At 44.1% G+C, this 109,344-nt stretch overlaps 1 protein-coding gene across 7 annotated transcripts; it reads right to left on the bottom strand.

Annotated features, from left to right (window-relative positions):
- Positions 1-8,328: 8,328 nt before the first annotated feature.
- Positions 8,329-108,963, bottom strand: MGA (MAX dimerization protein MGA). 7 transcript variants are annotated; one of them, XM_030559542.1, is made up of 27 exons: positions 107,712-108,963; positions 95,077-95,164; positions 89,897-91,046; positions 80,676-81,603; positions 80,218-80,305; positions 79,926-80,021; positions 68,108-68,239; positions 67,353-67,451; positions 65,741-66,390; positions 63,356-63,716; positions 62,012-62,235; positions 60,898-61,044; positions 60,384-60,456; positions 58,384-58,904; positions 56,064-56,361; positions 47,449-48,084; positions 46,484-46,783; positions 43,751-45,471; positions 27,575-27,652; positions 23,877-24,001; positions 22,507-22,558; positions 21,042-21,224; positions 19,038-19,149; positions 16,750-16,983; positions 16,078-16,257; positions 14,435-14,587; positions 8,329-13,012 (listed from the first exon to the last, which is right to left on the bottom strand). In XM_030559542.1, exons 3-27 carry the CDS (start codon positions 90,958-90,960, stop codon positions 11,703-11,705), a joined length of 9,765 nt encoding a protein of 3,254 aa, XP_030415402.1. In that variant the 5' UTR covers positions 90,961-91,046; positions 95,077-95,164; positions 107,712-108,963; the 3' UTR covers positions 8,329-11,702. The 7 variants fall into 7 exon arrangements, with proteins under 7 accessions (XP_030415402.1, XP_030415401.1, XP_030415398.1 ...); XM_030559541.1 differs by lacking the exon at positions 107,712-108,963 and adding an exon at positions 96,867-97,105; XM_030559538.1 differs by lacking the exon at positions 95,077-95,164.
- Between the last annotated feature and the right edge of the window lie 381 nt (positions 108,964-109,344).

The following is a 109,344-nucleotide window of genomic DNA, read 5'->3' as shown; positions in this document are numbered from 1 at the left end:
AGGAGCAAGCTTCGCTTCTTGGTCAGGATAGACACTGCATTGCTTACATCAACTGTTACTGGCCTTCAGGAGCTGTCCCACAATGCCCCACACTCACAATACAATCAATCCAAGAGTTCCTGGGTCAGGACGCATACGGTCGACACAAGAAGCTAAGTGTGCACACACCCAAGCGATGTAATAACCACAGTGGCTATATGCCAGGGTAAATTAGGTTGAAAGTTTTGTAGTGTAGACATGGCCTAATACTGACCTAGCTTTTTACAGTGATAGTTAATACAGAACCCCCCTATTAAGGTTGTCAGTTTTGTGTAGTTATTTTAAAACAAATTATGGTTTTACTTTCTTAAAATAAATATTGAAGAGGTTGTTTAAAATAGTTTGCCATCAAATCCATAGCTGACCTTCTCTGCAGCTCTGCACTCCCAGAGTGTGTGTGGCAATATGAAGGATCAGGAGGATGCCACATATTATCCATTAATGATGTTTAATATTGATATTACAGCAATGCCCAGAGGTCTCTGTCAGGACTAAGGCCCCTTTGTTTCAGGCACCGGACAAACATATACAAGGGCATGTTCCTTGTCCAAGAAAGCTTATGCTCTAGAGACAAGCGATGCGCTATGGACTGGAGAGGGGTGTGATCATTAGGTATGTTATAGACACGTGCACTTCTGTTATTTGTTCTACTAGCCCCATCTTCCCCTCAAGCCATCACTGACCCCTAATAGGGATCCCCGGAGAGCATGGGCGGCAAGTTATATACCCATGTGGTGCTCGGGCACCAGCAATATTCAGAGCCCAGGGGCCCAGCTCCACCAATGTTTGGGGCTGGGTCTCCCCACCCTGGCCCCACCTGCCCCCAACGCACCTCCCCCGAGTGTCCCCCTGTCATAACTCTAGTCCCAGATTTGGACCTTAGCGTCCAAAATATGGGGGTTAGCATGAAAACCTCCAAGCTTAGCTACCAGCTTGGACCTGGTACTTGCTGCCACCACCCAAAAAATTAGAGTGTTTTGGGGCACTCTGGTCCCCCTGAAAAGCCTTCCCTGGGGACCCCAAGACCCAAATCCCTTGAGTCTCACAACAAAGGGAAATAATCCTTTTTCCCTTCCCCCCTCCAGGTGCTCCTGGAGAGATACACAGACACAAGCTCTGTGAATCCAGACAGAGTGACTCCCCCTCTCCGTTCCCAGTCCTGGAAACAAAAGCACTTTCCTCTTCACCCAGAGGGAATGCAAAATCAGGCTAGCAAATCCAACACACACAGATCTCCCCCTGATTTCTTCCTCCCACCAATTCCCTGGTGAATACAGACTCAATTTCCCTGAAATTTCCCAGAAAAGAAAACTCCAACAGGTCTTAAAAGAAAGCTTTATATAAAAAGGAAGAAAAAATACATACAAATGGTCTCTCTGTATTAAGGTGACAAAATACAGGGTCGATTGCTTAAAAGAAATATGAATAAACAGCCTTATTCAAAAAGAATACAAATCAAAGCACTCCAGCACTTATATTCATGCAAATACCAAAGAAAAGAAACCATATAACTTACTATCTGATCTCTTTGTCCTTACACTTAGAAACAGAAGATTAGTAAGCAGAAACTACTTCTCCAAAGCTCAGAGAAAGCAGGCAGACAGAAAACAAAGACCTCAGACACAAAATTCCCTCCACCCAAAGTTGAAAAAATCTGGTTTCCTGATTGGTCCTCTGGTCAGGTGCTTCAGGTGAAAGAGACATTAACCCTTAGCTATCTGTTTATGACACCCCTGGCTCCCCCTTGCTGGCCCTGTGCACATCCCCGGCCCTGGTAGGGAGCAGAGCATCCCTGCCTCTTCTATGCAGCTCCATGCTGCCTCCCTGCAGAACTGCTGCCACATGGTCCTAGTGCCCCCCTCCATCCCAGGGCAGACTGACTCTGAGCCTGCCCTTCCACCTCAGACCAGACCCTTCCCTTTTCCGGCAGGACCCTCCAGCAGCACAGCCCCACCCACCCCCCGTCACCGGTCCTGCCCCATGCTGGGCAAGGAGGTAGCCCCATCCCTCACCCCCAGTGAGGCTACACTCACGAGCAACAGCAGGGGAGGAGGCGCATGCAGCACCCCCTGGCACCCACCATGGGGGAGGCGAGGGAGATTCCTGGATCTGAGAGGGGCTCTAGAAGCACACGCAGTGACAGTGGGGGGGGTGTGAGTGTGCTGCTGGGGGGGGGCAGGAAAGGGGGACTGCTCCCCCAGAGCTCGCTGCTGCCGGCAGGGAAAGGGCTGGGGGGAGTCCTCCTCTCTGTCCCCTGTTCCGGAGCAGCCTGCCTACACCCGAAACTCATCCCCAGCCCTGCCTTACCCCAGAACCCACACCCCCAGTCAGAGCTTTCACCCTCCCCACGACACCTTCAATCCTCTACCCTAGCCCTGAGCCCCTCCAACACCCCAAACATCTTATCCCCGCCCCCAGCCAGAGCCCTCATCCTCCTGCACCCTAATCCTCTGCCCCAGCCCTTAGCCCCCTCCTGCATCATGAACCTCTCATCCCCAGCCCACCCCACAGCCCTCACCCCACACCCCAACCCTCTGCCATAGCCCTGAGCCCCCTCCCACACCCCAAACCTCTCATCCCCAGCCCCACCACTGCACCCCCTCCCTCCCCCAAACTCCCTCCCAGAGCCTGCATCCCCTCCCTCCACACCCCCTCCCATCCCCAAACTCCATCCCAGCGCCTGCACCTCTCCTGCACCCCAGACCTCCTCTCCCACCCAAACTCCCTTCCAGAGCCTTGGGCAGGTGGGGCGTGGAGTTTTGGGGGCCAAGTTGGGGCAGGGGAAGGTTCTGGGCACCACCAAAATTTCTACAAACCTGCCCCCCGTGCCGGAGAGGGGTTGAAGGAGTCAAGGGTAGGGGCCCCACAGGAATTCATGGTGGCCGCTCCATACATGAATGGGGTAGGAAAAGGAGCCATTGGAGTGAGGCTTTAACAAAGTCTGATAGCCACAAAAAATGGTACAATTCTTGTGTCCCTTAAACAAACCCATACAGCCATATAGTTAATTGACTGGGTTCCAACCCAAAATCAGGAACTTGAACTTCAGTTTGCTAAGGGTGCCCCCTTATGATAGACGTTGAGAACTACATGACCTTTTAATGCTTTAAATCCCCTCCACAAAGCCTTGTCTTGTGAAATGTCAGCCAGTGAACGTAATAAACTGCGCCAAACATACGTGTTTGGTTGCAGTTGTTGCTCCAGGCTCAATTTGCCCTGGTCAGTACAAAACTTAAACAAATTTTAAAACATTTTCCCTACTGTTCAGCTATGGTTATTTCCCATAACCTGCAGCACCACAAAAATATGTTCAGCTTTCTTCCTGAGCCCACTTATAGTTCATCTGCTAGCTGGCCACCTGCAGTGGTGCTCATGCAACCCAGAAAGATTTGCTTTCCTCAGTCCCACTGAGAGCAGCACTCAGGCTTCTGGGATATACTGGGTAAGGTTAAAAACTCCTCCTGTGTGGAATCATCTCCCTGATCTTTGTTCCCCAAGAGATTTCACACCCTATGAACTCCCACCCTTCCCTTTTCCCAGCCCTGATTTAATCCTACCCATTTTCCCATCCTCCCTAAATCCTGCTGCAATTCCTTTCCCCTCCCTTTTCTAGCTAGCTAGGTTGTCATGTCACACTCATCACCATGGCGCAGCCTTTGCTAGTCTGGGTGTTAGGCCATAGAGCACTGCTAAGGTACCAGGGCTCTGTTGCTCCCCCAGAATGCCCAGAGACCCTGTAGGCACCTATCTGAAGTGACCCAATTTCCAAAGGTGCACAGCACTCAGCTACTGGGTGCTGAGCTCCTTAGAAATTCTGGTGACTCCATTTTTTATGTGCCCAAATGGGAGCGGAGTGCTTTTGATTAAATCACAGTGTAGCAAGTCTCTCAATGACTCCAGAGATTAAACTGACCCTGCTCCTAGCCCCCTGAAACGTCAGGAGAGTTTGGATCAGACTGAGGTTCTGAATCTTTGTTCCTGACCCGTCATTTGTAATGGGCCAAAGCAAAACCCAGGATTCAAACCCCCTGGGCTGTCAGGAACACGGACCTTGGACTCTGCTGCTCCGCCTCAGCAGGAATTTAAATGGGAGAATGTAACAAAGACTGCAGCCCAGACTCTAGTTAAACTGGGTCTTTCGGTGGTTCACAGAGATTCCCGCTCACCCCGCTGGGTGGTGACTGGCCATCAACCTGTCTGTGGGAGCAGGTGAAGTGGAACCCAGTGTGTCAGCCAAGCCCCAGAGCAGGACTCAGGGACAACTGTGTTAAACAGGGAGCACAAGGGGTGGAGGGTGGAGGAACTACACTGACTCGTTGGAAGCCAGTAGCTTGATGCCACTATTCCGATACAAAAATACTTAAAAAATGTTGCCATGTCCCCTCCTCCTTCCCTTTACAGACATAGTAACATCTGGCTATTATAGTTTTTTTTCTCCATACGTAGTATAGATACTGCAAGCAGTATCCTAAAGTCCAGTTGTCAAAGTGCCGACCATGGAGTTTACTAGACAGTTCACAGCCACCCTCAACTTCCATAGAGATTTCTCCTGCAGACACTAAACTTCCAGCATGTGACGATGCATCATCTCAAATCAGGGGCATCCTTCTGCTCCCATGAAGGAAGATGGATGCATATTGGAACCAGTAATCTCTTTGGACTGCATCTCTGGATTGAAGACAAGAGCAGCAGCTTTCTGCTCCACTTTATGCAGAACACATACATCCCAGATGGAAAGCTAGCTGCTAATATAGGATTTAATTAGGCAAAGTTTAATAATATAGTAGTATCTATCTTTTATATAGTGTTTTTCATTCACAGAACTCAAGAGTATCAATAGCTCCATTTTACAGATGTGGTAACTGAGGCACAGGGATGTAAAATTGCTCACCCAAGGTCTCCCAGCAGGCCAGTGGCAGAGCTGGGAATACAACCCAGGCTTCCTGCTTCCTAAAGGATTAGGCGCCTTTCCCCTAAGCTAAGCTTCTTTTCATTGTGAATGTTACCGTGTTTTTGTTTTGAGTGAAAATTCATGCCACTTGCTGGGTTGACCTAGCAGTCACAAACTAAAGTTCATGATATGATGGTTGCTTGTCAGCCTAATGTGGGGAAAAATGGACAGTGGCATTGCTGAAGGAAAGTGGCAGGGGGAGCAGACTGATTAGACAGGAGAAAGCTGAACCAGCTGAATGCAGAACTAGCTAGGCATCAGCAATGCTAAGCAACGGAAATAAAGAAATGCTACAACAGGCAGTGGGAATTTGAGTTAGATCATTAGCTGTGAGTGCTATAGGCTCTCGAAGAGTTCTTGTAGTTTTTAATTGACCGAATGCCTTGGTGGTAATGGCATCTACTCTTTGGATTAAGGAGCATGAGTTCCAGTCAGATGTAGCCAGTAAGTGTAGAAGGGGTGCTGACATTCTTCTCACCCCACATTCCTGAGCAAGCAAAAACTCTGTGCACGAAGCCCTTGACTGGACTCCATATGATCTTGGGAGATGGAACGGAGGAGCAGGCACTCTAGGATAAGTCTTGAAAAAGAACAAAAAATGCTACAGAGGTGTTAAGTGTTATTAGACACTATCCGCCACCAAGCTGGCAGCTTTGTCATGGAAATTCACCAGAAATTAATGCTGCTTAGCGCATTCTGCTACATGGGGATACAGAGAAGGTTGGGCCACTAATGGTAGCACAGCTCATGAGCAAGCCATGCTGTCAACCAGTCTAGATCGGAGCTGTCGGCATTCCATGCAAACATGCCAGGATCCACAGCGCTGAGTTTGCCATTCCCAGCAGTTCCTTGGGATCAGCAATGGGCACTGAGCCCTGCTCCTCCCAGGGAAAACGTTAAACCTCACTTCAGTTAGCCCTGGGGAGTTTTCTGACTGGTATCTCCTCTTCTATCCAGAACTGGATTCTTTTGAAAAAGGATTCTAAGTGTGTCACAGGACAGATGCCCAAAGTCCTAATGGGGAACTGCTCTTGGTCCATGGGAGATGTGTGTCAGTCAGTGTGCTGGGGAGAGGGATGATTAGTTTCACAGCACTATAACTTTGCTTTAACTAAAGCAAAGACTGCAGAAGGAAGTGCTAGAGGTAGGATCCTGAGTAGAACAGCTCATTGCAGGACTGCTGCCTACTGCCAATCCAGCAATTGAAAGGTCAAGCCCTGAGCATTGGCATAGAAGTGAACAGGATGGGAAGTTTGCCATGACAATGCTTTTTGACAGAAAAGAGCTTTGTCAACACAGCAGAAAGTTTTGCAAGGGGAAAAAAAAGTGCGTCCATTTAAAAAAAATTCTTTTCCCTAAGAAAACCCAAACAATGCAAACAATTTTTCTCTGCAAGGAAAAACATGTTCTGCAACCAGTTCTAGTAAATAATAATATAGGGCATGAAGACTGATCTCCCCATGGTTTGGGACAGTAGCTCCATGGGACTTTTTAGGCCTAGAAACTTATTTCCTCCAATTAAGTGAAAATTGTGAAGCTAACTTCTGAGTAACAAATAATGAATTCTAGTGGATTGCTGAATAATTTATATTCATCCTACTCCACGGTCAAACAGGTTGTTTTTTTCTTTTCATTCAGAACTACTCCATAGTTTTTACATTTACATGGTCACAGCCTTATTAAAATGACTGGGGACATTCAAATCCCTTCCAGTGTCAACCTTTGGCAAAGATGTGAACTGTCATACCTAATATTAAATTAGTATTTCTTGCTGGAGTCTGTGATGGGGTTTTATGGGCTCTTCGGGTCTCAAGGAAAAACCCTTCTGGGCTAAGAGCACACATCATAAATTGACCCTGAAGAAGAAACACCCGTTTCCCTGCTTCCATGAGACTAGCCAGGGATAAAAACATGAAGTTTGTTAGATAGGGCTTGGAAGCTGCTCTCTGGACTTCTTCACTCCAATTCAAAAAGATGGCAGCAGGATATATAGCCTTAGTTTAACAAGGGCCACCTGCCACGGATCCCTTAAATACCATCTTCAATCTATGCTGGTCCTGGATGAACCTGAAAGCAAGAATCTAGAGTTTTCTCTACGCTGCTGGTGCTCCAAAAGGGTTCCTCTCTGAGCCCTAAAGACACCGCAGTACAGCCCATTAGAATGGCAGAGTTAGCACAGCCAAATGTAGCCTCAATTAGACATGATGGTTCTGCAGTCTGTACAAGCGTGGTACAAAGTGACTTAAAATGCCCTCATCTGCAGGATGCTCAGGCCTGGAAGTAAATATGGAAAGCTACAGGCCTACGAACAGACAAAATGAACAAGCAGACAGACTCCAGCGCACTGCAACAGTGCAAGTAAATTGCAAGGAAAAGAAGTTTGAACTTGAGGCTGAGGTGAGAAAGGAGCATAAGAACGAGAAAGGAGAGAAAACGAAAGCAAGAAAACAACAGATGAGACAGAAAAGAGCACTGAGATAAAATGCAGTAAGTAATAGTAAAAATTGATAGGACAGAAAAAGAGAAAAATAAGATACTGTACATCTTTCCAGTTTATTCATTTTCTCGTGTTTGATAAGTAGTGTGTTTTTAACTTGCATATATAAATGTAGTAGTATTTGGGCTTCTGAAAAACTGCTTTTGCTGCACTTAAATGCCATAAAAAGTAGGCACTCCTTGCGGAGGACAGACTATTATTGCCAAAAGTTTGCTGCTGCAATGGAGAAGCCGGCCATTAATGCATCTGTCCATGACAGCAAGACAAAACAATCCAAACAACTGAAAATGGACCCTAAAAAAGAGCATTACCGTCCCACCTGCTTATATTCTTGCTTTAGTCTCACAGTCTCTCACCCCAAACCATTTGTTTTTAAATTGTTTTTGATGCTGTTGGAAAAAAATGCTCAAATGTGTACGTCAGTAACTGTGTCACTGCAGTAAAACACAACAGTAGAGAAGCAAAGCCTCCTTGGAAACTGTCTGATCAAATCTTTAAGACTCCCTACTAACAAAAAAAACCTCCCCTCTTTTATATGAGAAGCTGATATTTGTTTTTGATTTATTGGAGAAGCAGAGAGATTAAAATTAAGCTCTTTGGGAGAGGGACTATCTTTTTGTTCTGTGTTTGTACAGCCCGATCCATGACTGGCGCTCTCAGGCGTTAGCGCAATACATACAAAATAAATACAGAGTGCAGACTATATTTAGAAAGACTAAATATTTCTAGTTCTGCTTGATTGTGCAATTCCACCTGCCACCACCAAGACAATTAACACTTTATTATTCATCCCATTCTCCTTCCCTCCCTCCCTCCCAATAATAAAAGCTTCCAAAGCCAGTTCCTGGTTGAACTTGATTGGTTTATTTTAGTTTTACACTTTCTCTTTCTCACATACAGTCACTGAACAGTCAGTCCTGTACTGTTAAAGATTTCTACAAAAATATCAATTTTTCAAAAGCTGAAAAGAGGGAAAGATATATTTTTAATATATAAAAGGAAAAAAGCTAAATCTGACATTGCATTATATTCTTAAAAACTTTTTGTCTATTTACAGACCTGTCTAAAAAAACAAACAAAATTTCCAGGACTCTTGGTCTAGTGAGAACGTGCTTCTTGCAGGGGTTTCTATTGTTCTCCTGATTCCAAAACCCACTCGCTACAAAAGTAACACATTCTTGCATTACCGCCTCTTACAAATAGTGGGCATAATTTCCAAAAGGTTTTTTCCAAACCAATTGATTTTGGGGCTATTGGTGAGAGGGGATTTGACATTTAAAAGGATAGTGAAATGCAAAGATGACATGTGCGGGTTAGGAAAAGCAAAGGCTAATGAGCTTTTCAAAGGGGCTTTGTTGCTAGGCAGAACCTGCCAAACACCTTTCTTGGCTGTGCCCCTATTGGTTCTTTTGACTTTGGGGGCTGTTCTTGGCTGACTTACTGATAGTTTTCTGGCATCAGGCAGGTCAGCTTTTATCTCAACAATATGCTTTTGTTACAGCAGGAATTCCTGACTGCCCACTGCCAAATAGTAAGTATATAGCTAGGCATTCTCCATCACCTTGTCCCTCAAGGCAGGAAGGGTTATTTTAAAAGAGTGTTTGAGTGACTTTAATGCTATCTGTGCCCTATGAAATGTGAAAGGCATATTTTTCTTAATGCACAGACATGGATTAATGCACACTTAATTTTAACACTTAAGTGAACAGCAGCCATTTTGGATCAAGAAGCGATAGGGGACAGAGAGGAAATTTAGTAGGTTTTTTGTGTGTGGCAGCATCAGTGCAAAGATGATGGCTGTTTCACACAGCAAGGAGTTGAATTTAATGGCAAATCAAATTGTCTTGGGCAGAATGATAAACAACTTCAGCCAATTTAAAATACCCAAGGCCAAATTCTCAGGTACATCAGTGTAAATCTGGTGTAACTCAACTGAGATCAATATAGTTACTCCAGATTAATACTGATGTAAATGAGGTTCGGATCTAGCCTCTAATGTCTAAGGAGTAGGTGTAAACATGTATCTATAGGCTAGTTCCCTTTTCTAAGGCATTGAATGATATCTACAAGGCTTTGCATGACTCCCATACTAACCCATACCCTCTTCTTCAACCCTTTAGTGCAGGAAGGAGATTAGCATTTATGACATAAACTGAGGTTAAACTGTAAAATATGCAAAGGCAGTAAAAATGATACACACCTGTCCAACTGTTTTCAAATATGCCTTGTAGAATCCCAAAGTGAACACACTTCTATTACACAGAGTCTGGAGCAACCTTATGCATACCCAGCTTAAGACCACTCTCTTTGCTGTGTAGCCCAATAGAAAATTGTAACAAAGAAAAGGAAACAACACAAGATATACATACCCAGTGATGCAGCCATTCTAGACACAGGTCCAGAAGCTGCAGCTTACTTTATAGGACATACTTCTGCACTAAATGTAGAGTTTGCCACTTCTACTGCAGAGTGGAAGAACATCACTTACAGCACATGCATGTGAATGTGAGACACACCGGCACAACCCTGGCGCTGGAAGAAATGAAAGCTCTTGCAACAGTGTGTCATGGGGGGGAAGAGGGGGTGGCGCGGGGGCGCGAGCACTGGGGGTATGTGGAATCCCAATTGCTGCTGCTGAGGCATTAAGAGCAGGGATTACATTCCTAAATACAATTATGCAGGAAAGGCAAAATACGCTGTTCCCAGATTCTACACAATTTTCACAGCAGTGATTTTCACTTTTGAGGAGCACCTAAGAAGCCCCTGAAGTCCACCAAAATTCCTATTATTTACAAACTAGATAGGAAAAAAAATCATTTATACACTCATTAACAAATAGTCTCTTCTAGGCTGAAAATTTCATTCTTCAAGGAAACTAAGAAAACAAAAATTGTGTACAAAAATATAAATATCTTTACAGTCTGCAGGCCCTTCACTTCCAACAGTTTAACAGTGAAGAGTAACTACAGTTTATTGAATAAGTGGTGGCAGAAGAGAATAAAAAATACATCTTGTGATTCAAATACTGCCCTATTTCTCTGGTAATGAGCATTTTTTGTTTTTTTTTGCTATACACATCTTGCATAAATGCAATGAGAACCTCTGAGTACCTTTCCTGAATTCATTAAGAAATGGATGGTTTGGAAGGACCCGCGCGGGCACACACACACTTTTATTTCCCAATAATCCTGAAAGGGTCACTTCCTGTAAATGTATTCGAGATGTATATGTCTTCAAGAACCATGAGGAAGGGAGGAAACAGGGAAGGAAAGAGAGGAGAATGGAGACAAATGACACTCAAACTACCTCAGCGATGCTTTTAAAGAGTTAGCAATTTGGTACCCAGATGGATTACTCCTGTCTGAATCTGTTCGTTCTGGATGCTGTCTCATTCCTAGGATGCTCAAGGAAGAACATTGCAGGGTTTTATCTTTTTTAAATTAGCTAACTAAAATAACAACACTGGGGTGTTGCAATTATCACTATGAACATTTCCTTCTTCACCTTAAAATGGGTGTTTAAGATTTCATATGGAAATGATGTAGGTCGAAACTAACTAGAGAGAGTTGGAGCAGGAAGATAATTCTCACTCACTGAAGAATGGAAATTTCTGACATTAGCATTCTGGGAAATCTATCTTCAATCTCCTTTTCCTCCACCCAGGGCACCTAGTTTGAACAAGCTTGCTCCAATCTCATTTACACAAGCGCATTACATTTTGTGGGCTGTGCACAAACTGCAGATGTGAACACCCCTGCTTCTGCATAGATAGTTAATTTGGCTGGTAAAATGCTAGTACTCCTGATTTCTCCTCATCCAGAAATAACTACATCTCTGTTAGGGTATGAATCTCTCAGTGGCTTGGGTCCATCAGACCTCTAGTTTCATAAACAATTTGTGAAGGACCCACTGTTGGAAGGATACCATATGCCCAGCAATGGTAATATATCATCATCTTTCTTTCTGGGGGATAAACATCCAGAACACAGTAGTGAGGTAAAATTTATGTTAGCACAATTAAAGTTTCATAGCATTGATTTCTCAGCTTGGGCCCTGCCCTCAGTCAGAGGAGTGCACTGATACCTTATTTTCTTTACAGAGATACAGGAACAAATGTCTGGAGACAAGGGAAGATGTTAAAACTCAAGATGCCAACTCCTTTCATAGTCCAAATTGCTCCAGATCTTCCTTTCAGTCTCTGAAATATCCAAGCATTTATTTGCCTGCAGAATTTGAAGGCAAGGTCCCAATACTGTTCAATTTTGCAACCACAGATGCTAATGTGGGCATTATTTTGCTGTCCTGTCCTTCCAGCTCAGTTGAAGGTAATTTAGTTTTTAAATCCATGGGTGGCAGTTTTGCAACTACAGGTGCCAATACTGGCATCACCTTGGTACTCTGCCCTTCTGAGTCTAACGGAAGATTTGCAATTTTTAACCCAAGTGGTGCCAGTTTGGGCATAGGCCTCCACAGTGCGTCAGTATTACCAGCTTCCAGATTAGTTTTCATCTGCAGGATTGGAGGAGACACACTGGTCTCTGCCAGGGGATCTAAGGTTTTACCACTTACACCACCAGTTACTGAGAGGTTGGCAAGTGAGTCCTTCATTTCAGAGCCTATCACTATCTTCAAAATATCTGCTTGAGATGAAGGCTCTGCAGAGTTCCTCTCACCATCAGTAAGGTCATCATCTTCCAGGTGAAGCAGGAGGGGGCTTATGGAGCCACTACTCTCTCGAACTTCAGAAAGGCCCTTGAAACTGCTACCCAAGTGACCAAACTGGAAGGAGGCTCCATCTGCAGTGGTCAGGTCACTGGCAGTTCCCCTCCGTGTTTCAGAGTCTTCTGGAGAAAACTCTGAGCTCAGAGTACCAGGCAGCTCTGACATGCCAGAAGTGTCATCATTCAGCTGCTGATTGAGAAAGGCAATTTCATTGAGAAGCGAAGTGAGGGTTTCATCAGTGTCATCACTCTCCTCAATGCTGCCTAGTAACTCACTTGGGTCTAGTTCTGCTTCCTCTATTGCAGAGGCTACCTTCCTCAGTTCTATTTCTATCCTGGAGTCTTTGAGATCTTTAACCTGCAGCTTGCGGAATGGAGAATCCTTTGGCTTCAACCTTTCCCCTCCCTGATCAGTCTCTTTCCTCCTCCCCTGGCTTCCAAGAAACTCTCCAATGCAAGACTGTTTAGCAAAGGACTCTGAGGAGTCCTTCACACTGGGTACATTCCGAATCTGTGGAAAGCCGTTGTCTTTATTTTCAAGGAAAATTTGTGTGGGCCCTGTGGCACTTCTCCCATCTCCACAGCTGTCTCCAGGAGATGCCTTGTTTTTTTCTTCTGAAAGGATGTCCTCATTCTGCCTACTTTCATGAGGTCCTGCTTTCAGGGACGGCTCAGATGTCTGGGAACCAGCACCTGGGGTTACATGAGAATTCTTGTTTCTATTCAGGTTTAAATTCACACCCCCTTCAGCAGCCAGTGATGTCACATTAACAATCTTTGGCATCATGAATGAATCTTCACTCTCTGCAAAACCAAACAAAGCAAAACCCATCAGTATCACTGGTGACTGAAGCTGGAGACAATCTGCCCCCTCCCACATCATCTTTCCCCCCAACAAATCACCCCTACAAAGAGTGTACAGCATCTGCCCAAATACACAGTCTTGAGCTGTTTGTACCTTCTTTTTTTCCCCTACAAACTGAACAGTCAATCCACTCTGAAGAGTGAGTCATATAAATAACAAGAAATCCCATGATGTCTATTGTCTGCAGAATTTTTGTTTTTGTTTTTCAGTTGAGCATGTTTGATAGAGATTTTCCCCCCTATGGCCAGCCCTTGCAAACTCATCTTAGGATCTTCTCCCATCTGTCAGTTGACTACCAGTAGTAAGAGTTCTGTAGACAAAATTCAGCCTTCAGGTACACCTGTGTAACCCTGTATCTTCAAGCTATGTCCCTCAATGCCATGTGTGCAATTCCTCCTTTCAGTTGATCGACACAAGCGAAACTGATTGGAATTTAGCAAACAATTCTTCTAGTGATATACAAGACAGAAAATTCTCACACACTGTCCCTTAGCTGTGCTTGCTCTCCAGAAGTAAAAGCAATATGTTTATTTATTTGCCCTGAAGTCAGTAGATATAACTACTACAGAGCAGGCCTGTGCAGAAGTGCCACTTCCACATTACTTTTCAGAATAATTATTAGTTCATTCTAATTATTAGTGGAATTACTGCCATCATTCACTAAGCTAAATTTATCAGCCTCTCCTTTTCCAGAGCTTCTTCAGAGAAGAGGAATTTTCTAAAGTGGATTGGTGAAAGCCATGTAATGGTCACTGCCATCAAGAAATACCACTGTATTTGCACAATAATTTATTGTACACTTGAAAATTACGTTTCCTGCATGTTTTGTCTCTCAGCAAGATCCTGCATATTTCAGGGACCCTATATACTCCCTTACTGGTAGCAATGTGCTTTGGATTCCAAAACGTTCCCAAACACGGTAGTCAGATTTTCCCCAGCCCTACATCTGAAACTAACCTCTTCCTTTCCTCCTTAGCTCCATATGCCCTATTATACAGGTATTTCCAATAAGATGGTGAGTGGCCTCCTCTTGGAGTTCTATGCACTGGATCAGGAAGCTCTACTAATATAAACATCCACTATCTTCTGCCTAAACCCCATGCACAATACTTCTGTCAAATGTGTCAGCTTTAATAGCATCAGACATGAGAGTTCCAAGATGGCTCAAACCTTAAGTGCTGCTGAACAGGAGGTTAAATAAATGCCCCCTCCATCCCTGCACATCATTTTACTGACAGCTACAAAACTGTGAAGGTGAGATGCAATGTTATTTCCTATCCTGAGGAAAAGCTGAACCTAAATATTTGCAAAGAGAGCTTTTCATACTCCCAAACATAAGGATTTGTAAATGAAGAACTTACCTGAAGCAGCTTCTGAAGCTGTTCCTACAGCGGGGGGCACTGGGTTACTGGCAATGGTTGACAACGTAATGGGAATGGCTGAGTTAGTGAGGATGCCTTTCACTTGGACAGGAACTGTTGAGCCTGGTAGCTGAATCATCACGGATGCAATACCTTATTTGGGAAGAAAAGCAATTCTTTTTTAGATACTGGCTCAAAAACAGAAAATACAGCACTTAGCTCCATGCTGTATCTGATACTATACTACCATCTGAAAGCAGTCTAAGGCCATGTCTACATCTAAAATTTTGCAGCGCTGGTTGTTACAGCTGTATTAGTACAGCTGTATAGGGCCAGCGCTGCAGAGTGGCCACACTTACAGCAACCAGCGCTGCAAGTGGTGTTAGATGTGGCCACACTGCAGCGCTGTTGGGCGGCTTCAAGGGGGGTTCCGGGACGAGAGAGCAAACCGGGAAAGGAAACCAGCTTCCCCGCGGTTTGCTCTCTCGGTCCCGGAGCCAGCCAGCAAACCGCAGGGAAGGAGACCTGCTTGCTCGGGGTTCCGGGACCGAGAGAGCAAACCGGGAACGCCGCGGTTTGCTCTCTCGGTCCCGGAGCCAGCCAGCAAACCGCAGGGAAGGAGACCTGCTTGCTCGGGGTTCCTGGACCGAGAGAGCAAACCGGGAACGCCGCGGTTTGCTCTCTCGGTCCCGGAGCCAGCCAGCAAACCGCAGGGAAGGAGACCTGCTTGCTCGGGGTTCCGGGACCGAGAGAGCAAACCGCGGCGAAGCTGGTTTCCTTTCCCGGTTTGCTCTCTCGGTCCCGGAACCCCGAGCAAGCAGGTCTCCTTCCCTGCGGTTTGCTGGGTGGCTCCGGGACCGAGAGAGCAAACCGCGGCGTTCCCGGTTTGCTCTCTCGGTCCCGGAACCCCGAGCAAGCAGGTCTCCTTCCCTGCGGTTTGCTGGGTGGCTCCGGGACCGAGAGAGCAAACCGGGAAAGGAAACCAGCTTGATTACCAGAGGCTTCCTCCTTCCACGGAGGTCAAGAAAAGCGCTGGTAACTGTCTACATTGGATTACCAGCGCTGGATCACCAGCGCTGGATCCTCTACACCCGAGACAAAACGGGAGTACGGCCAGCGCTGCAAACAGGGAGTTGCAGCGCTGGTGGTGCCCTGCAGATGTGTACACCTTCAAAGTTGCAGCGCTGTAACTCCCTCACCAGCGCTGCAACTTTCTGATGTAGACAAGCCCTAAGAAATGGTTATCTGATTGTTCTATTTCTAATACAGATCAGCCGATACTCTCCCTTCTACATATTTCAGATATTTTTCCTCTCTCTTTCCTTTGGAAATACTAACATTCAACAACAGATTCTATTTACCTGATGATAAAACCATAAATAGCTCAATTGACTTGATTAACATTTTGATTGCATAATCAAGTATCTCTGTGTTATATAACAGGTACATTTCAGTAAGAATCCACCACACTCAGTGAAGTTGTGAGAATACAGAAAGAATTATATAAAGGACACTACTGGTGAGGCACACACCTTCTTACAGGAAAAATTATTATTTTATAAACAGAAGTGCATAAATGAACAGAGATACAGATTCAATATCAATTCTTACCTCCCAATAAACCTGCTATCACGTGACTTTACCTGGCTGTGTTGTCACTGTGTTACTGGCAACTTGAGGCTTTAGCTCAGCTTGCAGGAGTGTGGAAGGAACAGCGGCTACCTGTCCTGGCATCAGGGGGCTCTTCAGTGTAAGCACCTGCCCTTGTGGAGTCATTACTAGGCTGGCAGTAGTTAATGTAATAGGAGAGGATGTAGTCTCGACTGTATAAAAACACAAATATAAATCATAAACTGTAAGTGATATTGGCACGCAGTGTCAGAAAAAGGCCTTTAACCAATACAAACTTACTAGCTGACAGCAGTTCTCTTTTGAGTGAATATCAATGTTGGTGTCCTCAGCCCACTTTGTTCAATTTGGACAATTTTCTTGGCTACAGTTGACTAGTAATGGGCAAACTCAGATTACCTTAATTTCCACATGTGCAGACCTCAGACCACACATAGCCAATCACAGAAGAAGTTAATGTGTTTTTTGTAAACCGCCAGACCTTCTTAGACTGTACCATAAAACATACAATATACATAACATCCACAAACATTCTTGTTTTAATACTTCACCTTTACTTTGTACTAAATTAATAAATTTATAGCAAGATGGCTACACAAAGCAGGCTGCTATTTCCCCCCTAAGATGTCCAATTATACATTTTTTTCCTTTGCAACTAGATCAAACAGATATCTTTCCTAACCTACCAGTGGCCTGGCCTCCTTTCCTGGCGAGTATTAATGGCTTCCCTCGCCTATTAGTCACAATCATTTGTCCCAGCTCTTTGGAGGAAGTGGAGGATTCTTCTTGCTGTCTACTGGGCTTGGGGGACACAACAAGCTCCTCCGGCTCAACTTGTTTCTTCTTCTTTTGTGCTTCTACTGCTTTCTGTTTGGCATAAATGTATTCTAGCTTCTTCAGGACCACCTCTTCCGTCTTACCTACAGAAAGATTAGCAGAGACAGAGTCTCAACATGTCCTCAGATTCTATCTGCTTCCAGGACTAAGAGTTGGAATGGAACCATGCTGATCTAGCAGGTTAGTCCCAATGCAAATTTTTTTTTGGCGGAGAGGGGCAGTAAACCCCCTTCAATCTCCAAAGAACAGTCTAGAGCACACCATAGAAACAAGAAAACGTATCAATATTTACCCAAAATTTCCTTTCTTCAAGGAGAAACATTAGATCTTAAAATAGGTCTGCAGCCAGTCTGCACCTTTGATAGACAGAACTCAGACCTAACAACCAATGGCTCAGGGATATATGTCCCTCCCTGACGGACAGGTTGCCAGTTGAGAACTTTCATAGCTACAATGAAAACTGTGTTGTCCTTAACTATGAATATACAGACAGCTGGGCATGAAAACATTATTTACTTAGCTATGAATGGGGATCTCTCATCTTACCCAAAATTGTTCAGATCTGTAGATCTTACTATTCAAAGAAAGGAAATTTTAGAGTAAGCTCATATAAATTTTAATATTACTCATAACAGTAAGATCAACAGACTGTACAAAGAGATTTTATCAACAGTGTGTAGGTACGGCGAGAATTTACCTTAATATATGATCAAAACTGACATAACTCTACACAGAAAGACAAAGTGGTGAGGTAATATCTTTTATTGGACAACTTCTGTTAGTGAGAAACACATGCTTTTGAGCAACACAGAGCAGATCGACACAGCTACAATTACACTACATGTAACTGTACACAGGCTGTTTCCCAAATGACAGAGGTACTATATAATCAATACCATTCTTCCAACTACAGCAGCAGGGGAGGCTTACCTCCCAGCTCTGAAGCATATTATAAAGGACCAGAAGGCTGTCTTGCAGATTTCTTCTTAAGAACAGTATGTCTCCATTTAGAGGCATGGATTGCATTTACGGAATGTGACCAGAGTTCACTAAAAGACAAATTCTTTGCCTCATGTGGCTCAAGTATATGCCACCTGACCCACCTAGACATGTAAGATTCTGAAAAACAATCACTCACTCCTCCCTGCTTACACTCAACAGATAAACTGCAAATACTGAGCTTGACTGCTTTAATGTTTTAGATTTGTCTAGATACTTTTTTTGTGCTAGGTGGGCATCCTATGTGCCACAGCTTTTCCATGAGGCACAATGGTTTGGGACAGAAGGACTTTAGTCCTATCACTCATAACTTATGAAATATGAAGTTGACTTTACATGCCTAGATGAAAATCAGGATCATCCTGAGAATCAATCTGACAGCATGGAATATGCAATACTTGTATTCTCAGGATAGTGCCAATTCCATATCCCATCTGGCTGATGCAGCTGTTACCATAAAAGCCAGCAGACAGAGTGACAGTATAGAGACAGATCCTTTGGAAGGTTGAAAGGATGTCATGAAAGGAATTAGCACCAGACTGATGTCCAAAGTTGAAGCCCTGTGTTGCTGTTGAGGATATAGGAGAAAGGCTCTTTGGACAAAACTCTATTTCTGGAGAAAGTGAAATATTCTTCTCTCTGGATATCCCCGGTGCACTGGATACTAAGATCCTAAAGCTCTGCAGCACGAAGGTATGTCCACACTTCCTTTACCTGTGGAGGTGAAACAAAAGTAGCGGGTCTCTTCAGCAGGAGGGTTGTTTCCCTGAGCCAGTGATTGACAGGTTTGAATTCTGTCCTCAAAGCTGCATATGAGCTGAAGATCCACTTTAGAATCTTTGGCCCTTACTGCTTGAAGAAATAAATATTTCCTTTTCTATGTTTATGACACTGTACCTTTTATTATCACAAATACACCCCAGTCCCCAAATCAGCCTTCTTCTTTCTTAGAATCTATGGGCCAGATTCTCAAAGGTATTTAATGGGAGTTAGGCACCTATGTACCTTTGAGGAGCTGACCCTAAATCTCATATCCGCACATTCTACCACCTCTGTATATATCCACTAATGGCCACCCCACTCCCTCAAGTACTTTCTTTCACTATTCCAACCACTATGTCCCCATAAACTACCTCACCTGAAAGTGTGGATACTTTACGGATCAGAATGTCTTGTTTGCGAGTCAGTAAGTTCTTCTGCCCAATCAGTTTATCTGCCTGATCAGTCAACCCCTGGATCTCTTCGTAGGCCTAAAGCATGTCAGAATATCAGTTTAGAGACCAAGCTAATGCATACAAGGCAGAAATAAGTAGTTCTCCTTTCCCAGTCAAAAAGGCATTTTGAAAGTCTTCCTACAGACATTTTCCATCATTATTTTAAGAAATCAGGAGACAGAAGAAGAAAGTTCAGTCACCACGTTGTAATGTTTCTCTGAATGCAACTGAAATAGGATGAATCTTGGTTTCTTCCACTTCATGTTTATGCACATCTAGTGTCATATCTAGTCTAACCTGTATAACAAAAGCTACTGAACTGCCCCAAAATAATTCCTAGATCATGTATTTCAGAAAACACCCACTCTTGATGTAAAAATTGTCAATGATGGAGAATCCATCAAGTTTCTTGGTAAATTGTTCCAGTGTTTAATTACTCTCGCTGTTAAAATTTATACTGTATTTCCAGTCTGAATTTGTTTTACTCCACCTTCCAGTGATTGGATCATGATATACATTTCTCTGCTAGACTGAAGAACCCAATATTAAATATTTGTACCGTGCAGGTACTTTACACTCATCAAGTCACTCCTTAACCTTTCCTTTGTTAAATTAAATGGACTGAGCTTTCTTCAGTCTATCATTATAAAGCACATTTACTAACCCTTTAATCATTTTCCTGGCTCCTCTCTGAACCCTGTCCAATTTATCACCATCCTTCTTGAACTGTGGACACCAGAACTGGACATACTATTCCAGCAGCACTTTTGCTGGTGCCAAATACAGAGGTAAAATAACCTCGCTACCCTATTTCAGACTTCCCATTTATGCATCCAAAGAGTACATTAGCTTTTTGGGCCACAGTATCACGCTGGGAGCTAATGTTCAGCAGATTATCTATCATGACTTCCAAATCTTTTCCAGTCACTGCTTCCCAGGACAGAGTTCCCCATCCTGTAAGTATGGCTTACATTCTTTGTTACTAGATGTAAACACTTACATAATAGCACTATCATACTGCATATTGTTTGCTTGCGCCCAGTTTGCCAAGTGATCCAGATCACTCTGTAGCAGTGACATGTCCTTTTCATTATTTGCCACTCCCCAATTTTTGTCTTACCTGCAATCCTCATCAGTGATGATTTTGTGTTTTCTTCCAGATCATTAATAAAAATGTTAAACAACACAGGGCTAAGAACCCATCCCCGCAGGACCCCCCTAGAAACACTGCCATTTGATGATGAGTCCCTACTTACAATTACATTTTGATTCCTATCAGTTAGCCAGCTTTTAATTCATTTAATGTATGCCATGTTCATTTTACATCTCTCTCATTTTTTTAATCAAAATGTCATGTAGTACCAAATCAAATGCCTTCACAGAAGCGTACATATATTACAACAACACTCTATCAACCAAAACATCAAAAAAAATATCAAGTGAGTTTGACAGGATCTATTTTCCATAAATCTATGTCTAGCAGGTAATTGACAAAGCCCAAGGAATGCAATGTACAGATGAGCATAATTATTTATGACTCTTCATTATGCGCGGTTTGTTTCCTTTCTTTTACAGTTTTGTATCTAATTGCTATGCTGAAATAAAATATTTCACCAAGGGCTCTCTCTTCTCACATTAGGGAGATTTATCTTCATTACAGATCAAAACTGTCTGGCTGTACAATTTAAAATTGCCAAGGCACACCGGCAGTTACTTTCCAGAGTTAAATTCACAACCCTAAAATTTTGGTCTTGAATTAACCCATTTCTCCCCATTGTGAAATAATTGCACTCAGGAGAACAGAATTTCTACTCTCACCACTAAAATATTTTTCATATCACTATACCGTTTTTCAAAGACCTGATGTCAGTTTTGCCCCACAATAAAGGAATTTTTCTCCAGATGACCTTGGGCTGTAAAATGCCTACCTGTTTGAGGATGTAGCACTTGGAGACCTTCGGAAGGCTATGCAGTCCTAGAGCTCTTTTCAGCTTTTCAAAAAGATCTCTCATTTCATTGCGACGTCGGCGTTCATTTGCTGTGTGTGTTTGGCGGTAATGAGCAAAGGCCTCTGCCTCATTCTTCTGTTTTCTGTTCCAGAATTGGGGTTTCTGTTGGAAAAGAAACCATGTGACTATTTCAAATAAAAAACTAACTCAAGAGGAAAAAAAATGCAAGCCTGATTTACAGAGTCATTAAGACACATTTCTATGTAAGTCACATCACTACTGAATAAAACTCTGATGTTTAGCTACAAGATCTTAATGAAATCTGGATTCTTGAAAGCATAAAACACTACAGGATATGTGGAATATAATGAAAGGGGGCCAGAATATCAGAGTCACCAGTGAAGGTGAAGGTCCAGCAACCTTTCCATTCAAAGGCATTCAGAAGATAACAGCTTTTCATGTATGGATACATTATATAACTTCACATAAGACAGACTGCAATACAAGGCTTGACTTTAATATTATAAAACACACTTGTAACCTCCTCTCCCCAAAACCTAACCTTTGTCTAACCTCTCAAAAAAACAGTAAACCTTGAAAACTGTCAAACAAAACACATTAATTTTCCTTACAGTTAAGCCAATTTCATTCATATTTAGGTGAGTGAATATGGAGGGAAGGGGACAAGAAGGCACTTTAGATAAGATTGTGGTGGGAAGTTAATAAACAAATTAAATTTAAGATACTAATCACTTCATTCTATGATTACAACTACATTAAAAATGTATCACAAAGCAGTCTCTGATTAAATCAGCTGCCACAAAGGCAGATATCCATCATGCTCAGGCATGAATTACTCCTCTCCCCACTTTAGGCTGGTAGGTCTGTTATTTTGTTACTCTGACAGGTGCAGTATGTATTCTATTATTTTAACCTGTGAAGCAGTACTGTACTCCTTACAGGCCTCTTCAAGCAATAGGAAGTTAGTCTAAATTTTTGAGGTGATTTTGAGTCTATGAAAAGACTCTTTTTGAGTTCGATGGTCTTTGGATCAAAAGATCTTTGTGAGATCACAATTTTGCCCAAGGGTAGGCCATTTAAACTAAGCTATCATTTCTAGCAATCCAGTTTCCTTTTGACAAGCAGCAGTTGTGTTTATAAGCCCTATACTCCATTCCCAGACACAAAAACCATAATTTTCCATTTGATACATGTATGCATTTTCACTGCAAATTACAATGTGCCACAAACAGGAAATCTAAGACATCTTAAGAGTTAATAAGATGCAATGGCAGTGAAGGCAGTTATTTCTTACTGTTCAAATTTAAGCCCTGACCCAAAGGTCATTGAAGTCAATGGCAGGCTCTCTTTTAAATGAATGGGCTTTGAAATTAGGCTCCTACCCAGTCTGACACTAAGAGGAAAAAGAAGAATAAATATATACCTTAGCAGACTTGTCTGTCACCTTCTCATCCGAAGGTTTATGAATACGGTGCCTGGAAGAGATGCATGAAGTTTTTCCCAATGTTGCTCATTTCATGTACTCTATTCTCATTAACTACATTCTCAACAGCCTAAGAATTATCCATGCTTATCCCCTGAAATGAATTTTCCTTGCAACTAGATGGAGGTGGTATACTGCTGCCAGTACTGCTCCAAGAGTGGGCTCCATTCTGGACACTACAGACTTTAGACAAATCTGTTTCAAAACTGTAAAATTATCTTGTAGGGCAAAATGGCAAGCTTATACTTCTCCATGTGTCAACAAAGATAATAAAATCTGCCAATAGCAATCTCAGTAATGCATAGGCTACAGGTGGCCTATAGAGCAAAAAACAGTATTTCTGGCTTATTACTACTATCTTATGACATAAAAATATAGATCCCAAATATCTACTCTTAAGATTTTTTTAAACATTAGAAATATTCACATTTAGTAAAATCATATCTTCACTTCCCTGTTTTTACTGAAAGATTTTGGCAATGTTTAGGAGAATGGTCACATCACTGTCTGAGGCTGAAACATAAGCCGTACCTCTCAAAGGAGGAAAGGAAATGTTTTGAGATGAGTGATACCACCATCCAGGTTCTTCAAAGATCTTGCCAAAATCTTTCAGCAAACAGAGGGAATTCAGGGTCTGATATTTCTAATCTAGCAAACCAGAAGAAATAAAGGAAAACATCTGAGGCCACCTTTATACACCATAAATGAGCTTTTTTTGGTCTGTGCCCTGCATTTAAAAGTAACAGCAGCAACAAAGAAAGAACAAACCAAGGTGGATTTTAAAAGTAGATAAAACAGTTTGTTCACTAAGGTGCTGGTCTGTCAACGAAGTCAACAATGCCCTGCTCTGTTCTTTCTGTAGGAATGGAGCCTAAGACAACAAAATGCCACAGCCTAAAACTAATGGGCAATCCCTCAGCTACAGCAGTATATCTGTTAGTGAGGGCAGAGGATCAGCAGAAAGGGGGACTGCAAAAAAACAAACTAACAATCTCAGACATTTCTGCTTATTTTCAGTAACTAATTAGACAGACCATTGGCCCTGTTAAGATAAAGTGCTCATAAGACAGATATCCTAATGGCCATATTGATTAAAATGAAAAACAAACAGAGAAGCCACAATTCTTCAATAAGATCTGACAGAATGGACCCGAGTCAGTCAATGCGGAGTCCCACTGCGCTGAGAGATCTGACTATAGAATTGGGGTCTTACAATTTCTTAAAACCTCTTGTTTAACCAGTTCATTTTCATGCCAATTCACTGGTAAAACAGAACTTTAGTTCTCTTGGTTGGTACAAAAGATGCTTACTTCTGTTTGGAAGATCCGATAGTGGAAGCTGTGGCCTTCAGACGAGCAATGTTAATCTTCTCTGAAAGCTCCTCCACGGTCTCAATGTCCACAGGCTCATCATTCTCACTGTACTCACAGTCATTCTGAAATAGTTAATTTTTTAAAAAGCGAGCATGAAGTCTGCACCTTAGCTCACGCCAAACATTTTGTTTCACTCCAAACTCAAGATAGATTGCAATATAACATTAGGAAACAAAGTTTTGAAGATTGTTGCAAATACCAAAGATTATTGTAACTGGCAGAGATTAGAGAGACACTGTAGTAAAAAGTCTGTTTACTTTGTGAATTTAACAGCACTTAATGCATACTCAGTTTTACTAATCGATGATCCACTGCTCTCTCTCATGCCACTAGCATATTATCACCAATCTCGTACACTGCTGCAGAAGCAGCTTGTGCCCATGGTCTTCTCCATGCCAGGGAAGAGGATGTTTAACCAGTGACAGAGGCAGTAAAAATGAAACCAAATAGTTAGCAAGCAGGCACATTAAGAAAATAAGGAGGGTGGGAATATGGGTGAGCTCCAACTATGTCTGGTACATACTAGAAGACCCTCCAAAATAAATATCAAACACTGAGAAGAAAAAGACATAATAATGTTTTTAAACAACATACTATTTAAAAGGTGCTTTGTCAGAAAACTTGAATTTTTTGAAATTTGTCTATTTAAAAAATTCAAATTGCCAGTGTCCCTTTAAAATGTGCTAGGATGAAAATTAAAAGACATGGAAGTCTGATGGGTGCTGTCAGGCACAGAGAAGCTCACTACTGAAGGACTGTGGAAGTAAATGCATAGCAAGATCACCCTTCATCTGCCAAGAATGTTGTAGATAAAAGTTCCCAAAGCATCTAAGTGTCTAAGGTGCTTAAGACCCACTGAAAAATCAATTAGGTTCACTTTAAAATGTTTTCCTACAGCTGTTTTTAATAATGACAATCCCCATGGACGATGTGATTTTAAAAAATACTCTCAATAATATGGTCATCTCCAAATTTCCTCAGTGATCATAAAAAAAAAACCTGAGAACACCAGCTGCAGAGATGAAAATCTTTGGCCCAATGATTAAAGGGCTGGAATAGTGAAGTTTGATGCGGCAGCCACGTAATTAGTGACATATAAAAACAAACAATTTGCAAAATACAAAAAAAAAGTGTTTATTTTTTGTTTTTATGATCAATAGTCTACTTATACACTATAACACTCTTTCTCTTAATGAGATAAACTATAATCATGCCTCCAGTCTAAATTTTATTTCACTCAAATGCACTGAACCACCCCTAGCTCACTCTCTCTTCCTGCTCTTCTCTTCTGTCTCTTTCCTTCTGTCTGCCCTTTCCTTCTTTATGCTGAGCTGCTTCCTCTCTTCTGTGAACTGTATACTTACCTGAAACCAAGGCAGACATTCAATCACAAAAAATAGCAGTCCACAGATGGAATAAAAGAGGGAACGAGCACTTATTACAATAGAAAAGCGAGGCCTGTAATAATTAGTTCTCACTTTTTACGTCACCATCTTGCTACTTATTATTCACTTCTTATTACTCAGAATATGCAGAGCTATACATCTGCTTTAAGAAATTCTTGCTACTAATAGGTAGGAAAGAACATTAAAATGTTGTACTAAATCTCAAGATATTGGCAATTGGCCATGGATGAAGCTAAACTGTGCATTTAATCAGCAAACTTGAGATGCAGCAGCAGAAAGCAACCACATCATCATTTATTAATAACCCTTGATGCTTGCAGTGTAATACTTCCAATTGTCAATTACAGAATTTTTGTCAGTGAAACCTCTGATTATGTGGATTTAAAAAGTGATTCAATTTATACAAGGAAAAATAAAGATTTCTTAGCTGATAATTTCCCTTCTACTAGCAGCATCTCCCACAGTTCTGTGATGCATGGGCTTTGCCTCCTTTCTGCAGACACCAGAGGCTGTTCAGCACTATTTCTAGGCTATGGTACTTGGACACGCCCTCTTATGCAGTCTCATCACAAGAGTTGTCCCAAAGTTGAATAAAAAACTCTCAATGGGTCATTATTGTACCAAGGAGGATCGAACTGTAGGAGACATTGAGGGTAGAAAGGAAGTTATTAACAATTTTTTCCCCCTTCTGCAGCCCAGCTTCTCCCACATGGAAAGCACCAAGTAGTCAAAGTTTGGAGTAGGGAGGAAAGAAGGGGGAGGGGGAAAACAACCAGAAGAAACCGAATCCCCGTATCTCCCCTCCAGTACAAAATGTGTCTGAACAGAAGATCACAATATGCAACACCCTCCGACCAATGGATGCCCTCCACAGAAGACCGAAAACCTACTTTATAGAGTTTGATAAATATATTCTATGAAGACTAAGATGGTGCTCTGCATATTTTCTCAGTTGCTTTCTACTCACAATGCCATTAGGAACCTTGTAGACGGAGCCTGGATTCCCTCTGGGATTATGTTCTCAATGCCTAGTATACCAACCAGCACACTATTTTACTGTCTTACCTGCAGCAATTTTGGGGTCCTAAACATGTAATGAATGTAACAAGATTGTGACGGGATGTCCACCTCATAACAGTACATAACTTAGTACCAGGAAGCAGAGAGCAACAAGGGCTGCAGGAAGGAACTCTGCAGTCACTCCCTAGAGAGGAGGGGAGTTGGCAAGAGACCAGGAGGAGTTCTAGGGCACAGTAAACCCTGGGATCCTGCCTGGGAATACAGACTCTGGCAAGAACCAGGGTGAGGGTGAAGGAGCTGAAGGGAGCAGAGGAAGTTTCAATGGTAACCCAGAGGGAGGCCAGAAAATAGAGAAGAAAGTAGGAAGGAGCCCAGGGAAACAGCAACATGATCTGACATTGGGTAGACTATGGATGCTAGAGATAGGGTCCCCCTGGGCTGCAATCCAGAGTAGAGGATAGGCCCGGGGTCCCCATCAACCTCTGGGGAAGTGACACAGTTTGGGCAGTGGCTCAGAAGACTGCCTGAGACAATTCATCCAGTGGGACTTTGATATCCTGGAGGGAGAAAACTATAGTGACCCTGCCAGAGGGCCATGCTGTGAAGAAGGAGCACCTCAAGCCATGCAGAGGGAATAACCTGACTCCACAGAGACAGAGTGCGAGACAGTGGGGCAAGAAACCGAAGGAGGAGACACCCGACTGGTCAAAAGCTAATCTCCAGATGAGCCACAGTATCAAAACCCTGTGCCCGACAGAACAAGGGTTGGCTGGTAGCAGCCTCTGACGCTTTTGAAAAGCTGTAGTCACCCCTTAAACTTGGCTCAATACCTGCAGGGTTTCTCTGATGCTCTGGTGGAGCCCACAAAGTGACCTTTATAGAAGTACTCAACTGGGAGGACCCACAGAGTTAGAGCCTCAATACTCCAGTGATTCCTCAGCTAGGGAGAGGAGATTTAAATTGAAATGAACTCACTACTGCGTGAAAAATGAATAAACATTACAGTTAAAAAAATGGGGTTAGGAGACACTGAACCACCAACTTTGTCCACTTGCCAGATAAAAGCAGCAAAGAATCCTGTGGCACCTTATAGACTAACAGACGTTTTGGAGCATGAGCTTTCGTGGGTGAATACCCACTTCCTCAGATGCCAGATAAAGAATTTCTGATGGGCTTCTCAAGAAGATATTGTTAAGTGCCATAGCTTACCAACAGTGCTGAACCACCTATGGTATCTTCAGAGAGGAGGCACAGCCCATCCGGAACAGAACTGTGGGAGACTCTGGGCTGCAGAAAAGAAAAGAGAAAACTAACCCTGTTTAACATATACAGTTATTAAAAGATACACTGGTAGTGAACTGATATTTTTTGCACATGCAACAAAGATCTAAAATAATTTAGGTATAAACAAGTCAGGAGGGAGGGGGGACTTTTTTCCTATAATGGAACTGCAATTAATGCTATAGATGGCACTCTACTCCCGCATCCCTTCTCCTGACATGTATGGTGAATCCAAACTGACCACCCTCCTGGCTACTAAAATATTTTCTACAGCTTTCCCAATTTCTACATAAAGAACATCATTGTGATTCTAGATGGCAAGGAGACAGATGGATTCTCCAAAGGAAGCAGCAAGGATGCATTTAGGCACAACTGTTATGCTGTAGGGAAATGTCTTCAAAAAGGGATGCGAGGATCAAGAAAACCAGAACAGGAAACTTAACCTTTGTAGCGGGGATACATCTTACAGAATGTGGCGCAAGAAAATCTCAATTTGCAGTTTGATTAAGGATAGCCAGAATGGTTCAATGACAGTCTTAACAGATATTAATGAGGTGACATATAATGAAAGTTCAGCTCATGTACTGTTTTTCAACAATCATCTGATTAATGTACATTGGCAGATTAATGGTTAAGTAAAGAATCATGAAATTAGAGGGGAAATTAATACAAAACAGGTTTAACAGGCAAAGCACTGGCCAGTTCTAATGTGTTTTAAACATCCAGGACTGACCAGTTTCCCCAAAGAGAGAGAGAGAGAGAGAAAAAAAAAAAAGAGGAGTGTCTGGGGTACTGCATCAGAGAAGAACAAGTCTCTGTGGCTACTAGGAAGTACAATCAGATAGGAATTCTTAGGTATACTTAGTTACAGCATACAAATAGCACCATCACCATGGGAACCTTCATCCCTCATCCCTTCTGCCCTCCTTACTTTGCTGCTACATCCTCCTACCTGACTCACATGGAGAAGAAGCTGAACAGAGATTCCCTGGCATGAAGCCTAAAAGCTGCTCCACACTAAAAGCAACAGAACAGGAGCACCCTGAGAGCCACTGACTGTTGAGGGTTCTGATGGTGGAGATAGGGAAGGACTACACGACAGCTCTCTCATTTGAGAGGGAGACAATAAAAAGAAGAGTAGAGAGAGGGGTTAGATTGTTGAGGGAGAACACCTGAGAGAGTATGGAAGAGAGAGAGGGAAACAGCCCAGTTTTACCTGCTTTTGCCTCTCACTTTAGAATTTTAAGAGACAAGTACACTCAGTCTAAGAACAAAAAGAAAGTGTAGTCATAGACTGAAGTTTTTCAAGTTGGAACAGAGTAAAATAAACAGAATACCCTGATTATGTTTTGCATTTTTCCCCCACAGACACAGTGAAAGTTATAGCAAGGATCCAAAACAGTAGCGCCTCCTATCCCACAGAAAACCTACAACCAATAAAACATGAAAGTGAGTGAGGAGTGTAGACACATACTAGTGGGCTGACTGCATGCTACTTTTCAAGAAAGTTAAAAAGAATTCAACTACTTTAATTCTACCCTTCCTTATCATCTTAGCACTATTTGTCTCTGCAAAAACATGCACTATGTAACACAATGGTTCCATACACTGATTCTCCCCTACCATGTGTGATTATCTATCAATAACTTTTGCTCTTTTCATGTACGTGTTCTGACAGCTTGATCTGAGCATATGAAGTTTATATATGGAAACACACTGTGTTGATGACACTTAGATAACTGGATGCTACATGAAATAATATGCCCATATTCTATGAAGTCCTAAGTATCTTTCCATGAGGAGCGGGGTACTCAGCATCTGGCAGGACTGGGCTTTTACTGAATAGTGGAAAATGAATGCTTTCAGTATGCTATTTGTAACGTGTGTGTGCATGGCCATAAATGGGGCGCTACCAAATTCATGGCCATGAAAAACTTGCCACAGGCCGTGAAATCTGGTCTCCCCCTATGAAATCTGTTTTTTTTGTGTGCTTTTATCCTATACTATACAGATTTCATGGGGGAGACCAGCATTTCTCAAATTAGGGGTCCTGACCCAAATGGGAGTTGCAGGGAGGTCACATGGTTATTTGGCGGGGGAGGGGGGGGTCATGGTATTGCCATCCTTACTTCTGCACTGCCTTCAGAGCTGGGCAGGCAGAGAACAGTAGTTGTTGGCCGGGTGCCCAGCTCTGAAGGCAGTGCCCTGCCAGCAGCAGCACAGAAGTAAGGGTGGCAATGCCATACCATGCCACCTTTACTTCTCCACTGCTGCCTTCAACGCTGGGTAGCTAAAGAGTGGCAGCTGCTGATTGATTCAACCTGATTGGCTCTGGGGATATGGGGAAAGAGATGGATGTGATATATCTTGACTTTAGCAAAGCTTTTGATATGGTCTCTCACAGTATTCTTGCCAGCAAGTAAAAAAAGCATGGATTGGCTAAACGGACTATACAGTGGATAAAAAGCTAGCTAGATTGTTGGGCTCAATGGGTAGTGATCAGCGGCTTGATGTCTAGTTGACAGCCAGCATCAAGCGGAGAGCCCCAGGAGTCAGTTCTGTGGCTGGCTGATTTTGTTCAACATCTTTATCAATGATCTGGATGATGGGATTAATTGCACCCTCAGCAAGTTTGCAGATGACACTAAGCTGGGGAGAGAGGTAGATATGCTGGAGGGTAGAGATAGAGTCCAGAGTGACCTAGACAAATTGGAGGACTGGGCCAAAAGAAATCCGATGAGGTTCAACAGGGATAAGTGAAGAGGCCTGCATTTAGGATGGAAGAATCCCATGCACGGCTATAAGCTGGGATCCGATCGGCTAAGCAGCAGTTCTGTAGAAAAGGACCTGGGGATTACAGTGGATGAGAAGATGGATATAAATCAGCAGTTGCCAAGAAGGTCAACGGCCTATTGGGCTGTATTAGTAGGAGCACTGCCAGTAGCTCGAGAGAAGTGATTATTCCCCTCTATTTGGCACTGGTGGGGCCACTGGAGTATTGCTGGTGAGGCCATACCTGGAGTCCAGTTTTGGTCCCCCCACTACAAATTGGAGAGAGTACAGCAGAGGGCAACAAAAATTATTAGGGGGCTGGGGCACATGACTACTGAGGAGAGGCTGAGGGAACTGGGGTGATTTACTCTGCAGAAGAGAAGAATGAGGGGGGATTTGACAGCAGCCTTCAACTACCTGAAGGGGGTTCCAAAGAGGATGGAGCTAGGCTGTTTTCAGTGATGGCCCAGCTCTGCAGGCAGCAGCGCAGAAGTAAGGGTAGCAATACCATACCATGCCATCCTCACTTCTGTGCTGCTGCTAGTGGTGGTTCTGCCTTCAAAGCTGGGCTCCTAGCCAGCAGCTGCCACTCTCCAGCGGCCCAGCTCTGAAGGCAGTGCCGCTGCCAGCGGTAGCACAAAAGTAGGGGTAGCAGTACAACAACCCCCCTACAATAACCTTGCAAACCTGCCCCTCCCCCAACTCATTTTTGGTCAGGACCCCTACAATTACAACACCACAAAATTCCAGATTTAAATAGATGAAATCATAAAATTTACGATTTTTAAAATCCTATGACCGTGAAATTGACCAAAATGAGCCATGAATTTGGACAAATGAATGAGCTTATCTAGAGATTATCCTCCACAGCTATCCCATCCAGTTCCACTCTTTACTCCAGTGGTTCTCAAACTTTTGTACTGGTGACCCCTTTCGCACAGAATATATAGAGGTGAACAATAACAGACCTCAACCCTATTGTCCCGCTGCAAATTTGTGAACACAGAGTCAACTCCTTACCTCTAAAAGTGCAAAGTTTCAAAAAGTTCAATGAATAGAAGATTGTTGGGGGTGGAATAGATCTGGACAAGGAGAAGAAGACTGGAGGTAAATGTGAGAAGGGAGGGACAGGCAGTAGAAACAAAACAGAAACTGTTTTAGCAGCATATTCCAGAAGCTTTGAGGTCTTTTTTCTCATTGATTTGAGATCTACCAAACCATTCTCTCACTAGAAGGGAAAACCTAGAATGTCAGCAGGCTGTAAAAGAGACCCAGCCTGGGAATATTTTAATGAAGTTCCTCTACCTGTGGGTAAGACAAGCATGCATGCAAAATGCAAATAGTGCAACGAACAAATGCAAGGCCTGGTTGCCCAAATGAAACATCATCATGAGAAGTGTTCCTTCTCAGGAGGAAGCTGCGTTGAAGATGATGAAAGGAACATGTCTGAACATGCAGGATCTTCAGGTTGGTAAACTTTTTTTATTTCATACTTCTTTCTTAAGGACTGCCTGTCTTCCTTCTGGATTAGTCTTGAATTCTCATGTTTGAGCAAAAAATATAGTTGTTACTCTATGGTACTATGATTTTGGATGCAGTTGTTATAAAAAATAAATAGCTGAAATAGGCAAATCTTCCTTTTACAATTTCACCTTTGAAGTCGCACTGAGTGTCCGTGAATGCAATGAGTTATGCTAAATCAGCAGTATGGTAATAATTATTAAATAACTGCATTGACTTATTTTGTTTAGGAGAATCCATCCTCAACATACAGGATTCTGAAGACTATCCACCTTCAAGATCACCATAATTTTCTATGGTTTCAGAGTTATCTGCCATTGATAGTGTTTCAGTCACAACATGTATGTCACATAGCCACAGTAATATCACCTGTAGCAAAAAGAAAAATATATCTCCATCATCCAGAAACAACCACAGATACGTTTGTGATAAGAACCAGCAAATTACAAAAAGAGATAATTGACAAAAAAATTGCCTGGTTTGTTTATGCAACAAACTCTCCATTCCACGCGACTGAGAACCCACACTTCATTAACATGGTTCAGTCATTGAGACCAGGATACAGTCCACCCAACAGAGCAGATGTCGCTGCAAATTGCTGGATAAAGTGTATGAAATAGACATTGAGCAGTGTGCAAAAGGTCTAGAAGGTAAAATTGTTAACCTGAGTCTTGATGGGTGGAGCGATATCCACAATGATCCTATTGTATGTGCTTGTGTGACAACAGAAGAAGGAAATGTCTTCCTTACAGAAACAACTGATACATCAGGAAATGCTCACACAGCAGAATACATACAAGAACTAGCAGTAAACGCTATAACAAACTGTGGAAAAAATTCAGATGTCTAGTACGCAGCTTGGACACAGACAATGCTGCAAATGTATCCTAGATGAGATGAAATTATTTAGAAGAGAGAGTCCCAAGCTAATAACATAGGGTTGCAGTGCTCATTTGATGCACCTCCTAGCCAAAGACTTCAGTGTTCCAGAAATAAAGGCTAATGCTGCTGAAATTGCAAAATACTTCCATAACAACCACTTTGCAGCAGCTGCTCTGAAAAAAGTGGGAGGAACCAAGCTAACTCTCCCACAAGATGTGCGATGGAACTCAGTAGTGGACTGTTTTGAGCACTATATCAAGAACTGGCCTAATCTGATGACAGTTTGTGAACAAAATTGTGAAAAAATAGATGGCACTGTCACAGCCAAAGTTCTCAACATTGGACTTAAAAGAAATGTTGAACACATGCTGAGTACCCTGAAGCCTGTTTCTGTAGCCTTGAACAAAATGCAGATAAACAGCTGTTTTATTGCTGATGCTGCAGAAATTTGGGAGAACTGAGTGAGATCTTAAAAAGAGAAATATGCAATGACAGAGTTAAATTACAAGCATTAAAAAAACAAATAGGACAAGCACTATCTCCAACTCATTTTCTTGCAAATATTCTCAATACTCGGTACCAGGGTCAAATCTTAACTGTTGAAGAAGAGGAGTTGGCTGTGACATGAACATCCAGCAATCATCCTTCCATAATGTTAGCTATAATAAACTTCAGAGCTAAGGGTGAACCATTCAAGAAATATATGTTTGCTGATGCTGTTTTAAAGAAAGTCACACCAGTGAACTGGTGGAAGTCACTTAAGCACTTGGATTTAGAAACTGTTGAAATGATAATCTCACTTTTAACATCTGCCGGGGTAGAAAGAATATTTTCTTTCTTTGGACTAATTCATTCCAAATTGAGAAATCATTTGGGACCTGAAAAGGCAGGAAAGCTTGTTTCTCTTTTCCAGATTATGAACAAACAGGGAAATGAAGGTGAAGACGACTGAGTTAGCTGCAGAAGCCAATATTTTAAGTTTCTCATGTTGATCTGGCTGACGTAGTTGATTTAATTTTTTTTAAATATTTAATTTATTTTAGTTAAAAACAATTTTAACAAAAACAAACCTGATTTAAAAAAAACTTGACTGTTTAACTAAACTCAAAAATTCACATGCTTGTTTTGTTAAAATATTATATATTTGCTGTTGAAGAAAAATCCAGAATACGTAACGTTGTTTTAGTTAAATAAAACAATTTAAATGACTGTCTGGTGACGTTCTCCTCCTAATACAGCATGGCAAGAAAATCCTCCAAATATTAATGATTAACCTGTTGAATTGGAGATATTTATGAAGTCTTTGGGAGGTGAACTATCTGCTTCAATTACCTTTGGTAAATGAAATAACCAAAACAATCATTCATTTTCTGATACAGTTGTAAAACTAATCTGAAAAGTTTTCAAAATAACTCACTTAAAAATGTATAGTGTGTACTTTCTAAAAATGAAACCTACATCTCTAAGTTGCGAAGAATACGTACTGAGGTTACAACAACCAACAAGAATGCACTTTTATGTAGAAATCCATGATTAAATCGAGTCTTCCTTTAAATCATAATTTAAAACAATTTGATTTAAATCAAATCCACCCTGATCCAACAACTATGCAACTAAACTGGGATTCTAGTTTTTGTGGCCTCTGATAAAAGTGAAAGGTCTTCATTATGCACACATAAACTAGTAAATTTATATGATTTTTTTTCCAAGATGTTGCTATAGGAGTACAGTTAAGGTAGTTTGGGTACCTTGTTCATGAAGTGCAACTTTAACTCTGCATTTCATAGATATCCAGTATTTGAGGTTTATTAACATTCTTGAAAGGTAATATTCCTGCAAACCACTCATGTGAATGTGCCTGCAACCTCAACTTCCCTTCAATACATTGTGTACGAAACTTTCCTTAAAGAAAAATAATAGTCATTCCAGAGAACTAGTCAGCAAAGGAAGCTTGGGGATGGGAGGGCTTCCTTCCCCTTTTCCTGACATCTGCAGAAAGGAGGCCTCACTAATGCACACCTTCTAAGGACTTCAGGAGGGTAGTTTATTACCTGTGAGCATTAGGAGTTGCACAAGAGAAGGGTTCCATCTGGATAAGCATATCAATCCTTTAGTGAGGCTTGTTAAGGGCTCAAAAGAGCTTGTTGAAGATACTTCTAACGCCATCCGCCCCAGTGGACACCCCCACACACACACAAAAAAGAGAGGCCTCAGAGCTTGAAAGACAGGATATGTGGGGGAAGGAGGGAGTGCAAGGACCAGAAGAGAAGCTCAGAACTGCAAGGGAAGGTGGTGAGGAAGTGAGGGAAGCATTAGTACTCCCTCTGCCCCTCTAAACACTTCAAACCTTTTACTAAGCACACTCTAATTACATGGATCCTCCTGCTCCTGGCAGCCCATCCATGCCCCCAGCAAGAGAACAGTTACATACCCTATTGTAACTGTGGTTCTCTGAGATGCTGTAATTAATCTGGATCCCACTGACACTAGTACTTCATACGCACAAGAGTGGAGTATTTTGTATAGTAGTGTCTGCTGGGACTGTGCATGTACCTTGTGCCTCATTGTCCTCCCATGCAAAGGCACAAAGCACAGGGCGTCTGACCCTCCTTCAGTTCCTTCACAATTTAAGATGCATGTTAGCAGAGGACTCAAAAAAGCAGGGATGATGGGCAGATTGTGGAATCCGCATTGATGACATCGTCTCAAATAACTCATTATTGTACTAGGAACTGTTCTCTCTTTCTCCAATAAGTTTGGATGGGTGCCCTCTGTAAATGACTAGCAGGCAGTGTCCACTCTGGATAGCGGGAAGGAGGTGCATCAGCTCCTATTTTATCATTCAAACAATAACAGAGCAAGGCTCTGGAAATGTCCACACTAGGTAGTTTCTTCTCTCTCAGCACTGAGTGTTGTTTCAAGAACGCCATTGGTGGGTTTGATTGATTGGATTTAGGCATAACTGTGAGATCACCTTAAAGTCAAACACAAGGTGTGATCTCAGGACTACCTTATTCCTATGAAAAGATGCATGAGGAGGTCTGGCCATAAGGGCTTGGAGCTCACTGATATTCTGTGCTGAGGAGACAGCTACCAGGAAAACCATCGTAACCATCTAAAGTGACGTTATCAAACAATCAGAGGCTCCATGAATTTAAAGAGAATGATGCTGATCCCAAGTAGGAGCCAGAGCTCTAAGAGGTAGGTAAGTATACAGGAAAACTCTGAGTAATCTGGATACTGTGGGATGTGAAAAGATAGAGCCATTGGTGAAATCTAGCAAGCAGCATCAAGTGTGTGCATACCAACATATGGCTTAGTAGTCCCAGATGTGCGCACAATTGTTGCATTTGAGTTTAGGTCCTTTACTTTCAACTGAAGGTACCAGAACCTGTTCTCTGGCAGGTAAGCTCTCACTGACCAGGAGTCCTAGGAACTCTATCTTCTGCAATGATGTTAGACGATTTCTTGTAATTCACTAGAAATCTTTGTTGGGAGAACAGGGAGAGGATGTACTCTGCTGCTGGGACCTGAATCTCATTAGTCATCCATGTACAGATAGATGCGGATTCCTTTTCTCCTTAAATGTGCTGCCACTAGTGTCAAGCATTTTGTAAACAGCTTTAGTACTAGGGAGAGACTGAAGCATAGAACCCTGTACTGGTAATGAGGGGGCCCCACCATGAATCTTAGGTACCTCCTGAGGCCTGGATGAATAGCTATACGAAAACATGCATCCTTTAAGTAAGAGCCACAAACTTAGAGAAATTGAATGATGGAGGCAAAATGTTAGTAATCTGAAACTGAGATGGAGTGTGTATTTGTTGAAACTTCTTAGGATAGGATGAAGACCCTTTTGTTTCTTCGGGATGTGGAAATACTGGGAATAGAAGCACCTTCCCCTGACGTCTGATGGCAACTCCTCTATGCTTACTAGATGAAGCAATAAAGTCAGTCTTGCAAGATGGTCTTGTCAGAAGAGTCCCTGAAGGGGATGAAGAAGGGAGCTGGGTAGGGGGTAAAGCAGAGGTTCTCAAACTGAAAGTTGGGACCCCTCAGCAGGTCACAAGGTTCTTACATGGGGGGGGGTTGCAGGTTGCCAGCCTCCATCCCAAACCTTGCTTTGCCTCCAGCATTTATAATGATGTTAAATATATATAAAAAAACTGTTTTTAATTTATAAGGAGGGGTCACACTCAGAGGCTTTCTATGCAGAAGGGGTCACCAGTACAAAACTTTGAGAACTACTGAGGTAAAGAGTGGAACCGGATGGAGCAGCCCTGGTTGATGATCTCTAAATAATCTCATTCATCTGTCCAATGTTATGGCAGACCAAGCTCAGTGTAACAGGGTGAAGCAGCTTTCAAAGGTCATACTCTCTGGACTGGATTTTACGTGACAGTCCTGTCAAATTTGTTGACTTGTTAGAAGAGTGGTTTGTATGTGTCACTGCTCAAAAGGAAAGCAGGTAGGATGATGTCTCTTGTCTTGACTGGGATTAAGGATGGTACAGTTTGTGGCACAAGCCTGGCTTGTAAAACTTTAGGGACCATGGGGTGGCTTCAGATTCTTTTAAGGAGCACAGTGCTATCAGTTTGCTTGCTCAATTAACTCCATGCCTTCAAATCTAGGTCCTTGATCAACTCCCTATGTATGCCCAATACTTGAAGATAATACTCTGTACATGTTTACTGCTGTGGGTCATGGATCTGGTTGCAGTGTGAAAGGCAACCACTGCCGCCTGTAAGATCCTGGCCACGAACGTACAATCCTTAATTATTTCTCTAAAACAATGAGAAGTCCTTGTGGCACTTTAAAGACTAACACATTTATTTGGGCATAAGCTTTCATGAGCTAAAACCCACTTCATCAGATGCATGGAGTGGAACATACAGTAGGGAGGTATAACTACACAACATATGAAAAGATGGGAGTTGCCTTACCAAGTGTGTGTGTGTGGCGGGGGGGGGGGGGGTCAGTGCTAACAAGCCAATTCTATTTAAGTTGGAAGTAAGCAATTCTCAACAGCTGACAAGAAGGAGTTGAAATCACTTTTGTAATGTTAATGAGGCCAATGTAAACAAGGTGGCCCATTTCAAACAGTTGACAAGAAGGTATGAGTATTTGAACTCCTCCCTGTTGTCATGTGTGAACTTCAATTAAAAAGATGTCACCCTTTCCCAAGTTAAAGAGTCATACTTGGCCAGTAGGACCTGGCAATTTGCCTCTTAAAGTTATAGGGAGACAGAGGAATAAGATTTCTTTCCAAATAGGTTGAGTCTTTTGAGTTCCCTGTCCTTAGAGGTACTCTTGTTCAATTTAGATTTTTCCTGTACTACCAACACAACCAAGGAGCCCAGACTCGGGCTGAGCATAGAAGAACTCAAAGCTAGTTCAAGGGTACCATTTTTCTACTCATTTTACCATAGGTGGTATAGCGGTTGATGTCTGCCAGGAGGCTTTAACAGAGTCCAAACAGTCTCTGATTTACGGGACAAGTGATTCTAAACAGACTAGCAATTGTCAAAATATTGATCAACTCATGACATTTCTCAGATATGACAGAGTTTCTGTTGTTCTCATAAGGAGCTCCTGGAATGACTTGTAGTCATCCAGTGCCAGTATTGGTGCCAAGTACATAGCTTCATCAGCCAACAATGATGAGAATTCCTTTGGTGGTGAAGCAGAATGTTGGTGTGGCTCACCTCCATGTCTGGTTCTTCCTGGTGGTCCTCCCTGTCCAGCATAGGTGATCTGACCAGAGAAGCTGATGGGGAAAGTGACATTTCTTAAATGGGAGACCTGCTCCTAGCAGTTTGAGATTACAGACCCAGTAAGCCCAACATGTGGCCAAAGTGACATGCCTTAGCAAGACAGCTGGCTAGCATGGTATTGACTAGTCCAATGCTGTTGCTGTAAGGATGGTGATCAAATCGTGTAGGGAGGGCTGGCAGGCCTCTCCACGACATTGATCACAGATCATAGAGGAGAGTATTTCTGCTAAGATGGTGAGAACATATGCCGTGGTGATGAAGAAGAGGAGTAAGACCTCCCCTAGAGACACCACTGAAGTCTGTATCGGTGCTGGTAGGTGCCTCAGTGTTGAAGATAGTCCTGGCTCTTCTTCTAGAAGCAATGATACAGAGGGATGCCATGCCAGATCTGGGGTCAGTGCTAGAGGAGTCTTCCTCTGCACCACAGGCTGCTCCATATCACCAGCTTTCTATGCAGGTCTTGGTGGATTTGTCTTCAGAGGCTTTACATGGTCTGTCACTGTGTGAAGGGCCAGAGTTCCGCCTGGACTCATTACCCGTGTTTGGCACAGTCTAACTTCAGTATTAGCTTTAGCACCATGTTTGCAATGCCAGTGGAGTGTCAGTGTTAATGCCATATCTTTTCTCAGTGCCATCTTCTGTGTTGGTCTTTGGGGTAGCCTGCCCATTAGACAGGGTACAGCATGAAGTTAGTTTGTCCTGCTGGGACTCTGCAGCCTACGTTCATAGGATCTGAAGAGACCTTCATAGATCATTCCAAGAGATGAAGCTTCAACCATGAGTTACATTACTTATGTGTTCTTGCAGAGAAAGATAGGCATACTTAACATCTACTTGGTATAATGGCCTCTTCTAAACAGAAGAGATACTTGCTTTGTCCATCTTTCAAAGGAATTTGTCCATCACAGGACAGACAGGACTTGAAGCACGCAAGTTTCAATCAGCCATGTTGAGGAGCTCTTTTGAAGGGGTGTATGGGGATGGGGGCGATATCTGACCATCAGTAATCAATCCAGATAAGTTGAGGAGGTTCAAGGTGGTTGTATATCAGTAGATCAGAAGAGTTCTGAAGATGCTGAAAAAAGCATTAAGAGTTTTAGCCAGAGTAAAGAAACTAGGGAGCCAGGTTCCACTTTGCTGCCATAGATAGCACGAAAGAACTGAGGCAGGGTCACAGCCACTCCATGCTTTATGCACTTGTATGGGCACAGGAAGCAGAGCGCACATGCATGGCCCTGACAGACACTGCTATTCAAAAGACACTGATTTCGCACATGAGGTACATGTGCTCCCATGTTGGGATCCACATTAACACATGCTCAAAGAACTTTCGTTTCCTCTATATCCATATGGCCTCCCTCCCATGAATTCTAGCCAGAAAACTGTTTCCTCCTTGATCCTCACCTGCGATTCAGACCTGGAGGGGCGATTATTAGCAAAGAGATGTAGGGTGGTAAGGGGAACACACAGGATCACCTCACTGGTGCAAGAAAAGGCAGCAAAAAAAACACTCTCTCCTCCCTGTCTCATTCACCAAACCTACGGTTGTCAGAGGGGAATCACGCTGCTGGGATCTACAGGGTCTTCCTAGGATGGTGAAGGGAAGAAAGTTCTAGCAAATCCCCTATTAATTACTCCGGAGCACTCCCACAACTACAAACCACTAGGTGCCTGGTGTGGGGCTCATAGGAGAAGAATGGATCTCTGGAAGGCAAGGGTGTACGAAGATATGGCGGAGCAAGTGACTTTACTGAAGAGCATGGGGAGCTGTCAGTTGCAGTGGTCCAGATATAGAGTGGGCACTCCAGTGCAAGTTTAGATATATAAGATGAGAAAGCAGAGGGGAAGCACTAACACTTCCCTTCCTTCTCCACCCGGCATACCTCTTGTGGCTTGCAGCAGCAAGGTTCCCCATTGATGAACTATAGGTGGACTTAACCAGAGGTCCTCAAGAGTTCTGCAGGGAGGGGAGGACCGGATATGGGCTTTGCACACAGGCATTTTCCTGATCACCTCCTTAGTTCAATAGTAAGGAGGAAACCTCAAAAGACCCCTATGAGGTTTTTTGGACTCCTTCTGAGAGGGCAGGTCTACACTAATAGTTAAATTGATCTAACTTATGTTGCTCGGGTGTGAAAAAGCCCCCTAAGCGATGCAAGTCTCATGCTATCCGGACTGGAGCAATGCTGGCGGGAGAGCATCTCCTGCTGACATATCTTATGTTTCTCGCTGAAGTGGAGTAATTATACTGACAGGAGAGCGCTCTCCCATTGGCATCGCTCTTCTTCACCAGATGCGCTACAGTGACACAGCTGCACCGGTGTAGCTCTGTAGCGCAGACTTGCTCTCAGCCTTTGACAGAAACCATTCCCTTTGTTCCTCCCTAGTGACCAGATTACAGAAGTAGACCTCACAGAGTAAGAAAAAAGGTTATATTTATTTATTTATTTAATTTATTTACAGTTTAATAAGTTTAGTTCTCAACAGGCATTTACCATGCTAAACTAAGCTTACTGGAGCAGACAGTCTCGAGCAAGATAACTAATGAAAAATGTTAAGAGCCTGTGTAATTTGACAATAATAGACTAAAACCTGGTTATGACCACCAGATATCAGCTAGGGGAGTCCAGTAAACAGTTTTATTTCTCTCTCTCTTTTTTTTTTAAATAATAAAAAGGCTATTTTTAATGGAAGGCTTCTGAAACTGTGTTTAAGAGTTCTGTGTCTTGGGTACCATGATCTAAGAACTCACTGCCCAAGTCATTCCAAATTTTATAGAATTGCCCCCAGACCTAACACATAAATCTGGAAGCAGAAACACAAAAATCAGGCTTATTTTTAAAACTTAGTTGTAATCTCAATTATGGAGTGATGGCGGTCACATCATAATAAAACAGTAAAAAAGACTTTGGAAAATGATATAGCACAACTGTATCACAATGAAGCTAAATACCCGGATACTAGCTCTTTTTTGGTTTTAATTCCCTCACAACTTCCCCTCAAACACAAGAAAAAATAAAATCAAAATAAGCAAAAACACCCACTCCTCCACATACCCACTTTATATATCAGTACATCTCTGAAAAACAATGTCAGGTTTGGTTTTAGGGATATTTTAATATATATGCAAGTAATATGAATGAAAGCTGAAAACAAGATCTCCAGCTCTGTACAATAAACTAAACTTGGAGGCAAAATGAGAAAGGAGAAAAAAATTAAAATTAAACTCTAATGAATCTGGATAGTTTAGGTGACACATGCTAAATGAAACACCCATTGAGTTTAGCAATCAGGAAAGTCCTCTACTGTCAATTGACGAGACCATTGGCAAATCACTAAAATCAAATTCCAGTGCACAGCAGCGGTACAAAAGGATACTAGGCTGTATTAACAGTTTGAGGAATGCTGTTACAGTACAGTGCACTTGTAAGACCACCTCAGGAACACTATAATGCAGTACTGAGCACTGTTCCACAGGGAGGGTATTACAAGATTTAGTGTAGGACAACACAAATGAAAGATAATATGTGTGACAAATCAAATAATGAAGAGATGTAAAAGGAGTTTGGATTATTCTCACAGTAAAACAAAAAATTATTTTAAAAGGTTTGATAAAATTGACAGATACTATTTATAACCTAGTAAGAGTACAAAAGTACTAAGCCATCTAAACAACTGGGGAGCTTGGGCAGAACTCTTTCATAGACATGAAATAACATACTAGGGAAGACAACACTAAAGGAGGAGTTCAAAAGACATCTAATACTTGTTTCTAGAATGGACCAAGGGATATGGTGGAAAGGCAGGAAGACGAAATTAAAATGGAATTCAAAAGATCTGGCATGTTGGGCCAGATTTTTTTTCACTATACTAAAATTTCTTATGTTCTAAGGCAGGGGTAGGCAGCCTAAGGCACGCATACCGAAGGTGGCACTAGAGCTGATTTTCAGTGGCACTCACACTGCCCAGGTCCTGGCCACCGGTCCGGGGGACTTTGCATTTAATTTAATTTTAAATGAAGCTTCTTAAACATTTTAAAAACCTTATTTACTTTACATACAATAATAGTTTAGTTATATATTATAAACTTACAGAAAGATACCTTCTAAAAATGTTAAAATGCATTATTGGCACGTGAATCCTTAAGTTATAGTGAATAAATGAAGACTCCGCACACCACTTCTGAAAGGTTGCTGACCCCTGTTGTAAGGTGACAAACAGAATTCGCCTGAACCTATATACTGCAAGGCAGCAATGAGTATGGCCCTACTAAATTCCTGGCCATGAAAAACATGACATGGACTGTAAAATCAGACCTCCCCTGTGAAATCTAGCTATTAGAGACTGGGAGAAGGGCTGGAAGTGCCCCGGCGAGGGGCTCCGACCATTCACCAGGCTCCAGCTGCTAGTCTGCTGGGCTGGGGAGGGACAGGACTTCCTCTTCCTCTGCAAGGCTGCTCTCAGGGGGAGATCAGACCCACCTTCAGGTACCTCCCGCCAGCTGCAGGAAGCTCTGTGGCTGCTGCCAGCTCTGAAGGCTCCCAGCAGCACAGGGGAGATCAGACCCACCTCTGGGAATCTGCCCTGGCTGCAGGAAGTGCCGTGGCTGCTGCCTTCAGCAGCACAGAAAGAGGGTGGCAATTCCATGACCCCCCCACAACAGCATTGCAACTCCCCATGACCTCCTTTTGGGTCAGGACCCCCCCGCCATTACAACACTGTGAAATTTCAGATGTAAACATCTGAAAATGCTAAATTGACAAATTTTTTAATCCTCTGGCCATGAATCTGATCAAAATTTGGTAGGGTCCTAGCAATGAGCAATATTTGTACCAGAGCTCTGCCAATTCATCCCAATCCTTATCTTGAAACAGACAACTCTATTTCCAGTCCTGTGAATTTTTCAAATAGAAGAAATGCCACTAATAGTGCCAAGTTGTATCAGGAGTTTGCATAACTAGAATGAAACCAATAATATTCTCACCTGAGACCTGTATACAGGTCTTCTGAAGTAACAGAAGACCAGTACATTAACTACCAGTAAGCCTTCTAGGCGCCTATTGTGCCTGGACACATGAGTAGTTTGTTGAATTTTTAAGTCATTTATCTTTAAAAAATAGAGAATTTTTAGTTTTTAAAAGAGATAGATACTCACCAATTTTTCCACATCCACTTCCTCTTCACTCTGGAAATCAGAAGCTCCATCCAGCATCTCATCAGCAGAATCATCAGTTTTTTCATCATCATCTTCCTCCTCCTCTTCCACATCATCAATGGTAATATCAACAGCAGGAGTATAACCCTTTTTGTGGTGTTTGGGTTCCTGTGATCTCTGTTCTGGGGTCAGGAAATAACCTTTAACAGATTTCTCAACTTTGTTCTCTCTCTCGGTGTTACTTTTGTTGTCTAAATCAGTTGTCTTACTAGATATTCTGTTCCAAGAACTGTTGACGTGAATTGAGTTATCCTTAGCATTTTCACTTGCTTTCTGAAAACCAGTGGTGCCTTGTTCTTCGTTAGGAGCATTAAGTTTTTCCTGAATATCTAGATTTTTTTTACACTCATCTGTACTTCCCACACGCATCTCCCCTGAATTATTACCATGTTCCTTGGTATAAATGATATCAGATTTATTTTCCTGTTCCTCTATTATGTTCTCTGTCTCTATAACATCCTCACATTCCTTCCTTTTTATATCAGGCTGTGCAGTGCTCTCCTGGAGCACTTTTTGGTTCTCAAGTGGTTGAGTCCCTTCCGGCTGCTTGTCTTTGCCTTCCAGCTGTGCATAAATCTCTTGCTTTTCCTGAGGACTCTTTGACTGTGCAGCATTCACCTTCTCTTCCTCTTTTTTCTGTGGCTGTGCATTTCCCTCCCGTTCAGTATCTGGACTCTCTGCTTCTACAGTGCTCGTGTACTCCTCTACATGGCTCTTTAACAGTGCCATCTCTTCCTGCTCCCTGGGACTCTCTGGATATGCAGTATTTGCAGGAGCAACTACTGCTTGACCTAGTAATTCTGAAATAGTTCCTGAGTTATCTGAAACTTCCTCCAATACTTCTTCAGAATGTACAGAGTCCTCTTTCTTTTCAGTGATCACTTTGATTTTCTCACTGATTGGCTTCTCACTGATGTATGAGTGATCTGATGATATGACATCGGCAGAAACATCGTGCTGGAAGCTGGGAATGTCATCTGCATAATCCTCCAGCATCTCTGGATCCTTCTCAGCCATCTCTGAGGCAGTGAAGTTTCTGTCAGATAGGATCACATCAGCTGCAGACTCCTCAGTACCATTTGACTGATCTGATGGCAACTCATTTTCCTCTTGTTTGCTATCTGACACTGTTACCTCTGACTCCATGACTTCTACATCTTCTGAATGTGAAGCCTTTTCAGGCTCCTGCTGCTTAGTAGGACTAGACTCATCCTTTTGGCTTACATTCTGGGAATCTTTCTTTATCTGGAGGGATGCAACATGATGAAGAATAGAGTTTGGGACAGACTTCTGTCCTGGGAGCTGAAGCAAGGCAAAACTGCCAGACTGAAGGGGTATGAGATTGGCAGCATTAGTTGGTTGACCACCTGAGTTACACATTATTTTAGATTCAGAGCCTGCCTGACTTACAATGCTGCTTGCTCCTGGAGGAGAGATCCTCAGAGTCAGGGTGCCTGCTTGTGACACAAAACTGGGTACTGACGGAAGGATGGATGATGCTTGAGTGACCAAATTAGCTGTAGGTGCAGACTTGTATCCAACTGTTTGTACTGCTGGGTTTTTGGCAGGGGAAACCGAAGTAACAGAAGTGGAGGACATAAGTGATACAGGTGTCTCAGGAGGGTTAGAGGGCCCAGGGAACCGGATTCCTACAACAGACCCTATGAGAGAGATGAACCACAATCAATATTTCTTAGAATCACTCCTCCAGATTTTAGTATTTGATATTATATAAATTGAAGCAGACAGATCTTTTTCCAAGGACTATAATATAATGAAGTACTAAACCACAGAATTTCAATAAAATAACTAGTGCTGTATAAGAGGTATGCTACCATAAGATTTCCACACATGACACGTTCTTCCATATTTTGGCAGTTAATGCACAAGTTTCATCAATGTATTGAAAAGGTGGTTATTGGACCTGGTGAGTAAAAGTTTTCATAAAAACAATTCAAAATAAACTAACTTTCTTTCATTTACAAATTTTGTCAGAAAATTTCAAAACAATTCAAATTTAAAATATTTCATTTCATTTTGGTGGTGGTGGGAACACTCACTTTTTTCTTTACTTGTCCCTCTTTTTCTTCTTTAAAATGTAAAATAGTGTAATTTTCCTCACCAAAACAAAATGAACAGTTCTGAAATTTGATGAAAAATTAATTTTTAACAATTTTTTTCATTTAATCTAAAAAGCCATTCTTTGTCAAAACAATTTTGGCTAGTGGCAAATGGTCAGATCTGTACTCACCAAAGCGATCAATCTGATTTCCTTAATATAATGCTGCAGATAGTATATTGACCCTTTGCTAGACATAAAAAAGTCTTTAGCTAGTGCTCAAAATTCCTACATTTTTGGTAAAGGAAGTACTGACAACACTTTTTCAGTTTAAGACAAGTGATATTTCATCCTATATCACATCATATCTGAATGATTATACTTTCCTCTCCCAACCTACACAAGCAAGACACATTATGGGCATTTTTTTCTTGGCAGTGTGGTAGTGAAATCTCAAAACACAAATAATCCTAGTGTCCTGTACTAGTTCTATGCAATTACTTTGACTTTCAGTGGAGAAAGGGGCACATGACAAAGGAAAGTCGATCTGCTACAAGATTTACTCCCCAAACAATACACTGAAGAATCAGGAAAGAATGTCCAAGACTTGGTACCTGGATTGCGGAACATGACTGGCTGAATGTTGGATTGAGTGCCAGCAGCTCGGAGCTGATGCAGTGGAACAAGCTGGATGATCTGTCCATTGGGATGTCTAAACAGGTTTACCCCACCGGGGCTCCTGAGAGGCTGCAGGATCATCCTATGACCCTGAGCAAGCTGCACATTATGGAGGGGTCGTAAAGCAGGAGAACCTTGATGCACTGGAATCAGCAGTAACCGGGGTCCCCCACGCTTCTCTGTTCCAGAAGACAGCCCTTGGGGGCTTGCAGTTGTAGTTTGAGAACCACCATCTTCTGAAAAGTTAGTACAAAAATAGGATTCACAATAGGATTCATAATACTCCTTGACAGAAACAATCACATAAATCATTTGGCTTTACTTGTACGAAAATAGCTAAGATGTTTTCAGACAGAAGTGTCATTCTTAAACTAACAATATCCCTTAAAAAAACTATTTTATAATATGTAATTTCAACATCCTCCATTTATCCACAAAACACATATAGCATGGACCAGAGCAGTACAATCTTCTCCACTCTAATCTATCAATAATCTCCTCAACCACACGGAAGACTCATGGACTGAGAGGGTAATTATCTGCTTCCGTGCCTAGTTTTTGGCCTTTTTACCAAGATTACAATGAGTATACCAATCAGAGTCAACTGCTGTAGTGGTGGTTTTGTGATAAGATGTTTATCAGCTAGGAAAAGGACTGAAACCACCAACTCATTTCATATTACCCAGCAAACAATCATCACATGGCTACAGTTTCTGTTTACTAACAGCCTGACCTGAATTCAAAGCAGAAACTTAAGAAATGAAGGCTCCATACCCCACTCCGCTGAGCTGCCTCGTCCCACTATTTTCTCTCTGATGGAACTGTACAGTTGCAGACTTATTCCAATTCTGATGCAACCGGTGTTTCGGGCAACAATTAGCCAGTACTGCCTGAACCTTACCTGGTCTTGGATTCAGTGATGGACTTGTATTAATTCCAGAGAGTATAATAGGAACAGAACCAACAGATGAGGGTGGAGTGGTCACCATGGATGTGACTGCAGTTGTTATCACCACAACTGGGGATGAGGTGGTGGTAGGAACAGGATGCTTAATGGTTGTTGTAGTTACTACAGATTTAGGAAATGATATGGTCGCTACTGGTGTAGTCATTCCAGTTGCTTTCGTTATGTTCACAGTGGCTGTAGGGGTAGTGGGTGAGACAGTAGTACAGGCGCTGGTTTCAGATGTTTCAGAAGCACCAGTAATGGCAATGCCAGGAGGAGAGTGGGTAGATTCATTAGCTCTTGTATGGCCAGTAGTGGTCACAGGAGATGATGCCACAGTGGTAACACTCTCTAAAGCAACTGGAGAGGTGGTGGTAGTTGTAGTGATGGGAGGAGAGACAGTGCAGTAAACTGGAGATGGCCTTGAAGGAACCACTGGAGTGACGACCATTATAGGTGTAGGCCTGACACTGAACTTCTGTGGCCCTGTCAGGGGTTGTGGTGTGCTAACTCCAGGAATCTTCTGCTGCAGAGCTCCAACTTTACTCATCACAAACTGTGTGAACACACCACCAGGTGAGGGTCGAGCAGCTGCAAATAAAAACTTGCAGGTCAAAATCTCAACACGTTCCCTCTTTGCCCTGCATGAGGTGCTGCAATAGTCAATTTAACAAAAACTAAGGCCTCAATGTTGTTAAAGAGCATCTTGTATATGAACTGAAACATTTCAAAACATGGCCATTCACTTTATTGTTGTCATGAACAGGCTTTACATTATTAAAAATTTATGTTTTATTCAAGATTTACAACTCTCTGCTGCATTTCTTCCTAGCCATGCAAAAGAACCAGGCTCTATGACATTACGATCTTTATTGTGACACTACAAATGGAGAATTACAATTTCATTACATGAAAAAAGGAACAGGAAATAACTGGCTCATACGGGATTCTCTAATTCTTAAAATCTTCCCATAAAAGCTTCACTGCGAGGTCTTCCTCCTTTCACTGTGTCTTGGTCTCCATCCCCTTACCACTGCATCCACTTGTTACGCCAGCCACTTATTTCTAAGTTGGGCTAGGGTTTGCCATGTCCTTCACTTGCAATCACCACCCTTCCTGCTGACGACTGGATGGGACTCCCCTTTGACACAATGTTCAAGCAAGCAGAGGGAGTCACTATTGAGACATTCCCTCCCCTCATCCTTTGCTCTCCAAGGCTCAGAATGCTGACTCCATAGCACCAAGACCCTTATCAGCTGGGGAACAGAATCTGAACATCTAGTGTGACAGCACAGAGGATTACCACAAGGCAAGCCTAACTCTTAATTAAAAATATCATAATCTTATATGCATGTAGCACCTTTAGTCCAGAAGGATGCCAAAACAGTTTTTACACATTAGAAAAATTACTTCACCCACCATTGAAATGCAGCCACCTCTTCAAAACTGCATAGAAATACAATGCAAATGTTTACTACAGGAAGGAGAAAACAGCACAACCAGTTCACCCTGCAGTGTATTTAGGCAGCAAGAACACAAATAACCACAAATTGGAATTTTGCCAAAACACAAATTAACACCCCCTTCTCTTGCCCAGAGCTTCTTGGAACTGTTAATAACCAAGTTGTCGCACTCCTAGATTTCACATCTTACCCAAAAGATAGCACTTCTTACAGCACAGTATCCCTTCATGCCATGCTGGGGTTCCATTTCAGTACCGACTCAGATAAAAGAGTGCCACACACATCTTTCAGAAGAAGTAGTTACTCACCTTGTGCAGTAACGGCCGTTCTTCAAGATGTGTGTCACTATTAGTGCTCCACAGAAGGTGTGCTTGACCCCCTGTGCTGCTGATCGGAGAACTTTGGTAGCAATGTCCATTTGACCTGCACATGCATTGCTTATCCTTATGCTCTGCCACGAGGCTAACCACCACATGCAGATTAACCCTCCTCAGTTCCTTCTCTACCTCAAAGTCATAGACAAGAATTATGAAATAGAGGGGAGGAGGGTGGGTTGTGGAGCAACCATAGGGACACGCATCTTGAAGAACCGTTGTTACCGCACAAGGTGAGTAACTTCTTCTTCAAGTAGTGTACCTACGGGTGCTCCACTGTAAGTGACTCTTGAGCAATATTCCTACTGGAGAGCTGGGACTTTGGAGTTGGGTCAGTTAAAAATGGCAGTCCCGTGGAGCCGAAGATGGCATCGGAGGTGGAGTCCCCAGTGATCACATAGTGTTCTGCGAAGGTATGGACGGACGCCCATCTCACCACTTTACATATTTCTGAGATACAGACATTCTTGAAGAAGGGAACAGATGAGACCACCGATCTCATGGAGTGTGTGTGGATACTATCTGGAGAGGTCATGTTGCAAACCAAATAACTGTCCTAGCCTGGTAAAAGGCTAGGGCCCTCCTGATATTTAGTGCATGCAATATAACCTCCCTGTTGTCACAGTGAGGCTTGGAGTAAAAAATTGGAAGGTGAATCAACTTGTTTATGTGGCGCTGGAAGGTTACCTTAGGGATGAATTTTGTATTTGGCCTGAGCTTAACCTTGGTTCCAAAAGAATACTACCCCTCCGCTCCCTGTCCCCTGACTGCCTGCCTCCTATCCACCCCCCTGCCCCCTGACAGGCCCTCTGGGACTCCAATGCCTATCCAACCGCACCTGTTCCCTGTCTCGCCCCTGGGACCTCCTGTCCCTTATCCAAACCCACCACCACCACCACACCATGCAGCTCAGAGCACCAGGACTGGCAGCTGTAAGAAGTACACCATAAGTAGCACATTCCTACGGGAAGCAATTTAATACACTACACAAGCCCTCCATACAGTTTCGGAACCCTGATATGGCCCTCAGGCCAAAACGTTTGCCCACTCCTGCACTAGGTGGACCTGAAGAGAACTGAGAGATAGTCCCGATAATTTTTTGAGTCAGTACGTAGTCTCAGATCTTTGGAAGAGCTGCAGATGTTGGGGAGATTTTTTGGGAAGTACACCAAATCTGGATCCTGGACCATTTCTGCAGGTAAGTACAGTATGTTGAGGACTTTCTACTGTGTAGCAATGCCTCTTGTACCTCCTTCGAGCAGGAGCTCTCTATGCACTGGAGCCATGAAAGGAGCCATGCCCTGAGGCAAAGAATCCCAGGCTGGGATATAGAGTGCATCCTCTGTTCTGTGAGAGGAGGTACGGAGTGGCATGGAGAGAGATCAGTAAGCCAGTCACAAGTTGTGACAGGTAAGGGTACCAAGTCTATCTTGGCCAAGCGGGAGTGATCAGTATGACATGTGCTCCTTCTCTTTTTATTTTTAATAGGACTTTTGACAGCAAGGGAAACAGAGGAAAGGCACAGAGAAGGTCCCTGTCCCAGGGAAGGAGAGCATCACCCAGGTTGTGTTGCCCTATCCCTACTCTGGAGCAGTAACACGAACATTTTCTTGTTCAGGTGAATGGCAAACAGGTCTGTGGTCGGTGTCCCCCGACACCTGAATAGGTCTTAGAGTACTGCTGGATTTCTCTCTCATCCGTGGTCGTGTGAGCACATGCAACTGAGACTGTCCGCTATCGAGTTGTGTGTGCCCTGAAGGTAAGCCTTTGATAATGTAATGTCATGGGAGATGCACCAATTCCATACTCTTACTGCTTCTGCCCACAGAGAGGAAGGATTCCTGTGTGCGATACCTTGATCAGGACGAGGAAATGGGCACAGGCATTCCTGACCACCCTGAGCTCAAGGAGGTTGATGTGGAGGGATATCTCCATGGATGACCATTTGCCTTGTATTGTGAGGTCATTTAGATGTGCACCCCATCCTATGATGGAAGCATTGATGGTGAAGAACGACAGGGGATGGGGGTGAGGTTTGTGAACAGGGGATCTCTTGGCAAACATTTTTGCAGGTAAGTACCAGTCCAAGGAGCTTTTGATCCAGGTGGGTCGTGACAGGGGTTTGTCTAGTCTGTCTCTGTTTGGTCTGTAAATCGAGTCAAACCACATCTGGAGACATCACATACGAAGACTGGCATGTGGTATTACCACTGTGACTGCTGCCATATGCCCCAAGAGTCGTAGGCAGCGTCTCGCTGATGTTTGTGGGTTGTTTTGAATGGTCTGAGTGTGGCCAAAGAGAGGAATCTGTGTTGAAGCAGGACACTCTGGCCTGTAACAAGTCAAGGTTGGTGCCTATGAATTCCAGGCGCTGCACTGGAGTGAGGGTTGACTTCTGGTCATTGATCTGTAGACCCAGTTCCATGAACAAGTCTATTGTGGATTCGGTGACTTGGTGAGCCTCTTGGAAGGACCGGGCTCTGAGGAGACAATTGTCTAGGTAGGGGCAAATCGTGATCCCTTGGGAGCATAGGTGCATGGACACTACTGAGAGGACCTCGGAGAATACTCTTTAGCCAGTGATAGCCCAAATGAGGAGTACTCTGTACTGTTAGGGGTCTTGTCCCAGGGTAAATCTGAGTAACAGTCTGTGGGACAGTAGGACTGCAATATGGAAGTAGGTGTCCTGAAGGTCAAGGGCCAAAAACTAGTCTATCTGTTCCACAGTTGGAATAATCATAGTTAGAGTCACCATCTTGAATTTTTGAGCTTTGACAAACTTGTTGAGTGCTCTGAGGTCTAGTATGGGTCTCCAACCTCCCTTCCTCTTGGGTATTAGAAAATAGCGAGAGTAAAAACCTTTGGCTTGTAGACGTTGAGGTACTGGTTTCTAGGTCTCCTAACCGGAGGAGACAATCTATCTTATCACAGTTAACTCTTATGAGAAGGGTCCCTGAAAAGGACCACAGGGTAGGATGTTGTGGAATAGGGAGGGAGGTAAAGTAGATGGAATACCCATCGTGAACAATTTCCAGGACCCATTGATGCGATGTTACATGTTCCCAGGTGCTGCAGAACATTGCAAGACAAGCCAAATGGGTACAAAACGTTGGTCAGCTGTTGTGGGGAAGTGGTCCGTTGATTCCTTGACTAACACATCAAAATTGGTGTTTGGAGGTGAATGGTTGTGACGTGGAAGGCTGTGGGCCAGATTGTTCACACCTGGGGAACCTAGATTTCTTCCTCTGAGGTCTGTAATAGCACTGACTTGTGTACTGGGAGTTGCTTGGTTTGTGTGAGGCTGTGGACTGAATTTTCTCTCTTGTTCAGGCATGTAGATCCCTAACGAGCAGAGAGTGGCCCTAGAATCTTTAAGGGTATGAAGAGAGAAGTCCATCTTCACCGCAAAGAGCTTGGTGCCTCAAAGGGAAGGTGTTCAACTGCAACTTCTTTAGAGAAGTCCAAAAGGTGTAACCATGATGCACGTTGCATAACCACTGCTATGGAGATGGACAGGGCCACTGTATCAGATGCATCGAGAGTAGACTGTAGTGCTGTTTTGGCTACTAGCTGTCCCTCCTGGATGATAGGATTGTAAGCGGGCTGATAAAAAATATTACGTCCTGGTTAGGGAGACAGAATTTCTCTGACTTGGGAAGCTGATCGATAAAGTTGCTACGTTTCGAATAGTTGACAGGGATGGCTTGATAATAAGCGATTTGGAACTGTAGGGTGGCCAAGGAATAGGCTTTCCTCCCAAAGAAGTCCAGGCATTCCAATCCTTGTCATAGGGAGTGGACCTCATTGGTGGTGATGGCCCCAAGAGTTTACAGCGTCCATGATGATGGAATTGGGGGAGGGTGGGAGAAAAGAAATTCTGTCTCCTTAACCAGGACATAATATTTTTTTATCACCCTGCTTAGAAGTAGGCATCACCAATGCTGGGGTCTGCCATACATTTTTTGCGGAGTCCAGGAGAGCTTCAGTAATGGGGTGGGCTATTTTAGAGGATGAGTGTAGTGTGTCAACTAGTTTATAACGGGTGTCCTTGACTTCCTCCAAGCGTATCTGCAGAGAATCTGTAACTTTCTCTGCCAAGTCCTGGAAAAGCTGGAAGCCACCAGCTAAGGAGGTGGAATGGAGCCTGGTGGTAGTGCCTATGGTTAGTGTACCAAGGTAGTGGTGGTGGGGCCATCTGAGGGTATGCTCAGGGGGCCTCTTGATAGTCGGCACCATAGGGAGCACGAGAGGAACAGTGGGAAATGGTCTTCTCTGGCTCACTGTCTGAGTCCACACAAGAGAGCAGAAGTGTGTGACAAGCAGCAGTGAAAGCTCCCTGACTAGGAGAAGACTCAGTGCCAAGATCACAGTGCCAAGAAGAAGAGATTCCAGTTGTTACAGAGTCCCCGGGCGATGCTCTGGAACTGCTCTCTAAAAAGCCAGTCAGGACTCTGGTGAAGTCTCCTCTCTGTGAGCAGACTGTCTTCAGGGCAAGAAGCTCACATGGTTTCCATCTTCCTGGGTCTGACCTTGGAGCATTCAGCATCCACTGACCCTCCGTGCACTTTCCACAGTGAGTCCGCCCAGGCAGCGTCCTGGGGAAGCCAAACGGTCCTGCGCCCCCACTTTGCAGTCAGACGTGACTCTTAGCCAGCCAGTAAAACACGTTTATTAGATGACAGGAACATGGTCTAAAACAGAGCTTATAGGTACAGAGAAGGACCCCTCAGTGGGGTCCATCCTGGGGACAGCGAGCCAGAAACCCACATCTGCACTCACTCCTCGTCCCCAGCCAGCTCCAAAATGAAACCCCCTCCAGCCCCTTCTCCTCTGCCGAGTTCCTTTCCCGGGCCAGGAGGTCACCTGACCTCTTTGTTCTCCCACACCTTTAGAATTCCCTTGCAAGGCGGAAGGGCCCGGGCCATTAGGTGCCAGGAGACGGAGTGTCGGCCACAAACTGAAGCACCCACACAGTAATCAGAGGAAACATTAAGAACAGTCCCACCGGTACATCAGATACTGGAGGTCTCTCGAATGCCGGAATTCCAGTGGTTCTGACCAAACTGGTGCTGCTGGTGGTAATGAGGGAGTCTGGGATCTTGCCTGTACCATGTTAGTGCTGGACGTGGTGTTGATGACAGCGCCAATGGTACAGCATATACTGGCAGCGTCTTCTTACTGAAGTCCTGGCTCCTACCTTTGTTTGTCTATACCACTGACCCAGTGTCCGTGCCTTAAGCATGTTAATGGTACCTGCCATTCCAGATCTTCATGAGCCATGAGTACCAGGTTGGGATTATCTAAGGAGAGATGGTATCGATGATACCTAGCGTCCCTTTTGGGGCTTACTCTGGGGACTTCCCACTCTTTTTTTCTGATGAATTACAAGAGCGGGTTGCAGCTGATTTCTTCGACCCACAGTCCTTGGATGTTGAGAGCTGTGGGGAAGACTCACATCTGCCAGGTGACTCTCGGTGCGGGTCTGGGGGAGTGGGGAGGGAGTTTGAGGGCTGCCTCCATGAAGATGATCTTTTGTCTCAGCTTCCTGACCATTCGAGACACGGGTCTGACAGACACCACACTTCTGTGGAATGTGGCCTTCCCAGAGGCAGCGTATGCGCCGGGGAATGCTTGTCTGCTACAGGGATGGCTTCTTTGCAGGAGAGGCACTTCCCGAAGCCCGGTGAACTGGGCATACCCTGCTGGGGTAAGGGTCTCCAACAAAAAACAGGGGGAAATAAAGTATTTTTTTTCAGGAAGAAAAAATAAAGAGGAAAAAAAACTACACTTAAGACTGGGGAGACAAACTACAGAAATGTTAAAGAAGCTAATGGTCACAAATGGCTCCATCTCTAGCCAGGGCAATTGAGAAGGAACTCAGGGCAGGATAGCCCACGCATGCTGGCTAGCCTCATGGCAGGTCACGAGGAAAGACTGCACATGTGTGGGTCTAATGGAGATTGCTACTGAAATCCTCCGATTAGCAGTGCAGGGAGGCAAGCACACCCACAGTGGAGCATCCATAGGGACACTACTCGAAGAAACTTTTGTTTACACTTTGGAAAGTCTCCCATCCAAGAACTGACTAGGACCAACCCTGCTTAGCTCGTGAAACCTAATGAGATTAGAGACCAGTGTGATATGGCTGCTCACATTTTGTTCTCTTAATCCAGATTTTGAACATCTTGTTTTTCATTGTGTCTCTTCATGTGTCTTTGCTCTTTTCATACATTACACTGACCTGACACCTGAAGTTCAAGTGTAATACCACAGAAAAATAAAGTGTAATACCACAGAAAAATAAAAATACAAGTGAAGAACCACAGACTAGACTCATTCTAATTCTTTTAACCCCTGGGTTTAAGAAATTCTCACCAACAAAGGCAGATGATAAAGATAAAAAGGTTCAAATCAGAAACACCCAGTAAGAACAAAAATCCAACTTTAAACACTCAATTAGTGCTTTTCCATTCAATCTCCTTTGTCCTGACTTTTTTATTTAATCAATCCTACCACAGCACATTTTCAATCTTTGCAAACATAATTCTGACCTAAGATAAAATTTACTGTTTTAGGTAAAGAGGTTATTTATTGCAGAGGCAGTTTAGGTAGGCAACTTTAAGAGCCAAAGACAGTGTGCGCTGTTGGACAGAAATCAACAGCAATGCTGTACACTCATTCTCTATTTTATGCTTCAGGCAACTTAAAATACAGTAAGTAAGTTCCAACCTACCTATCTGTTTCTGTGCTGGGACATGAGCTTTCAGAGTCGTCACAGTGGGGGTTGAAGTAGTGCTGATGGAGGATGTAGTTTGGGGAGTTGATGTGGTGGGCACCTGGACTGATGGTGTCCCGGAAGCAGCTGCCTTAGCATTGGATGCTACCTTGGAGATCACAGTACTGAGGGTTGAGAGATCAAGTACTGTGGGTCGCAGCCTGCCTGTGATATAAGCAGCTAGCCGATTGGCTGGATGTAATGCCCCCATCAGTCCCAAAAGGAGTTTGGCCTGAGGATAACTTTTACCATTAACCTGAAAGAAGTGGAAAAGGGAAATTCTGTGAAGGAAAAAAAAAAAAAAACTTGCTAATTTACCACCTTTAAACAAGGTGTTTCATTCCATGGGATTTCCAAAAGTGCTTTTCAGAGTAACATTGCAAATTCAGAATGGGTATTATTAATCTGCTTTCTGCTCAGGATAACTCCAAGCAATTATTTCACATCTCTTTATAACCCACAGATTTTAGATGCCATTCAGACTCTAAGAGGAAGGATATTCACAAAGAACCATAGAGTCTAAAGATACTGAAATGAAGTAGAATGAAGCTGGCACATAGCTTTCCTGCATTTCGACTTGTGTGTCAGTCTTGACTAAAGATGGATATTCAAACTATGTGAGGATGAAGCTTTGAATGTATCACTCTAACTAAACTAATTATCCTTGGTGGCTGTCCGGAGACGCAGAAGAAAGAATACTTACAGTGCCATGCACATTGAGACAAGTCTTTGAAGAGAGACTGCAAAACAATTTACTTTGGCAATATTTTTCATTATTACTCTTGCTATTATTTGTTATTGTAATAGGATGTAAGACACTACTTGGTCCCATTTGAATAAGGGGCTAGCTCCAACTCAGCTTCTCCCTCCCATTGCACAGGAGTTAATAGGAAGGGCTACAAGAGTGGTTGTTTGGGAGACAGATGTTCTACTCCATCTTCAAGAAGAATGGACTACACACCTGTGGTCACTGCACTGTGTCAAACTTTAAGCTGTAGAGCTTTATTGTTTATTTTCTGGCTATATTAAACTATTTTAATTTTCATGATGTCAACAGCACCCTCTAAGCTTCCACAATAAATCTCAAAGAGACCCTACTGACTAAAGTCAATTAAAAAAAAAAATGGACTGCTTATTTTCGATGCTCAACTTGAGACACATTAGAGGGGACTGATTTCCACAGAGATGAACATTCATCTTCTGAAAGTCAGGCCTACTTAAGGTGTCCCAAAAATGGAAGTACCCAAGATCACTAGTCACTCTTGAAAGTCTTATAATAATAATAATTGGAGATATTCCTATCTCCTAGAACTGGAAGGGACCTTGAAAGGTCATCAAGTCCAGCCCCCTAACTTCACTAGCAGGACCAAGTACTGATTTTTGCCTCAGATCCCTAAGTGGCCCCCTCAAGGATTGAACTCACAACCCTGGGTTTAGCAGGCCAATGCTCAAACCAAGACTGTTTTTGCTGATGAATTAATTAGTCAAGTTAAAAATTTATATATTTGTCTGGCTTCTCCTTATGCTGACACTGTATTTGTGTAACTTCATGCAAACAGTTTGCTCTTTTTTCATTCACATGCTTTTCCTAACATGTTCTCACTGCTTTCTCTATCAAAGATATCGGTATTTAACAAGAGGCTTCACCTGACTTCAGAGTTTACCCCCTCCTACTTGATCCTACAGTTAATTCATAATGCTGAATTTCTGATTCCAATAATTTCCAAGAAACCAGCTGATTTCAGATTCAGGACTATGACATCGCTTCAAGATCAAAAACCTGGTCTGAAAGGGATAAGCAGACAGATAAGGATGATAAGTTATAGCACAAAGCAATTAAGTTTGTTCAGTCTCCTTTTAAAGATCTTCCCCAGCGTGCATCTTTCTCTAAGTTTGTTTCTTCTGTGGCTCTGGGCACCCATCGATTAAAGACAGATCCAAATGCATCTGTTGTAAGTTTTCCAAACACAGAATCAGAAAGACCCTGATAAAGTTTTGCACCTTGGCTATCCAACCCCCAGAACAAGCAACAGGACAATCTAAATGACTATGCTTCAGATTTCTAATCTGCGTACAGAATGTTACTACTGACTAACTCCTGAAAGTGACAAGCCTGTGTAACTGACTGAGGACTTAACTGCAACATCTCCCAGACAGTATGAAAGTCTATCTGATAGACAAAAGGCCAGGCAGTCAGTAAGTTCTTGTACCATGAAGGAGTTCAGGAACAGTGGAAGAAATGGAATCTAATCTCCACAGTAAAGGCAGAAGGACCCACCTGAATCAAGCCTGAGGGGCTCAAATTAGCTTTGCGTTTGTAGGCGACCAACTTTCCCGCAGGAGAAAGCCCTGTATAAAAAGGCAAGCCTTTTTCCCCCTGCAACGTCTCCCGTAGTTTGTCCAAGGTATCTGCCCGCAAGAACTTTATGTTTTCTGATATTTTGCATGATGACACTGAACTATCAGGAATCTCCAAGACAGGCATCTCAGGCTTCTCACCCTTGTCCTGGCAGGAAGGCATTGAGATTTTCACTCTGGAGGAATAGATGGGAGGGTTCTTCTCATCCCGGGACTTGTGCTCTGAAGCCAACTCAATAATGAAGCTACCCACTTTGAGGGACTGTGGCATGTTACTGTTGATGTGTTGTGATAGGATGCTTAAGATCTTATTGCGATCCTCCTCCCAGTTGCAGTCAGAGATAATTTCGATAAGTTTGGCTGGCCCACCTGGAGTAGTGTGACGAACATAGGAGGCGGAGGAGGATTCCCCCTCACTACGGGAAGACCACCAGCTTTCCTCTGAGAAAGAATTGAAATAGGTTTCTGCAATACTATGGAATTTTAATACCTGGACATTCAATATAGTTGTATTCTCCCCACCTCCACCCTTGTATTAGCAGCAGGGAAACAGAAGTCAAATAATAGCTCAGAGCACCACTCTCTACTTCACAGTGATACAAAAACCGATAAAATCTCAATGGAGAACTAACAACTCCAACCTCCTTATGGTTCATTTCATGCAGCCATACCACCTTGTATTGCAATCCCATCACATCTCACAAGCTAAACAAGGCTGGGTCAGTTCAGCACAGGGAGGCAAGGACTCCAAGGAACACCAACATGCAGCAGAGAGTGGTGTTGGTGATTCAGTAGGTGGTACTTTCCCCTGGGAGTCAGAAAAGAACCAATGTCCCATAATGGCATTAGGGAGCAAGCACAGTGCTGTCTTTTGCAGGAAACATAAAACAGAGGCTTGACCTTTTGCTGTCATTAGCGATTCAATGGCACTTTCTGAAAATGGTAAGGATGTTGAGCCCTGTGTCCTGGTCACATTTAAATCTGGTAATTAATTTCTGCCTACCCAAATTCACTGGCATTTTCAAATGGATGTATTTTTTCCACTTTCCATCCTTAACTGTAAATAGTTGCCAGATTTCATGTCAAAGGAGGCTTATTCAGTGGTGGATGATGTGTTCTCTTTAGACTGTATAACATTTTTAAAGCTCGTAGCACCCTATGGGACACTCTTGAGTTGAAAGATAACGTATAAATGCAAGATATTATTCCAGACGCTTATTTAATCTATTTCTTTATGGACTGGAAGTGTCAAATTCAGTTTTATATTATGCACTGAGAAAAGTCAGTTTATCTTAACCTTTCAATTCAAACTAATGGAGGTTACTGCAAAACAGTGCCAAGCATAACGGTGAAGGCACTCCCTTGTCCCATATAACTCTAGTTGGAAAATTCTACAAAGGACTCCACAAGCCTGACAGTGTAACGTGGGTATCAGAGCTTTCTTTAACAAGAGTGTGGTAATAAAAAACCCCAAGCATCTTCCGGTCACTTGTGAACACAAATCTACTGTGCAACAAAGCCTCGTACTACTAACCAAGCCATCATCATAACTGCCATTTTAAATTTTAGAGCAGCACTTGGTCTAGACATTTAACCTGTTTTGCTTTCCACTGCACTTGTACACAATTCCTGACAAATCAGAAGACTGAATCAAAAACATAATAAGATAATTTTATTAATAACTGTAATAAAACAAGACCTGAAGTGTTGAAAATTACAAATAGAGTACTTTGGTACACCATTTAAAGGTACCATACCTGGTTAAATGGGTCTCAGATTGCCTTACGAAAGTTCTAGGTATATCACCTTCTTGGACTCTCCCTGCATGGCTGCCCTTGGTTTCATCAATATCTACAATATTTTTAACCAGAAACTCACAGATAGCAAGCAGTTAAGTTTAGCTCAAAACTCAAATCTTACCTCCTGATTTATCAGTGTCTTTCTCCATCTCACAAAGTTCTTTTTTAAGGGTCTGGTGCTCAGGATCATGCTCCTGGGAGAAGAAGAGAGAATAAGTTGGGGCGGGGAGGTGAAGAAAGAGAAAAATTTTACTTTAAACGTGACATCACGTTTTCTTCAACATTAAAACATGTTTTAAAATAAACTAGTTCACCACTCTAGTGTCCAGAGCTCAACACAGTAAAGAAACATATCCACTAGCATTTCCAAAAATACAGTTCCAATCTCATGATGGCACTATGAATGAATGGACATTTAAAGCACTACACATAATCCTACATCTGGCTGCAGGAAGGTTTCAGATAAGACAATTTCATATTGAATGTGTGGATAAATTTTTCAAAAACATTTACGTGACTTAGGAGCCTAAGTCCCGTCTTCAAAAACAACTTAGGTGTTTATGAAAATATTGTTCAACATCTTAATGCATGAAATGGTCAATAGAGGAGTTTGTGGACAAAAGATGACATCTCACCTTTCCGGTACGATTATTTGAATTACAGATGTATAGGTCCTTCTGTTGCTTTTTTTCCTCCCTTTTGCATTCATACGCTCGGACCCGGGCACAAGTCATCATCCTCTCAAAGTACAAGTAAACAGGATCCTTGTCCTCATCCCGAATCTGCAATTCAAACAGAACCACTTCACTCAAGATATATATCAGAGCTGTGAAACAGCTACATAGTCTGGTATCTTTTACCTCCAGCAGTGCTACAATAAACAGAAAAAATAGCAAGAGGCGCTCCTACTGTCGAAGGTGCAGTTTCCTTCCTAGTACCAGATGACCTCCATCTAGGTTTTACTTCTGAATTAAGTTTTAAGTAAAAAATCTAGGTGCAAAGACAACTATTCTGCTTAACCTGGTAGATGATAGAGAGATTTTGCTTTGAGGCAACCTGCTGAATTCTGGTTACATCTCTAGATACTTCTCTACCAATATCCCTGTGGAAGGTTTTACTTTTCACATTTTCATGGGCTAAAACACAAAGCAGACTTTTCAATGCTTTGGCACTGGAAATCAAAATGTCTTCATAGTCTAATACAAAAAATCCATTAGCTCAGTGGTTTGAGCATTGGCCTGCTAAAACCAGGGTTATGAGTTCAATCCTTGAGGGGGCCATTATAGGGATCTAGGGCAAAAATCTGTCTGGAGATTGGTCCTGCTTTGAGCAGGGGGTTGGACTAGATAACCTCCTGAGGTCCCTTCCAACCCTGATAATCTATGATAAGCTATGTTGAGTAGCTCAAGTATTTAAGAAAATGGTATGTTCTATATTTTGCAAAATAGCATGCATTATTGTGATTTTATACAAAAGGTTGCTAGAAATTCTCAATCCCTTTCATCCATACTTGTACTGATGCAATAATGTGTTCATGAAAGATTGAAACTGATTTTTAAAATTGGGAAGAAAAAAAAATCAATCCCACCTCATCAAAATTCTATTTACAAAAGTATCCAATTATGGACTCAAATCTCATATTAACCTACTGTAGATACTGATTCGTCCAGATTTTTAGGTGAAGGCTGGTTTGCTTTCTTAACACAAAAAGAGGTTTTGAAAATAGAGCATCTTCCTTCCCTCACTTACCACTGGGTTGGGTTTGGGAGTATACACTCTCCCTGGTTTGACTCCATTGGAAGATTTGTTCTTACTGGAAGGCAAGACCTCTGGGGTAGGCAGCACCAAAGGTTTCATTGGTTCAATGACAGATGGCGTTGGGATGTAAATTGGTTCTGGATCTATCTCTCCTTCTACTTTTATCCACAATGGACAGTTCCTAATAGGCTGCTCTGGCTCTGTATCACAGATAGCTGAAAAATGAAAGAAAAAATGTTTTTTAAAACAGCTTATTTTTGAACTGAAAATGTCTAGTCTAATGCTACAGTAATTACAGAAATATCCAATCAAGTCTAAGCACTGACTACCTAGTTAACCACTCACATTCCCAGGAAATAGCACTAGTTATCTTTCTGGGCTCAAACTCTAGGCAAGAGTGACTGGTGCTTGTCCACACCATGGAGAAGGGGAAAGGAACCAAGGTAAAAATTACATTACACTTCATCTTAATTTACCAGATGCCAAAAGTAGGAGAGAATGCTGTCACTGCTTAAGTATTACACAAAAACAAAGGAAGTAGTTCTACACATTGTGCAATTTTCTATGGTGTTGTGTAATAAAATCAAGACACCCAAGACTTTATGATGTTTCTCTGCAGTGTGAGAATCATATTCATTCTATAAATCAAACTGACTGGAAAATGATGAGAGAATGCCATCAATATTTTAGAGTAAGAACAAAGTATAGTCCACATCGATTTCAACCTCTCTTTAGTGGTTAATACATTACTGACAGATGTCATCTTATTTCCCCGAGTACACATCAGGGGCCAGCCCCTCAGCTGGTATAGAAGTCAGCATAGCTCCACTAACTTCAATGAAGCTAAGACAATTAACATCAGCTGAAGATATGGCCCTAGATGTTCAGTTGTTGTGAGAGGGATTAATGAAATATGGGGCAAAGCAAACAAGGGAGTGAATAATACTGAAGTCCCAAATTACATAATGATCAACCTGTTGTGACTCATCTCCTAGGCCTTTGAACTGATTTAGGAAGATAATCAAATGACAGACTTTTTACAAGTACCTTGAATGATACCTGGCTATATTACAAATCATAAACACATAAAAAGTTCCAAAAATGTCAACCATGAAGTTAAATGAATGGCAGATTTCTAAAATATCAATAAAGATTTGCTTCTAGTTAGTTTCTGGCAAAGTACGTGGAAGTTGCATGTACAGAAATCTCTTAGAACTCACCCTACTTTCTTGATTCAGCAATGTACTTGCTATAAATTCAGCATAAAAATCTCATGAAAAAGCACATGGCTTTGAAATTGCTTTGAGTGATCACTCTGCCATTAGTAATACTCACTGTATTCCACCTTCTTTCTCCTCCTCCTATCTTTCTGTTTCAGCTCATCTTCCTGCCCATCAACCTCTTCTTCCAAATCCTCCTCTTCCTGCTGATCTTCCCCTTGTGGCCCATAGACTATAAGGCTTCCACGCACAGCTTTCTTCAGGATTTTCTTGTGTTTGGATCCTCCCTTTACTAGTAACACCCTTCTTTTCAAGCAAGTGCAGCCAAACATACAGTCAGGCCTGCGACAATGGGTAGGCTGACGCTTTTCCAGTGCTAGACTAGCACAGATACAACCCAGACGGCAGAAATCATTGTTGCAAGGTGGTGCTCGCCTTCTGATTATTTTGTGGATCGGTTTATTTTTAAGAGAAGCCTAAAGTTTAAAAAAATATATACATATACATCTGAAATTCTACTGAGATAAAAAACATGCATGCATACATGATCTGCATACATAATCAATGCCACCCCACAATTTACATGAGGTACAGAATTTGCATTTGAAACTGAATGACAGAACAAAGAATGGTGTCTTAAAGGAGATGGCCGGCCCATCCCGCCCTGTTTGACAGGTCTGGTTCTGCCTTTGAGCAAGCTGCCATCAGGAGAAGACCAACTGTAAGGAAGCTGCGGACTTGCCCTGCGCAGAAAAATTTGAAATTTACATTGAATGACAGGACAGAGGACAGCTGCACTAAAAGTTGCTGTGAGGTCATGTCACCTGATGTTCTATAGTGGGTAATCCGGGAAGCAGAAGAGCTAAGATTCATACTTAATGATTAGGGCACTACCAAATTAATGGTCATTTTGGTCAATTTCACTGTCATATGACTTTAAAAATAATAAATTTCATGATTTCAGCTATTTAAAGCTAAGATTTCACAGTATTGTAATTGTAGGGGTCCTGATCCAAAAAATGAGTTGTGGGGGGGAGGGGAAAGGGTTGCAAGATTATTGTAGGGAGGATTGAGGTACTGCTATGCTTACTTCTGCGCTGCTGCTGGCAGTGGCTCTGGCCTGCACAGCTGGGCAGCTGGAGAGCGATGGCTGTTGGCCAGGAGCTCAGCTTTGAAGGCAGAGCCACCGCCAGTAGCAGCACAGAAGTAAGGATGGCATGGTATGGTATTGCCACTGTTACTTCTGCACTGCTACCTGCAGAGCGGGGCCCTCAGTCAGCAACCACCACTCTCTAGCCACTCAGCTCTGAAGGAAGCAGCGCAGAAGTAAGAGTGGCAATACTGTGACCCCTCTTAAATAAACTTGTGACCCCCCTGCAAATCCCTTTTGGGTCATGACCCCGAATTTGAGAAACATTAGTCTCCCCCATGAAATCTATATAGTATAGGGTAAAAAAATACAAAATACCAGATTTCACGGGAGACCAGATTTCACAGTCCATGCAGCATTTTTCATGGCCATGAACTTGGTAGGGCCCTATTAATAATACACCTAGGAATTGACATAAGCAGGACTTATTTTCAATTAATTACATTAAAGCAATGTCAATTTTGTGCAAAGTTAAAAAAAAAATCAGGAAATGCCAAGTTACCATGTACCTGTATGTTTTATGGTACATGGTTAACAAAATTAACAGACTATATTAAAATACATATCAAAATTCTATGTTTATATAACATTGTTTGCACACTTAAAATTACAAGATGTACAAAAGTTATGATTCCTAGAGCAACATTAACTTCTTTTCTTTCTTTTATATGTATCTTTTCTCATGCTAGGTGTCTTGCAACTGTCACTTATACGGGGCAGACTGTAGGCTTTCACTCTATTCCAGGTGGGTAGTGCCTCTTGCCAATGCCATTGGCAAATCCAACACCATTATTGGCAATGTAGGTCCCAGAATAGCAGAAATACTATTTAACAAAAAGAGATGGCTTCCCTGGGTTAGAAATTCTTCTTGAAGAGGACAAAAGTGTCTTCACTGGGGAGTCCTGATTAAGAAAATTATATTGTATCAACAATTTTTAATTCAAATTATAGCTATTGCTACAATAGAAACATGAGGCCAAGACAAGAAGTTAATAGTGTGGATGAGGGTGGGGACTGCCAATAGAACTATACACTTTTGCTGGGTAACTGTTCTTCTGAAATGGCAAACCCCTTCCTCCTTTACAGTACAAGTCAGTGAATAGAGTCAGAAGCTCAACTGTATTATTTCCAACTGTCTAAATTCCCTGGTACAGAAAGACAAATTAAGAAAACATTTTCTTGACTTTTTCTATAGAGCAATACATCTAATTGGTAAGAAAAAGTGATCCCTCACCCTGTATATTTTTATTAGCATCGTTATCTCTTTCTTAAACCTTAGCTATGAAGCACTGGAGTGCAGAAGTAGTAGGTATGATAGGGAAAGGAAGAGAGGCAATTACAGTAGCTTACCTGAGCAGTGAGCAGAGTTGCCAGGGATATGTCTGCTCGTTCTTCTGTGATGTAGGTCCGCGGTTTTCCATCCCACAATGCACAGTCCTCTAAATCCATCAACTTCACCTGAGACTTAGACAAACCTGGTGGGCGAGTAGCCTGTTGTTGCTGGTGTGCCTGACGCAGACTGATCTGCTTTGGCAACATGTTTTCATCTAGAGCTGGCACCATAAAATTATCCACCTGATTAGCCATGTTGCTACTTGGCAGAGACTTAGTGACCTTCTCCCCTGGGACTGAAAAGCTGTGTTTCTGCTTTAATATAACAGGTGAAGGAAGAATGGGTTTGTAGGATGGTTTTACTCGGGTCTTTGAAGCTGTCTGTTTATTCTGAGTTTTCATCTTCCTAGAGGCAGAAGACACAGAGAGAGGCTTGAAAGTATAAGAGGTGGATGGAGTGCTGGTGGACTGCTTCTTTAGAACACTGTCTAGTGTTCGTACATAGCTAGTGCTCTTGGTTGGAAGCTGATAAACCACAGGAGAAGTGGAAGTGCTAGAAGAGAATCCCATGCTTGTTTCCATCAGCTTCCCTTCGTTTTCCAGGTATTCATCCAGCTTGTCGCTGCAGAAAGCAGAGCGATTCTTCAAAGAGCCCTCTGAACCACTACCTGAATAAATATGGAATCCAAATACACAGGAAATAACTCCAGAGAAAGTACACTGCCAGTTCTCCTAATAAGTAGAGTCAACAGAGAACAGTAATTTCTTTACCTTTCCAAAACTTCTATACAACATTTGGGTATGAAATGAGTGATCGTAGCACAGCACGCATGCCAAATATGGCCACTCAGTTCAGCAATGCACCTAGCAGCCACTGGAATCTTTGATATGGATGGGTGGCTCATAGAAGTTACAAGTCTCAGGGTGCAGTGTTCCATCTCACTCTGAATGGGCAACTATGAAGACCTATCTGGAGCACTACAAACTAGGACAGGTAGCCCAAGCTACACCTTTGCATTAAAAAAGATTAAAGTGGTTGCAGTCTAACTACAGTTTATTTAAATTCAGTGTAGCCGTCTGGCTCCTGGCAAGTTGCCAAAAGCGGCTTCCTGTTAGGCAAAGGTTGGGTTACCCTCAATGTATGAAGTATCTACTCCCATTAAAATTTTAACTATACTAAAAAAAATTGCCCATTCATCCCCCAAAAGACAGTCTAAAGCAGTACTGAAGATAAAGAGTTCCCACACTTCTCCAAACAAGGGTTGCTTATATAGAGTCCAAAATGGATCAGTAATAACAAACCTATTTCAGTTAGCTTTTGCCCTTTCTCAGCAGTCATTTGTATAAAATTAAAAAAAAAAAACCAAAAACACACTTCTATTCTATTTCAAAGTAGAATAAATAACAATGGAAAAATAAAATCTCTCCCCTCCCACGAAACCCCATTCAGACCTTTGAAATCTGTACCAATGAAATCACAATAACCAGGGGTTCTTTACTCATGACCACTTCTGCTCCAAAAATTTCACTAATAATTAAAATAAAGCAGTAAGTAAATTGAAAGGATCTGTTTCTAGGACAGAAAAAGGACCACATTCATCACAAGGAAACACTCTTTTCTACCTCTTACCTTCATTTCTAGAAGCACCATGAAACTTCCCTCGCCAGCCCTTGATCTTGGTGAAATCATTCGTTTTCCCTGTCCTGGAAACAAAGGGAAACCCAGAATCTGGAAAGAAAACAAGCCAGGCTCAACCTTATCAACCCAGGTGCAAAAACAACATTACACATGAATGAATAATGATCCTCTACACGTGGAACAACACCACTTCTAACTCAGCCCCCTAATAACATGGAAGTCTAACTGACTGACTACCGCACCCTAAAGCAAAGTAACAGGAAAAAAAAGGCTTAGAATGGACATTTGGGGCCTCAGTTTCAGCGGTTAGGTCTATATGAAATACCATCAATACTGTATACACAAATGACTCCATGCATACATGCAACCTGGAAATTTTCTTTGCGCTCATGGCTATATGCGTCCATTAGGGAAAACCCAATTTTATACACATACATGTGTGCGTGCACTAGGTAGGTGTACAGCTGCATGCCAATGCCATTACTGAATATCAGAGCCTGACAGTCACACAGCAGACCCCTTGTTCAAGAAGTACATAGTAATTTAACAGCAAGTTTATGATACATGGCTTTCATATAAAGATTCCTCATTAAAACAAAAAATTCCTATGCATTACCTTCTCGTCACTGATATTCAACTTTATTTAAAACACCTACTCCACATACACAACTAACCCCACCCCTTCCAACCCTCAACAATAATGCTGAAGGAATAAATAATGTATTCTGAAAGCACTGTTTACCTACCCGAACAGCCAGGAACGACTCTTGGGTAGTTCCACAAAGAGTAGTTTTTTGAGTAGGAAAGCGGGAGCTGCACACCCAAATATTTCAGGTCAATGCTCATTGTTGGGTCCACAGAGTTCAACTTCAGTCCCACTGCAAGAAACAAATACCAGTGAAAATCACACAGCCATGCAAACTATGTTAGCAAAAAGAAGCAGCAAATCTTTTAAGAAGATACATTTCTCAACTTCTAAAGTAATTTTTTATTACTTGTATAAGAGTTTGCATTCATTCTGTGTTTTAACAGGTTTGAAAACAGAAAAAAGAATGGCCAGGGGTTCCAGTTTCCCACCAGACTTCAACTCCTATGCAATTTACATACTACAGTATCTGAGATCATACTACCCTATTAAGATATGCTTGGGATGAGACAAAAAGGAAAAATCACTTCCATCTCTCTGTCCTGGATAGAATGTAAAGATCCCATTGCACTTTTTGAAAAAGAAGAAAGGGTTAACCTCTGTTCTCCTGGGCAACTTTCCTTATCTCAAAAACAGGTGCTAATATCCAAAAGCTGGGTGTAAAATATTGCTCAATTTTTAATTGGACACAGTATTCTTTATTTCTCATTTTAAAATTGTTACCTACTGTTGTTGTCCACCACTGAACAGCTGTAGTGGGTGAAGTGGTTCCTGAATACCGTATTTATTTTATATCAATTTACTTACACACACTAACATGTTTTTTGGAAGAAAAAGTTCTATACAATGGAATTAACGATTATGGATATTGTTTTTACATATTCAGTCACTGCACAATCAGTATCTTATTCATGGAATTCTCATTCTTTTGTAAAGTATTATGGAATACTGTTACTTTGAGAAGCACTGTATAAAAATAAACTTTCTTAGTGCTTGTCTACATTATCTGCTGTATCGAGGGGCAGCGCTCGATCCAGTGGGGGTTGATTTATCACATTTAGTCTAGATGCGATAAATCGACTGCTGAGTGCTCTCCCGTCGACTCCAGTACTCCACCAGGGCAAGAGAGTCAGGCGGAATCAATGGGAGACCGTCAGCCATCGACTTACTGCAGTAGATCTATGTACGTCAACTTCAGCTATGTTATTCACGTAGCTGAAGTGTGTAGCTTATATCGATCCACCCCAGTGTAGACCAGGCCTTAGTAACTGAGCAGAAAAACAAAGTAAAAGAAGTAACAATTGTATAGAATAAGTCAACAGAGCAAGCTGCTAGGTACAAAGGAATTTCTAGACTCTTATCCGCTTTCATTCCCCATGTGCTTTTCCTTTGAGGAAGCTTGCAATGTTTGGTATAAAATAAAGGTATACCAATCATAATATTCACTCCCTCTCAATTTAAGCAGCAGAAGGGGGATACTAAGTGAATAAGTTGATCAATAAAATGGTTCATCTGGAATCGTACAGCTGAACAATTTAGGATCTAGGTAATAAAAGTTATATTTCGTATATGCATGATTATTAAATTTGAAAGTGTACATATTGTGCTGTGGAATTTTTTTTCTGAGAAGCCCCAGACTGAACAAGTTTGGGGAAAAGTCCCCATCTCATCCCAGAATACATCAATTCATGTCAAAATTGAAATGACAAGATGAATTTAAAAACAAAAACAACAACAAAACAGAACACAGAGTTTTCTTCAAGCCTCCCAATTAAGGAATCCCAAGCAAGATCTTTTCTTTATTTCATGTGTAACATTCATTTCCTCACATCCATGAAACTGACAGTCTGCATGAATCCTGAAGATTATTCATTGGTGGGATTGAGGTAATACCCAGAGAAAGAAGAGTTACTCTCCCTACAGTAACTGTGGTTCTTTGAGATGTTGTAGTCAAGTGTGGACCCCACTGCAGTTGCACGTGTACCACAATCACACTATCCGAGTCCTTTGAATAGCAGTGTACTTTAGGGCCATGTGTGTGCCTGTGCCTTGTTGCATGCCTGTGTAAAAACATAAAAGGCAATGGCCACCACCTTCCCTGAGTTCCCTCACAACCTGAAGCCAGTAACAGCTGAGGATTCCAAAAAGCAGGGATGAAGGATGGGTCATGAGATCCACACTGACTACAACATCTCAAAGAACCACAGTTGCAGTAGGGTAAGTAACCTTTCTCTCATCTTGAAGTATGTATGAGTGGATCCCACTATAGGTGACCAGCAAGCAATATCCTTTCAGGATGGTGGGAATAAGGCATTTCAGCTGTATCCAATAATATATGTAACTGAAGAATTGATCTCCCAAGCTTGGCATCAGACCTGGCTGCTAAGCCCAAAGTAAAATGATTGACAAGGTCAGTGGTCCACATTGCTGCTTTGCAGATTTCGGATATCAACACATTCCTGAAGCAGAAGAAAGATGTTGCTTGTAATCTGGTGGAGGGAGCCTTAATGTTGGATGGGAGAAGTACATCAGCCACCTGGTAACACAGTGAGCTGCACTGTGTTATCTATTTCTTAGTCTCTGTGAAGAGGTGGCCTGACCTTTAGAATGCCTGGCTATTGACAGAAATACACTGGGAGACCATACGAACAGTTTGGACACATCTAGCATATGCAGCTTCTCTTCTTCCAGTGTGGAATGTGGTTTTGGAAAGAAGATTGGTTTAGATTAAATTCTAAGACCACCTTGGGGATGAATTTTGGGTGAAGTTTTAGCACCACAATATCCCTATGGAATGTTGTATAGGAAGGTTCAGCCATAAGTGGCTGGCACTAACTCACTCCTCTAGCCAAAATGATAGTCACTACGATGCCTGTCTTTGGAGTGAGGAAGTATAGGGAACATTCTGGAAGAGGTCTAAGGGAAGCTTCATAAATCTAAGGAGGACTATGTTGAAGTCCCAGGCAGGAGTAGGTTCTGAGACTGGTTGGTAGGTATGTAATAGCCTTCTGAAAAACTTTGATAATGTTCAGTAAGAAAAGACCAAGCAAAATAATTTAGGTAAATGGCAAGCTGAAAATGATGCAAGGTGGATCTTAATAGAACTGAATGAAAGGCTAGTCTGTTTAAGTGCAATAGATAGTCAAGGATCATTAGTACTGAGGCCTGGACCAGGTCCAGGTTATGCTGGGCTGCCCATACAGAGAGGTTCCTCAGTTGAGATGAGTAAGTCTTCCTGGGCAGTCTCTTCCTGCTTTATATCAGGATTTCCTATAACTGTAAGGAGCAGCCTTGGTCTGTAATACTCAGCCAGGCAACAACCACACTGTCAGATGCAATGACTTCAGGTCTGGATGGAGTATCTGGCCATGGTGCTGTGAGATCAGATCTGGCCAATCTGGGAGCTGGATAGGTAGCAGAATGGATATTTGTAAGAGGTCTGTCAACCAAAACCATCTCAGCTATTAGGGCAATGTACTGAGGCGCCCTGGCTCCCCGCCGCGCCTGAGAGGGACGAGCCAGAACAGGTGCCTCCGTGGGCAGAGCCACGGCCACCTGTCCCCGCCCCCCAGAAGTCAAGGGGCGGGACAGGAAGTATAAAAGCCCGGACTCAGCGCTCAGTTGGCTGCAGACTGCCGGAGAGGACAGACGCTGGTGCCCGAGCTCCCGCCAGGCCCAGCCTGCCCCGTGCTCACTACCCGAAGGAACGCTGGCCTGAGCTTCCCCATGCCCAGTATCCCGAGGAGCTGCCTGAGCTTCCCCGTGCCCTGTATCCGGAAAAGCTGCCTGAGCTTCCCTACGCTCGGTATCCAGAGGAGCGGCCGGAGCTTCCCTATGCCCGGTATCTTGAGGAGCGGCTGGAGCTTCCCTACGCCCGGTATCCTGAGGAGCGGCTGGAGCTTCCCTACGCCCGGTATCCTGAGGAACCCATGGTCTGGGACCCGCCGGACGACGTCGGCGAAGGACAGGTACCTAGAAAGGGGGAGATTGGAAGTGGCCCGGGGGAAGCCGACCCCAGTCTGGCTCCAGGGGACCCTGAATCAATGTCAGTGTGTTGCGGACAGGATTCCCCACTGACTGCAGCGAATCCTTGCCGCTGTTAGGGCCCTGGGCTGGGACGCAGTGGAGTGGGAGGGCCTGCGTCCCCCCTGCCACCTCTCCAAGGGTGGCAGACTCCCCCTCCCCCTGGCCTGAGGCCTTTTGTGCTGTTTAACTCGCTGTTCAGCCCTTGCTTGAGGGTCTGACCCTTACCTGGGTTTGTTGCCCCGCTGAGCCAGGGTTGTGCTTTACAGACTGCTACCGTTCACTTGTTGCTCAGCCCCCTGCTGAAAGGCCTGAGCTTGAACTGTGTGCTGCCCCGCCCCGCCCAAGGGCCTGGGCTTATGTACTGTGTTGCTCAGCCCTGCTGAAAGGTCTGAGTCCGAACTGCTTATAGACTCTGTACTTACTCAGCCTTTGCTGAAGGGCCCTGAGCCTGAACGGCTTGTTGCCCCGCCCCTGCTCCAGGGCCGGGCTTATAGACCCTGTGTCAGCTCAGCCCCTGCTGACGGGTCTGGGCCCTGCATGGACTGCTGCCTGTAGGGAGGCGCCCTGGCTACCCGCTGCGCCTGAGAGGGACGAGCCCCAGCACCGGACCCTTACACGTGGTACCAGAAGTGGGGAGTTCCGCCCAGGATGTGGGCACGGACTCTTAACTCCGGTGAGAGGGGGGCTGCGGGAGAGAGAACTCCCTCCCCCGAGATGGATATGTCACAACTTGTTGCCCTTCTGACCGAGAACCAGGAGTGGCAGCAAGTGGCTCAGTCGCGGCAGCAAGAGGAGCAGCAGGCCGCCCAGCTCCAGCAGCAGCAGCTCCTTGAGCAGCTGGGGACTCAACAGCACCAGCTGATCCAGGACCTGGTCAAGCAGCATCAGGAGTTCCAGCTGCAATGCCTCCAGCAGCTCGCAGCAGAGCATGCCCCACAAGGAGGGACCCAGTTGAGAGGCACCGATGGGGCCCCGTGCCCCAGCCCACCGATCCCGCTGACAAAGATGGATCCCGGCAACGACCCCGAGGCCTTCCTCGTCACCTTCAAGTGGGTGGCGGTCGTCGCGGGGTGGAGCCCGGACCAATGGGTCTCCATCCTGGCCCCATATCTGACAGGAACGGCTCAGGCGGTCTACCGAGGCCTGTCTGCCGAGGCCGCCCAGGACTATAGTCAGGTGAAATCCGCTATCCTGGACGCCCTCGATGTGAGTCTGGAGACTTTCCGTCAGCGGTTCAGGAGCCTGACATACTCCACCGGGCCCAGCCTCGTATGGTGGCCCAGGAACTCTGGGAGGCCTGCCAGCGGTGGTTGCAGCCCGAACATCGAACGTCAGAGGAGCTAGCAGACCAGGTGATCCTGGAGCAATTCACCCATATCCTTCCGTAGCGAGGAAGGGCTTGGGTCCTCCGTCATAGACCGGCAACACTGACCACCGCTGTCACCCTGATGGAGGACTTCCTAGCGGCGGAAGCACCAGTGGGCCCAGCTGGTCGAGCAACCCCACCAGGGACGGAACGCCCAAACCCCGAGAAGAAGGCGATACCCACCCAGGCTGCAGCACCACCCATACGGCCGGCCCAAGCCCCGACTCCCGCACCCCAGAAGATGCGCTGGAGCCCTCCTAGGGACTCTCCCAGGACCTGGCCCCAATCGGAACGAATCGACCTGGGGCCCGGTTTCTCCTGTGACGAGAAGGACATCTCCAGCGGGACTGCCCCCGACTGGAGTGCATCTTTGGCCAAGTCTGTTCCGGGGAGGCTTGTGCTCGTCACCCACGGACAGCCAAGATTACTGTGCCCGTGGTTGCTGAGGGGTACCCAACCGTGGCCCTCAACTCAGGCTGCGGACGGACATTGATCCGCAAACACTTAGGTCCCCAGGCGGATGCACGCCTGGGGGAAATCCACCTGCAATGCATCCACGGCGACATACGGCCTTACCCCAGCGCCCGGGCCCAATTGACGATAGACGGGGTTACCTGACGGATGGTAGTAGGTCTCGCACCCAGGCTGGCATATCTGGTGATCATGCGCTGGGACTGGCCCGAGTTTCCGGCCTTCCTACGCCAACGTACTGGAGGTGGCCCGGGCCCCGTATCAGCCTTGGAGGGGGAGAGCCCAGAAACGGGGGAAGATGAGCGGGAGGCCCCAGAAACTGAGGAGGATGAGCAGGAAACACCTTACCCCCCGTCGAGATAAAGGATGGGGAGGATGCTTCCCGGGGGAGGTGGGGGATCCCTCGGCCCCCACGGAATTCTGTCGGGATCAAAGAGCTGCGGGGCATATGAGCAGCTGGCCGCGGTGGATGGGACCATCCTCGATCCGCGTCGGGCAGCCCAGTGGCCGCACTTTGAATTGCGACAAGACCGCCTGTATCGGGTTGAGAGGGACCCGCACACCAGGGAGCCCCGGACTCAACTCCTCGTGCCCCGATGTAATCGACGGGCGGTCATGAAACTGGCCCATGATGTCCCGTCTGCCGGGCATCTGGGTCCCGAGAAGACCCTAGCCAGAATACTGGAACGCTTCTTTTGGCCGGGTATACACTGGGAGGTAAAGGGCTATTGTAACTCCTGCCCGGATTGCCAGTTGACCGTCCCGGCAAGAACTCCCAAGGCGCAACTGGTCCCGATGCCACTAAATCGAGGCCCCTTTCGAGCGTGTGGCCATGGATCTGGTGGGACCCCTCCTCAAGAGTGTTGCGGGGTTCCAGTACATCCTAGTGATGCTGGACTATGCCACCCGGTTCCCCGAAGCGATTCCGCTCCGTAACATCACTGCCCGCACCATTGCAGGCGAACTGGTGAAGGTCTTCGCCCGTGTCAGCTTGCTTCAGGAGATCCTCATGGACCAGGGGACCAACTTCACCTCGCGGCTGTTGCAGCAGGTGTGTGGACTCCTGGGGATCAAGCAGCTGCGGACATCAGTGTATCATCCCCAAACTGATGGGTTGGTCGAGAGGTTCAATCGAACCCTGAAGGACATGTTGCTGAAATTCCCCTCGGAGGGCCTCCGCCGATGGGACCAGCTACTCCTGCCCTTGCTCTTGGCGGTATGAGAGGTCCCCCAGTCATCAACCAAGTTCTCGCCTTTTGAACTATTGTATGGCCACCGACCCCGGGGCCTCTTGGACCTGATGAGGGAAACCTGGGAGCAAACCCCATCACCCACCCAGGGTCTCCTAAAATATGTGATCCAGCTCCAGGAACGTCTTAAACAGGTTGGGACCCTGGCGCGAGCAAACTTGAAAGCCGCCCAAGAAACGCAGGCCCAGACGTACAACCGGGACGCACGAACCCGCGACTTTCAACCTGGAGACCGGGTCTTACTCCTCCTCCCCTCCAGTGAGTCCAAGATCCTGGCTTGATGGCAGGGCCCTTATGAGATGATTCGAAAGATGGGCCTTGTTACTTATGAGATTCGTCAGCCTAACCGGCGGAAAAAGGTCCAGCGGTACCACGTCAACCTCCTCAAGCCGTGGCGGGAACAAAAAGTCTGTTGATCAATCCCTATCCACCAGAACCCGATCTCAGGCCCCAGGTAAACCCTACTGAAGACCCTGAGGGACCCCAGCTTGGGGAGACGCTGACGGAAGAACAGCTCGAGCAAACCCGCTGCCTCCTTCCAGCATTCCCCCGTACCTTTACGGCCCAGCCGGGATATACCTCCCTGGTATATCATCGAATTCAGACTGAGCTGGTGGTGGTGATCTGGGCCGTGATCAGGCCCCTGCCGTATCACCAGAAGTGGATCATTGATGAGGAAGTGCGGGTTATGCTAGACTTAGGAGAGATCGAACCTTTGCAAAGCGAGTGGCATAGCCCAGTCGTCCTGGTGCCAAAGCCCAATGGCTTCCAGTGGTTTTGTATTGACTTTAGGCGCATTAACGCCATCTCCAAGTCAACGCCTATCCCATGCCTCGAATAGATGAGCTGCTGGCCCGGTTAGGAGAGGCCCGCTATATCACCACCCTGTACTTAAGCAAGGGATATTGGCAGATCCCCCTGGAACCAGCCTCCAGGGAGAAGACTGCGTTCGCCACTCCGACCGGCTTATACCAATTCACGCGGATGCCTTTCGGCCTTTATGGGGCACCCGCCACGTTTCAGCGTTTGATGGACCGCCTCCTCCAACCGCATCAGGACTACGCTGCAGCCTATCTAGATGACGTAGCCATCTACAGTGGGCAGTGGAAAACCCACCTAGAAAAGGTCGCCGCAGTCCTAAGGTCCCTGCGGACGGCCGGGTTAACGGCCAACCCTAAGAAGTGCTGCATCAGCTGGCGTGAGACCACCTATTTGGGGTATACCGTTGGAAATGGGCAAGTGAAACCTCTCGTGAACAAGGTTCAGACCATTGCAGCCTGTCCGCCGCCGACCACGAAACGCCAAGTCCGCCGGTTTTTGGGGCTGGTGGGATATTATCGATGGTTCATTCCCCCGTTCGCAGCGATGGCCGCCCCCTTGACAAGACTCCTCATCAAGGACAGCCCGCGACAAGTACGCTGGACCCCCGAATGTCACGAGGCGTTCCAGTCACTTAAGGCAAGCCTCTGCAGTAAGCCGGTCTTATTTAGCCCTGACTTCAATCGACCATTCATCCTGCAGACAGACGTGTCAGAGGTAGGGCTTGGAGCTGTCTTCTCACAGGAGGTGGATGGGGAGGAGCATCCGGTCCTCTACATCAGCCGGAAGCTGTTCCCCAGAGAGAAAAACTATGCAGGTGGTCAAAAAGGAAGCCCTCGCGGCGAAGTGGGCCTGTGACGCCCTGCGTTACTACCTCCTTGGGGCCCCGTTCACCTTGGTCACTGACCACTCCACCCTTCAATGGTTGTGCCGCATGAAGGACCACAACATGCAACTCCAGCGGTGGTACTTGGCCCTGCAGCCATATGCCCTCACTGTTCGCCACAGGGCTGGGAAGGACCACGCCAACGCGGACTTCCTTTCTCGCCTGGGAGGTATGGACGAGCCTGGCCCCGTTGCCCGGGAGCCACTCTTGAGGGGTGTGTGTGTAGGGAGGCGACCTGGCTCCCCGCCGCACCTGAGAGGGACGAGCCAGAACAGATGCCTCCGTGGGCAGAGCCACCGCAGCCTGTCCCCGCCCCCCAGAAGTCAAGGGGCGGGACAGGAAGTATATAATGCCAGAGAGGACAGACGCTGCTGCCCAAGCTCCCGCCGGGCCCAGCCTGCCCCGTGCACACTACCTGGAGGAGCGCTGGCCTGACCTGCCTCATGCCCGGAGGAATGCTGGCCTGAACTTCCCCGTGCCCGGTATCCCGAGGAGCTGCCTGAGCTTCCCCGTGCCCGGTATCCGGAGAAGCTGCCTGAGCTTCCCTACGCTCGGTATCCGGAGGAGCTGCCTGACCTTCCCTATGCCCGGTATCCTGAGGAACCCATGGTCTGGGACCCGCTGGCGAAGGACAGGTACCTAGACAGGGGGAGACTGAAAGTGGCCCGGGGGAAGCTGACCCCAGTCTGGCTCCAGGGGACCCTGAACCAATGTCAGTGTGTTGCGGACAGGATTCCCCACTGACTGCAGCGAACCCTTGCTGTTGCTAGGGCCCCGGGCTGGGACGCAGCGGAGTGGGAGGGCCTGCGTCCCCCCTGCCACCTCTCCAAGGCTGGCAGACTCCCCCTCCCCCTGGCCTGAGGAGGCCTCTTGTGCCGTTTAACTCGGTGTTCAGCCCCTGCTTGAGGGTCTGACCCTTACCTGGGTTTGTTGCCCCGCTGAGCCAGGGCTTGGGCTTTACAGACTGCTACCGTTCACTTGTTGCTCAGCCCCTGCTGAAAGGCCTGAGCCTAACTGCTTGTTGCCCCGCCCTACCCAAGGGCCTGGGCTGTAGACTTTGTATTCGCTCAGCCCTGCTGGAAGGCCTGAGCTGTGAGCTGCTTTCTGCCCTGCCCCACCCAAGGGCCGGGCTTATGTACTGTGTTGCTCAGCCCTGCTGAAAGGTCTGAGCCCAAACTGCTTATAGACTCTGTACTTACTCAGCCCTTGCTGAAGGGCCCTGAGCCTGAACGGCTTGTTGCCCCGCCCCTGCTCCAGGGCTGGGCTTATAGACCCTGTGTCAGCTCAGCCCCTGCTGACGGGTCTGGGCCCTGCATGGACTGCTGCCTGTAGGGAGGCGCCCTGGCTACCCGCTGCGCCTGAGAGGGACGAGCCCCAGCACCAGACCCTTACAGGCAACAAAAAGATAGCTGTGTATTGTTTGATTTTGAGTGTTACGCTGGGATACAGAAGTTCTTGGGATCACTGCAGAAAGAAAGCATGCAGTAGCGACCCCCGGCTTCTGCCTGGTCTGGAACAAATCATCTGGCACTTGATGTTGGTGGCAAACAAGCTTATCATAGGGATCCCCCAACAAAGGAATATCAGCTCTATAAAAGACCTCCGCAGCGATCACTCATGTGGCAAACAGATTACCTGCCAGGTTGTTGATGACACCCAAGAGGTGAAGAATGAATAGTTTATCATTTGTTGGTGTGACCCTGTCCAGTGCTTAACAGTTTCCAGACAGACGGGAGGCCAAATGTGCACTCCCTTGGTTGTTTACACAGTGCATCACATACATGTAATCTGCCAAGATCTGCACAGTATAGTTTTGAAGAAGAGATAGGAAGACCATGCAGGATAGCCTGAGGACTCTGAGCTCCAGGACACTGACATAGCGTCCCAGGTCTTCAGGAATCAGGTCCCTTGTATTTGTAGACAGCTCAGGTGGACTCTCCAACCTGTCCCTGAGACATCTGTGGTTAAAGTCATTATCAGGGAGGGAGCAAAGAACAGTACCCTTCCATGCACTTTTTTGGGTTCCTTCCACTACCTCAGTTCTGAGATGACAGGATGAAATTGCAACCTTCTTGTTCATCTGGTGCATTGCTGGGAAATAGATTCACCAGAGCCAGAGTTGAGGGGACTACTGGTGAAGTCTGGCAAGCAGCAACACATACGTGCTTGCTACATAGGGCCTAGCAGACCCAGACACATCCATACCATTGCAATCAGGAATAATTCTAACCTAAGAAATAGCAACTGCATCGACAGGAACCTGTCATTTGGAAGGTATGCTCTTGCTAACCCGAGTTGTTCAATACTCTTATGAACTCAGTCTGTGATGGGATAAGATGATTTTTTGTAGTTCACCAAGAGGCCTTGCTGAGAGAATAAAGACGACTTATTTCAGGCTTGCTGCCATGTCCTGCTGAGATCTGCCCCCCGCCCCCCCAATCCCAACTGATCATCCAGGTAAGGGTATTCATGAATGTCTTTCCTTCTAAGATGTGCTACTACTACCTTTGGACACTTCATGAAGATATTTGGTGCCATGGAGAGTTTGAATGGCAATATTTTCCACTTGTAATGCAGCCTCTAAGAAGGAAGTGGGTTAGCCAAAGAGTTGGGAAATGGGCATCCCCTAAAGCACTCGGGCCTCTTTCTTTGTGATTATTCTGGCTGTTAACTCTAGGAGTAAGATAATGTCCTCTGTCTCTGCTGGGGCTAGTACCCGTATGTTTTTCTATAGGGTGTCAGTATGTGGTCTTTGAGGAAATTGAATACTGTTCTCTGGCTGAAGTGCTCCATCAGTGACTGCTCCCTTCTGGTTTTGGAATAAATGAATCTCACTACCCCAGGCAGTAAAGGGAAACTGAAGGAGGGCAGCTGCACCTCTGCCATTTATGCCCTCACACAGACACAAGAGGAAGCATCAGTGGCCACATCAGACACTTCTGTTCAAAAGTCTCTGATTCCATTCACATGGGCACCTACAGTGGGATCCACAGTGAAACATACTTGAAGAACCAGCCAAACTCAGGTCCCCACTGTGGTAGGCACAGTATTAAAACACAGTAGGAAACAATTCCTGCTCCAGAGAGCTTTACACATATACCTTCCTGGAGACTAGGATGTATCACTTGCTTATGCCTCAAGGACTTCAGATCTTCCAAGAGTTCTTTCTCCAACAAGCGTATTCTTGCTCGACAACCTGCTCAGAGAATGAAAGGTATTATTGTGTATGCAATGAGACAGCACATGCTATGCAAAATTTTGATACACTGTTTATTTAAATAATTATCTCCCACTGTGTCCTTACAACTTCTTTTATCAAGGCCAAACCACACAAATTCCACCCATCTTTTAAATAAAAAAAAAAAAAAAAAAAAAAAAAAGTTGAGTGTTACCTGGATCGCTTGTAGCTAGCAAAGAAGTCTGCAGATTCTGTGATTCTTCTCCTCCAACTCTATCAACAGTGTGAATGTCAAGAGCTTCCTACATGCAAAAAGAGCCTCACATAAATGTAAAATGCTTTAAACTCAAATGTTCATCTTGACACAAGCTAGATAACCTGTTTTAATGATATGGCTATTAGACTGGCCTAATAATAATGCTTTACATAACTATGCACCAAACTCCAGATCCCAATCACTCATTCTTTCTGAGCCAGTGAGAACCAAGAGTGCTATGAAGGCAGCAAACGCAGACAGTGCTACAACTACAAATTTTTAAAATAACTTTTTCAGGGATTCCAAAGGAGAAATGTATTATTTTCAGCTTGTGACCACTGAGAAGCTAAGTTAAGCCACTGCTCTTTTTGAGCATATTAAGTTTTATTGAGGACATGGAAGAAAGAGTGATTTACCTTGGATGCAAAGGACACAAAGAGGACTCCATCCACATCCTCAAGATCTGGCTTAACATCTGGAAGGATACTCCCTGATCCCAGGGAGGCATTCTTGTTTGTCATTACATTCTTCCCTATGTTTTTAGGGGGTCGTCCAGCCTTGGAGATCTTTAGCTTTCGTGGCCTTCCTCTTCTACTTGGGCCTGATGACATAGGATTTTGATTAGTACCAGTACCCTTCTGGGACATGGGATTCCTTAGTACACCTGCTTTTTTTCTTCCAGCAACATCTTTGGCTGAAAAGGGGCCTCCTGTAGAGCTGCCAAGCTTGAAACTAGATGATTTAGATATGGTCCATGGTGACTCTTTGATGGAACAGTACTTCTGTGGCACTTTGTTTCCAGAGAACTGTTTTTTCACAGCTACTTCCTCAGTTTCCATGACTGTGTCTAAGCAAGAGTCCTTATGATTTTCAAAACAAACAGGAAAGGAGTCCAATATTGCACTCACTGGGGATTTATCCTTCTTACAGGAGGAAAGCATGGTCTGTGGCAGCTCAGAGATCTTTACCGTGCTCTTGGTGACTGCACAGGGCTCTAAATAGACTACAGGCATCTTCCCACTATCCAATTTTAACATTTTGGCTTTGGCAACACCTGAAGGGTTGGCCAGCATTCGTTTGGTGGGCCTGATTCCTGCATCTTTTCTGTCCATCTCACTGTGTTTTCTCAGTTGTTTCTCTAGTATGGGATCATCATCGCTATTGGAATATTCATCTGTTTCCTCATCTGTGTCTTCCTGCTTCACAGTTATTCCTTCAATGCACACACTTGATCCATAATCATAGTCATCTATTGGCTCCTCTTTAATGACTACATTGAAGTGTCCATTTGGGTCCAACGGGGATGCTACCCGGGAGCTGCTTTCATAACTGCTAGCGATGGGACTGGAGAAAATAAAGAAGAACTTTACCACACAGATGAAAGATACAAAATTCAAAAATCAGAAGATATCTTGTCATATCAATTGCATTTTCCTTCCCTAAAACAGATTCCTCAGTACTGCACAATAAATGATTATCACAGTAGGAAGATACTACTTTAGCAAGTGTGATAGACCCAGGACAGTTGGGCATAACAAAGTAGTAGAAGGAAGACATACTGGCCATTGGATAAGCAGTTTTCTGTTCCCTGACTGACAGAGCAGGGGCTGCTTCAGGCTAATGAGAACACCTGACTCCAATTGACCTGCTAAGAGTCAGGTGAGGTGTTAAGCACTTGACTCTAATTAAGGCCCCTCTGATGCTATAAAAGGGCTCACTCCAGTCAGGCCAAAGGGAGACAGAGGAGAGGAAGTAAGTGTGTGTTTGTGGAACTGGCAGCAAGAAGCATGCAAGAAGCTGACAGTGAGTAGCATACTGCTGGAGGACTGAGAAGTACAAGCATTATCAGACACCAGGAGGAAGGTCTGGTAGTGAGGCCAAAGAAGGTGTTGGGAGGAGGCCATGGGAAGTAGCCTAGGGAGTTACAGCTGTCGTGCAACTGTACCAGGAGGCACTCTAGACAGCTGCAGCCCACAGGGCCCTCGGCTGGAACTTGGAGTAGAGGGCAGGTCCAGGTTTCCCCCAACCCTCCCAACTCCTCATCAAACACAAGAGGAACTGAACTGCACTGTGGCTTCTACCAGAGGGGAAGGTCTCTGTGCTGTTTCCTGACCCACAGGTTAAATCTGTGAGGCGAGCAAATCCGCTAATAAGAGCAGTACCCACCAAGGTAGAGGAGGAACTTTGTCACACAGGACATTGCCCCCTATAAAATTCTCAGCCCTCTTTCAGAAGGGATTTCGGAACAACACTGAGGTCAGCTGATCTTGACAGTGACTTTAAAGCAACTGCTGCTAGTTAGAACAAGCTTTCATTTTTAGGGTAATAATTTGCATTCAAGAAACATTATTATGCCATCTCATGTTTTTTCCTCATATAGGCTCCAGAGAATATGATGATTTCTTATTTTAGATAGCAGGACTCTCTTCTCTCATATCAGAATCATATTTAAAAATAACTGGTATTCTAACATGTCCCATACGAAATCTCCCCACACATATGGAAGCCACTGAGCCAGATTCTGCTCTCAATTACTCCAGTGTAAATTCAGAGTAACTCCACTGATGTCAACTGACTTAGTCGGAGTTGAAATGGTATCAGTGAAAACAAAACTTGGCCACACATTAGAGAACTCCAACTGCAGATGCAATTTCACTCTTATAAATAGGCTGTTCTGGGAGGTAAATATTGGTTGCTTCCCTTCAATTTTGCTAACGCTATCAAAATTTGGCAGCCAGCCATGGAAAAGCAATGCACCTGAAAAATATAATGTGGAGATAGAAGTGGGTTCCCCACCCCTTCACTACAGCTCAGAGAATGATAGTTGGAATTTCAGAAGCAAGCATATAGTAGGGTCCTACCAAATTCACTATCCATTTTGGTCAATTTCATGGCCATAGGATTTTTAAAATAATAAATTTCAAGATTTCAGCGATTTAAATCTGAAATTTCATGGTGTTGTAATTTTAGGGGTCCTAACCCAAAAAGGAGTTGGGAGTCTGTGTCACAAGGTTACTGTGGGGTGGAGGGGTTGTAGTACTGCCACCCTTACTTCTGCACTGCTGCTGGCGGCAGCATTGCCTTCAAAGCTGGGCAGCTGGAGGGCAGCAGCTACTGGCCAGGAGCCCAGCTCTGAAGGCAGAGCTCTCACCAGCAGATGTAAAGGGTGGCATGGTATAGTACTGCTACCCTTACTCTGCGCTACTGCTAGCGGGGCGCTGCCTTCAGAGCTGGGTGCCTGGCCAGCAGCTGCTGCTCTCCAGCCGCCGAGTTCTGAACGCAGCGCAGAAGTAATGGTGGCAATACCACAACCACCCTAAAATAATGTTGTGACTCCCCTGCAACTCCCTTTTGGGTCAGAACCCCCAATTTGAGAAACACTGGTCTCCCCTATGAAATGTATGGTATAGAGTAAAAGCACACAAAAGACCAAATTTCATGGGAGAAGACCAGATTTCATGGTCAATGATGCGTTTTTCATGGCCATGAATTTGGTAGGGCCCTACCTATCGGTAGGTGACCTAAAGTTTCACCCAATAACCTCTCAACATCAAGGACAAGAAAAAAATCTGTGGGCTTTCTAGGCAGAAAAGGATTCATCTGACCTTCTGCGTTAAGATTCTTAGATATAAGATGGAACAAAACAAAACAAACACAACTATACCCTTTTTAGCTGACTGACTAGAAAACACTAAGAGTGAAGTACTCAGCCTCACTTCATCAGGAGAATCTGGAAGCCAGTTTCTCTAGTAGTTCCACAATACTAGTTGCTAGAGTGTCATTAGATTGTAAACTCTGTGGGGCAGGGATCATAGAAAACTGGAGCAGGATTAGAGGAGCTCTGCTATAGTGGAGGCATCAAACCAACAATAAGCATATGATCAACTGTCTTAAATTCAAATGACTCAAAAGTCTTTATTTAGCAGGGAGGAGCAAGATAAACTTCTTAAAACATTTAAATAATTTCAATTTGTTCCTTACTTTGTAAAATCGATTAAATCAATATCTAACATACATATGGCTATCAGAAGAACCAAAGGTTTCTGTTAAGAAGCTGGACCATGCAAGTTTGCCCTCTTACCACCTTTTTGAGATCACAGAAAACTGCTTCAGTTGCTGATACTCTAGCAACTAGTATTGTGGAACTACTAGAGAAACTGGCTTCCAGATTTGCTCAACAGTTTGAGATTATCCAATGCCAGGTGTGTGTGTGTATATATATATCAGCTGACCACAAGACAATATTGTTTTCTGTATTCAGACAATGTCCCACTTTAAGTGAGCCTCATGACATGCTACTTTACCAGGAATTTTAAAGTCTAGTACAGTGGTTCTTAAACTTTTTTTTCCCCCCCAAGGACCACTTGAAAATTGATGAGGGTCTTGGCGGACCACTTAATGATCTTTCAAAAAGTTGTTGGTACCGTTACTAACTACTGTAAAGCACTTTGGATAAAAGTGCTATATAAAAACTTAATTATTAACATTTTTTTTTGTTCTACAAATAAAAGCACACAACTCATATTTTAATATCAGTAGCCTCTCCCCAACCGTGGCAGCCGCCGAGCTGGACTAGGAAGGGAGAGTCTCTCCCTTTCTCCCCCGCTGCAGCAGCCCCCAAGCTGGGGCTAGGAAAGAGGGGGTTCTCTCCCTGTCAGCCACAGCCCTGGAGATGGAGAAAGTCGCCTCTTTCTCTGGCCCCCACAGTCCTGCACATCCCAATTTCCCCCTATCCACTCTTCTTATCCCACTGTCCCCTCCCACCTACCCCCTATCTTCCCCAAGGCCATCACCTCACCTTACATATGCATCTTCTCCAGGATCCAGGCACCTAATTAGGAGCCACGCTTGCCCGGCTCCACTAATTAGGTGGGCAGCCCTTTATTCCTTCATGTGCAGCTGCCCAGGCACAAACCTTAGAAGGAACTATCTGCAGATCACCTGAATGGAGCTTGTGGACCAAGTTTGAGAACCTCTGGTCTAATAGATTTTCAGGTTTCCCATACTAATATGGGAAAGAGCACAATGCTAAACTTTAATTGGGATGGTAAAACCATTGAAAAGGAAAATTAATAGTTAACTGTTCCTTAATATATTTAGCAGTAGCTGTTGTCCATAAACACTATGAGTTACATAAACTGAATTAGATAAACCTCTCTCTTTTTAGGGAAGGAGAGAGAGAGAGGAAAGAATAAAATGGAAGGATTACATTTTTTAAAAGGGTGAGATATTTGTGGACAAGGAAAGCCAGAAAAATCTAAAGTATTAAAAAAACCCCCAAAATGCAGAGAAACAGAGGAAAAGATTTAAGGGGATGGAAAGAGAGAGAAGCAAAAACACACTTTCTGAACAATGCAAAAAGAGATACAACATAATCCAAAATAGGAATACATCAAAAACGCAAGACACGGAGTAAATTACATTTTGAAGTTTGTTAGATGAGAAGTTGATTGGCAATAGTTATGCATAGTAAAATACCCCTACATTATTGCTTTATTTCTTTAAAATTCATGGCCATGATTTTGGGGGGAGGGTTTTTTTGGGGAAGGGGAGGTATGGTGGCATCTGGGCTCATAGGCTTAGTACTTTAGTTAGTTGCTGTTATTTTTCAAGTCTTGAGCACTTCATTCATGGAGATCTGAATATACACCACTTAATTGAGTAAAATTCTTCTTCCTGAAACACCCTTGATATAACTAATTTTTTTACTCATTATAATAAATTTAAATTATAATCATATGGATACAATATCAAATCAAAGCAGTGGTCCCCAAACTTTTCAGGGTCACTCACTCCCACCTCCCGGCCCTCTCCATGCTCCCCTGCTCACCAGAGCTGGGCCAGGAGGCAGCAGGGTCGGGAATGGAGCACAGGGGTCAAAGGCTGCAACTGGGGATGAGGCCAGAGCACAGCGGGGTGGTGTTCCCTCGCTGCCACTTGTGGGGACTGGCCTGGGCTGCAATGTGCCCCCAGCCTGAACATTCCTCCATTCCTTCCCTAGGGGGGCATGCCCCATAGTTTGGAGACCATTGACATAAAGAAATGTACGGGACACATATTTGAGACTCCCAGTGCCTTGGAAGAATGAGAGAATTCTTATGCAAACATGAAATGCAGCAATAAATGAACTTCAAAAACATGATCAAAATTCTCCATAAGGATGGTTCATTAGGGTAACCTTCTAAAATAGCATTCCAATTTTTCTCAGAAACAAAAATGTCTGCAAATACTTTCTTCTTGTGATTCTTTTAATATATCACACAGCAATTAAAGTTAAAAGTGTACTGATGGTATCTGAATACATTGTAAAATGTTTTAAGTCTATCACCAGTGAGAGACTGATTTGAAAACCAAAGCCTTATTTATACTAAATCGCTTTACAAACTGATTTAGATCCATCTTAACATACAAAACAGATACCAGGCTAGCCACAAAAAAGGAAATCAGTATGCTCCCCATCTCAAAAACAAAGATGTTGAGATGGTCAAGATGTGTTTAAAATTAAAAAAAGTGGTTGGGGGAGCCCATTCTTAAAACAAAATAAGAGCATCCATAAGAGGGGTGTTGCACTGATTTAATTGAATCCATTTCTAAGCAGATTTAATTAAGTCACTACAACTTTCTCGTGTAGACAAGGCCTGAGAAACAAGAAGTTTTAAAAAACGTGGAATTAATAGCTAGTTACAATGTTGTAAAATAGATCCTTCCTTACAGTGTACTACTTTGATTGTGAAACTAAGACTCCATTAAATTTAGCAAAATATGATACTCCTTGTATAGTCTAGTCAATAAGAGAAATTATGAAGGTGTTCATCATGGCACCATAGTTAAGATTGAATTACATTTCACATGTAAAAGAAAATATTCAACCTCTGTTATGTATTAAAAAAAATACATACCCTTTTCCTTCCCAAATCACTCACTTTTTTAAGTACTGAGGAATTTTTTGAAAATTTACAAGGAAATCCATTAATTAGTTTGAGTTAAAATTATGCCTTTTAAGAAATGCAACATCTTGGAATATATATTATTACACAGACACAAAGTCCTAACAGCCATAACACATACAATTTCTGCACAGCCAACAATAAACTACAAAAAATGATTGACAGTGATTGATAGACAGTGTTTCCCCTTAACTGCAGGTCATGAGAATGATGAACAGATTTAATGGAAAAGGCAATGCAAGATTCTTGATACCTATAGAGCATAAAAAAAGATAGAGTGGAGCCATTTCTTGAATGAGTTATGGAATATTTCTAGTTCTATATTTTGGTTCCAGAAGTGAGAGTGTGAACGGAGACTGTCATTCCTGTGTAGAAGGTGGATACTAAAACTTAAAGAAAATACCTGGACAACGTTCTGAGAGTAGCACTAGGACTATGGTTATAAAAATACTATATATTTATATATATATAGTGTGTTTAGTTTTTAATAGAAATGTACTAGCACAGAGGATAAAAGAGGAAAACACTGTATATTCTAATACAGTATCCCCTTTTGTAGGAATTTTTAGTATGTTTTGGGTCTGAGATGACAACTGTTCTGAAAGAAAGTGTTTGATTTTCTCTTAAGAGTTAAGGTGTCCTAAGTCAACAAATGTACATGATCTGTCATTGAAGGAGTACCTGTGTCGATCTTTGTCCTACAGAGCTGGAAAAAAAATTCCTGACTCCAAAAAACAAGATATTTGGAAGAACTGCTTGTTGTTCATCTGTACATTTGATACAAGGTTTTTTTTTATCCCCGATTGAGGAAGCAAATTGTTCATTTTGAACAAATCCTTTGAGAATATCTCCACATAACTAACTAATTTTTGTCAAGTTGAAAAGAGCAAGAATGACAGAACCATAAGAAAGACCTTGTTGGTTTTAGGGACCTTAAATTTCTTAGGTTTTTTTTTTTTGGGGTAGCCAGTTAGACCAAGATAAAGTAGTTTTGCCTAAAATTATGCAGGACATTCCTCCAACCCCAAAAAAGAAAGAACTCAGTAAAGCCCCTTGTGCCTACATGTGTCCAGCTGCAAGACTGGGGCATCTTATAAACTTATAACATTTTTCCAAAGACACCTGCTCCAAGTTCTAAACAAAATCTTTTGGGACTGATAGTGGCCCAGGCTAAAGAGGAGGGATCACTTTTGAGAATACTTTTCACAAGATTAGTTTATTTTTTTTTAAATCTGAATTTCTGAAAGGTGATATTGAAAATAAACAACAAAAACATGACAATAAGGAACACATTAGACCAACACCTTCCCACTTTGGTCACAAGTGCTCTTAAAAATTAGAATTCTCTTACTCTAAAGAATTAGTTTGGATACAGGTCTCTTGACCTAGAGGTTCTCCTTAGGAGACTTCTGCCTTCTGTTCATGAATACATGAGAAATTTAGGAGAAACTCTTATTTGTCCTGCCTTAAAGCTGGAAAAAGTTGCAAAATAAAGATAGTAATAATCCCCTTGGTCCTCGCGTGATTCCAACATTCTCATGAGGTATTACTGCTGCAGGGTTCAGCTGGCCTTATGGGGTTAGAAAACTATCACTTCTACAGTTATTTGTTGCTGCCCAGATCAACGACCACCTTGAAGGGACTGAGGAACATCTTCTGCTAAAGCTGAAATTATGGAAGGAGCACTAATGTTTGGGAACCTCTTCTGGTTACAAAAGACACTGTGTGTAGTAGATGCTGCTGCAGTGGCTTTACAGCTATGCCACATGTGGGACAATTTTTTCCTTAATAGTGATCTTTCACTATAGAAATACAGTTACTTTATTTAATTTCACTGGTGAACTAGTGATATGAGCTATTAGCTACTCTCTGCTGCACTGATAGGCAGAGAACTGGCAGCAATCCCAGTAAGGTGGCAGCCCAGCCTCTGGCATATATGCCAAGAAATCTGGGAGTAGAGAAAATCAGGTATATTTCATCTTGCAGGTGCCAGCTATGTCAATAATATGCTGACACAGGCAGACTGACAGTATGTGTAGACCGTTCTGCTTAGGGAAAGCAGTGAAAGATACAGCAAAAAGCTGTACTTCACTAGGCTGTACTAACACACGCACATATAATGGGAACTGTTAAGAACACAGAGATTCACTTGGTACAGGTCATCTGGCAGTATGGGCTAAACTGCTTTGCTACATTGCTGAGAGAAGCCAGTGGAAGGTGTCAGAGGGTGGTACGCTAGATAAGACCGATGAATACACATGCTTTGTGGGAGTTGGAAGAAGAGTAGATTCAGCACACAAGTGCCTCAAACTGCCCTAAATGAAAGATCAGTAGGCTCAGATTTTCAGTAATCAGATCTATTTAAAGTTCCTTGCAGTTTATGAGATGAAATTTTCACCCTCTAAATGTCTTTGTTGCGGGGAACAGTGATCCCCCAGCTTCTCTCTCAATAGTCACAGTAAATGAGTCAAAGTGCAGGACTGCAGCAGTTCAGCAGAAGGATGTCCATGTATGAGAAAAAAAGACCTTCTGTAAACCCAAAGTGTTCTGAAACATCACTTCAACCAAACTCTGGTTGTAAATCCATCTTCCCTCCCACCCCCACTGCCAAAAAACACACCATTTGACATTTTACTGGGAGTCCAGCCCAACCCAGCCCCCAATAGACAAAAACTGAAATGTTCTCCTACCTTTCAGATACCTCTTGTTTTAACCTGGGCATATCACTAACAGGCAGGTCTGCATCCAGGAAATCCAGGAAGTCCCGTTCTGCATTAAAGGATTCTTTCTCCAAATCAATGTCTGATGGATTCTGACCACTAAATGAAGAATCTCGATCTCTCTGCTGTGACTCTAATCCATCGGTTTCAGTATGTCGGCCACGATTGCTGGGAGAGCTGGAAACACTACCTCCTTCATGCTCTGAGCTACTATTTTGCTTCACATCACGCTGAGGTCTACTGTTCAGTCCATCATCTCTGAATCCTTTAGCAAAAGGGTTGTAATCTATCTTTAGCTGGGTAATCTGGATGTTCTGATAGGCTGTCACTGCAAAGAACTCTGTCTGTGGGAAGGTGAAGGTGTGTACATCAGGACCATTCAGCTGGATAACCTCTGTGGCTTTGTCTGCAGGTACCAGGTGAAGGCGCGGCAGATAACGGTGCATAGAATGCAATATGATATGACCTTCTTGGTCCAGAGTATTGTTGGTAAGCTTGAGTTTGTAGAAGGATACCGGCTGGTGCATCCAGTACTGACCAGTGGAGGGTGATTCTGGATGAATAAATACCCGTCCCAGAACATGGGGTTCTGCCTTCCCACTAGGCTCCCACCAGCGACCATTCCATTTATAGCGGTGATTGTCCACAGGAGAGATATCCATGACTAGGATATATTTCAGATTGGAATCTAGGCCTGTAATCCAGTACCGACAGTATGGGAACATACGCCTCCCCTGTTTGGTCAGAATCATCTCTGTGCTGCGATGGTAGAACTCATTCCACATGCTGTTGTTGTCCAGGGTAACAGTGATGCTACCTGAGGTACAATCAGCTGGAAGGCAAGTCTTTACTTTGGATTTTACTGGAGTTGACACACTACTGGTAAGAGTACAGGCATCCCGGTTTGCTACTAAAATTCCCTGATCAGCTTTACCATTTCCCTGCTGCTGTTTCAAGATGACAAAAAAAGCAGGTGCTGCACCAGATACTGTCCCACTGTCCCGGTTACCCAACACAATCTGTTGTTTCTCCATGATGATAACGGGCACTTCTGTAAATTCTTTCAAATTAACTGCAAATTTGAAATGGTTCTGACAGCCTTTCCCCTGTGTTCACCATCCTGGAAACAAACAAGTAGACCCAGTTAGCATCAATCAAATGCAATATACTCCTCCCTTTATTTGAAGTAACTGGGTCACTACAGAAACATTTTTTTATATTTACACACATAAAACTACATTAAAAGGACGTGAAGGTTGCAAAGTCAAGCACCTAAATGTCAGAATTAATGTTGCATGGGAAACTAAGTTGCTCCTCTTTTGCATATGTATAGCTGTTAATTACATGATCTTACACTATTTTTTTCCACAGGACCCAAAGTCTCATGCAATGCACAGGATGGACTGTACTCCTGGGATTAATCAGGGTTATGCAGTGAAGGAGACAGTTGTCTGTAAGACCCTAGCCTCAGTTTCTTGCAGAAGTTGAAATATGTGTAGTGAATGACGCAGGGAACTGCAGGAAGAAAAAGAATGGTCTCTTGGCAAAGATAGTTGAAAACTACTCTGGAGAAGGGGATTCTACACCGACCTCTACAAGGGAGTTGCTATGTAATGCTAGACAAGTAATTTAAATCAGACTGTTTCAAGGATGGTCAGTTTCTCCTTTTCTAGGAGCTCAACGTGAGGCCCTGTTCTGTCTGATTTGCAGAAGTGCTGAGCACTCACAGCTGCAACCAAAGTCAATGGGAGCAGTATTTTGACTATATAAAGTGGTTTTAGTGCTAACTATTCTCAAATATCAGTCTCTAATAATCTCAAATTGACCATCCAAAATTAGTAGACACTTTAGATCTTACTCTCTGTGTGCCTCAATTCACCATCTGCAAAGTGGGGATAATATCATCCCTCACCTCACAAGAGAGTGTTCTGAAAAAAAATTCATTGTTTGTGAAATCACATACTACTGTGATAAGCGCCACAGAAAAGCCAATGACAAAATAAAAAACTTGGTCTTCAGAGCAGGGTTGGAAAAGTGTGCAGTCAATAAGGCATTGTTGTGTCAGAATGAATGACGACTCAAGATTGTGGAATTAGAATAGCGTGCAGTAAATAAAGCATGGATACACATACTGACAAAGATAAAACATTGGGTATCTACTCATCAGGCGAGCACCATCTATCTTATGCACTGAATGAGGTGGCATCCTATTAAAAAAACAAAAACTATTTGTTCATGTAACTAAAGATTGTACCATAATGCATACGCACAAGGGGGGCAAATTAAGGTCACAAAGGCAACCTTAAACGTGACATTTCCTAATCTGAGTGCTTGATCTTGCAACATTAATGATCTTTTAATATAGGAAATTACATACAAAAAACTATGATTTTAAAAAAGCAAACAAAAAAATCAACAGAACAGAAATATCGTTATGTAGAATCATACTGACTCCCACACATGGATTAGCAGCCAGTTGGGAACAGTTAGATTCACCACACAGACCTCTGCCACTAGTGGTGAATAGATAACAGTAGGTTAACATCCTCTGGGTAGAACAGCCACTAAAGGGGGATGAGACACACTTTGCCAGTGTGTTGCACATATATTTGAAAATGACAGAGGAATGGTGAATGACAGGAATCTTGGGTTTCACTCTAGGTTCTGAGGCAGAGTTTGGCCTAGTGGTGACAAATCCTTCTTCCCTGATCATCCACATTTGACCCCTTCTTGCTCTGTCCTTTTGCCTCCCTCTCCTGAGCTCCTTGTCTGATCTCACTCTCTCCTCTTCTCTAACACCCAGCTCAATCTACTCCTTTTGCCCTATTGGTTCAGATACTCCTCCTCTTCTTTTCAAGTCAAGATGAAAGCCTGAGTTCCAGCAAAAAGGATACTGAGAGAATGAGAGAGTCTACCTACTCTCATTTAGCACCCATTGCCACAGAAGTCCACAGCAGCCAAGAGTACACCTAGTGTAAACAGAATCTTCAGAGAACTTAGCTGCCAAATTCTAACATGTTGCTACTATGAGGCAAAAATATTATTTTCCCCAAGAATTAGGCAAGCACAGACAATACTGAAAGGGATTTATTTATGGTACCGGTAAGATTGACAAGCAGCTTTAAAATATGGTGCCATAGTGGCCAGTTATATACTTTTTGTATTAATTTATTTGTACATAGAGATAGACACTGTTACAAACAAAAAGAGGACTTTTAACAAAGATAACAGTAGGAACAATACATACATATTAGACCCATCGTGATTACATCAATTATTTGTGACTACTTTCGGGGCAAATAGGTGGGATGAGGGGTGGGCAGGGGTAGGGAAGAGTGCTTATAGATATCCAGGGGCCTTGAGGGTGGTCAGCATTGTTCTTTCTTACCGATAAGCTGAACTAAGTTATCATGTATTGACAGAAACTATGTCCTTGCTTCTCAGCAGTTTCTGTCTTTTCTGCTGGCTAAATTTTAACTTCTTCCTGACACTATTAAGTATATGCAAACTGAGATTGGGAAGGGTTATAACTTTGCCAAATTTGGATATTTTTTCCACACAAAAACAGGAAAAGGTACATCCCTTCACAAAGGCAAGCCCATGACCAAACCTCAAGTCTCTGCTCCAAAGCAGAGAGAGATGGGGTGCTAGGTCTTCTCAATAAAAGATTAAAAAAAAAACATGGAAAACCCCAACATTTTCCCCAATCTCATTCTTGGAAATGGCAGAACCATTTTTGCTGAAACCTCCCACAAAAATTCAGTCAAAGCAGGCAACCAGCACAGAAATTTTCAGCCAAAACTATTGAAGAGTGACAAAGTTACAAGCAACTAAAAACAGGGGTCTTATGGTGGCAAGTGTCAGGCAACCTCAACTATAAGGCAGTGCTATCAGTTCTGCCTATAATAGTGTCACTGTAAGATTATGAGATAGTTATGCAAATAATGAAAATAAGGACTCCAATCATGCTGTAATTACTCCCACAGTTTTATATATATGTAAGAGACCCTATCTGCATATTAATGGTCTTTCTACTCCCCCACTACGCAAATGGTGTATCACTTTAAAAAAGATTTTTTTTTAAAAATTGAAAATCCACAAGTGAGCTTGTCAATTTGTATGGTCAATTCCACCCTATCATCACTTTGTAGATACCAATGGAGTTTTGTAAACTTTATTAAGGAACAAAACCTGAACTTCATCTTGGTATGGTGTCATTCCTTTACTTTTAGTTCAGCTCATCTGCTTTTCATATTCTGGAGAACATATATTTGCAACTTTCATAGTCCACACTAAATATCAGAGTTTTTCACCCTCATATTAAATATGTAAGAAATGCAGTGTAGTAAAATACAATACTAACACAAAATTCATTTGTTATGTACACGCATAGTCTGAAGGAACCAGAATAAGGGAGTGGAGTTGAAGTCAGTAGCACTAGGTCACTTGGGGAAAGTGATGTCTCTGCCAGATACTTGTCCCAAATCCAAACATACTTTATATGAATTAGATATTTAAGAGCAGTTTCTTTAACTGTGGAACACCGATAACTGTTGTTTATGATCTGATTTCAAGTGTGGCAAAGGTCAGAAAAGTTATATCATTCCATATAACAGATCAACTCCTGGTATTTCAGCTAGTGGAACTTCATAATTCAGAGCAACTCAGCATGTCCTGACTCTTCAATAAACCTCACGCCAATGAATGCAGGGATGCAGTCTCCAGGCAAGAATAACCAGTAGCTGACCTCAATTCACAGTAAGTGCATGAAACTGAATGAATTCCACTGTTTTTGAAGACTGATGAACTTGTACAAGGGGGAGCAAGACTTGTCCATTTGCAATATAATGGGAAATTTCTCATTAATTGGGACGGCTATGCCTGTGTTTCAAAAAGGATTAACAAACTACAAGAAAATAAATTCCAACTACACTAAAAAAAAGAGAGAACTAAATGTACTAGTTCCAACATGTTATTCTTATTTATCAGAAAATATTCAAAACTATTCTCAGCTTCTGATTTAGCAATCTCCCCCTCTCCACCCATACATATTTAGTTAATTATATACACAAAACCTAAATTGCTGTACTACTGGACTATAATTTCCATTTCTCCTACACAATCTACTAAATGAAAACAGGAGATTTCACCTATGGTGACTTTCCCAAACTGCAAGGTCCCCAGACTTTTCATAGATCACCACCAGCATGCCCATGCTGATAATGTGAAGAAGCAGAGCTAGAAAAAAAAAGACAGTCAACCCCAAACTGTTCATATTCTTCTTCATAAGAGAAGTTTGTTTTATTTGTGTGTGTTAGCATGCAGCAGTAACAAAGTTACATTTAAGTTTGAAGATACATTTTCATCCTGGGTATGTTTTCAGATACTTAAGTTTCAAGTTCTTGTGGTTTTATGTTGGGTTTTTGAAAGTTGTGGGGGTGAAGAATGGATAGTATAGGCGTTTTACATGCATTACAAAATTTCCAGCTCCTTTCTGGGGCTTGAACACAAAACCAAATTGCTTTTCAAGTTTTGAGAAGTTGTGTTGTGAAAATTTGGTCCTAATTCTGCAATAAGATCTATGAAGGCTGACCCCGTGAACACACAAAAAAGGACAGGGGCCACTGTAAACTGGGTTAAGATTCTTATACGGAAGATACTAGAGAAGTGCAAAGTCTTAAAGCCAAGTATTTGAAATTCAAATGCCAAATAAACAATTTACTAATCTACAAAACAGACAACAGGTGCTAAGATCCAGACTTCCTTATATATGCACATTGTACACATGTTCAATCCATGCCACTATTTTAGGACACTTCTCACAACACATTCATAATACTGTGCATTTTATCTGCATGCTCAATCACAAATCCCTCCCAGTGTCCACAAAAGCAAATGACAGTGGGAGACTGGCTACGAGCTGACGTCACAGGCCCAGTAATGGCAGGAGCTGAGAGTATTTCTCTCCAACTGCCAATGAGAGCCAGGGAGATGAGCCCAATGACAGCAGGCGATGCGCGCAGAGCGCTGCTGTTGAAGTCAGCGGGAACACTTGTGGCTGGCTGCCGCAAGGTGGCTGTATCGGGCGGCGCCGCCCTGCAGCCCGGCGCATTCGGCAGCACCTCGCTCTGCGAGCCCCCGGCTGGCAGGACTGGCGCAGCAGGTGCCGACCCCGCACGGAACTCGGCGGGAACAGGTGGCTTCTCGGCCGGGTGCCGGCTGAACAGACGCTGCTTTCTGGGGCGGAGACTGGATGCCGGGAGGCCTCGGGGCGACAAGGCTGGCTTTCCCGGCGGGTGGGCGCTCATCGGCTTCTACCAAGAGTCGCCGCGGCCAGTGAAGAAGCAGCGGCCCTAGCCTGAGTTTCTTTTCGGGACCGGGAAGCCCCGTAGACTCCGCCTCACTCGAGTCCAGCGGACAAGCGGGGCCCGGCGGACACCCCGCGCAAACCCCTACAGCCGCCGTCGATTGACCCCGTCACCGGGCCTGGAGGCCCTGCCCACTGGGGACGGAGGGGCGGGCGGGCACGGGATGGGAGGTGCATCGCGCTGCGCTACAGCTGAGGCCGCAGCAGTGGGCCGAGAGAGCAGCTAGGGGCAGCCCCAGTGCTAGCGCGCAGGGCCTGGCCCGCCCCCAGTCACTCGAAGGCGCTTCGCGCCTGGCAGCCTCCGCCTCCCGCCCGGCCCGCACCAAAGAGGATACGATGCGAGGAGCCGCGCCACGTGCCTGCTACAGCACCGGGCCGGCGCTTCGCGCTGTTACTGGGGTCTCGGGGAGATGCCCGCGCACGGGCCCTGCAGCCTCGTGGCTGTGCCTGGTGTTAATTTTCGCAGCTGACGCCGCCAGCAGGAGGTGCATGAGAGGCAGGCGGACCTGCGCGCACCACCTCCAAGCCGGGGTCCGGCAGTCCCGGTCCTGGCACCCCCACCCCCGCCGTTACCGTGCGCAGGGGAGGGCTCCCCCCTCCCTTCTCTTCACACGGACCGTGTGTCGACCAGCTGGGGGGAACGTGCGTGCGCATCCGTATGACGTAACGACGCTGCACTGCGCGCAGGCGCACTGCTGGCTCGCACTCCCCCCTCCCGCCTGGCCGCCTTGCCGTCACGTGCCATGGTCGGGGTCTTCCCCGACATTGGGCCCGGGCCTACGCCGCCCACAGGCGAGGAAAGGGGAAGATTCTCGAAGAGAAGCCGCTGTACGGTCCCCGGCGCGCTGCGCCGTCCCCAGGGAAACGCTGCCATCGAAGCCGCGGCCGGCTCCAGTCCCCCCCGCAGCGGCATTGTCCGCCGCCCCTGCTGCTGGAGTCATCGCGCTCACTCGAGGCCCCGGAGCTGGCTGCTCGCCCCAGTAGAGAGCGGCCGCAGGTCGGCCCCCTCCACCCCTAGGCGCGCTCCGACAGCGAGGGGCCGCGCCCACGGGCTGCCTCTGCAAACGGGGCTCTGCTAGGTTTACACGAGCGCTGGCTCCTCTCCGTACACGGGCTCTAAACCTCCGGGGCAGTCAAACTCCGACTATGTCCCTTGTAGAGCTCAGCCCGCTGGGCGCCCCACTCGCCTCCTGAGCATTTACTCCCACAAAACTACTGTGAAGTCAGGCAAACATGCAACAGCCAACCATCAAGCACTGTAAGGTCTGCCCTTCCCTGTGTACTGAAACACTGCTCCTCTACAGGTCAATACAAATTTGTGTTAGGCTGTTTTGTAGAGCCCTCCAAGAACATATTTCATCTAGGGATCACTTCTCTTACAAATTATATTTAAAAAGGGGCGAGGAGCCAGCATAGCCCAGGCTGCGTGCCCAAAAGCATCCTTTTCTAACTTTTTCTAACAAAGATCCTGTAAAACGTTTTAAACTAAAAATCATTAGTGATTAACTTCTAATCTGATGGCAAATACTGCTTCTCACAATGGCTACTTTTGTATTTTATTTGTATTTGCAGGACACACAATTGCACATTACACACTGTAGGCATTAAAATTCCAGTCACAATTCCTTATATTATGTATCTAAAAATTCTCCTAGGCCACCTCCAGGGAGGAGGTGCTTGGGCATCTAGAAGAAACCAATATAAAATTTTGTGATCAAGAACAAGCCAAGTCCTTTTGAGTATAAACCCAGAAAAGGAGAATTCTAATAGGTGAAAACCTGTTTAATGTCTGAAAAAAAATTCTTAGCATTAAAAGCTGGGATAAATAAAATACACCTTGATATATTTTGTTTTGCAGATATAATTTGAACAGCCCTAAAAAAAGGAGCATCAACCTGGTCATTTAACCTTAAAAACACTATGCACATAGTATGAGAGAAACAGTTATTTATTATAAAGGTGCCAAAAAAAGTCAAGGAGACCTAACTGATAGTTCAATGTCAAGCTACCAAAGCACCAACAACCTAGAAATTTGACTTGAATACATGACTAATCATAATAAGTAATGTTATCAAAGCATCTATTTCAGTTTTGTTAGCATTATTTTCCTTTTGCCACTGAAATCCAATTTTCAATACCAATAGTTAGCAGGCCTAATGTAACATTAGGGAAGGCCAGTCCTCCCATGACTGTTTCTAGGCAACAGAAGCTTATTCCTATGCATTTGGGATAATCTCTCATAGTTTTGATTCCAAGATCATCACAGAATAAAGAAACTGCACAAACCAAGCCATTTTTTCAGGCACAATAGACACATGTGCATCAGATTTAAAAACATGGATAGTCTATCATTCTCCCCAGAGCAAAGTATTTCCCCTTTGCTCTTTTAGATAAAAAAGCCAGGAACGGTAAAGTAACACTTGAAAGTAAAATACTAGGAGGCAACACACTGAAGATTAACTTAGTGGTTTGAGCATTGGCCTGCTAAACCCAGGCTTATGAGTTCAATCCTTGAGGGGGCCATTTAGGGATCTAGGGCAAAAATCTGTCTGGGGATTAGTCCTGCTCTGAGCAGAGGGTTGGACTAGATGACCTTCTGAGGTCCCTTCCAACCCTGATAGTCTATGATTAAATCTATCACCACTGTACAAAAGAACCATTTAAGTACCTAACATCACTGCAAAAAGTCAATGTGAAATATTGGTTCTACTGCTAAAATGGAGCTCCCTTGCTCTACAATACTAAATTACTAACACATCTTCACCAGAAAAATATGCTGGATTTGTTTGTTTCTAACATTACAAGAATCATGCAAATCACAAGGGGCTGCTGTTATTTATTTAGCATGGATCTGGTTCCACCATCTTTAGAAAGGCTTCAAACAATATTCTGAGAAGTTACTAGAACTTCTTTGCACAGAAGACTAGTTTCATCTAGAAAGCAGTGAAATGCATCAGTGGTTGTTTTCCAAATATCAAGTGGAAGTAGGATGGAAACCTGGAAAGTCAAGCAAGTATTCCAGTAGCCTTAATGTACAAGACATTCATTTAAACCATATATACGTTTAAAACTGCCTCCTCTTGATTTTAATTCTTTTGCATTCTTTTGTTTTTCACTCATTTTCCTCTTTATTGTTTTCTCCCTTGGGTTTATTCTGTTTTCTTTGAAGCTATATAATTTGCATAAATAAATGTATGCAGTTATAGTGTACCCTCCCAGATAGCAAAAAGATGTATCCAATCTAGTATAAAGGCTATATTCAGTTGTAAATCATTCATTTAAATCATGAATTTTGATCAACTTTTCCATTTGTTCTTCAGTTATCTGCTGAAAGGTGTCTTCTCACTGGTTAATATAACTATTTAAATATGTTGATTTACAACTATTTAAACAATTTATATAGCTTTAATATTTTGATTCTTATTAATTGTGCATTAGTATATTAAAAATGGCAAATGATATATTGCTTATTTGCTAGATAATTAACTTTGTGCTCATGATTTGTATAAAGCCGTATTAAGATGGTAATTGAAGTTTAACAACAAAACACTACATACATTTTTATTAAACAAAACAAGCCTTTAATGCAGTACATGACCTATTGTGCCATACTTATAAAGCATGACCTCAAAAGTTAGAATTGGAGGAAAAACACGTTTCTTTATATAGAAAAGAAGACTTTAATGCAGGCCTGCACAACATGTGGCCAGGGGGCCGCATGCAGCCCGTGTGGGCTCACTGTGCAGCCCGCATGGCGTGATAGGCAAGTGATGGGTGAGGGAGGGGGGCTGAAGAGGCAGGCAAGGTGGGGGGCTGAGGTGGTGAGCAGGCAGGCAGTGGGGGGGGCAGGTGAGTCAGCGGCAGGGGGGGCTGAGTAGGCGGGCAGTGGCAGGGGGTGAGGAGGCGAGGCGGGGCGATGGGGGGCTGAGGAGGCAAGCAAGGAGTCAGTGGCTGACCTGGTCTGGCTCCCATGCCTTCTCCAAGGGTTGTAGCTGTCTGGAGGTGCCTGCCTTCCATACCTTCCTCATTCACACCTCATTCATTCAACAGGGCAACTGATTACAAAGTTGGGGGAAGATCTTATTCTACTTCTAGCAAAAAGACATTTTTCTTTTACCTTACTTTTACTATCTTAGGGGCCCACTATAACATATTACCAAGGTTCAATACCGTTGCTTCGGTGGGGCAGCGCTGGGGAAGGAGGGTTTGTTTCTACGGGGCGGCTGGTGCTGGGGAGGAGGAGAGTATTTCAGGGGCACTGGGAGGCGCTGGGGGGCGTTTGTTTGGGGGGGGGTTGGTGGCACTGGGGGAGGGGAAATCGGCAGGGCCGGGGGGGGGCGGGCAGAGGTTCGGCCCTCAGCTGTTTTCTTTGGAGTAATATGGTCGTCACCGCTTTACAAGTTGTGCAGGCCTGCTTTAATGCAAAAAGAAGAGCATGAACTGGAGTCTTAGTTGGCAATCCACACTGCAATACTGGCTGATAATCAAATGAAGCACTCCTGTGTGAATTCAAAAAGTGGATTTGAGGTGCATTACAGTATATTGATCTCTTTAATGCAGACAAGAACTAACGCCTGGTCTACGCTACGTGTTTATACCGAATTTAGCAGCGTTAAACCGATTTAACCCTGCACCCGTCCAAACAACGAGGCCCTTTATATCGATATAAAGGGCTCTTTAAACTGGTTTCTGTACTCCTCCCCGACGAGAGGAGTAGCACTGAAATCGGTATTGCCATGTCGGATTAGGGTTAGTGTGGCCACAAATTGACAGTATTGGCCTTCGGGCGGTATCCAACAGTGCACCATTGTGACCGCTCTGGAAAGCAATCTGAACTCGGATGTACTGGCCAGGTAAACAGGAAAAGCCCAGCGAACTTTTGAATTTCATTTCCTGTTTGCCCAGAGAGGAGCTCTAATCAGCACAGGTGGCCATGCAGCCCCAAATCCAAAAAGAGCTCCAGCATTGACCATACGGGAGATACTGGATCCGATCGCTGTATGGGGAGACAAACCTGTTCTATCAGAGCTCCGTTACAGAAGACAAAATGACAAAACATTTGAAAAAATCTCCAGGCTATGATAGACAGAGGCCACAGCAGGGACTCAGCACAGTGCTGCGTGACGGAAAGCCAAAGAATCAAATGGACGCTCATGGAGGGAGAGAGGGGGGACTGAGGACTCCAGCTATCCCACAGTCCCCGCAGTCTCCGAAAAGCATTTGCATTCTTGGCTGAGCTCCCAGTGCCTGTAGAGTCAAAAACATTGTCCCGGGTGGTTCAGGGTTTATCTCATCAATTTACCACCCTCCCCCCCATGAAAGAAAAGGGAAAAAAATCATTTCTTGCCATTTTTCAATGTCACCGTACGTCTACTGCATGCTGCTGGTAGACGCGGTGCTGCAGCGCTGAACAGCAGCATCTCCTCCCCTTCCTTTCCTAATGGCAGACAGTACAAAATGGTGGAAAACCGTCATCAGCTCGTGAGTGCTCCTGGCTGGCCTCGGTGAGGTCGGCCACGGGCGCCTGGGTAAAAATGGGAATGACTCCCTGTCACTCCCGGCAGATGGTGCAAAATGCTGGGTAACCGTCCTCATCATAGCAGCTGGAGCCTGAGCTCCATCAGCTCCCTCCCACCCCCCTTTTGTGTCTAAAGAAAAGATTCTGTATTCCCTGGACTATCATAGCAACTGGAGGCTGCCTCCCCCTCATTTTATCATCTTGCTAAAAAGTCAGTGTTTCTTATTCCTGAATTCTTTATTACCTCATCACACAAATGGAGGGACACTGCCACGGTAGCCCAGGAGGGGTGTGAGAGGAGGGAAGCAACAGGTGGGGCTGTTGCAGGGGCACCCCCTAGAAGGGCATGCAGCTCATCATTTCTGCGGGACCTCTGGTGCTTTGACCTGGAGCGGCTGTGCTCTCTGGCTCTCTAGCAGATTTGCCCCATATTCTAGGCATGACTGACTATTTTTAGACAAAACATAAAGAAGGGAATGACCCAGGGAGTCATTCCCATTTTTGTCCTCAGCAAGGCCAACCAGGAGCACCCATGACAGCAGCAGACAGTACAAAATGATTGATAACTGTCATCTCATCGCCAATTTATGATGGCAGATGGTGCAATAGGGATGGTAACCATGCAAAAGCCAATGAATGCTGCTGTGTAGCACTGCAGTACCGCCTCTGTCAGCAGCATCCAGTACACATACGGTGACAGTGACAAAAGGCAAAACAGGCTCCATGGTTGCCATGCTATGGCGTCTGCCAGGGCAATCCAGGGAAAAAGGGTGCAAAATGATTGTCTGCCGTTGCTTTCACGGAGGAAAGATTGAATGACGACATTTACCCAAAATCACCCGCGACACTGTTTTTGCACCATCATGCATTGGGATCTCAACCCAGAATTCCAATGGGAGGGGGAGACTGCAGGAACTATGGGATAGCTACCCACAGTGCAACACTCCAGAAATTGATGCTAGCCTCGGTACATGGACGCACATCACCGAATTAATGTACTTAGTGTGGCCGCGTGCACTCAATTTTATATAATCTGTTTTACAAAACCGGTTTATGTAAAATCAGAATAATCCCGTAGTATAGATATACCCTAAGAGTGTTCCATCCTATATAAGCACTAAAAAAAATTAGCTAATGTAGCTATTTGAGTCAGATAATCTTTTGCCACTTTGGAGAACCTGTAACAACAAACAATGTATTGCAAGTAAATTTTGTCACCTCTGGAACCCAGATATATTAACATCATAAGAATGGCCACACTGGGTCAGACCAATGGCCCATCTAGAGCAGTATCCTGTCTTCCAACAGTGGCTAATGCCAAGTGTTTCAAAGGGAATGAATGGAACAGGCAATCATCAAGCAATCCATCGGGTCGCCCACTGAAACTTTTGGCAAACACAGGGCAGGGACACAGAGCATGGGGTTACATCCCTGACCATCCTGGCTAATAGCCATTGATGGACCTATCCTCTATTAACTCATCTAGTTCTTTTTTGACTGTTATGGTTTTGGCCTTCACAACATCCCCTGACAAGGAGTTCCACAGGTTGACTATGCATTGTCTAAAGAAGTACTTATTTTTGTTTGTTTTAAATGTGCTGCCTGTTAATTTCATTGGGTGACCCATGGTTGTGTTATGTAAAGGAGTAAGTAACACATTCTATTCACTAATGTTTGGAGATATATTTGCAACATAAACTGATCTAAATTCATCCTTTGGTTATGCTCACAAAGCCACATGGACTTTGATTGGGTTATAAAGATGTAACTCGGCACACATCTTGGCCTATCATTGTTATCTGGCGAATCATATCAGAAACTGGCATAAGTAACTGATTATTGTATAGAAATTAGAGCAGGAAATCACCAGATTATAAACTCAGTCAAATTAATGTAACCGCAAAAGGTGTAATTTAAATCTAAATTAACTAGAAAGTCTTTTAGGCAAGCAAGAGGTTTCAGAAAATATTTTATATAGAAGTTATAGTTGTGCAATCAACTGTACAGAAAAGCAATTTAGAGGGAAGGGTCAGTCGGTTTGGCAGGAGAAAGCCCAAGTCCTTCATTCTTGCTGTGTAATAACAGGGATTTCTTCAGGGGAAGAAAAAAGAAAAGGGTCATTTTTCACCAGTCCTAAATTCACTTAAAAGTATGAGATTAATTGCCCTGAAGTGAAAAATCATCTTTGTAGCCTCAGACCAACTACAATATGGCAGTGGCAATTTAAACTTTCTCATGCTGCCCTGTTATTTTACCTCAAACTTATAATGGAAGGACCAACTCTCTAAGAAAGTAGTGTAGTCTCCATGTTCGTTAAATATTTCCCCGCTGCTTACAGATCAGTAGTGGACACCTGCCTAATGGAGACTAAAATGAACTCACCGACTTATTCCACACTCACTTCCATTTAGTGGTCTGATGAGTAATATCTTTCAGTCTCTACCACTTCAGGCATTATCTGTATACTGACCTAGATGCGACAAGGCTCTGTACTCTGAGCCATTCAGTCCTCTCTTTAAAAATAAGAAACCACTCTATAGCCCCAATCCTTCAATTTACAATGTGCAAGCATACCTGCATAAAGCCCCACAGCAGTTCAGGTATCTACCTGGGCATTGCAGGATTAGGTCTTACAACAAACCAATGTGCACAAACAAGTGGAAAAAATTGTAAGAAGTTAGTTTTCACTCAAAACGGTGGTGATTATTTTTAAGTACATAGATAAATAGAATGCTCTTTTAATTGTATTTTTTAAAAGATATATCATTATGATAACATTTCCTGAAAATAATACAAAGTCATTCGTACACTCTCTATTCAGGGAGTCACCATAAGTCTGCTATATTTTTAACCACTCCTCACCCTCTCCATTCTGAAAGTTATAGAACAGGGGAATAAAGCAGGGAAAGGTAATGTTGTGCTTCCTGTCATAGCAACTGTGGCAGATGGAAAATGAAACAGACAAGAACCATGCAGTTTCATCAGTTTCACTCTCTTATTACAAGCATGCCAAAAATGTACTATGTGCAGGAGTTCTCTGCAGGGGGCACTCATCCAGAGGCATAAAAGAGAATAAGCCAGGAGTGAAAGAGACAATAACAAAAACAAGTGAGATAAGACACAGACAAGGGAGAAGGCTCATTTGAATTCAGAACCAAGTATTCTCTCTCCAGGTTGTTAATGTCTAGCAACCACCTTGAGCCAACTAAATAAACAGAATAGACAAGCCCTATGGCCACCACTTTTTAGCTGGAGGGAGAGTTACCCTGTCTTTTTAAGGGGTGAGAAAAATGGGAAGGATGATCTTTTGACTAGTGCACCAAGTCAGGAGATCTGGATTCTATTTCCACCTCTGTCACAGACTCATCATGCATAACCGTAGGCAAATTACTTTATATCCATGTCTGTTTTCTCATCTTAAACTTGAGATAATGAAGTGTAATGTTTGCAAAACATTTTGAGATCATTGGATGGAAAGTGTTACAGAAGGAAAAAAGTACTAATACTATAAAAGCGTGTCAAAGTGGGACAGTATTCCACCAATTAAAAAAAAAAAACAAAGAGTACAATTTTATAAGGGGCATGCTCTCCTACCTTCTGTTGTATTCTTAACTCAAATTAGGTTAGTAATCCTTTCCCTACTTCTCTAGCCCTCCCATTTCCAAGATGAGCTTTTCTGGAGGTAGCGGTTCTTGTGATGAACAAATGATACTTTTCTAGTGGACACAATCTTATTTAGGTCCCTTTCATGTATCTACCCCCAATTTTCTGCATCCTCTTTTTCGTCTCTGTTCCTTTTCAGATTATTCCCTCCTATTATCCCTCTTGCTACTTTCTTCTTATCCCAAACCTCCATCATCCTTCTTATTCCCATCCCATTGCTACCCCTTCCTCAACTCACAGAAATAAAAGAAAATGGAAAGGACTGCAATTTAAAAAAAAATCCACATGAATATAAGTATTTGGGATACATCATCTGACTGTGGCAGATTGTCCCGCTCTAATTTTCCAATTTATTGGAAAATGGAAGAGCACCTCTATCATCATGACAAGATTCTTGCTAACAGTCACATAACAACGAAAAAACAAAAAACCACCCACCCTACAACCCCAAATCTGACTACCAATTTAACCCAGATCATGTCTTTTAAACAGTCACAATGGTTTAATATCTAGACCCATCCACCTTCTCTAGGAACCCTAATAAGGAAGAATGTGCCAATACCTCTGAGACTGAGAATTCCAATCACTGATCACCTTCTGAAAGAAAAATCCCCCTTGTTGGATTTTATCCCACAGTATAGGTCCAACAATGCTCCACCAACTTTGGATCCTCACTGTCAACTACAGAACCTAGATCGCCTTGCCATTCTCCCTCCCCACCCCAAGCATCGTAGGGCTCACATGAACCGTGGGGTCTGATACATTGAATACTGGTAACACTGCTAGTAAGTATTGCTTCTAATAATCCCCAATAGTAAAATATATCATAATTCCCAAGGGAGACAAAATTAAAGAAATATCTCTGATCAGGACTGTACATCCAAGGGTGCACTCTCACAATGTGAAATTAGATTTTTGAAATATATCAACATATTCTGCACTTTATGCTGCCATAACCTAACCTATGAAAATAAAGGAGCAAAGAATATACTAGAATGTGTGACACATGGAGCTGCAAAGTATTAAATAGAATATGCAAGATAAAAAAAATCCATGCAACAAAAGGACGGAAATAGTGGCTATAGCTCAACAATAAATGTAAGAAGAAAAGTGTTTCATTAACACAAATGAAAAGAGCAAGAATCACCATCTTAATGAAGAGCCCAGTTACATACAAGATGCCACATACACATACAAGAGAAGATGTGGCCCTGTTATGCCTGAGACTAGAAATGTTCTTGCTCCCTGACAAGCGCGTGTGGTTTCAGTTTGCAGCAGGAGCATGCCAGCACGGTAATCTTCAGGACAGATTTCTGAGGGGGGCGTTCGCTGTTGACCATGGAGGCTCTGCACACTGACACACTGCTGTGGTTTCACCTGTTGGGCCTCCGGTGCTGCTGGAGCCCTAAGGAGAGCTGTATAGCTCAGACTATGACTGAGATAAGCCAAAGGGACTGGTCTGAAGCCCGAAGCACCCTAGATCCTCGACCTGCCCCTCTCATCCGCAGCCCCGAACCCCGTGGAGGTGGAGCCTCAGGGCTTCGCGCTCCCGCAGCCACCCAGCCCGCGCGGAGCAGGGAGCCCTGCGCTTCTCGGGGAGGCTATAAACTCGAGGTCCCATCTGCTCGACGGGGATATCGACAGCAGCAGGGCGGCAACTGGCGAGGTACCAGCCTCGCCGCAGCACAAACCCTTCAGACTCCCCCCGCGCTTAGGATCACTGAAAGGGTGCTAGCTCCTTGCGCAGCCAGTGGAGAATCGCAGCGGCCTCCCGGAGCGGGGCTAGGTCAGGCCGCGCTCCCCGCGTCGGTGCCGAGATGCAGCCGGCGGTGCGGCTACGGTCTGACTTTCGACTCTGCCCCGAACTCCCTTCCGCCCCCTCAGCAGCGGGGCTCGGTCACGTGATCGCTCTCACGCCCGCCCTGCGCCTGCTGTTCGCGTGCTCGCGGTAGCCGTTTCCCGGGGGCTGAGGAGGGGCCCAGCCTGCGCGGGAACCGCCACTCCCTCACCGCGCCCCCTACCACCGCCTGGGGAGTAGCCCACCTCGCTCTCGCCTCAAAAGCGCCCCCGAGAATGGGAGGCCGAGCCGCCGCTGGCAGGCGCAGGGCAGAGCGATCCCGTGTGATTGGGCCGCTCAGCTCACGTGACACCCCTACCTCACGCCACCTCCTCGAATAAAACTTCAAAATGGGGGCGAAAATGCCGGGCGGATCCCATCGCGCGTTCCGAGTTCCTACCTGCTTCCCGCCGCCAATTCCACGCGGCGCAGGGCCACACCGCAACCCACGAGCCCAGCTCACAGCTCCTGAGGCCTTCGCGTGCCACGCGCAGCTTCTTCTCTCATTGGCTGTCGGCCTTGTCACGTGCTATCACCCCCCTCGCCTGGTGGGCCCGCCCCCACACCGTGGGACCTGAGCCTTCCGGCGCGAGGCAGCACCCTGGAAGCAGGCGATGTTTGGCGCGCGCACTGAGGCGACACAGGCCCCAGAAAGCAGGCAAAGCAAGCGGGCCTCGCGACGGCCGCACAAGTGCCCTCCTGATTGGCTGTGTGACCAGTACACGTAGTTTCCGTTCCTTCTCTTGACCACGCCCTTCCTGCCCCTCCCCTGCGCGAGGGAAACACGCTGTTCTCGCGTGGGCCAAACAGAACTCGTTCCTCATTGGTTCTCTGTAGGGCTCACGTGATTCTCTCCTTCCCGGCATGCCCTGTCCCAAATAATGGCTCAGCCCTGTCACGTGGTCGAGGCTGGGTGTGAGAGGAGCTGGGAGGGAGCTGCTGAAGCTGTGGGCCAAGCAGGCGTGCGGAGCAGGTGTCTTCATGTGCCAGGTACCTGAATGCCTCAAGTCATCCCCCTCTCAGCCTCTCCCCAGGCCTGGCATAGTAACTACCCACTCTGCCCTTCTCTGGAGCGTGAGCCCCCTGGATCTGCCCGAGCGCTGCTCACCCCCGAAAGTCCAACCTCTGCACTGCACCCCAGGAATGGGCTTGACACCCCTGCTAAAGCTGCAGATGACAGAGGAGTCTCCTGGTGTCTCAGACACGACCCCTGGGCTGGCACTTCCATGAAGATCTATGGCACCTGAATTCGAGGTGCTGCTTTACAGAACAGGGGGATGAACATTCCAGAAGACCTGCAGCCTGATCCGGGACCTCACTATCAATTGCAGAAACCAGGTTAAGGAAGTAAGGAATCAGGCTGCTGATGCTGAGTAGTGGATAGACTACCCCAAAGCAGACTAGCTGGGGCTTTGCAAGAGAATGACAGCTTTATGTTGTAGCTCACATACATTTATCAGATATGTGATATTTCTGAGGAATCTCTTAATTTTTTAAAACCAGCACCCCATGGACACCCCTGGATTCCTTGGAGGAGTCTGAGACAGAGATCCCTGCCAAGAACTGTGAGGAGAAGGAGAGAGGGAGAAGACATGAGCAGGGACTCCAGCCATGCCATGAGCTCGGTAGGGTCTGTTTGCAACTCCACCACAGTCTAGCCCAGGGGTCAGCAACCTCTGGCATGCGGCTCGCCAGGGGAAGCACCCTGGCGGGCCGGGCCAGTTTGTTTAGCCACGTCGGCAGGTTTGGCTGATCGTGACTTCCATTGGCCACGGTTCGCCATCCCAGGCCAATGGGGGTGGCAGGAAGCCGTGGCCAGCACATCCCTCACCCGTGCCACTTCCTGCCATCCTCATTGGCCTGGGACGGCGAGCTGTGGTCGGCCGAACCTGCCGACACAGCAGGTAAATAGACTGGCTCTTGTAATGGTCCTTGTGTCTGGTTGTTTAAAGTCAGTAGAGAACTGCTGAACCTCTGCCATTCACCTTTGAGGCAGCTTTTCCCACTTTGCCTCACAGATATTATGTAGGACA

Source organism: Gopherus evgoodei, chromosome 4 (assembly GCF_007399415.2).
Source record: "Gopherus evgoodei ecotype Sinaloan lineage chromosome 4, rGopEvg1_v1.p, whole genome shotgun sequence".
NCBI classification, from domain to species: domain Eukaryota; kingdom Metazoa; phylum Chordata; order Testudines; family Testudinidae; genus Gopherus; species Gopherus evgoodei.
Note: the sequence above shows the minus strand (reverse complement) of the source record. Positions and strands in the feature narration are given on the sequence as shown.

Excerpts from the sequence above, each read along its gene's own strand:
- MGA (XM_030559542.1), bottom strand. The coding sequence starts at position 90,960 with ATGGAGAAACAACAGATTGTGTTGGGTAACCGGGACAGTGGGACAGTA. Across the intron at positions 80,022-80,217 it reads GCTAGCTACAAGCGATCCAG|GTTGTCGAGCAAGAATACGC; the intron begins GTAACACTCAAC and ends TTCTCTGAGCAG. Across the intron at positions 61,045-62,011 it reads CTCCCAAACCCAACCCAGTG|ATTCGGGATGAGGACAAGGA; the intron begins GTAAGTGAGGGA and ends TTTGAATTGCAG.